Below are 144,179 nucleotides of genomic sequence, written 5' to 3'. Positions count from 1 at the left end.
TCCAGTCTCCCCCATCTCCAGTTTCTACAGTTTTCCCCACAGTTCTCCTTTCCTTCTCCTTCTTACCAAGTTATTCTCTTCATGAAAAAAATTCTCCCCCAATTCTCACTGGACTCCTATATCCTTCCTTCCAATTGGAATCTGGAATCCTCTCCCCTATTGTGAAGAGCCCTATAGCTCATGGAGCTGCTCTTAGTAGCAAAATTCAGCTGTGCAGCACTTAAACAGCAGAGAGATGCCTAACGTGTACTGAGAGAGAAGGGAAGCAGGTGCTGCTGCTGCAGGGAAGCTTGCATCACAGTAGCCCCAGTGGGACAGGTGACTAAAGGTGGGATTCACAAGAGAGACACAGTTATGCTCAGCATTGCAGCACCTAACCTTTAGGTACCCTTGTTGCCTAGCAGAGTTCACAGCCCTGTGTTAGGTAACCAGGTTCCCTATACAATGCAGGGAGAGTTAGGTGCCTGAGAAGGGGATTCACAAAAGCCAGCACGTTGAGCAGGGAGCTGCCTAAAATAGCCAATAGAAAATGCAGAGGAGAAGGGTGTGGCCTAAGCCCCACCCCTCAAAGGAACTTAGGTGCCTAGCTCCACTCCAGTTTCACAGTGATGAATCATCTCCTGGAGTTAGGTACCTAAGGCAGTTCAACACTTTTTCAAGAAATATCAAGGAAGCAGAGGTGCCCCCCCTTAACCTTTAGCCCAATAGTTAGAACACTTACCCAGGAGGTGGGAGACCCAGGTTCAACCCTCCTCCCTGCCTGATGGGAACCAAGGATTTGAACTTGGGTCTCCCACCTCCTGGGTGAGTACTCTACCCACTAGAGTATAAGGGGGTCACCACCATACCTCCTACTCCCTCTCACTTGTGCTAGCTTGGATGGAAGGGGAGGTTAGACATGTTCTCAGAAAATCTACTGGATCAGGCCTAGTGGTAAAGACAGGTCTTCTCCCAGCTAATCTGCCAATCCCATGATTAAGATGTCAAACTCCTGGATAGTAATAGGATTTAGGCAGATGCATAAATGTCCAGTTGCTAAAATACAGCCACCTTGGAGACTTTAACAGCAGAAACTTAGGTGCCTAGCAAGTTTAAGGACTTACAGGGTTAGGTGGCAACTGAGCAGGGGGTTTGTAAATGCCAGTGGTGCCTAAATACTGGATTTAGGTGCCTAAATCCCCTTTATAAATCCCACCTTAAATGTCTCACTTTGCAAGCCAGAACCTCTGGGTCTGTCCCTGTAAACTGGGATGTCCAGACAACGTTGGTGCATAAAGCAAGTAGGACTGGAACCCTAAAGTAGATGAAATTTCTGGCAAGCAAAAATAAAAATTGAAAATCCTTAAGTGGACTGTGCAGAATGCAGGAAGTTACTCAAGTGAGTGAACATCAAATGCAGGGATTATATTTACTTCTGAAGAATTTCATTGAGCAAGGAACTGAGCTACTGATTTCTGTGGCCTAAACCAGTAGGTCTGCTCTCTGAATTGAAGGAGAACTTGCTTCGTTTATAAGGTTTGATGCATAAAAGTCTCATGTATTTCCCCACACATTCTGTGGCAATCTCCAAAGGCAACTTCAGCATTTTGGGGGTGGCCTATAAAATAATTCCAATTCTCAAGGTAACAGACTTCTGTTTACCACATCACATCATTATCCATGGTGCTGGCCATAAGAAGATCCTTCCACTTGTGTCCGGCATTTCCTCTAAATGCACACTTGAGCTAAGAGATCATTCTTTTTTGCTGCAGCAGTATTAGAGCTCAATTCTATACCACAGACTTTAATGTAGCTTGGTATCCCTTACAGCTTAGTTCCAACACACACCTGAGCAACTTGGACAGTCTACCTAGTGCATCTTCCTTTGTATTTGGAAATGGCTAGCAAATTTTGAATACTACCAAACATAAATACACAAAATGGCAATGTAGCACACATCAGCAAGTAAATCACATGCACCTTCCATTCACCAACCTTGCTAATTCCTAATTAGAGTTTCCAGACACATCCCTGCCTAATAACAAGGTTTTGATAAGGGAAAATAATGGAGAAGATTACTGGGATATACAAAGAAGCCAATAATTATTTCTGTACAGAAAGATAGAATTTAAATGCAAGGATCTTACTAGGGCAACTCACCTTATGATAAAGACTCCCTTTACGATAAGACTTCCTCATAACCAGGATATACTCTATTTTAATGTTTGTGAAGCCATAAAATTAAAAATTCTGACCAGCGCATATATAATGAATCATAAAAATTGTACCACAGCTTTAAAATGTGAAAGGAAAATGAAAAGCCTATCCTGGCTTCTTGTAAACCTTATAATAAGTCAGAACTATTGCTTTTCAACTCACTGCTCTTTTGCTACACTTAACTCATAACTCTTGTTTCCAATTATAGTAACAATTCCAGGAATACCAAAGAACAGTAAGTGCTGTTTCATTTACAATAAACTTCTGGGGACAATCAATCTCTGCTCAATAACTTAGCTTTTATTATATAGTCTTCTTGATATTATTGGATTCGGTATCAAAATTCATTTTTTTAAAATACATTTTGAAAGAAAAATGATGTAAAATCATTTAAAATCCACACTATATTTCAAGCGTCTTTCGTACGCCTTCATTAAGAATATTTACTGTCATTGCTATAACAGTTGTGTTACGTACACCAATACAATGAAAGAATTAAAACACTTTTGGGGTACATTTTGGATTAACTAAATGCTTCCCCACCACATGAAAGGTAAAGATGCCAGCCCTAACAGACAGTGCTGGCTCACTGGGGGTAGGGCTGGAGGACCAATGCTTTCTCCAGCCAACAGCACACACTTTTTGCTGAAAGTAGCTGCTACTGGCAATCATAGTCCTAGGACTGGCTAGTAGCCAGCCCAGTAATGATGACTCTATATGCTGGTAGTGGCAGCCCTTTCCTACTCTACCTCCTGCTGCCTTACCGCTGCGTACATGCGACTGTTCCACTACACCGCAACTGGTAGAGTTCTGCTTAGGTAAAGACTAAGGTTTAGCTGCCACTACTCCATCTCACTTTCACTATAGTGATACTACAGTCTAGGCTGAGGAAGAACTTCCACTATAATCCTTTGACTGGAGGAGGACATTCTCTGCCAAAAATTAAAAGTGCTGCACCAAAAAAAAATTCTGTGCACAGTATTTTAAAATTCTGCAAAATTATACAAAATTTATTTGTCAAATAAATGTGGAGGCTCCAGCATGGTAGGCCACTGGCCGCACAGAAGTGGGAGATCACTGTGTAGCTCCTCCCAGGACACGGACTCAGTGGTGAGGCTGCACCCAAGTCTGACACAGACTGACGGGCCTGCCTCAGAAACACTCCAGGGCCCTGCCTCTCTGTGTCAAGTGCACCAGGCGTGGGCAGGCAGGCTGGCTCAGCCCAGCAGGATTCAAGTGCGAAGGGGCTGAGTGTGGGTGGATCCAGGTGTGGGCTGAGAGGGTTCGATGTGGGGCAATCTGAGTGCGGGTGGCTCAGTGGGGGATCCAGGTGCAGGGGGAATCTGGATGCACAGGGGCTTGTTGGAGGGGTTCTGGGTGCAACAGTAATGGGACTCTGCAGAGGGGTCCAGGCAAAGTCGATTGGGGCTCAGTCGGGGGAGGGTCTGGATGTGAGGGGGATAGAGCTCGGCAGGAGGGTGTATGGGAGGGTCCAGATGCAGCTGATTGGGGCTCGGTGGGGTTGGGATCCGGGTGTCTCGTTGGGATGGTCTAGGTGCTCGGGGAGTGGGGTTCATCGGGGGGGGGTAGTGAAGGAGGTTCTGAGTGCAGGGAGGTGAGGTGAGGCAGGAGGGTCTGGGTATGAGGGGGTCTGAATGCACGGCGGTTGGGCAGATGGGGGAGCAGCTCCCTATACAGGGATCCCTCCCCCTGCAGCTGAGCAGCAATGGGTGTAGGAAGTGGGGGTGAGGGAGGAGCTTGCAGAGCTTCCTTCAGCCAGAGGAGGAATCTGAGGATGGGTCTGCCAGGCCCCAGATGCCATGCAAGGGAAGAAGTAGTCCTGTCCTCCCCAGCCGAGCTGGGACTAGTAGCTGAGCCTGGCGCAAGGTAGGATCCACCAGCTAGGTCTTCCCCAGTCCCGCCTCCTGCCCCACGGGGATTTACTGCTCTGTCAGCCGCCCTGGGCTCCTGAAACATATTGCTGGGGAGAGTCACATGACTGCTCTTGTGGCTTCTCTTTGCTTCCCTGTCAGAATGTCATTCTTCTGTGGGGAAGCAAAGAAATCTGCAGGGGACATAAATTCTGTGCATGCCCAGTGGCACAGAATTCCCCAAGAAGTAGAAACACTATCATAGACCAGGACCTCACTGTGCTAGGGGTTGTGCACAAAAAAAAAAAAAAAAAAAAAAGATAGCTCCTGCCCCAAAGAGCTTACAGTCTAAGTGTGGGTTACAATAATAATTGTGTACACATGTGCCTGCAACTTTCAGATTCTAGATCTAATTCTTTTTGACCAAGGAAATTAAAAACAGATCTGGAACCCATAGCAAGTTTATGATGATGCACTTGTCATCTCCAGACTGGCCTACGGCTGAGGTGGACCCTGAAAGGTTCTTCAGAAGCTGCAACTAGTGCAGCATGCAGAGGCCTGCCATCTAAATAGTGCAGACTAAGAAGAAATCACACACACAGTGTCAGTCAAACTCTATGTCTACTCTAAAGTCCTCCTCTCAACCTTTAAAACTACGACCCAGCTATCCTAATGATTGCCTCACTCTGCTCCCCACAACATCTGCTATGCCTAGTGACTATAATGCTACCAGACATTTGCGATGTTTAGTCCTAGGGTATTTCCAATAACACATCAGCAGTTAACAGAACAATCATGCTTATGGAGACAGGCTGACAAACTGGCAGCTGTTAAAGATAGTCTCAAAGATGAAATGGGGCATGCCCACCACAAACAGTGGTTTTGCCTGGAGATCCAGGTGTGCTTGTAATGAACCGAGGACCCCCTACTGGTGTGTTGTTTTTTTAATTAGACCCATTGTTTGGAGCCATTCCTCAATCCATGAGCTCCACTTGCTTCACTTTTTGTAGCCGGTCTGAATCAGAATTGGACTTAGGCCAGCCAAAGTTCACTCAAGGTCCAACTTTTTAGGCTGTTTTGATCCAGAGGGTAAATTAATCTCATTGTAAATAACAGATGCCAGCCACATCGTGAAGATGTAAATTTCCCGGACAGTTTTTTGTTCGGGAAATTTTCTGTTTTTTAAATATTACCCTCTTGAAGGTTTCACAATTTATATTAAGATTTCTTCTATGGTATTCCTACAATCTGTTAAAAATATTTATCAAAGTCTGAAATAAAACCTGCCATATTAATAACCTAGTGCCAAGAAAACACCCAAAAGTAATATTTGAGCAGCAACAACAAAAGGCATAACCCTTGTGTCATAAACAGATAGCTAAGGGTTAATGTTTCTTTCACCTGAAGCACCTGACCAGAAGACCAATCAGGAAACTGGATTTTTTCAACTTTGGGTGGAGGGAATTTTGTGTCTGGGGTCTTTGTTTTCTGTCTGCCTGCTTTTTCTGAGCTTTGGAGAAGTAGTTTCAGCTTTCTAATCTTCTGTTTTTAAGTGTAAGGACAAAGAGATCAGATAGTAAGTCATATGGTTTCTTTTTTTTGGTATTTGCATGAATATAAGTGCTGGAGTGCTTTAATTTGTATTCTTTTTGAATAAGGCTGTTTATTCATATTTTTTTAAGCAATTAACCCTGTATTTTGTCACCTTAATACAGAGAGACCATTTGTATGTATTTTTCTTTCTTTTTTATATAAAGCTTTCTTTTTGAAACCTGTTAAAGTTTTCTTTACTGGGAAATTTCAGGGAAATTAAGTCTGTACTTACCAGGGAATTGGTGGGAGGAAGAAATCAGGGGGAGATCTGTGTGTGTTGGATTTGCTAGCCTGATTTTGCATTCCCTCTGGGTAAACAGGAAAGTCCTTTTTTTTCCAGGACTGGGAACGGAGAGGGGGAGTCACTCTGTTTGGATTCACAGAGCTTGTGTCTGTGTATCTCTCCAGGAGCACCTGGAGGGGGGAAGGGAAAAAGAATTATTTCCCTTTGTAGTGAGACTCAAGGGATTTGGGTCTTGGGGTCCCCAGGGAAGGTTTTTCAGGGGGACCAGAGTGCCCCAAAACACTCTAATTTTTTGGGTGGTGGCAGCAAGTACCAGGTCCAAGCTGGTAACCAAGCTTGGAGGTTTTCATGCTAACCCCCATATTTTGGACGCTAAGGTCCAAATCTGGGACTAAAGGTATGATATGAGTGGCAGCGGTTACGGGATAGACAAAATCCAAAAGCCAGTAGGAATATTATATTTTTCTTTTCTCTGCTAGGCTGTTTTGATCCAGAGGGTAAATTAATCTCATTGTAAATAACAGATGCCAGCCACATCGTGAAGATGTAAATTTCCCGGACAGTTTTTTGTTCGGGAAATTTTCTGTTTTTTAAATATTACCCTCTTGAAGGCTTCACAATTTATATTAAGATTTCTTCTATGGTATTCCTACAATCTGTTAAAAATATTTATCAAAGTCTGAAATAAAACCTGCCATATTAATAACCTAGTGCCAAGAAAACACCCAAAAGTAATATTTGAGCAGCAACAACAAAAGGCATAACCCTTGTGTCATAAACAGATAGCTAAGGGTTAATGTTTCTTTCACCTGAAGCACCTGACCAGAGGACCAATCAGGAAACCGGATTTTTTCAACTTTGGGTGGAGGGAATTTTGTGTCTGGGGTCTTTGTTTTCTGTCTGCCTGCTTTTTCTGAGCTTTGAAGAAGTAGTTTCTGCTTTCTAATCTTCTGTTTTTAAGTGTAAGGACAAAGAGATCAGATAGTAAGTCATATGGTTTCTTTTTTTTGGTATTTGCATGAATATAAGTGCTGGAGTGCTTTAATTTGTATTCTTTTTGAATAAGGCTGTTTATTCATATTTTTTAAGCAATTAACCCTGTATTTTGTCACCTTAATACAGAGAGACCATTTTTATGTATTTTTTTTCTTTTTCATATAAAGCTTTCTTTTTGAAACCTGTTAAAGTTTTCTTTACTGGGAAATTTCAGGGAAATTAAGTCTGTACTTACCAGGGAATTGGTGGGAGGAAGAAATCAGGGGGAGATCTGTGTGTGTTGGATTTGCTAGCCTGATTTTGCATTCCCTCTGGGTAAAGAGGAAAGTCCTTTTGTTTCCAGGACTGGGAACAGAGAGGGGGAGTCACTCTGTTTGGATTCACAGAGCTTGTGTCTGTGTATCTCTCCAGGAGCCCCTGGAGGGGGGAAGGGAAAAAGAATTATTTCCCTTTGTTGTGAGACTCAAGGGATTTGGGTCTTGGGGTCCCCAGGGAAGGTTTTTCAGGGGGACCAGAGTGCCCCAAAACACTCTAATTTTTTGGGTGGTGGCAGCAATACCAGGTCCAAGCTGGTAACCAAGCTTGGAGGTTTTCATGCTAACCCCCATATTTTGGACGCTAAGGTCCAAATCTGGGACTAAAGGTATGATATGAGTGGCAGCGGTTACGGGATAGACAAAATCCAAAAGCCAGTAGGAATATTATATTTTTCTTTTCTCTGCTAGGCTGTTTTGATCCAGGGTGTAAATTAATCTCATTGTAAATAACGGATGCCAGCCACATCGTGAAGATGTAAATTTCCCGGACAGTTTTTTGTTCGGGAAATTTTCTGTTTTTTAAATATTACCCTCTTGAAGGCTTCACAATTTATATTAAGATTTCTTCTATGGTATTCCTACAATCTGTTAAAAATATTTATCAAAGTCTGAAATAAAACCTGCCATATTAATAACCTAGTGCCAAGAAAACACCCAAAAGTAATATTTGAGCAGCAACAACAAAAGGCATAACCCTTGTGTCATAAACAGATAGCTAAGGGTTAATGTTTCTTTCACCTGAAGCACCTGACCAGAGGACCAATCAGGAAACCGGATTTTTTCAACTTTGGGTGGAGGGAATTTTGTGTCTGGGGTCTTTGTTTTCTGTCTGCCTGCTTTTTCTGAGCTTTGGAGAAGTAGTTTCTGCTTTCTAATCTTCTGTTTTTAAGTGTAAGGACAAAGAGATCAGATAGTAAGTCATATGGTTTCTTTTTTTTGGTATTTGCATGAATATAAGTGCTGGAGTGCTTTAATTTGTATTCTTTTTGAATAAGGCTGTTTATTCATATTTTTTAAGCAATTAACCCTGTATTTTGTCACCTTAATACAGAGAGACCATTTTTATGTATTTTTTTTCTTTTTCATATAAAGCTTTCTTTTTGAAACCTGTTAAAGTTTTCTTTACTGGGAAATTTCAGGGAAATTAAGTCTGTACTTACCAGGGAATTGGTGGGAGGAAGAAATCAGGGGGAGATCTGTGTGTGTTGGATTTGCTAGCCTGATTTTGCATTCCCTCTGGGTAAAGAGGAAAGTCCTTTTGTTTCCAGGACTGGGAACAGAGAGGGGGAGTCACTCTGTTTGGATTCACAGAGCTTGTGTCTGTGTATCTCTCCAGGAGCACCTGGAGGGGGGAAGGGAAAAAGAATTATTTCCCTTTGTTGTGAGACTCAAGGGATTTGGGTCTTGGGGTCCCCAGGGAAGGTTTTTCAGGGGGACCAGAGTGCCCCAAAACACTCTAATTTTTTGGGTGGTGGCAGCAAGTACCAGGTCCAAGCTGGTAACCAAGCTTGGAGGTTTTCATGCTAACCCCCATATTTTGGACGCTAAGGTCCAAATCTGGGACTAAAGGTATGATATGAGTGGCAGCGGTTACGGGATAGACAAAATCCAAAAGCCAGTAGGAATATTATATTTTTCTTTTCTCTGCTAGGCTGTTTTGATCCAGGGTGTAAATTAATCTCATTGTAAATAACAGATGCCAGCCACATCGTGAAGATGTAAATTTCCCGGACAGTTTTTTGTTCGGGAAATTTTCTGTTTTTTAAATATTACCCTCTTGAAGGCTTCACAATTTATATTAAGATTTCTTCTATGGTATTCCTACAATCTGTTAAAAATATTTATCAAAGTCTGAAATAAAACCTGCCATATTAATAACCTAGTGCCAAGAAAACACCCAAAAGTAATATTTGAGCAGCAACAACAAAAGGCATAACCCTTGCTACCAGCAGCACATGCAGAAGGAGTGTGTTTGGACATGGTGGCAAGTCTTGGGATTTTCGCAAAATGGAACCCTAGCAGTTAAAAATATACAGCCTTTGAACCAGACCCAATAATGCCTGCTAGAAAACTCCAAAAAACATTCCATTTAGAATCAAATTTTTCAGTATTTCTGATTCCTAACTTATTACTACAAATATTTCTATGAAAATTGGTTTCTCAAGAGTTCACTGGCTCGTGCTGGCTACTTCATCCCTATCTGAAAAATCATAGTTCCTTCTGTGGCTTCATAATCATTTTCACACACCAGCTCTTTGTCAAGTCACAATAGCAGATAATGGGCTATATTCTACACTGCTACAGTTACATATGTCTAAACCATATGTGAATGGATTCCACAGGAGTAAAAGAGGAGAATCTGACCACTTCACTACAGGTGTGGAATAAGAATGAGAAGCAGAAGTATTCTGAAAAACAGAAGTCGTGTCTCTGTGCAGCAATACAGTATGAGTAAAAGAAATACAGAAAATATAACTAGTTATGTAATATTTTTAGCAGAATGTTGTTTGAGAATTTTTTATGAAAGCTGACAAAGTAGAACTGGTCAGAAAATGGGTTTTCCTGTCAAAAGTTTAACCTTTTTGTTTAAAAAAAACAAATTCTCTCTTCTTTCTTTTTTTTTTTTTTTAAACAAGAAGTCAAATTTTTCCATGGAAAGACAATACTTATGAAAAACTATTTAATCAAAAACTGAAGTTTCCTTCAAAAAGCACTTTTGATGGAAAATTTTCAACAAGTCCTATAACCTAGTCACTCAGTTCCAGACTAATTTATAGCCACACATTACATTTTGGGTTATCTTGAAGAATTTTAACGACAATATTCTTATTACATTAATTCTATGAAATTTAAATATGTTCAAAATTCTTATGGAATTTACTATTTTCTGGAACTATGCTGCTTGCTCCTTAATTAGAAATAGCAAGAAGCATAGAATTCCTCCAAAAAAGGTTAATCTAAATATTTACCCATTACTCTGTTTAAAAAAACAAACAAACTTAAGTTGGTCTACACAAGCAGGTTGCACCAGTTTAACAACATCTGTTTAGTTCACTGATGCAACTTTTTTCTTGCAGACAAGGCCCTAGTGAAATTATGACATCCACGAGATGGGAAGTGGAGGAACAAAAGAAAGGGATTCTAAATGCTAAACTGTTTAAAACTTCTTTGTTTGTGGTTTCTGAACTTTACAGGAGTTTTGCTCTAGTAAGGTCCAGAGGGACTTTATTTAACTCTAATACTTAATGAACACAATCTATTGGTTAAGGATTTAACCCTTCCACATCTTCAATTGAGTTGTGAGATCTTCCACCAAGAAATCCATCAGCAAAACCAGGGAAGACCAAACTTGACATTCCTTACATTTCTAAGGAAAAAAACCACCCACTCCACTACCCGCTGTTTTTTGTTTTTTAGAAAGCCTTTCAAGACTTCTATATACAAAAAAGGCATAACGCGAATGTTTGTTTTTAAAAATTCTTTGCAGATCTCTCCTTGAACCAGAAACAAGCAGACAATGGATTTATTAGAAGGAATGGCATGGGAAATGAATGGAAAGGTTAGGCCTTGCCTACGTTCCAAACTTCTGTTGGCATAGCTATGATCAGGAGTGTGAGGTGATATGATCCCTGACCGATACAGCTGTCCCAGCAGAAGCCCCTAGTATAGGTTCAATTATACCAGTAAAATTGCACTTTACGGGTATGGCTTGTTTTGCTTGGGGGATAATGGACTATGCTATACTTACAAAAGCACAGTTCGGTTAGCATAAATTGCATCCACACTAGGAGTTCTGCCAGGATCACATACTCGTATTCCTAGTCCAGTAAAGAGCTCCTATTGTAGACGTGGTCTTAGACAGATATCTCCTGTGGGGGGAGGAGGGCAGGCAAACATTTGGGGGTTGACCCTACAGTCTTTACTAGGGCAAAACTCCCATGAAGTTCAAAAAGTCTTTCCCCTAATTAAGGAAATGCAGATCAGGTGCCTAACTGGGAAACTAGAAGAAGGATTTTGGGAGAGATTTTGATATGCTGAAAGTCAATGGGACCTGTTCCCTAACTTTCTTACGCACTACTGAAAATCCCAGTTTATGGCTCACATGTAAGTATGGAAGTTAGGCCATCTAGATCAGGGTTTCTTGCAACAATTTTTTGAGTGGCCTCAGATTGTGGCCACCAACTCTTGCTGGTGGCCGCACTTACACTTTTTCCTAAAATTATTAACTTTAGGAAAAATAAATAAAGTAATATGCAAATATATACATCCAAATTATTGTAATATATTTATGTAAGGTTTGGGGATTTTTTTGCAGATTTAATAATAAAAATCATGCACAGTTGTCTCTATTTTTTGACTAGACCTAACAGAATAGAAACACAAATAAGGTGCTTTCCACGTTCTTGTCTTTTTTATTATTGCTTCTTTTGCTTTTTTGGTAAAAGTGGTTGTTTGTATAACTATTCTGAAGTAAATTTAAAAAGGCTTTTACATAATAGAAATCCAAATAATAATGAAAAACATATCTGGGTGGCTTGGGTCTGGGAAGGGGAGGGGAGGCACGCTGCAGCTGCGGCTGGCCCAGGGCTCTTCCAGGCAGGTGGTGGGGCTAGGGGCTTCAGCCAGCCCAGGGTTCCTCCAGTCGCGGGGGGGCGCGCTCAGGGCTTCTCCAGGTGGGGGGCTTGTGGCTTCAGGTGCAGTGGGTCTCGGGGCTCCAGCTGCGGGGGGGGGAGTGCACGCAGAAGGGGTGCAGTCGGTGCAGACGGGGGCTAGCCTCCCCAAAGAGGAGCTCCACCCACTGGCCATGTGCCTACTGCTCACCTCCTCACTCCCCGCCCATCACTCGCCTCCCGTGTCCCTCCTCACTCCCCCCACTCGCCTCCTCACTCCCCCGCTTGCAGCCATACCCCCTGCCTGCCTTGTCACCCTGCTGCTGGCTCACCATTCGCCTCCTTACTTCTCTGCTAGCCCCCTCTCCACCTCGCCACTCACCTTCTCACTTCTCTGTTCGCAAACAGACCTCCACTCACCCTCCCCACCCTGCTGCTGGCTCACCACTCGCCTCCTCACACACACCCCTGCTCACCTCCTCACTCCTCTGCTCACAGCCAGTTTGCTCACCGTGCTGCTGCCTCACCACTCGCCTCCTCACACACACCCCTGCTCACCTCCTCACTCCCTTGCTTGCAGCCAGTTCGCTCACCCTGCTGCTGGCTCACCACTCGCCTCCTTACACACCCGCCTGCTCAACTCCTCACTCCCCCGCTCATAGCCAGTCATTCCCCCTCACCTTCACCCACTCACCCTGCGGCTGGCTCATCGCTCACCTCCTCACTCCCCCACCCGCCTCCTTACTCCTCCACTAGGGCCTCCTCCGCCCTTACCTCGCCACCCTCCCACCCCTCGTCCGCCTATCTCTTCACCCCAGCCCCACTCGCCTCCTCACAGCCAGACCCCCACCCACCCTCCTCACCCTGCTACTGGCTCGCCACTCACCTCCTTACTCCTCCACCAGGGCTTCTCTGCCACTCACCTCTTGCCTCCTCACCCCCTACCCACCGCTCGCTTCACCACTTACTTCCTCATCCCCCCGCCAGCTGCTTGCCTCACCGCTCGCCTCCTCACACACACCCCTGATCACCTCCTCACTCCCCTGCTCACAGCCAGTTCGCTCACCCTGCTGCTGGCTCACTGCTCACCTCCTCGCTCCCCTACCAGGCCCCCCTACTCGCCTCACCACTTGCCTCCTCACCCTCCCTTCTCGCCTTTTCGCCACCTCATCTTGCTCCTTAAGCATTGTGTGTCCCACCTGTGTGTCCAGAGAGGCGGCACATGCAGAAGCAACAGGGAGGAAGGGGAGGGGCTGATGCTCCCCCCCACACAGTGCATGGGAAACTGCAGTGGCCGCAGGGAAACCCCCTGGTGGCCGCATGAGGCCACAGTGGCCGCATTTGAGAAATATTAGTCTAGATGAAGTTCTGGATCGGCCACAGACTTCCTGTGGGATGCAGGACAAGCTGCTTAACGTCTCTTTACCTCAGTTTTCCAATCTTTAGAAGTGTGATTCAGTAGAACCTCTGATTTATCAATACCAGAGTTAAGAACTGACCAGTCAACCACGCACCTCTTTTGGAACTGGAAGTACGTAATCAGATAGGAGAGAGCAAAAAAAAGCAAACACTGTACAGTATAGTATTAAATGTAAACTACTAAAAAAATAAAGGGGAAGCTTAAAAAAAGATTTGACAAGATAAACTTTCTATGCTTGTTTAATTTAAATTAAGGTGGTTACAAGCAGCATTTTTCTTCTGCAAAGTAAAGTTTCAAAGCTGTATTAAGTCAGTGTTCAGTTGTAAACTTTTGAAAGAACAACCATAACATTTTGTTCAGAGTTACAAACATTTCAGAGTTATGAACAACCTCCATTCCTGAGGTGCTTATAAACTGAGGTTCTACAGTATGCTTATTTTGCTGTTTTGAGAGTGGTAATACAGTAACATTTGCATAGTATTTTGACTCTTATGCAAAGCACTATAAAAATTCTAATTGGGTGGGATTATTAGAAAATGAAAACCAAGACGGTTTGAGGACACAGTTTACAGGATGTGGATCGGTCCACTCTAATCCCACTTGAAATTACTACCCTGCATTAAATTGTGTGTAATTTTTGTTATAAATTTTGCATCCCTTGTTTTACTACTAGCAGCACTGGTACAAAAATAAGTATTAGTATTTTTAAACAATCACATGTATACTACTACTAACTCCTTATGTAATATTCTGATCAGTTGACTGCTGAGGACGTTACTATCCTATCTGGTCAAAGAGGTCTGAGTACAAATGAGAGTAAGAATCAAGATAAACTCTTTAGAAAAAAAGAGCCCATTTTCATGGAAAAAGTCACTAAAATGAAGGGAGAGGAAAATCCCAGATAGTATTTGGCAGAGATAGCATTGTTTCTAAGGAAGTTTTTCAAAATTTTCTTTTTAACATAAAGTTAGAGCATGTTAGAGCATGTCTGTGTTTGGTTACTAGCCAGGTAATGGTGGAGGAAGTAATAACAAGGTAATTTACCTGTGTAAATGTCATTTGCCATTGTTGTAACATATTGTTAATTTAGCTGTAAGGAAAATGATTTTCCAACATACTAAAAGGGATATTTGTTTGCGGTGTTGTAGCTGTGATGGTCCCAGGATCTTAGAGAAACAAGGTGGATGAGATAATAATATCTTTTACTTATTGCTGTCAATTAATCGCAGTTAACTCACGTGAATAACTCCAAAAAATGAATTGCACTTAAAAACATTAATTGTGATTAATCGCACTGTTAAACAATAGAATATCAACTGAAATTTATTAAGTATTTTGGATGTTTTCTAGATTAATGGTATTCTATTATTGTTTAACAGCACGCTTAATTTTTTTAATCGCTTGACAGCCCCTACTTTTATTGGTCCAACTTTTGTTGGTATAAGAGACAAGCTTTTAAGCTACACAGAGCTGTTCTTCAGGTTGGGGATATTTAATTGTCATAGAAAATATACATTGGATTCAGAGTTTGTGAACTATGCCATGAATTTGTGGACTAACAGTAGCACAACTTCCCCATAATAATTACAGTGTTAGGTATTGTACATTCAAAGCAGGTCAAGGAGTTCTACTTATTACACTCTACCTTTTTCTCAGTTTTTTAAAAACAATCTAATATAGAACTCATTATAATCAACTGCTATAGGGAAGCTCACTGTAGTCCCAAACTAATGCAATGCAACTCAACGGACTTTCACATCACTAAGTGGATTCTACTGTAATAATCCTCTGGGCTATATATGAATATATCCAAAACAGTCTAAGACCACAAAGACCTTAACTAAACAAGGGACATTCTTTTTAAAACAAAAACCGATGGTATTCAGAGCATATCCACATCTAAGAGTCCATAGATTTGTCCAACTAGGCCCCAAGCCCTTGAGGTTAGAGAAAAGCATTAGTTCAAGGTCTCTCCCCTCTAGACTGTCCAACTCCTTTTCTGACTCTTAGCAGGGCACTGTGTCACAGTTCAAGTCTCCATGTCTCAAGTTCATTATTAGCTTTGTTGGCCTGCCAGGTACAGTAACTGAATAATTTGAAACCTCCTGCTGTTTGACTCAGCCATAGGACAATTCATATTTGTATGTAGGGGAGTGGGAGGGATGTTTCTTTCCAATAACATTCCCAAAACAGCATTAGAAGTATATTAATGTTGTAAAGTCACACAGCGAAAGGTTAGGAAATGGGAACAGTAAGGCTGCCTGTGCAACCTTAATTCAGCCCTCTTCCGTGTATGCCTTATGATACAGTCTTTAATTACATAATCACATTGTATTTTCCCCCAGGACCCCTGCTTTATTTAGTGCCCAGGATGGACTGTGCTTTTTGAATGAGCAGCTATTCAATAGTCTGTTTTATATTCATTGTTCAATATGCCCTCATGCCTTATTTCCTGCATACTATTCAAACCCTGCTCTGAATACATAATCAAAATTTCCTCTGGGCCTTTCTATGGCACTCACTCGGAGAGATGGCTGATCCATGTTTGCTGAAATTTTCTAAAACAAATCAGTCTGAGGCAGACATCCTGGAAAATTTCAGCCCAAATTGTTCAAGTGTGGCAAAGTTCTAAGCAACTGAAAACCAGGCAATACTATCTGCACTACTTATGAGCAAACAGACATATTTCCAGTTCTAACAACCTAATCCTGCAGAAAGGATTTGCTCATATGGAGTCTGAGTTCAGTGGGACCCCATGCAGGCATGATGACCTGCACCGGCTGACTGGGGACATATTCAATAAAATATGGGCTGTTTCCTTAAGTGAATTAAGTGATGTCCATTTCCAGCTTGATTTTAATAGCTTCTTTGAACCTAGTTAGATGTCATCTTTTTATGAAGATCTTTTCTTAGCCTACTTGGACATCCAAGTAAACTTCACTTTTATTTTTTTAAACTGTCTTATCTGTAACTAGCGTTCTCCTCACAGACATACTCCTCTACCTCACACTAGGTATATTTTCTGTCTTTCCTAGCTGAAATTCTTTAGATGCTAATTAGGCTTCCATTGCTTTGGCTGGTGAGGTCAGGGTAGTTACCAGCAATTTTTCATAACCTGTTTCTAGGACAAAAATTTAAAGAGACCATATCGGAATCCTCCTTCCTTGCCCACACTTTCCAATCTATCAGTCATTTCAAATGACATAATACAATTCCTGGGCAGATACTGTCCAATTCATCATATTCTCATAAAGTATTCCGTCAATACTGAGCACTTTCCCATGTTTAGGCAGTTTAAGAGAACCATTATGACATAACTGAAACCTGCACTTTAGTATTAGTCTCCTTAGATGCAAACAACCATAAATACACCTCTACCACGATATAACGCTGTCCTTGGGAGCCAAAAAATCTTACCGCGTTATAGGGGAAACCGCGTTATATCGAACTTGCTTTGATCTGCTGGAGCGTGCAGCCTCGCTCCCCCGGAGCGCTGTTCTACCGTGTTTTATCTGAATTCGTGTTATATCGGGTCGCATCATATCGGGGTAGATGTGTATATAAATACCATAGATATTTGTACACTTGTATACTCATCCTGAAGCCAATGCACCAAACACTAGCCTATAGCCTTAAGGGCAAGGGGACTGGGGGCCAGCCTTTTTAAATTATCAGAACCAGTTGGAGAGAGCTGTTAAGGGCTGAGCCAGCTTAGTGGGAGATATGCAGGAGGGAAGCTTCCTCTTGTGACTAATCCTGGAGCAGAGAAAGGTACAGAGTGAGGATTCAGGGGGCCTGGGGTCTTTGGTGGCGGGTGGTCCCCGCTTTGGCAGTAATTCGGCGGCGGTGGTCCTTCTGCTCTGGGACCCGCAGCCGAAGTGCCCTGAAGTCCCCCGCCGCCGAACTACCGCTGAAGACCCAGCACTTCGGCGGCAGGTCCCACTTCAGCGGTAATTCGGCAGCGGGGGGTCCTTCTCGGGGGGCCTGGGGTAAACTGCCCCACTTGCCCCCTCTCCCCCCTCCCCCAGCATCCCTGATAATAAGAAAAAAACCCAAAAATCTGGACTGTCCCTATAAAATCAGGACGAGTGGTCACCCTATCAGGGCCCTTGCCTTTGTGCAGATCAGGGGGATAGCTTTGTTCTGTGTTACTTTGTGTGGGGTTTTTGTATGAACTGTGCCCGAGAGAAGGGCTTGAGAGAGACCTGGGCATAGCATCATGTCAGTGAAAAGAATTAAACCCAGCTTTTCACAAGTCAAACATTTTAAACAGAGTTTACTGCACATGCTGGATAATAATAAGACTGAAGGGGGATTCCAGGCTGAAAAGTGTTCAGCTTGCATGGGATGGAGTGTGTGGTTGATTTGCCCTTAACTCTTCCTTCCTTTATTTTCTCTGCCCTTCCCCTCAGCCCAGGTCACCTTTCTCTTCCTACTCTTCTTCTTCCTCACTGTGTTTTTTCACCTCTCACATGAGTTATGGAACGACAGCGGCAACAAGCCATATCACTTTCCCAGCAATGAAGCAGCTCTTTAGGAAACCCAGCCTCTTCCTGGTGGCAGTGCTGATTTAAGGGGCTTCCCATTTTGGTTCAGAAGCAGGGAAGATGATATCAGTGTAAGTGCTCATCTCAACAATAGAGTTCATCAAGAAGTAGGGAAATTATTCATTATGGCACTGTAGCGGGGCAGTCACCCTGCTTCTGAGAGAAAAGGGCTAGGCTGATTGGGGGAGCAGCAACAGCTGAGGCCACGCCCCAATCAGGCAACACTTGGCCTTGTTATAAGGGCTCAGGGAGGCACTGGGTCAGTCTCTCTCTTGCTGTGGAGAGAGAAGGACCTAGCTTCCAGGGAGAAAAGGGTACCTGGAGCAGAGCAGGGGAGCTCCAGCATGGCAACTCTCCAGGCTGAGGCCTTGGTAAAGGCCTAAGGAGGTACTGGAGCTGGGAGGTGGAGCACAGAGATAGGCAGAGGCAGCTGGTCCAACCTCCTTGCCAATGATGAGTGGCCATGACAGACTGCAGTTTGCCCCAGTGAGTGGGGCTAGATGACGACTGGCTGTTGCCACTGAGGCAAGATGGGTCAGAAGGTTGGGGGTATCCCTGGAAGGGGAATCCCAGAGCGTGGGGGTACTGCTGGGGCAGAACTCTGAGGTAAAGGGGTCCAGGAGGAACATGGGGGCCAGCGACAGGTGAGTCACCAGCCACCAGGAGGCGCTCTGAGTGATGGAGAGCTAATTTCCAAGACAACCAGCAGGAGGTGCCACACCGGCAAGCCTTTGCTTCGCTACACACACGCACATCAAAATCCATGCTTTATTGGACAGTTATCCAAGAAAGGCCCCTGCAGGAACATTGGCTAAAATATGGTATAGTATCTGTAAAAGAAGCAGAGAACTAGAGGGGGATAGGTGAGAATTAGAGATTGCTGTGGAAACAGATCTATAAAAATCTATTCCCAAACCCCAGAAAAGAAACGTTACAGGACGACTGGTTTTCCTTTTTGTGTGATTAGGATATTAAAAGGTTGACTTTGGGACTAATCCAATTACCATTATACTTAACAAAAAAGACTGCCACTGGCTTCTATAAGAGTTGTAGTAGCCTCTTAATATTTGAAGTCTGAAGTGTCTAGACTCTCAAACTACAGGTTGAAATACCAGCAGCACTGGCTCGCACTTTTTCCCTTCTGAAGTAGATAAAATTGCATGAAATTCATTGTATGGTGCACGCACCTGCCAACTGTCCCAATTTGGTGCCCCAGCAATTTGCCAGAGCTATGGTAGTTTCAGAGTCTCCTTCTCCCTCTCCTCCAGGGAACAACTAGTATTCAAGCTACTTAGTTTCCTACAAAGTAGGAAGAGCTCTGGGGATTGTGTTACAGCAGTGAGACTCGGTGGGCTGGAGGACTCAAGAAGCAAGAACAACCAGTGCTTATATCCCTATCCCTCCTGGGAACCTGAATGCCTAACGTGAACAGCCTCTTCTCCTCCAAGCTCTTCCTCAAAACACACCTGTTCAGGGATGCCAATTAGCCATTACCTGTTCAAGGATGCCTTAGCTCACCCACCTCTACCCTACATTGGATTAGGGACCCAATCTTATGGGTTTCCAGGGGCTTCTGTGCAGATTATTTAGATTAAACTTTCTATCTACCCAATAGGACTCAGTGCTCAGTCTAGAAGATACCATCAGAGATGCTCAGTTTTGCAGTTCTCAAACTGGATTTGTGTCTCCAGAGGTAACATGCCTGTTAACAGCAAAAATGGTTTTAAATAATATATAGAGGTGAGAAATAACAGACTTCAACCTTATTGTCCCTCTGCAAATTTGTGTACACAGAGTCAATCCCTTACCTCACTCTAAAAGTGCAAAGTTTCAAAAAGTTCCATGAACAGAAGATTGTTAGGGGCAGAATAGATCTGGACAAAGAGAAGTCTGGAGATAAATGAGAGAAGAGAGGGACAGGCAGCGCTCTTAAAAATACCCACCTCCATGAGGGGCATGGCTCCCAGCGCTGGCGCACTGTCTACACTGGCACTTTACAGCGCTGAAACTTGCTGTGCTTAGGGGAGTGGTTTTTTGCACCCCTGAGCAAGAAAATTGCAGCGCTGCAAAATGCCAGTGTAGACAAGTCACTAGACAGGCACCTGTTCCTTCTGTCAACATACAAAAACTATCAGTGCTGGGAGCTAGTGGGGGATTCTGCTGGTGCCTTTCTCTGTGTGATTCATTAGTGGCTCTGGCAGCATTCATGCAATACAGCTGGGTGTGGGTCTCCACATGTGGTTGTACTGAGTGACAGCAGCACCTGGAGGGGTTTGTTGCTGGTCACTAGCAAGGCATTGTGAGATATAGTCCAGGCTGGAGAGAGTTCAGGGGGCACAGTGGTTCCACAGTCCCAGGCTGCACCCCGGGGATCCTGTCACATTCTCAAGCAGCTGGAGGAAGGAATCACTAGCAGAGCCCGTTAGTGCAGCCAATCCTCCAGCCCACAGCATGTATGTCTTTTGTAGGATAAATATAAAATAGGAAGATTAAAGTTAATTTAAGTTTGGTTAAAGAAATGTGTGCTGTAAAGAGAGGCCCTAAAAGTAATGAGTTATAAGGTCAAAAGGAACAAAGTAGGCAGGATGTCTGGTAACATAACTAATGAAATAATGTGAAATTTCTAAAAAAAAAAAAAAAAAAAAAAAAAAAAAAAAAAAACCCACACAATTTAAAAAGCTTCTGACTGATAGGGTTGACTGCAAATGTTTTTGGGTAAGATGCTCTGTTTTAGAAAGAGCCAACATGGACCTTCCCACTCCACATACAAGCAAGAAGGAGAGAAAGAGAAAAAAAGGGCCTTGGGGAGAAAGGAGGTTGTAAATCTTATCAAGATTGAGACTGGAAAAAGTAGTGAACAGTCCCAAATTATTGTTTAGATGAAGTCAGTAAGTGGCAATGATATCACTTGTTATTAAACGGCATAAAAAGGTTAAAGGGTTCATTGCTAATATGTGTCTAAGTTGGAGGTGAGCAATGTGGACCTAAGCACTCCTGGGTTTTGCCCATTTGTAAGTATCTTGATCAAATGCTTATAAATGTTTTGTCACTGTTTGAAGGTAGGCTTTTTAGGCACGTTTAGAGCAACTGTATAAATACCAGATGGCCTTTGGATTTAATAAAGGAATTTATGCTTAGATTGGTATCAAGGTAATACCTTGCATAAATAATAATAATTCCAACATTCCGGGGACCAGGGCAGAACAAATGACACTAAAGTTGAGTAGTTCTAAACCCCAAGATGAAGGGGCAGCGACCTATCCTCTGGGCCTATGTAGAATTCTCTCCTAAAGAGAAATTGAGTAACATAAGGGGAAATGGAGGTAGGTACTTTGGATACCACTATAAAAGAATTCTTGGCAGAGAATGGCATTGGTCCGCTGAATGTCATGAATAAATTCCTGGTAGAGTACAACAAACATCTGTTGAATGCCTTAAATGGATAAATTATTGGCAGAGCACGGTAGAGATCAGTTGAATGACACTGAAATTTTAAAGAATAAGACCCTTGTGCGACCATGGAGAGAACAGTAATTGTAGCAAAAGAATGAGTGTAAAAAAAAAAAAAAAAAAAAACAACAAAAAGCTCAGAGCCACAAAGACACCGGTTGATAAATGTGTCACTTTGAGAGATAAATATATGATTTAAGGAAAGAAAGTTAGAAGTTAAAAGGAGGTTTTGCACAAATTAACACAGCAGAGTTTGAAGAGAATTAAACTGTAAGAGGTTGTAGAAACTTTAAAGAGTGCAAGTATTAAAGAAGATAATGTTTGGTTTGATGATAAAACCCAGTTATGGCAATACAACTTGGTACATCACATCCAATGAAACCCCAAGTATTAAAACAAATCATGAAAAAAGGAGGAAACTGGTCTGGGCTCTGACAATCTTCAAACCTCATTTACACTTTCTGTATTCTACACAAAATAACAGGAACATACAGTACCACTCCTAAAATTTCGCAGGCCATCAAGCAGCTCTCTTCAGAAAGCATCTTCTTGTCCCCTTTCCCCAGCTGCTAATTAGGGATGCAAATATTGGTTTAAAAAGTTAAATGCTTAAACAACTAAAATTATTGTTTAACCGGTTAACTGAGGTAGCAGGGGGAGGGGGAAGGAGCCTGGCACAGCGGGACATGGGTTGTGCAGACAGGGCTGGGCTCCCGCTGGCACAGCTGGGGCCTCTCCAGCCTGGTCGGGGCTGGGGTCCCTCCCGCCAGTCCGACGTGGAGCCACCGGGGTTAACGGTTAACTTTGTTTACCTAGTAAGCCTAACGCTTACCAGTTAACCGGTTAAACACTTACATCCCTACTGGTAACATGGTGCAGTTGGGCCTCCCTTTAGGAATATCGTCTTCCTAGAATTCTTGCATATGTTGTGTGATATTTAGGCTTTCTAAATGTGGAAACTCTATAGTTGTTCTCTTAAATCATGCTGCTAAACATGTGATTCAGTAAAATAAGGGAAATCCCTTCCTGTGTAATAACTTTGGTTCACTTCAGTTTACAGGAAGTAGCAGTTACATTCAGGGAATTTCTATACAGTCAAGTTTATAAAATATATCTGAACTTAAAGTTATTAAATTTATTAAATTCCTGATCAAACCCACATAAGGTATGTAATATAATCAAGACATTATCTTGTCTTTTTCATGACCAATTCTAAATAATCTAAAATAAGACACACTGTTAGTTCATATAAAAGCTCTTATGTAAGTGGAAATAAAACTACTGTTCAAATTACAGGCAGTGACAAATGAAGCAGGGGGAGGGGTAGCTCCCTTTTATGGACACCCAGCCAGCCAGCTAGCTAGCTATAAAATTTCTCTTAGTAGCTATTCTCTACTTGCTTTACCTGTAAAGGGTTAACAAGCCCACAGATAAAAGAAAGGGAGTGGGCACCTGACCAAAAGTGCCAATGGGAAGGCTAGAACTTTATAAAATTGGGGGGAAAAACTTCCTTTTGTCTGTTTTTTGTTCTCCGGAAAGTGAAGATACAGAGCAGGAATGCTGTAAGCCGCTTTAAACCAGGTATGATCATAAATCATCAGCTCATACCTAGAACTACTTCTCTAGAGCCCCCAAATGTGTAAGTAGATCAGGAATGTTTAAAAAGACACAATTAGGGTTATTTCTGTTTATTTCTTACGGCTAATGGACTCCTCTGTACTAACCCCAGATGCTTTTGTTTGCTTGTAACCTTTAAGATGAACCCCCAAGAAAGCTATTTTGGGTGCTTAATTTTTGGAATTGTTCTTTTAAAATCTAGCAAAAAACTAAGTTCCAGATGTATTTTCTGTCTTTTTTGTTTTTAATAAAATTTACCTTTTAAAAGAACAGGATTGGATTTCTGGTGTCCTAAGAGGTTTGTGCATGTTGTTTGATTAGCTGGTAGCAACAGCTTGTCATAAACAGATAGCTAAGGGTTAATGTCTCTTTCACCTGAAGCACCTGACCAGAGATGTCATTTCCCAAACACGCCTACTACATTGCAAAAAACTATGAGGCCTGGATAACAGGAAACAACATTCAAACCTTGGAAGAACTGAACCTCCTCATACAAATGGAGCAGTTCTTGGACGGTGTTCCTGAAGACATCACACGGTACATACAAGATGGAAAACCCAAAGATGTCGCTGAGGCGGGGGAGATTGGAGCCAAATGGATGGAACTGGCAGAAAGCAAGAAAGCTACTGTCAAGGGGAACGATTACCCCAGGGGGCCCACAGACCATAAACCCTACCACCGAGGACAGCCAAAGACCCCACATACCACCCAAGTAAAGCCACAGATACCCTACCCTTCAACCTCACCAGTCTCCAGTAACTCACCTCGGCCCAATGACCCATCAGATGGAAGATGCTTTAAGTGTAATGAACTGGGACATATCAAGGCCAAGTGTCCCAAGAACACCATGCGAGTGCAATTCATTACACCACCATCACACCAAAGATCCCCAGGCCCGGATGCCTCTCAAATACCCTTGGAGCGAAGGGAAAATTTGAGAGTGGGCGGAAAAAAGGTTACTGCGTGGAGAGACACGGGGGCACAAGTGTCAGCTATCCACCAATCCTTCGTTGACCCCAAATTCATCAACCCAAAGGCCAAAGTTACAATTTACCCCTTCATGTCACAAGCTGTAGACTTGCCTACAGCTCAACTGCCAGTCCAGTACAAAGGCTGGTCAGGAATGTGGACTTTTGCAGTCTATGAAAATTATCCTATCCCCATGCTACTGGGGGAAGACTTGGCCAACCAGGTGAGGCGGGCCAAGAGAGTGGGAATGGTTACACGTAGCCAAACTAGGCAAGCTTCCAGACCCATTCCTGTTCCTGAGCCATCCACAGAGGCCCCATCTGTGTTACCAGAGACCCAGACAGAGGTAGTGGACCCGGATTCCATGCCTACCACTGAAACAGCCACAGCATCTCCAGTCCCAGGCCCGGAACTGGAACAGCAACCAGCACCAGCAAGTGCAACCCCATCTTCAAACTCAACGCCAGAGGGCGCCAGCGAGCCAGAACTGGCAGAAGCAAAAGACAGCCATACCCAAAAGGCTCAGCCAGAGCCTGAAATACACTCAGGTGCACCAGCGGAGAGCGGTTCACCAACAACGGAAACAACCCCATCACCTACATTGCTTCCAGAGGGACCAAGCCCAAGTCCACAGTCTGAGGAAGAACTGGTGACCCCAGCCTCAAGGGAACAGTTCCAGACTGAGCAGGAAGCAGATGACAGTCTTCAGAAAGCTTGGGCGGCGGCACGGAGCACCCCACCGCCTCTCAGCTCTTCTAATCGATCCCGGTTTGTTATAGACCAAGGACTTTTATACAAGGAAATTCTTTCTGGTGGACACCGGGAAGAATGGCAGCCGCAAAAAACAGTTGGTGGTTCCAACTAAGTACCGGGGGAAGCTCTTAAGCTTAGCCCATGATCATCCCAGTGGCCATGCTGGGGTGAACAGAACCAAGGACCGGTTGGGGAAGTCCTTCCACTGGGAGGGGATGGGCAAGGATGTTGCCAAGTATGTCCGGTCTTGTGAGGTATGCCAAAGAGTGGGAAAGCCTCAAGACCAGGTCAAGGCCCCTCTCCAGCCACTCCCCATAATTGAGGTCCCATTTCAGCGAGTAGCTGTGGATATTCTGGGTCCTTTCCCAAAAAAGACACCCAGAGGAAAGCAGTACGTACTGACTTTAGTGGACTTTGCTACTCGATGGCCAGAAGCAGTAGCTCTAGGCAACACCAGGGCTAACACTGTGTGCCTGGCCCTAACAGACATCTTTGCCAGGGTAGGTTGGCCCTGCGACATCCTTACAGATTCAGGGTCTAATTTCCTGGCAGGGACCATGGAAAAACTGTGGGAAACTCATGGGGTGAATCACTTGGTTGCCACCCCGTACCACCATCAAACCAATGGCCTGGTGGAAAGGTTCAATGGAACTTTGGGGGCCATGATACGAAAATTCATCAACGAATTCTCCAATAATTGGGACCTAGTGTTGCAGCAGTTCCTGTTTGCCTACAGGGCTGTACCACATCCCAGTTTAGGGTTGTAATAACCTTAGTCCCAGATTTGGACCTTAGCGTCCAAAATATGGGGGTTAGCATGAAAACCTCCAAGCTTAGTTACCTGCTTGGACCTGGTACCTGCTGCCACCACCCAAAAAATTAGAGTGTTTTGGGGCACTCTGGTCCCTCTGAAAAACCTTCCCTGGGGACCCCAAGACCCAAATCCCTTGAGTCTCACAACCAAGGGAAATAATCCTTTTTCCCTTCCCCCCTCCAGGTGCTCCTGGAGAGATTCACAGACACAAGCTCTGTGAAACTACACAGAGGGACTCCCCCTCTCCGTTCCCAATCCTGGAAACAAAAAGTACTTTCCTATTCCCCCAGAGGGAATGCAAAATCAGGCTAGCGATCCAACACACAAATCTCCCCTTGATTTCTTCCTCCCACCAATTCCCTGGTGAGTACAGACTCAACTTCCCTGAAGCAAAGAAAAACTCCAACAGGTCCCAAAAGAAAGCTCCACATAAAAAGAAAGAAAAATAAGTACAAATGTTCTCTCTGTATTAAGATGACACAACACAGGGTCAATTGCTTAAAAAAATATTAAATAAACAGCCTTATTCAAAAAGAATACAAATCAAAGCACTCCAGCACTTATATTCATGCAAATACCAAAGAAAAGAAACCATAGAACTTACTATCTGATCTCTTTGTCCTTACACTTAGAAACAGAAGACTAGAAAGTAGAACTACTTCTCCAAAGCTCAGAGAAAGCAGGCAGCCAGAAAACAAAGACTTAGACACTCAATTCCCTCCACCCAAAGTTGAAAAATCCGGTTTCCTGATTGGTCCTCTGGTCAGGTGCTTCAGGTGAAAGAGACATTAACCCTTAGCTATCTGTTTATGACACGCCCCCCAAATTGCAGACAGTGGGGAAGCTCACTGGCGGCGATTTTCTTCTAGAACTTGAAAATAAACAGATTAATACAACACATACACCTTTACATATACTCCTAAGTATATAACTAACAGACTTTTACATTTTAAGAACACTTTTTAACTACTGAATTTTGGGAAACTCTCACGGGAGAGTGCATCAGCAACTTTATTAGAAGCTCCTGTGATGTGTTGAATTTTAAAATTAAAATTTTGGAGAGCTAAACTCCAACGAAGAAGTTTTTTGTTGTTCCCCTTGGCAGTATGAAGCCACTTTAGTGCAGCATGGTTAGTTTGTAGTTGGAACCGCCGTCCCCAAACATATAGGCGTAGCTTTTCCAGGGCGTACACAATGGCATAGCATTCCTTTTCACTGACTGACCAGTGACTTTCCCTCTCAGACAGTTTCTTGCTGAGAAACACGACAGGATGGAAGTTGTGATCTGTTGCTTCCTGCATGAGCACTGCTCCTATACCACGCTTAGATGCATCTGTGGTTACTAGGAATGGCTTGTCAAAATCCGGGGCCCTGAGCACAGGGTCAGACATGAGCGTTGCCTTAAGTTGGGTAAAGGCCTTTTGACACTCATTAGTCCACTTAACTGCATTTGGCTGGGTCTTTTTTGGTCAGGTCGGTCAGTGGGGCAGCGATTTGGCTGTAGTGTGGTACAAATCGCCTGTAGTATCCGGCCAAGCCTGAGAAGGATTGGACCTGTTTCTTTGACCTTGGGACAGGCCACTTTTGGATAGCATTCACCTTGGCCTGTAGGGGGTTTATGGTTTCTCGACCCACCTGGTGCCCCAGGTAAGTTACTCTGTTTTGGCCTATTTGACACTTTTTGGCCTTAACAGTTAGTCCTGCCTGCCTGATGCGCTCAAAGACCTTTTCCAGGTGTAGTAGGTGTTCGGGCCAGGAGTCTGAAAAAATGGCCACATTATCGAGGTAGGCAACTGCAAATTTTCCCAGTTCAGCTAGTAGACCATCTACCAGCCTTTGGAAGGTGGCGGGTGCATTACGAAGGCCGAAAGGAAGGACATTGAATTTATACACCCCCGCATGGGTGACGAATGCTGACCTCTCCTTGGCAGGTTTATCTAGCGGTACTTGCCAGTACCCCTTGGTTAAGTCTATTGTAGAGATGAACTGGGCACGTTCCAACTTTTCCAATAGCTCATCGGTACGTGGCATTGGATAGTTGTCCGGACGAGTTACAGCATTTAGCTTACGGTAGTCCACGCAAAAGCGTATTTTTCCATCTGGTTTGGGTACCAGAACCACTGGAGATGCCCATGCACTGGTAGATGGGCGGATTATACCCATCTGTAGCATGTTTTGGATCTCCCGTTTTATAGCAGCTTGGGCATGAGGAGACACTCGGTAAGGTGGGGTTCTGATTGGGTGAGCATTACCTGTATCAATGGAGTGGTATGCCCGTTCAGTCCGTCCTGGGGTGGCTGAGAACAATGGGGCGAAGCTAGTGCACAGCTCCTTGATTTGTTGCCGCTGCAGACGTTCCAGGGTGGTTGAGAGGTTCACCTCTTCCACGCCACCGTCTTTTTTCCCGTCGTAGTAGACACCGTCAGGCCACTCAGCATCATCTCCCTGGACTGTAAACTGACAAACCTGTAAATCTCTGGAATAGAAAGGCTTGAGAGAATTAACATGGTACACTGTAGGCTTTAGTGAGGAATTGGGAAATGCTATGAGGTAGTTTACAGCTCCCAGGCGCTCTTGGACCGTGAATGGCCCTTCCCATGATGCTTCCATCTTATGGGCCTGTTGCGCCTTCAAGACCATAACCTGGTCTCCTACCTTGAAGGACCGATCTCTGGCATGTCTGTCATACCAGGCCTTTTGCTCTTCTTGAGCATCCTTTAGGTTCTCTCTAGCAAGGGCTAAAGAGTGTCGGAGGGTGCTTTGTAGGTTGCTTACAAAGTCCAGAATGTTAGTTCCTGGAGAAGGCGTAAACGCCTCCCATTGCTGCTTCACCAACTGTAATGGCCCCTTAACCTCGTGACCATACACCAGTTCAAATGGTGAAAACCCTAAACTGGGATGTGGTACAGCCCTGTAGGCAAACAGCAACTGCTGCAACACTAGGTCCCAATTATTGGAGAATTCGTTGATGAATTTTTGTATCATGGCCCCCAAAGTTCCATTGAACCTTTCCACCAGGCCATTGGTTTGATGGTGGTATGGGGTGGCAACCAAGTGATTTACCCCATGAGTTTCCCACAGTTTTTCCATGGTCCCTGCCAGGAAATTAGACCCTGAATCTGTAAGGATGTCGCAGGGCCAACCTACCCTGGCAAAGATGTCTGTTAAGGCCAGGCACACAGTGTTAGCCCTGGTGTTGCCTAGAGCTACTGCTTCTGGCCATCGGGTAGCAAAGTCCACGAAAGTCAGTACGTACTGCTTTCCTCTGGGCGTCTTTTTTGGGAAAGGGCCCAGAATATCCACAGCTACTCGCTGAAATGGGACCTCAATTATGGGGAGTGGCTGGAGAGGGGCCTTGACCTGGTCTTGAGGCTTACCCACTCTTTGGCATACCTCACAAGACCGGACATACTTGGCAACGTCCTTGCCCATCCCCTCCCAGTGGAAGGACTTCCCCAACCGGTCCTTGGTTCTGTTCACCCCAGCATGGCCACTGGGATGATCATGGGCTAAGCTTAAGAGCTTCCCCCGGTACTTGGTTGGAACCACCAACTGTTTTTGCGGCTGCCATTCTTCCCGGTGTCCACCAGAAAGAATTTCCTTGTACAAAAGTCCTTGGTCTATAACAAACCGGGATCGATTAGAAGAGCTGAGAGGCGGTGGGGTGCTCCGTGCCGCCGCCCAAGCTTTCTGAAGGCTGTCATCCGCTTTCTGCTCAGTCTGGAACTGTTCCCTTGAGGCTGGGGTCACCAGTTCTTCCTCAGACTGTGGACTTGGGCTTGGTCCCTCTGGAAGCGATGTAGGTGATGGGGTTGTTTCCGTTGCTGGTGAACCGCTCTCCGCTGGTGCACCTGAGGGTATTTCAGGCTCTGGCTGAGCCTTTTGGGTATGGCTGTCTGTTGCTTCTGCCAGTTTTGGCTCGCTGGCGCCCTCTGGCGTTGAGTTTGAAGATGTAGTTGCACTTGCTGGTGCTGGTTGCTGTTCCAGTTCCGGGCCTGGGACTGGAGATGCTTTGGCTGTTTCAGTGGTAGGCATGGAATCCGGGTCCTTTACCTCTGTCTGGGTCTTTGGTAACACAGACGGGGCCTCTGTGGACAGTTCAGGAACAGGAATGGGTCTGGAAGCTTGCCTGGTTTGGCTACGTGTAACCATTCCCACTCTCTTGGCCCGCCTCACCTGGTTGGCCAAGTCTTCCCCCAGTAGCATGGGGATAGGATAATTGTCATAGACTGCAAAAGTCCACATTCCTGACCAGCCTTTGTACTGGACAGGCAGTTGAGCTGTAGGCAAGTCTACAGCTTGTGACATGAAGGGGTAAATTGTAACTTTGGCCTTTGGGTTGATGAATTTGGGGTCAACGAAGGATTGGTGGATAGCTGACACTTGTGCCCCCGTGTCTCTCCACGCAGTAACCTTCTTTTCGCCCACTCTCAAATTTTCCCTTCGCTCCAAGGGTATTTGAGAGGCATCCGGGCCTGGGGATCTTTGGTGTGATGGTGGTGTAATGAATTGCACTCGCATGGTGTTCTTGGGACACTTGGCCTTGATATGTCCCAGTTCATTACACTTAAAGCATCTTCCATCTGATGGGTCACTGGGCCGAGGTGAGTTACTGGAGACTGGTGAGGTTGAAGGGTAGGGTATCTGTGGCTTTACTTGGGTGGTATGTGGGGTCTTTGGCTGTCCTCGGTTGTAGGGTTTATGGTCTGTGTGCCCCCTGGGGTAATTGTTCCCCTTGACAGTAGCTTTCTTGCTTTCTGCCAGTTCCATCCATTTGGCTCCAATCTCCCCCGCCTCAGCGATATTCTTGGGGTTTCCATCTTGTATGTACCGCGTGATGTCTTCAGGAACACCATCCAAGAACTGCTCCATTTGTATGAGGAGGTTCAGTTCTTCCAAGGTTTGAATGTTGTTTCCTGTTAGCCAGGCCTCATAGTTTTTTGCAATGTAGTAGGCGTGTTTGGGAAATGACACCTCTGGTTTCCACTTTTGGGTTCTGAAGCGCCGACGGGCATGATCTGGGGTTATCCCCATCCTGTATCTGGCCTTGGTTAGAAAAAGTTTATAGTCATTCATTTGGTGCTTAGGCATTTCAGCTGCCACCTCTGCTAAAGGTCCACTGAGCTGTGACCTCAATTCTACCATGTACTGGTCTTCGGGAATGCTGTACCCAAGACAGGCTCTTTCAAAATTTTCCAAGAAGGCCTCGGTGTCATCACCTGCCTTGTAGGTGGGAAATTTCCTGTGCTGTGGAGCAATAATTGGCGCCGGGTTGTTAGGGTTGGCTGGCACATGCAGCCCAGCTTTTGCCAACTCCAGTTCATGTTTTCTCTGTTTTTCCTTTTCTTCATTCTCTTTTTGTTGTTTTTTCCATTTCTTTTTGGTGCTTTTCCATTTCTCGGCGGTGGGCCAACTCTTCTTCTGCTTGTTTCCTTCGGTAGGCCACCTCTTCTTCTTCTAGTTTTCTTTTGTGTGCTGCCTCCTTGGCTGCCTCTTTGGCTGCCTGTTCTCTTTGGTAGGCTGCCTCTTTGATCTGTTCTTCTCTTTCTTTCATCTCCATCTCTTTTTGTTTTATTTCCAGTTGTCGCCTGTGTTCAGCTTCTTTGATTTGTCCTTCGGCGTCAATTTTTGCCTTAGAAGTCATGGTTCCTGTTTTCTTGTGTTGGGGTGCCCTCCGGTGTTTATCTTCTGAACTGCAGGTTCTCTGTTGCCTCCTGAAGTCTGCCTAGCAACAGTGCCTTTAGCTAATTTTCCTTTTCTCTCTCTAGCTAATGTTCAATGAAGGGAAACCAGAAAAACCACTTTATTTGCATGCCTATAAGTGCTGGTACTTGCCTCCTAATGGGAGGGCTATTGCATGACAAAAGACCCTTAACATGCAAGCCACAAACTGCGAGAGAGAGCAGAAAAAAAAATTCTCTCTGGTTCCCTTTTAAAACCAACTGCTTCTCTCTGCTAAAAAGCCCTTAGCAGAGAAAAGAAAAATATAATATTCCTACTGGCTTCTGGCTTCTGGATTCTATCTCCCACCCACTGCCACCATGTAATAACCTTAGTCCCAGATTTGGACCTTAGCGTCCAAAATATGGGGGTTAGCATGAAAACCTCCAAGCTTAGTTACCTGCTTGGACCTGGTACCTGCTGCCACCACCCAAAAAATTAGAGTGTTTTGGGGCACTCTGGTCCCTCTGAAAAACCTTCCCTGGGGACCCCAAGACCCAAATCCCTTGAGTCTCACAACCAAGGGAAATAATCCTTTTTCCCTTCCCCCCTCCAGGTGCTCCTGGAGAGATTCACAGACACAAGCTCTGTGAAACTACACAGAGGGACTCCCCCTCTCCGTTCCCAATCCTGGAAACAAAAAGTACTTTCCTATTCCCCCAGAGGGAATGCAAAATCAGGCTAGCGATCCAACACACAAATCTCCCCTTGATTTCTTCCTCCCACCAATTCCCTGGTGAGTACAGACTCAACTTCCCTGAAGCAAAGAAAAACTCCAACAGGTCCCAAAAGAAAGCTCCACATAAAAAGAAAGAAAAATAAGTACAAATGTTCTCTCTGTATTAAGATGACACAACACAGGGTCAATTGCTTAAAAAAATATTAAATAAACAGCCTTATTCAAAAAGAATACAAATCAAAGCACTCCAGCACTTATATTCATGCAAATACCAAAGAAAAGAAACCATAGAACTTACTATCTGATCTCTTTGTCCTTACACTTAGAAACAGAAGACTAGAAAGTAGAACTACTTCTCCAAAGCTCAGAGAAAGCAGGCAGCCAGAAAACAAAGACTTAGACACTCAATTCCCTCCACCCAAAGTTGAAAAATCCGGTTTCCTGATTGGTCCTCTGGTCAGGTGCTTCAGGTGAAAGAGACATTAACCCTTAGCTATCTGTTTATGACAAGGGTTTTCACCGTTTGAACTTGTGTATGGTCACGAGGTTAAGGGGCCATTACAGTTGGTGAAGCAGCAATGGGAGGAGTTTACGCCTTCTCCAGGAACTAACATTCTGGACTTTGTAAGCAACCTACAAAGCACCCTCCGACACTCTTTAGCCCTTGCTAAAGAGAACCTAAAGGATGCTCAAGAAGAGCAAAAGGCCTGGTATGACAGACATGCCAGAGATCGGTCCTTCAAGGTAGGAGACCAGGTTATGGTCTTGAAGGCGCAACAGGCCCATAAGATGGAAGCATCATGGGAAGGGCCATTCACGGTCCAAGAGCGCCTGGGAGCTGTAAACTACCTCATAGCATTTCCCAATTCCTCACTAAAGCCTAAAGTGTACCATGTTAATTCTCTCAAGCCTTTCTATTCCAGAGATTTACAGGTTTGTCAGTTTACAGTCCAGGGAGATGATGCTGAGTGGCCTGACGGTGTCTACTACGACGGGAAAAAAGACGGTGGCGTGGAAGAGGTCAACCTCTCAACCACCCTGGAACGTCTGCAGCGGCAACAAATCAAGGAGCTGTGCACTAGCTTCGCCCCATTGTTCTCAGCCACCCCAGGACGGACTGAACGGGCATACCACTCCATTGATACAGGTAATGCTCACCCAATCAGAACCCCACCGTACCGAGTGTCTCCTCATGCCCAAGCTGCTATAAAACGGGAGATCCAGAACATGCTACAGATGGGTATAATCCGTTCATCTACCAGTGCATGGGCATCTCCAGTGGTTCTGGTACCCAAACCAGATGGGGAAATACGCTTTTGCGTGGACTACCGTAAGCTAAATGCTGTAACTCGTCCGGACAACTATCCAATGCCACGTACCGATGAGCTATTGGAAAAGTTGGGACGTGCCCAGTTCATCTCTACAATAGACTTAACCAAGGGGTACTGGCAAGTACCGCTAGATGAACCTGCCAAGGAGAGGTCAGCATTCGTCACCCATGCGGGGGTGTATGAATTCAATGTCCTTCCTTTCGGCCTTCGAAATGCACCCGCCACCTTCCAGAGGCTGGTAGATGGTCTACTAGCTGGACTGGGAGAATTTGCAGTTGCCTACCTCGATGATGTGGCCATTTTTTCAGACTCCTGGCCCGAACACCTACTACACCTGGAAAAGGTCTTGGAGCGCATCAGGCAGGCCGGACTAACTGTTAAGGCCAAAAAGTGTCAAATAGGCCAAAACAGAGTGACTTACCTGGGGCACCAGGTGGGTCGAGGAACCATAAACCCCCTACAGGCCAAGGTGGATGCTATCCAAAAGTGGCCTGTCCCACGGTCCAAGAAGCAGGTCCAATCCTTCTTAGGCTTGGCCGGATACTACAGGCGATTTGTACCCCACTACAGCCAAATCGCTGCCCCATTGACCGACCTGACCAAAAAGACCCAGCCAAATGCCGTTAAGTGGACTGATGAGTGTCAAAAGGCCTTTACCCAACTTAAGGCAACGCTCATGTCTCACCCTGTGCTCAGGGCTCCGGACTTTGACAAGCCATTCCTAGTAACCACAGATGCATCTGAGCGTGGTATAGGAGCGGTGCTCATGCAGGAAGCAACAGATCACAACTTCCATCCTGTCGTGTTTCTCACCAAGAAACTGTCTGACAGGGAAAGTCACTGGTCAGTCAGTGAAAAGGAATGCTATGCCATTGTGTACGCCCTGGAAAAGCTACGCCCATATGTTTGGGGACGGCGGTTCCAACTACAAACTGACCATGCTGCACTAAAGTGGCTTCATACTGCCAAGGGGAACAACAAGAAACTTCTTCGTTGGAGTTTAGCTCTCCAAGATTTTGATTTTGAAATTCAACACATCACAGGAGCTTCTAATAAAGTTGCTGATGCACTCTCCCGTGAGAGTTTCCCAGAATTCAGTAGTTAAAAAGTGTTCTTAAAATGTAGAAGTCTGTTAGTTATATACTTAGGAGTATATGTAAAGGTGTATGTGTTGTATTAATCTGTTTATTTTCAAGTTCTAGAAGGAAATCGCCGCCAGTGAGCTTCCCCACTGTCTGCAATTTGGGGGGCGTGTCATAAACAGATAGCTAAGGGTTAATGTCTCTTTCACCTGAAGCACCTGACCAGAGGACCAATCAAAAAACCGGATTTTTTCAACTTTGGGTGGAGGGAATTTTGTGTCTGAGGTCTTTGTCTTTTGTCTGCCTGTCTGCCTGCTTTCTCTGAGCTTTGGAGAAGTAGTTTCTATTTTCTAGTCTTCTGTTTCCAAGTGTAAGGACAAAGAGATCAGATAGTAAGTTCTATGGTTTCTTTTCTTTGGTATTTGCATGAATAGAAGTGCTGGAGTGCTTTGATTTGTATTCTTTTAGAATAAGGCTGTTTATTCAATATTCTTTTAAGCAATTGACCCTGTGTTGTATCATCTCAATACAGAGAGAACATTTGTACTTATTTTTCTTTCTTTTTATATAAAGCTTTCTTTTAAGACCTGTTGGAGTTTTTCTTTACTTCAGGGAAATTGAGTCTGTACTCACCAGGGAATTGGTGGGAGGAAGAAATCAAGGGGAGATTTGTGTGTTGGATTGCTAGCCTGACTTTGCATTCCCTCTGGGGGAATAGGAAAGTACTTTTTGCTTCCAGGACTGGAAACAGAGAGGGGGAGTCACTCTGTGTAGTTTCACAGAGCTTAGGTCTGTGTATCTCTCCAGGAGCACCTGGAGGGGGGAAGGGAAAAAGGATTATTTCCCTTTGTTGTGAGACTCAAGGGATTTGGGTCTTGGGGTCCCCAGGGAAGGTTTTTCAGAGGGACCAGAGTGCCCCAAAACACTCTAAATTTTTGGGTGGTGGCAGCAGGTACCAGGTCCAGGCTGGTGGCTAAGCTTGGAGGTTTTCATGCTAACCCCCATATTTTGGACGCTAAGGTCCAAAACTGGGACTAAGGTTATTACACAGCTAATTTCCTTTGTTTTCTTTCTCAGCTCTTCCCAGGGTGGTGGGGGGAGAGGGAGGCTTGAGGGTACCCCACAGGGAAGAATTCCTAAGTGCTCCTTCCTGGGTCCAAGGGGTTTTTTTGCATTTGGGTGGTGGAAGCGTTTACCAAGCCAAGGTCAGAGAAAAGCATAACCTTGGGAGTTTAATACAGGCCTGGAGTGGCCAGTATTAATTTTTAAAATCCTTGCGGGCCCCCACCTTCTGCACTCGAAGTGCCAGAGTGCAGATTCAGCCTTGACACAGGCAATGAAGAAACTCCATCTGAGAGAGCCTTCTTGAATGATGTTTGTTAGAAGCACTAAGTTACGTATAAGTTTGCTATTAAATCTCACTGCAGAAGAAAGGTGTGTATTCAACAAAATGAACATGAGTGGTTGCTTGAAATACACAAGTTAAAGGCCATATTATTAGCAGTACTATTTGTTATCTGAGAGAACCCAAAAGCATATTAGGTATTTCAAAGAAACAGCCTTGATCATGCAGAGGTGTAAGTAAACTTTACAAACATGGGTAGTCCCACTGAATACAATGGAACTATTCACATGCATAAAGTTACGCATACTTAGGACTGAGGTAAAGCCCCTGTCCCAAACAGATTATTGGCCACATTCAGGCATAACAAGTGAGTCATAAACCTAAAAAGGGAAGGAGACAATAAGTAGGACAATAATAACAAAAGTAAGACCATGCAGTTACTCAGCATGTACATTCTTAACAGTTACATCAAGTTTCTTTTGGTTTGATTACAGCCTTACTTCTTGTACATGAAAACAACTGAAGTAAATTTTAGGGAACACCCAGGTAAAATAAAACATATTAAAAAAGCCACTGAAGTGGAACTTCATTGCACTCACTACTTCACAGGGCTGTTGAAAATACTGATTAGTTGATATATGCAGTGAAGTCTTATGGTGCAGAGTACAATGCAAGACCCTGACCCTGCAAGCCAGTCCATGCAGGATCTACTGCTTAATAATTTTCTTGCAAGTTATGTGGTACCCACATCAGAAATATTACTTGCTGCATTCTCCCTTCCTCAGGCAAGTAAAATATCACTAGTTTTTTCAATTGCAATCATCACAATAAACAGTAAGTTTTCTGCTTAGAATAATACATTTCCATGACTGTGAAAAAGCATTTGCTTGCTTCTCATGACAAACTTAGAAGTGAACAGAAATTTTAAAAATAAATATATACAGACAACTATTTAAGATCCATCATAGACTCATAGACTCATAGACTCATAGGTCAGAAGGGACCAATCTGATCATCTAGTCTGACCTCCTGCACAAGGCAGGCCACAGAACCCCACCCATCCAATTTTATACAACCCCTATCCCAGGACCGAGTTATTGAAATCCTCAAAAATGGTTTGAAGACCTCAAGGTGCAGAGACATCACCAGCAAGCGACCCGTGCCCCACGCTGCAGGGGAAGGCGAAAAACCTCCAGGGCACCTGCCAATCCGCCCTGGAGGAAAATTCCTTCCCGACCCCAAATATGGCGATCAGCTAAACCCTGAGCATGTGGGCAAGAGTCACCAGCCAGCACCCAAGAAGGAGTTCTCCGCAGCAACTCAGTACCCATCGCATGCAACATCTCCCCGCAGACCATTGAGCAGACCTGTCTGGTGGTAATTCAAGATCAATTGCCCAAATTGACGATCCTATCATAACATCCCCTCCATATACTTATCAAGCTTTGTCTTAAAGCCAGGAAAGTCTTTTGCCCCTACTACTTCCCTCGGAAGGCTATTCCAGAACTTCACTCCCCTAATGGTCAGAAACCTTCGTCTAATTTCAAGTCTAAACTTCCTAATATCCAGTTTATACCCATTCGTCCTCGTGGCTACATTAGTACTAAACTTAAATAATTCCTCTCCCTCCCTAACGTTAACCCCCTTGATATATTTATATAGGGCGAGCATATCCCCCCTCAGCCTTCTTTTGGCCAGGCTAAACAAGCCAAGCTCTTTGAGTCTCCTTTCATAAGGCAGTTTTTCCATTCCTCGGATCATCCTCGTAGCCCGTCTCTGAACCTGTTCCAGTTTGAATTCATCCTTCAAGAGACATTTGTTTTAAAATGTAATTATTTTTCATTCTAAATAGTGTAAAATCAGTTCCTGTGTCATTGACCTGACAATCTGAGTGTAGGATTTAGAGTTTCTATATTTCCCCTTTAAGATGTAATGACATCCTCACTAACATCAAAGCTAAATGAGCAATACTGGAACATGAGATCCAAAGTCCCCTGAACTTTAAGGTGTTTGAATTCTGGATAAAACTTAGCAGTGATGACCCATTTCTACTTAAAATCAGTATCAGGAATGCATCTTCACATACTGATTAAGTGTCAGCAGTGCCATTAGTCTGCAGGAGAAACAACACTGAACTCAGGTCTTGACACATTTTAAAACAAAAAACCCACAGAATTTTCAGTTCACCTTTTAAAATATACTTGTTTGTAATGACTCTTGCTTTCTTCTTCCTCTTCTCCCACCCTTCCCCCTGCCTTGGATTGGTAATGGCAGGGTTTTGGATCCACAGTACTGTTCCAGAATTCCAACAGGAGTAAATAGTTTAGTAGTGAGGTCTCTGTTGCTGCCCCACTATACACAGTTATTCCCTGGCAGAGCAGTGTCAAAGGACAAAAAAAAGACAAGCTCAGGTCCAACAAGGACAAGGGAACCACAGCTGAGGACGGTCTGTGAAACACTATCACCAATTAGCTAAGAGAGAAAGCAGTGGAAGAAAGCTTGAAGGAATTTAACACACACTCCACAATCAGTGGTGCAAGTAGAAATCATTTCTTGCTGGTACAGTAACTCCTCACTTAGAGTTGTACCAGTTACCGTTGTTTTGTTGCTGATCAATTAGGGAACATGCTCATTTAAAGTTGTGCAATGCTCCCTTAGAACATTGTTTGGCAGCTGCCTGCTTTGTCCACTGCCTGCAGTAAGAGCAGCCCGTTGCAGCTAGTTGGTGGGGGCTTGGAACCAGGGTGGGCCGGCAGCCCCCCTAAGTTCCCTGTGCAGCAGCCGCCCAGCAGGCCAACAAGGTTAAGCAAGGAGTTACTGTACTTCACTCATGGGATAGACACAAGGGGAGGGGGCACATGACCTCCCCACGTGACCCTCCATCTGATTCCTCCCCACTCCCATCCCAGAGCCCCCACGCGCTCCCTGTCCCCTCCTACAACCCCCTTTGTATATACAAACATCAACATGCGTAACTACTCACTTTCCCCCCAAATATGTAGTATTCAGTCTGTTTATATGGAATATGGGAGTCAGGTGAGGAGACATTTCAGTATATGTATAACTTATTAAAAGACAAATTTTAAGTAGAACTACATCCTAAACTGCTTTACGGTATTGTACTCAAACATTGTATTTCAATGGTGGATTCAACTTCCTTTATAGGAACAGACTCCTGAAACTATTACCAGTCCAAGGTGGTCCAGACTAGATGATCATAATGGTCCCTTCTGACCTTAAAGTCTATGATTCTATGATAATCATGCAAATCATGATCAAATGATTAAGGGTTTACAGGATTAGGTTCCAAGTTTATAAATTGTTCTGGATGAAACTCACAACGCCTGAGCTGTCGGATCAGAAGAAGCTTCATTCGAATAAAGGTGGGCAGATGTCTGATAAGTCTTAGCTCCATTACTAAGACGAGGAACATATTTTTTCAGCAAAGTTCTTGGCTGATTCCTGAGGCAGCTGATTTAAGGCCATCAGTGTCCAGCATTATAAACTTCATTTATAGTTCTATCACCCACAAAGCTGGAAAATGAGGCATTTGTTTTCTCTGTTTTGCTGCTCCAGTTAACAAAACGCATGTTAGTCTAGTTTGGCTGCAAAGAAGAATTCTCTGTACACTGGGAACAACACCTGATTCCTATAAGGCTGCAGAACTGGGCTGACATCAGAATCCAAGTATCCTCTGGTCAGTGCAAGCAGAGGTATTCCTCTAATGATTTGGACTTGACGTGATGCAGTATAGATGTCATGGATAATTCAGACCAATGGGGAGAAACAGAATGAAACACTATTTAAACATCTTCTGCCCTTCCCCTCCCCTCTTGAGGACTCCTGACCAAACAGCACAATACATACCCTAACAAACTTAAACAAAGTTTGTTTAAGTTTGTTAGCATATGTATTGTGCTGCTAAAGCCATTTAAAGAATGAATGCCCTCCCTAGCTGCGTTCTGCTGACCCTGCATGAGGGGGGCTAGCCCCAAGTCTTCCTGGTACCTTGTACCCGGTAAAAAATCTTCTGCTGGTACTGCATACAGGAGGGTACCACCCTACTTGCACACCTGACCACAATACAACTAAATACCCTGTAGCTGTGAGTTCAAAATGGTACAAAGGAAGCAAATATTTTAAGCAAAATGAATGAATAGTACTTGTGGCACCCATTTAAAAAAAAAAAAAAAAAAGCCTTTTGAGAGTAAATAAAACATTTACCACACAGTCAACAAAATGTCAGGACAATTAAAACCAAGCACTTCCCAAAGTACCCAGCTAGGTCCAGGACAATGATTAGCAAAGCAGTATGACTTTCATGTGTGAAAGTCTGAGCAATTTAAAATGACATTCTACTTTTTGTGTATATAATTTAAATGAAAATCCAGTATTACAACTGGACTGCAGGGTATTAGTTATCAAGTATTTGTAACTTAACTTTCATGTATTTAGCAAATGCTGAATAGTTATTGTGACATTTTTCTGTATTGTAGTTTAAATAACTTACCAAAACAATTGAAACTGGTGTGATTATATTGCATTATTTTGATAAATAAAATTTGCAGAATTTTGCAGAATTTTTTATTTTTTGGCGCAGGATTTTTATTTTTTTGGCACAGAATCCTCCCAGAAGTAACAACACAGTTATCAAACTAGCCAGTACCAACAATCTAGGGAGTGAACACACACTTTTTTTTTTGTTATTTGTTTAAGTTTGTGGGCCTTTATATTCCTTCCCTCCTCCCAGAAGCTGCACTCAATTGGAAAAAAAGGCAAAAAAGACATTCTCAGGCATGACTGAATGTGTGGTCATTTCCCCCCCTGTTGAATGTGACCCTAAAAAAAAACAGGAAGAAAGTAGAAGAGGAAACAGATGTATATGGTAAGAAACAAAAGGGATGAGGAGGGGAAACGGAGAGGAAGATTGAGAAGAAAAATTCGGATGAAAAGATGGAGATGCAGAAATTAAGTGGGAAAATGCTGAACGGTAAAGAGCAGAGAAGAGAAAATAGGATGGGGTAAGGTATTTTCTTACTGTAATTCCATTAACCTGGAAATTCTTCATAGATACCAGAAAGGAACCCTTCATATTTCAGTAATGGTGTCTCTTTGATAATCCTGGCACAGTACTAGTTTTGGGTGCTCCCTAGCAAACCTTAGGTTTTAGGGTAATAGCTGTAAACAGTGCTGTTTTAGGATAAACAGGAATGTTTATTTTATGCAAATATGGTAATTTATCTGATTAAATTCCTAAAAGGCTGTTAATCACATGAGCAATCAAGTCAACTTGAAAATGCATGAACATTCAAAAGAACTGTAATTTCCTTCTCTTGGTCTTGAAGTAAAGAGATGGTTAATCTAACATGCCCCCAATTAATTAGATTTTGGATTTTTAATCCAGTTGACTGTAATTGTTTAACTGTAAAAACAAATCCATGTTAAAGAAAAACTTGCCATAAAACACATTAAAGGCCAACTGCAAGGCAAAAATCAGCAACACTAAACAGATTTGTCTGTGGAATATTATATTAACCAGATGGGTGTGGGCACAGAGTATTCAACATGGGAACAAGTTTTACTCACTTTTGCAATTTATTTTTTTTTAATTCTTTGTAAACTCAATTTAATGGTTTCACTGAGGGAGGGGCAGGGTGTTTCCTTCTTTCAGAAATAGCTTCAATAAGCAAGATATTATCACAAGATTTCATTGAGGGGGGAGGGCAGACATAACTTTCTGAGCCATTCAAAAGTATTTCCGTGTTAAGTATGCTCCACAATCTAAAAATCTGTGCTTATCTCTTATTTTTCTGCTTTGGAGTTCACCTTTAAGTTGAAGAGAGAGTTTAATTTTAAAAAATGACTGGCTGCACATGCACTGAAGTTTCAGAACAGTAAGATAATTTTTTTTCAGCATGTGGTCTGCGTGCATATGCAATGGTTAAATCTAATCTGCAAGTTCACACGCTCAAACGGAAAAAAATCTAACTATATTTCTCTATATAATACTCTTTTGACTACATGTAAAACAGATTTCTTCCCTTTTTTTAAAAGGGAAATTAACAAAGTTTACACCCAATGCTCTAGTGTGCTATGGACATGTAATGCAGTAGTCAGCAGTCCTCTAACTGTCAGCCCTGTCTCCTCATACTGCAATGATGTTCACAAATTTGCGTGTCTTCCTTGCACAGGAGCCATGCTAATCTTCTCTGTATCATTCCAATTTTAGTATATGTGCTGCAATGATGTTCACATCACCTTGTCTTAGTGGGCAACAAAGCTGCGATTAAATTCGGTGCAGCATCTCTAAAGAAAGGCAGAACTCACAACCTAGTGGCAGGCTTGGCAGCCCGTTGTCATTTTTTAAGCTATTTTGCATCCTGATCTGGGCTGGGACTGGAGAGATCCCACATGTAACTTAACCAGCACTAAGACAGCTTTCCAGGCTATCCTATGGGCTGCAGCAATGTCCAAAATCCAGGCACTGCTGAGGCCCACCCCAGCAAACCGCTCCTCTCCTAGTCCCATCCCATCCCCGAACATTCCTTATATGTGAGGTTAGGAGGGGTCCTCTGAGGACAACATCACTGTTATCTTTCACAGCTTCTGTGGCAATGGAATCTTCACCTACCTGGAATCAGAATATTTTGGGCCTTTTATACAGCTCCAACCCTTCTCAGCATAAAGTATCCAAAGCAGGAGTGAAGATCTCATTCCAGACTTTATTTCAAAAGAGCTTTGGACTAGATTTTCAAGTGCCCGACACCTGAGATTGTTGTCAGATTTTCAAGAGTCCAGAATACGATGTAACAATCTATTCTGAAGATAAATATCAGAGGGGTAGCTGTGTTAGTCTGTATCCACAAAAACAATGAGGATTCCATTCCGGTGGCACCTTAAAGACTAACAGATTTATTTGGGCATGAAACTTACTGTAATTTTCACTCCATGCATCTGAAGAAGTGGGGTTTTTACCCACAAAATCTTATGCCCAAATAAATCTGTTAGTCTTTAAGGTGCCACCAGACTCCATGGTATTTTGAAGATTTAGCCCAGGGGTCAGCAACATATGGCACACGTGCCAAAGATGGCACGTGAGCCAATTTTTAATGGCATGCTCTGCCTCCCAGAGTCCCGGTAGGCAGCAGCGTGCCATTAAAAATCCTACCTGGCCTGGCCCGCTCTTCTCTGCCTCTGCTCCCCCCATGGGGGCAGAGCAAAGGTGTGTGCACGGGGTGTGCCCAGGCACACCCTAATGCAGGGGTGGGCAAATGACCCCACTCGCCTGGCGCGGCAAGCCACGGGGTCCGCGCCCCCAGGCCAGAGAGCCCGGCCAAGCGCAGCAAACCGCCGGCCCCTCCCCCGCCTTCCCTCCTCCCCTGGAGCCATGCTGCCACGCGTGCAGCATTCTGGGGGCCGAGGCTGCGCGCTCCTGCAGGGCAGTGTGTCTGCCTCTGCGCAGCGCAGAGCATGCTGCTAACAGCCTCATGGTAAGGGGTCTGGGTCCGGGGGGGGGGGCTGGATGAGGGGTGGGGGCAGCCAGGGGACAGGAAGCAGGGTGGGTTGGATAGGGGTTGGGATCCCAGGCGGAGTGGTTAGGGTGGGGGTCTCTAGGTTGGATGGGGCATGGGAGTCCTGGAGTCTGTCAGAGGGCAGGGGGTGGACAGGGGTCAGGGCAGTCAGGGAACAGGGAGCAAGGAGGGTCTGGGGGGGCAGTTAAGGTGGGGGGTCTCTGGAGGGAGTGGTCAGCAGACAAGGAGCTGGGGGGGGTTAGATAAGTCAGGAGTTCGGGGGGGCTGTCAGGAGGCAGGGGTGTGGAGAGGGGTTGCGGCAGGCAGGGAGCGGGTTGTATGGGTCAGGAGTTCTGGGGGTCCTGTCAGGGGGCGGGGAGCAGTTGGATAGGCATGAGAGTCCCAGGGGTCTGTCTGGGGGCAGGGATGTGGATAAGGGTCAGGTCAGTCAGGGGACAGGTAGGGGATAAGGTCCTAAGGGGGCAGTCAGGGAACAAGGAGCAGGGAGGCTTAGATGGAGGTGAGGTTCTGGGGGACAATTAGGGGCAGGGATCCCAGGAGGGGGTAGTCAGGGGACAAGGAGCAGAGTGCTGGGAGTTCTGAGGGGGGCAATCAGGGGGTGGGAAGTAGAAGGGAATGGATGGGGGCAGGGCAGGGGCAGGGCTAGGGCATGGTGGGGGCAGGGCTAGGGCACGGTGAGGGCAGGGCTAGGGCAGGGCTCCCTGGGTGCTGCGCACGTCTATGGGCAGAAGCTTGGTCCTGCCAGCTCCCCTGCCTCTTCCAGTAGTATGCTGGGTTCCTGCCCCTCCTCCGCCTCTCGGTCGCTCCCTCCCTGACCGCCGATCAGCTGATGGCCCTTGCGAGGGAGGGAGTCGGGAAGAAGCAGAGTCAGCGTGCTCGCTGCTCCCAGTGGAGGCAGAGAAGAAGCGGGGGCAGGGCCTTGGAATAGCATATCCCCCCCAGCTCTCTGCCCTGACCCCCACCACACCCAGCCCTCTGCCCTGAGCCCTGACCCCCCACTCACATACACCCAGACCTCTGCCCTGAGCCCCGCACACCCCCCGAGGCCCCTGCCTTGAACCCTGTACCCTCCTCATACACACTCAGCCCTCTGCTTGACTCCTTCGCCCTCCCCCCTGACCCCAGCCCTGACTCTGGCACCCCCACACATACCCAGCCCCCCCCCCGCCCTGACACCTGCACACCCCTCACATGCCCCCAGCCTTCTGCCCTGACTCTTGCACCCCCCATATCCCCACCTCCACCCTGAGCACCAAACGGAAGCTCCTGCACACCCACATTCCCACCTGCACCCCTCACACCAAAGGGAGCTGCCCACGTAAGTGCCCCACACCCAAACATCCTGCCCCAACCGTGAGCCCCCTCCCTCATTCTAGCTCCTGGCCAGACCCTTCACTCCCAGCCCTGTGCTCAGTGCACTCCCACCCTCAGCTCAGTGCAGAGAGAGGAAGAGAATGGGCCAGAACCAGGGAGAAGGTAGGTACCCACTGTATGAAAGGCTGGCGCTACCATTTAGGTGACCTAGGCAATAGCTTAGGGTGCCAGAATTTTGGGGGGGTGCTATTTTGCCGGGGGGCGGCACACGGGTCCGGTGGACCTACCGCAGTCATGCCGGTGGATGGTCCGCTGCTGGAAAGGCTCCGGTGGAGCTGCCGCAGTCATTTCGGCGGACGGTGCGCTGGTCTAAAGACTCCAGCGGACATACCTCAGTCATGCCTGCGGCAGGTCCACCGGAGCCTTTTTATTCCAGCGGACCGCCCGCCGGCATCACTGCAGCAACTCCACTGGAGCCTTTCCAGCAGCGGACCGTCCGCCAGCATGACTGCGGTAGGTCCACCGGATCTGAGGGGGGGCGGCGAAATGGCCATCCGCCTAGGGCGTCAGAAACCCTGGCGCCGCTTCTGACTGTATGTGGTCAGGGCCAGGACCCCAGACTGGCAGCGGGCTGAGCGGGTCCAGCAGCCAGGATCCTGGCTGGCAGGAACCGGCAGATGGGACCCCTCAGCGGCAGGGGGCTGAGCCACTCATCACACTGCCGGTCTGGGGTCCCAGCCGCCAACTCCGCACAGCCAGCTGCCAGTCTGGGGTTCTGGCTGCAAGACCCTTGCCAGCCGGGGTCCCAGCCACAGGCCCCGCTCAGCCCGCTGCCGGCCTAGGTGAACAGAACCCCAGACCAGCAGCGGGCTGAGCGGGCCAGCAGTGTAAGATCAACATTTTAATTTATTTTTAAATGACGCTTCTTAAACATTTTGAAAACCTTGTTTATTTTACAATACAACACTAGTTTGGTTATATAATATATAGACTTATAGAGAGAGACCTTCTACAAAACATTAAAATGTATTACCAGCACGCAAAACCTTAAATTAAAATGAATAAATGAAGACTCGGCACACCGCTTCTGAAAGGTTGCCGACCCCTGATCTAGCCCTAAGAGCCTAGAGGAGAAAGCTAGGTATCAGATCTGACAAAATAAAAGGCATTCAAAAAGCCATTTGAATGGATAACAAAAATACCCAGATTTGAGAAAAATGCAAAACTTTTCCCACAATACCACACACACACACACACACACACACAATGCAGTCCCTGAAGGCCGAAGGGACAAGAGAAAAATATATCTTTATGCATACACTTCATTTTGTGACATGCTTAAATACCACGGTGATTAGTGCTGTACAAAAACCTAGATAGATACCTTCAAAGATTTAACATGACCTTCAAATGAAAAAAGTCTCTGCACTCTTTTGCTTCTCTATAATGTATGTAAAGGCCTGCCTTATTTTGTTTTAAATACATGAAAAAATGCAGGCTTTTTTTTTTTTTTGGGGGGGGGGGGGGACTGAAGATCTCAAACTAATGGATTGTGACATCAAGACACTGAAACCTTGGCATATGAGACAGGAACAAAGTTTAGTCAGACTCTTTAAAACTCTGTTTTTTTATTAGCTTTTGTTAACATCTAAATAACTAACTCACACACACAGGAGAAAATTTATCTTTGTGAAAGACTCAATCCCGTACCTGTCCACCTAAGGACTAAGAAATTCCCACTGAATTTCTCTAGTTCTTCCAGGAGCACTTCAACAACTACAAAAAAAGAAGGAAAAAGCAAAACAACACAACTCCTTCCAAGCCTTCTTTATCCAGACTGAAGGAGAAACAGTAACAAATATCTTCTCTCTTCTTTATGGGTACCCAGAAAACATGATATTCCTTAGCTACTAGTTTCCCCTTTGACCTAGATGTTGAAGGACTCAAACATAAAAATCTTTGCTTTTCTTAAAACGGCCTGTCTGCGTATCCAGTTACAAGATTAAGGGCTCAATTATCTTGCACTAAATACAATTCTATCTTGAAAAGTGAAAACAAATAGCATCTCGAGGTCCTACTTTAGTTGTGCTTTAATTACTTCTACATCAAATTTGCTTAGTGTACAAAGTTAAAATTTTATTCTTAGTTATCCTCTATACAAATGCTACCCTATGATCTGAGAGTCAAGCTAGATTCTCTCCTCCTTTCACATCATCACCACTAAAAAAAAGTTCTGGGGGCCAAATTATGCTTCATTTACACCTGTGTAGTGCTATTGGCTTTTACAGGGATTGTGTTTCTATAACAGAACATAATTTGAAGAAACTAGGGCAGCCCAAGTGTAACTGAGAACTTAATCTGGCTTTGCCACTTTTTTCCTTTATTATTAACAACTATGCATGAAGAAAACAGGATCATTTATTTTTCAGACCACAGGTTGTGGGGTTGAATGAAGTTATTTGCAGATCTAGCAGCTAGCAAGAGACCTCCATTTACCTGTAAACTAAGAAAACTTGATATGAAAATCAATGAACCACAATCAATGCAGAGTTTCATGATACCATTTTTAGAGTATCACCTTTTAGATTTTAAAGAATGCCAATGTTCCTATAAGTACTTCCAATCAGGCCAAATTCTTAATAAAAATGTATCACCATGTAAAAGGCCTTAAAAGTCTTCTTACAACTCCTCCCTCACTATGGGGTGGGGTGAGGGGTGATTAAGGGAGCTTTAAGAGGGGAAACAATCATATAGGCTGCCTGATCCCTAAATAGCTTTTACAAAAGGGTATTTGTCCTCTCCAACAGACATACAAATTAACAGTTACAAACTCTTATAATGAGAAGGTTTCCCTATACAGTACTTTGTTCCACAGATGTGCACTACAACATCTTTGTAAGGTAAGTCTATGCAATTAAGTTCTACCAGTGCTTAGCTTTTTCTTAAACTTATCTTGCTGAGCCTACGTTTGGCTCATTTAGTCCTGCAATCTTATGTGACTACAAAATGAGTAGTTCCACTGAAATCAACAGGAGCAAAATTATTAGTACTGTTTACAGAACTGGGGCCATAGTCTGAACTTTCTCACATATTTTCATTAAACAAACCCTTGCTTTTTCAGTATGAGTAAGGATTTGCATAACTTTGGCAAGCCCTAAATCAGCCAGTTAGGATAAAATTAAGGAAATGAAAATGCAAACCCCTCAGCCTTTCAAACTCACAAGAGTATCAATGTGTTTATTTTCAGAATGCTCAAAGGCCAGTTAGGGATCATTCACAGGCAGCGTAGAGCTTATGCCTTAAAACTTGCAAAGTTACACCAAAATCCTATCTGAACCCTGCAGACAAATTGGAGAGTATTTGCTGGTCCTGAACAGCTCAGTTATATGTACTGAAAAGCAACTAATGCATATAGTTCTCAAGTATCAGAGGGGTAGCCGTGTTAGTCTGGATCTGTAAAAGCAGCAAAGAATCCTGTGGCACCTTATAGACTAACAGACATGCATCCAACGAAGTGGGTATTCACCCATGAAAGCTCGTGCTCCAAAACGTCTGTTAGTCTATAAGGTGCCACAGGATTCTTTGCTGCATATAGTTGTGGCTTCTTGTTAATTTTTTAAGTCTTATCAAAAAGAGGGCCAAATCCTGAAAGTTTCTTTAAACTACATCTAGTTTACCAACCAATTCAGTAAAATCAGTAATGATCTTCTGCCCATGCTTCAAACTGTATGGGTAACTAATAGTTTTAAATGGAGGGAGGAGCTTGCTAGTTAGTTCTGGTAACAACCAATAAGATCATATTGGTCCAAACTGCTAATGTTGCTAACAAATTACACATGGACTGTGAAGCAAATATAAGGTAACTCCCATTTTAAAAAGTAAATTAGGCAGTTCAGCTCCTATGTCTTATTGAAAGCCAATAGCATATAAGCCCCTAAATGCCTATATCATTTGAAAATGGGACTTAGCCTGCTAAATCATTTATGCCTTACAATGCTGAGCTGAGCAACACATAAATACCTGTAAAAATCTGGTTCCAAGTGCCTAGCAAACCTATTTCTTCTTAATTCTTTTCCCAGAAGAGAGCATAAAAAATTTTTTTTTTAATTCCTTTTTCAAACATACTAATCTACTTCAATTAAATTTAAAAAAAAAGACTCAACCCTTCGACAGATATTTCTACCTCAGACACATTTTACAAAAGCCTAAGCTGCTTGACAAGGATTTAATGGAAAGGCCAATGAAACATAACCTAAAATCTAATGTTATTAAGAAATATTAGTCATATTTTATAACTGATTTCAGTATTCATATTTGTCTGATGCACCGTTAACTAAACTTAGCTGGTGACTTAATATCAAAACATCAGTTAAACTCTATCCACGTGCATACAGGAGCAAGTGTCACAACATAGGTTAACGGCTGAACAGTATATGTATATCTTATGATTCAGTTACATGTTATAGTTAAGGTGACCAGACAGCAAATGTGAAAAACCAAGGTGAGGGGTAATAGGAGCTTATATTAGAAAAAGACCCAAAAATTGGGACTGTCCTGGTTAAATCAGGACATCTGGTCACTGTAGTTGTAGCAGAGGTTGACAATGTTATGTCTAAGTCAAGCCTCACCAATTTCATGGCTGTGAAAAATGTGTCAGACCATGAAATAAGCCCTTCCCCATGACATCTGATCTCCCCCTTGCTGCTGGGAGCACCCCAGTGATGGGGCTCCTAGCTGCAAGTCCCATCTGGGCTGGGGAGGGAGAGGACTTGTCCTTCCTCTCCAAAGCTGCTCTTGGGGAGATCAAACCACCTCGGAGTGCCTTCCCCTGTTGCAGTAAGCTCCCTGCCTGGCCTAAGAGGTTCCTGCAGCTGGAGGTGACTTGTGGAGTAGGTCAGATATCCTTCTGGTCCTGGGAGGGCCCCAGCTAGGGAAGCTCCTAGGTGCAAGTCCCTGCTGGGCTGGGAAGGGAGAGCACTTGTCCTTCCCTTGCATATGGGGGGGTGAGGGGGAAGAGATCAGACCCACTTCCAGGTACTTTTTGGGTTGGGACCCCCCATGGATACAACACCCTTAAATTTCAGATGTAAACTGCTGAAAATGTGAAATTAACCAATTTTAAAATCCTCTGGCCGTGAAATTGATCAAAATGGACCATGAATTTGGTAGGGCCCTATGCATAAAGGATGAAGTCCTAACAACAGCCTGTCTGCACATAAATGTAAAATATTTACCAGAGAAAATTTAAGAATTCTATTTCATGCTATCGCTATGAAGGGAGATCCTGTCAACAGGTTGGCAGGGAAGGGATTAACACACCATTTTGTGAGAGGAAAGACCACAAGTACTGGACCTTTCTGAATAGCTTTACCAGTTAGTTGGGCAGAATTAGTTTTGTGGAACTAGTTCTGCCTCAGCACACAAAGAGTTAGAGGGTTGCAGTCTTGTCTATATACAGAAATTATGCCACATTAATTTAGGTCGTGGTCTTGCAGCTATTTAGCTAAACGCAATGCAACTTTGTATGGACATGTACATCAGTTCATCTTGACCTTGTTATGAAAACTAGACTTGCATGATGTAAATGTCCACACATAAAGTTTGCATAGAGTTAGCTCAGGGGTAGGCAACCTATGGCATGCGTGCCAAAGGCAGCACACGAGCTGATTTTTTGTGGCACTCACGCTGCCTGGGTCTTGGCCACCGGTCTGCGGGGCTCTGCATTTTAAGTTAATTTTAAATGAAGCTTCTTAAACATCTAAAAAACCTTATTTACTTTACATACAACAAGAGTTTAGTTATATACGATAGACTTAAAGAAAGACACCTTCTAAAAACATTAACATATATTACTGGCACGTGAAGCCTTAAATTAGAGTGAATAAATGAAGACTTGACACACCACCTCTGAAAGGTTGCCGACCCGACTTAGCTAAATCAGTGCAAAACAACACCTTTCACTAAACCACTGCAACTTCTGTATTTAGCCCAGGACCAAGGGTAGTAATGAGGAAGGATCTTTAGGAAGAGGACTGGAGCTGAAGAAAACTATAGGGATTCCTCCACTTTAGAACTTGGCTAATGCAAGCCACGCTTTACCAGTACTTTAGCTGAGGGAAGCTCTGTTCTAGCTGTATTTGATTACTGAAGAGACAGGACAGACTCAATATTTACCTGTTTCACAGTAAAGTTCACTGCAAAAGTGTATAAACTTCCCCTCCCTTCTTGTTCTAACCACCCTGTCATACATTGTGTATTTATTGTCAAATAGCTATGGAACCATTTTAATGGCATATATAGTGCCAGAAGTCTTACAGACACGCATGAAGGCAAAACAAAGATAACTGAATGAGAGAGTTTACCGTGTAAATCATGGTGTTGTATATTACTCCTGGGAGCATTTTGCACCAAAATATTAAAAATTCTGCACAGAATATTTTAAAACTCTGCAAATTTTGTTAAAATAACATTACATAATCACATCAGCTTCAATTATTTCAAAATACCTGTCAGCAAGTATGTCTGTAACAATACCGACACACGCACGCACATTTCCCCAGGAGTAGCGAGGAACTGGGTTGTCATAGGGGTTTCTCTAACTGTTTCTCTGTCCTCTTCCCTCATCAGAGCCCAGCGAGGTGGGCCATACACCCACAACCCCTCCCCCATGAGCCCACCAGTGGTGCCCCCCAGCCAATACACCCCAAAAAAACCCTCTCCATAGTCCAACAGCAGCGCGCCCCCCCCCCCAGTCCAGATACCTGCACCCTCCCCACCAGAGCCCAGCTGTGGAGGCCTCCCTTGCTCAGATACCATCTTCCCTCCCAGAGCCCAGGGATCCAGAGGGAGAAACAGCCAGATACTCAGTCCCAGGCTTGCAAGGAGTTTCCTGAGTGCTGCCCTCTCCTTCCCTCAGGGCATGCTGGGAACTGCAGATGCCAGGAATGCTCTAGCTCCCTCTCACTCCCTCAACAGTGTCTTCTATGTGCAAGCTGGGCTCTGCTGAGTCCAGAGGCCCCTAGCAGCACTGCAGCCCATTTCTGTGGGGGAAAAGAAATTCTGCGCACACGTTAATTTCTGCAAAATTCTGCATTGCTCAGTGGCACAGAATTCCCCCAAGAGTAGTATATATATCTTCTCAAAGGACATCCAGTTCAAATTTGCTTGTCAAGAGACTTTTTTCAAATTGCCAAAACAAAAGAAGTCAAGCTGTGTTCTGCTGTCTCTTGGTATATAACCACAAGCAGATTCACTAACTGGGATATAGAGGTGCATTTTATTGATCTATGAACCAAAGCAGAATTTTCCTCCTTCTAAGTGTATTGGCTCAGCTGTACTAATCGGAGTAAAAATTCCTTTTTGTCAATAAACAGATATGACCCTAAGGCAAACAGGAATCAGAGAGATGCTGAATAGGAATATTCAGTTGGTTGGTTTTTAGAGTCATTTTTCTGACCATAGCTGCACTTTCTGGAAGATGTGAACTTCTGAGTATCCTCTGTCAAGATTTTTTTAGATATTGAGACTCTTGGGGAAAAAAATCAATACTTAATTTTTAAAAGTCAAATAAAAGGCATTTAAGCCATCCTTTGTCTGGGGGAGTCAGGGATTTTTGTCTTAGAGAGAGAGAGAGATAGTTATGAAGGCCATGAAGTCATAAGATCACATCAGAAGAATCTGAGTCCATTAGGAATGTAAACCACTCTAATGGAACTCCTCATTACAGGGAGGGAGGGGAAGAAGTGTCATGCTATAGTTCTAGAACCATAGGTGTGAGGGGGTGTATAATATATGTTATTCCATCTACAATCCTCAGGCCACCAAACCAGGACAAAAAATGCCACAGAGAAAGTGGAGAAGTTGGGAAGGCTTATATGTTGAGAGTTGGAGAACAAATTGAAGTCAACAGGAATGATTATGGAACGAGTGTGTTTCTAGTGGGGTTCTGCAGAGATCAGTACTAGGTCTGATGCTATTCAACACTTTCATAGATGAGTGGGAAATAAATATACAAACTGCTGATAAAACGTTGCAGATGACAAAGACTGATGGAATGGTAAATGAGGACAGGGTAATCATACTTTGGTAAGTAAGGCTCATGCAAAAAATGCATTTTAATACAACCAAATGCAAAGTTATACGCCTAGGTAAGAACAAGGAATGCAGGCCATACCTACAGAATGCTGAAATAGCCTCTCATTCCCAACATAGTTCAGTATTTCTACCTCTTCCTGAGTAAACAAGACAGACAAGGAGTATGTACAAAATGTATAACTTGGATTGAACAAATGTCTGCCTATAATCACAGCTGTTTCAAATATATTTGAGGGTTGAGTTTTCCTTTTTCTCATCGTGTAAGAGGCAATCCGCTTGAGTAAAGGCATATACCAGAGAAATGATTACAGTGTAAGTGGCTCCATGACACTTATGTGGCTTGGCAACACTGCGCAAACAGCAAACAATGCAAACGAACAGACCTCAATATGAAGCAATCCAGCGTCACGTAAAAGGGGACACATCTAGCTTAAGCACCTGACTAATGCCTGGTAAACAAATATGACTTAGTCCAAACAAAGTGTTCAGTATGATCTTAAACTCTGCTGAAAAGGGGAAACTGGACATAAGTGACTTATGGATGCCAAGCAACAGCAAATTGTTGGAATCATACAGGTGCCCAAGTTCTTGAGTTGCCATTTTAGTTTTATTTTGTGTTTCTATGCACAGCAATATGTCTCTAAAAATGTGAGACTAAACCAGTTAGTCCTGTGAGTTTCACCTCCTGACAAACTGTGCACAGAGTCTAGGTTTGAATAATCAGGACAAGCTAACTCAAAGGAAACAAAAGTTAAATTTTAACGTGTCAAATTTGTCTCAAATGACTTTTTCAATCACAAATCCATTTGTTCCACATTGGCAAAACTGGATATAGATTTTCAAAAGTTCCATCTGGGAGGATGTACCAACACAACATCACCATTTCCCTGAAGGATACATGAAATTAGAATTACTAGCAGTGAAGAAACTGAAGCAGCAAATGAAATGTCAATAATGAAACAATTTTGTGTACACGATATCAATTCTCACCTATGGCCCCATATATGCCTTTATGGAAAGTGAGTAACAGTACGTAACCATGGCATGTTATGCAACAAGCTGTAGAACTAACGATTTTTCAATCACTTATTAAGATGAGTTAAGGGAAAGATTTGGATCTTAACTCCTCTGGTTAGCAAACTCTGAAAAGATAATTTCCTGGCCTGCACTTGAGCACACAACCAAATTTTATAAACAGATGATTACTATAACATTCATAATTGGCTGAAAAGCTATGAATAACCATTTAAAAGGTAATAAGCAAAGGGGGGAAATTAAGTTTTTGTTAAAGCAAGCCCTGCCACACGCTTTCTCTAGCAACACTCTTGACACACTATCTTCCTACAGTTTCACCAAAATTGCTAGGATGTTATCATTCAGGGCAACAGTCACACTACGGCATCCGCCTTGACTATGCTAGCATCACTGTGGTTGTTACCATGCATGGGAGGTAGCAACAATGGGAAAAATCTTAGTAGGGGAAGGAAAAAGGCCTTTGGTGACTAGAGAACTAGTGAAACTGACCAAGAGGCAGGAAAGTACAAACTAAGCAAGTCGAAAGGTCTTTTTTAAACAAACAGTCTTGACTAACTTTGATATCTACTGAGTATTGAACAGCCAATATATCAACGTGGTCCATGCTAGAAAATTAGGTTGGCATAATTACAACACTCAGTAGTGTGAAAAATCCATACCCGGAGCGAGGTAATTAAATTGACCCAAGTCCCCATGCAGACAGCACTAGGTCAACGGAAGAATTCGTCCATCAACTTACTTACTGCCTCCCAGGGAGGTGGATTACCTATGCTGACGTAGTGTCTATACTGAAACGCTGTAGCATTTCAAGCATAGACAAGTTCCAAGTCTCAGAGGGTTTGTCTACACCCCAAGCAGTATCCTGCAGCGGCGAGACTCAGGCTCACGCTATAGCACTAAAAATAGGTGGGCAGATGTTTGGTTTGGGCTTGGCTGCTGAAGCCCATCCCGCTCCTTAGGCTTCAGAGCCTGAACTCTAGTCCAAACCCAAATGTCTACATAGCTATTTTTAATGCCATATTGCGAGCCTGGGTCTGCAGACCCAGGTTCTGAGGCTCACTGCTGCAGGGTTCTGCTTGCTACCTAGACATATCCCAAGCCCAGCTGTCAGATCTGAAATGTCAAAGGTTATGTAGAGGTACTTAGTTTCAGTCCTTCTATCCTACTCTGCTGTCTCCAACTCAAGACAGGTTAAATAAAATAAGCTTAGCCAGAGAACTTTAGTGTGAGAGAAAATCAGCACAATCAACCCAATGGCTCATGCCAATTCTTAGTTTTAGGTAGTGGGAGAAGAGAGCTGGGAAGTATACTGCTGTTATAGACATCCTTATATCACCTGTTCAGGTTAGGTTTCAGGATGACAAAGCATAGACGCTGACTGAGTGCACCGAGGCTGGAGCACCTATGGGGGAAAAAAAACTAGTGGGTGCTCAAAACCCACCAGATCAGTTGTTCAGCAGGCCCTCACCAATCAGCTCCTCCCTCCTCCCCCCACCCCCGCACCTCTTGGAGGGGCAGGAAGAGGCAGAGAAAAGGAAGAGCGTGCTCAGAGGAGGGAGTGGAACTGGGGTGGGAAAAGGTGGGGCGGAGCCTTAGGGAAGGGGCAGAGTGGGGGTGGGAAAAGGCTGGGTGGGGGCAGAGCAGGAGCAGGAAAAGGCAGGGCTTAGGTGGTGTCCTCCTTGGGGGGTGGGTGGGGGAGCAGGGTGGAGCACCTTGGGGGGGAAAGCTGAAAGTCAGCACCCATGTCACAAGGAATCTAAAACAAACAAACATTCACTTTTGAAGAATTAGCACTTTTTTTTTATTTCAAATTAAAATATAAATTAACCTTCTATTCCTTTTTGGCAACAGGATGAGTCTGATTCATCCTATGTGGATTAGTCAACAAAAAATACAATTACAGTGGGACAGATTGTTTTCCTGTTTGCTACAGTGGAACTGGGTATGGGTTCATTCTAAGTATTTCCAACTAATAAAAATGAAGCAATTTGAAAAATATAGTTTCACTTGGAACATTAGCAAGCTAGTTTTCACCAACTGAAGTTTAATGTAGGAGTTAGATGATGATGGTTAATGACTACCACTAATAACTCATTTTAACAAAAGATCTCAATTCCCTGTAAATTCCTACTATGCCAGTTGTCACAATGGATGACAATCCCAAATGCCATTCATTCTCAGAATATTTCTCAGAATGGTGCTGCTGAAGTGATCAACAATGAAAAGGTAGTGATACTTCAGTAGTCATTAGGGTTCAGAGTCACTAATCATTTGTATAACTAGCTGTTAGAGGCTACAACCGTTCAGGATTCTACTGTAGTAGACACTGTACAAACATATATAGAGCCCTACCAAATTAACGGCCATGAAAAACGCACCACGGACCATGAAATCTGGTCCCTTCCTCGTGAAATTTGGTCTTTTACCCTATACTACAAAAATTTCATGGGGACACCAGCATTTCTCAAGTTGGGGGTCCTGCCCCAAAAGGGTGTTGCAGGGGGGTCACAAGGTTTTTAGGGGGGGTTGCAGTATTGCCACCCTTACTTTGCTGCTTCAGAGCTGGCTGCTTCAGAGCTGGAAAGCGGCAGCTGTTGGCCAGGTGCTCAACTCTGGAGGCAGCAGCGCAGAGTAAGGGTAGCAGTACCGCAACTCTCCCTACAATAACCTTGCAAACCCCCACCCATTCCTTTTTGGGTCAGGACCCCTACAATAACAACACTGAAATAAAGAAATTTACTATTTTTAAAATCCTATGACCGTGAAATTGGTAGGGCCCAAAACATATAGAATGAGACAGTCCCTGCCCCTAAGTGCTTCCCAGTGTTAAAGCTCCTGGTGGGAATTTTTCAACATCGATTACAGGCAAGCACCTAGCTCCCACGGGAAACAAATACAGGAGAAAGGTGCTAAGGCCTGTCAGATACTCCGAATGCAAGGAGAAACAGGCACAGAGAAGTGACTTGCTCAAGGTCAGACAGCAGGAAAGTTGCAGAGCCAAGATCAGAACACAGGTCTTTTGACTCCCCCTCCAAGAATTAACACCCCATTGGTAAGTGGTAAGAGGATGGAGTATACACCTGTTTCAGGTGTTTCACTCAGTATGCAGACTCAGGGAGACCATAACTACATCTGTTCATATTCTTAAGCTTAGTTAGAAATTTAACTTTTTAAAACTTAAATAGGTCAGAAGCCAGACATATGTCAGTATGACATACTATTGAGTACTGGACAAGCCAAGTCCAACAGCTGACACCTCCCTCCCCTTTAAGTAAATCACCACATTAAAATGAGTAAGATTCCAAATACTTAAAAAGCACAAAGCTATCAGCTGTCAATACCTGTTGTGGTTTTGTTAGCCTGCTATGGTGTATTACTTGTTTAACACCTAGTTAACATTAGGCTGTTCTTGCTATTTTTGGAGCTCAGCAGCAGCAGAGCTAGATTAGAACTGTGACCTGTTATTCTGGATCACCGGGGCTTCTCAGTTATAAGGATTGTTAGCAAAAGTGAGTCTCTCTTGTATCAACATGGCAAAACTAATATCCATTTAGGTGACAGAAAATATAATGTTCTTATCCTTCAATGGGCATTGGAGTTACCAGATCCTGTGTAAACATTCCCTTTGAATCTAAGGGCCAGTTTCAAATATGTTCTTATCAAATAAACTGTAGTCAGTATCCCCTCATTTGTTTTCACTGACTTCTCAGCCACTTTCTCCCTTAGTTCAGCATAACTTGAACTTTGTCTGCTAACTCAATCCTATAACTTCCCACCCTTTCCCTTCCCCCATTTTATCTGCAGAAAAATGAACAGTCCGGCAAAAGATACCTATTAAAAAGATTAACAAGTGTTAACTTATGATACAACTCCTATGAATAGAGAGAAGTATATTCATGTCAACGTTGGCATCAGAAATATCCAGACAAGTGCCAACTGTGACAAAAACAAGCTACAGGCGAGTCTCATCTTACGCGGGGGTTCCTTTCCATGGTTAGCGCGTAAAGCGAAAACCGTGTATAGTCAAAATTACATTGAGTTGAACGGCAGGCGGAATCGCCCACACTACAGTTACAGTATTAAAATTATTTTTCATTTTTTTGTTTTTGCCAACCGCATAAAGCTGAAATCACGCATGTTAAATACGCATAAGATGCGACAGACCTGTATTATAATGAGGATGACAAAAGCAAGACATGAAAAGTGTCTCATTTTGTATTGATCTAAATGGAATTTGTTGTTCCAATTATTTCCTCGAGCTTACTATTTTTTTTCTATTAGTTATTTATTAGATAGCTTACTACCCTACTTAACCAATCAGAGAAAGCATGTTATGTGAAATACCACTTACTTAGTTGGTGAACTTCTGTAAAGCACTCAGATATTGTGATGAGGAGCAGGGAATAAACATCTTGATAGATTCCTTAGAGGGACACAGCCCACTCGAAAACCAGTAATTCTCTCCTGCAAACCTGCCTATGAGACACCCTGTCAATCTGTGGATTTTTTTTGTCACTTTCCTAGTTATTCTAAAAAATTCTCTTAGTCTGTGAAAGATTCATATAAACGGACAAACAGAAGGAAATGTTGACAGTGACCATACAAAAACTGTCAAAACGACAAAGTAATTTAATAGAATAATTTTTCTTCTAATCTTTCATGTCTAACTGTAGCTATTGTAACGGCAAGTTTAAAAATAAGGGGAGGGTGTTTTAAATCTTTTGTCCCTTTATGACTATTTTACTCCTGAGTTCTCAAAATCCTACCTCTTGAGGTTCAGGTACCTCTTCTTCTGTTTGTTCTATTCTCCTACTAAGATGGATTTTGGTATCCTTCAGCCCTCTAAAAAGCTTTATTGCTGAACAGAGCAAGCAGAAAGCACAATAACTGTCTGAATCATATGTTCAAAACACTGAAAGCAATTTGCTATAAATGCAGCGTTTGTTTGCTATTACCCAGACCTGAAAAATCTTAACTGCATCCTGAGTACTCCAGAGATTTTATGGTTGTGTTCACATCCTGAATACACCAAGGATTTTATTATTGCGTTAAAGCTTATATTGTTCCTGTAAGGAACTGCAACTTTTGGAGAGGAAAGGGAAGAAAGGCTCAAATGCTGCCAATTTATCATTCAAAGGATTATCTTCCCCTCCACATGCATACAGCTCCTTAATACTGAAGGGCAAATATACTTCCAACTGTTCATTAACTTCCAATAGATGAGATAAGGGGCCAAGACCAAGACCATGGATCCAAACTTCTTTGAGATCAGCATCTAAATTTTGCAGCTCAGGCTCGTCTCTATAAACTAACTCTTCTTGTTTATAAACCTGCTTTTTTAGCTCACTGGTATTCTTCATGAAGCCTAAGACCTATTTTGTCATGTTTTCAGTGTAAAATATGTCCATCTCCTCCAGCTCAGGCTGGATGTATGATCAAACTCTGATCCTTACCTACAGATATAAATTTCTTGCCCCTCTGTATATTGTTTTTTAACCAGTACTTACCAAAATAATCCAAACACCTTGCTGTTTAGAAAAATTCAGAATAAGCTCTGAGGTAGAATGTCTGAGGACTCTCTTTTGGAGTTTCTCCAAGATTCGGTGGAAGGGGTGGAGAAGTAGTACTATCACCAATAAGATGGAGGGTCCACCCTCAAACTTGGCAGATCCCCAAAGACCTGCATGGATTCTAGGGGATTTGGTTCAACATTGAATCTGACCCATGGCACTCTTCATGCATCACCACCAAACTGTGGCAGCATGGTGACCCAGGAATCCCTTTGGAGTGCTCTGTGGAAAAAAATAATACAGCTTAGAGGGGTAGGTGGGGGGATATGTGCATCCCTCCTACTCTTCCCTCTGTGTAGACCTCCAATTCCAGAATCTCCCTGTATGGTCTTGGAGAGTATTGTGGTGGTGGCGGCTTATACTTCCACACAGGAAGGGGGAAGCCTGCACGTGGGTTTGAGAGAGATCCAGGCACTGGTTTGCAACACTATAAAATGCATGAACATTTCTATAGCTTTTACAAATTACTGTTGATCACAGCACAAACACAGTCTTTGTGAGAGCACCATTCCCAGTAAGTGTCTTTATTCAACCAATAAAGAATCCCGTGTAACTGTAACTTTCAGTCATCCTAGATGTGCGGAAAATACTTCCAATGGTAAAGGTACAAGAGTACTAGAAATCTTATTGTGGATTTCACCTTTCTGAAGTAAACATAAAGAGACTAATAAAACAAGGATTGGTTCGACTGCAAAAGTTCTGTCACATCTTTTTATAACATGTCAAGAAAAATTCCCAATAAATGCTTTGTTTTTCGTTTTGCAATTTAGACACCAGTTTGTTTTCCTATTATATACTTGATGTGGTTTTTACTTCCTGGTATTTAGCACTATTTTAATAAAGACCATAAACAAGTTAATTTGGAAATACTCAACCGTTCCAAAACTCTGTTAATATTCCTAATTACAGAATAAGATTCTCTTTTAGAACCATATTTTAATATGAATCTTCTTTAAAAAGTAACTAATCTTATTCTTTGAATACTGAGATTTCTTGAATTTAATGAAATTAGAGATTCTTTCCAGTTTTAAACACGCTTATATTCTTCAGTAATTTATTTAAACTGTTTGAGACTTTGATTGTTTAAGCACAGTATAGCAAGTTTTTTCTAATCCCTCCTAACAAAAACTCTGTTTGTGGACTTGCTCTGTACAAGATTAGCAAATTCTTCTTACTGGAATTAGATGAAATGCCTTGCAAACAGGGTGGATAAAAATCAATGATTTTTTTTAATCAAAAATCGGATTTTTTATTTAAATCGGATTTTTTTAATAAAATGCTTTTTGAGGAAAAAACCTATCTAAAGATAGATTAGCTCAAAAATATCTCATCATGGAATAGGGATTATAAATTCTAATTCTATAGTATGAGACAATATATTCATGTAATGTTTAAGAAAAATTTTGTAAATGAGTTCCAATAGTTCATGGATTAAGGACCCAATCTTACGCGGTTCCACAGGCTTCTGTACAGATTTAGATTAATCTTTCTACTACCCAATGGGACTCAGTGCTCAGTCTAGAAGATACCATCAGAGATGCTTAGTTTTGCAGTTCTCAAACTGTGGATTTGTGTCCCCAGAGGTAACATGCTTGTTAACAGCAAAAATGTTTTTAATATATAGAGCTGAGAAATAACAGACCTCAACTATATTGTCCTTCTGCAAATTTGCGTACACGGAGTCAATCCCTTACCTCTACCTAAAAGTGCAAAGTTTCAAAAAGTTCAATGAACAGAAGACTGTTGGGGGCGGAATAGATCTGGAGAAGGAGAAGTCTGGAGGTAAATGTGAGAAGCGAGGGACATATAATATTTTAACAAAACAAGCATGTTTACTGTTGAAGAAAACAATCCAGAATACATAATGTTGTTGTTTTAGTTAAATAAAACAATTTAAATGTCTGTTTGGTGGTGGTCTCCTCCTAATACAGCCTGGCACAAAAATCTTCCAAAATTAATGATTAACCTGTTGAATTGGAGATATTTCACCTCCTAATGACTTCATAAATATCTGCTTCATTTACCAAAGGTAAATGAAATAATCATTCATTCATTTTCTGAAAAAGCAGTAAAACTAATCTGAAAAGTTTTCAAAATAAAACACTGTTAAAAAATGTATAGTGTGTACCTTCTAAAAATGAAACCTACATCTGAGTTGTGAAGATACGTATTAAGGTTATAACAACCAAAAAGAATGCACTTTAATGTATAAATTCATGATTAAACTGAGTTTTCCTGAGTAGTGATATAAATCAATTAAATCAAATCCACCCTGCTTGCAAGTATTGTGAACCCCAAGTGGAAAGTAGACAGCATTTGCAAAATAGAAAGAGAACTGTGGGATTATGTGTGCAAATTATATTTTAATATTCCACATCTGATACCAGTCTAATCTCATTTATGACACAAGAACCATAAATTCTTTTTCTAATCTTCCAAAGTTATCTGAATGCATGTACTGCTCCAGTCTAGGTAACCTGCTTTGTATTTACAGAGGAACCTGCCATGTAATGCCATCTAGTACAAATTGAGTTCAAGGTGCAATTTCCTGCACACTTAAAAGTGCACAGAGGAAGTGCCTACCACTCCCCATATATGGTCACAATAGAACTTAGTGCACATTGTACTAGTGATTAAGCAGCATCTAAGATATGTCATGCTACTCAGCCAGAGTCAGGGAACTTGTACTTTTGATTTTGCCCCAAAACAGAAGAGCCTATATGAAATCTCTTGTACAGAGAATGTAACTTGTCCAAGTAATCTCTGGAGTTAAAATTACGAAAAAGTTGAAAAACTCAGTCAAAATACCTTGTCAAATGTAATACATAGCTCAGTGTAAACCCAACTCTTAGTTGTAGATTGGTTGTATCCTCCACATTTTCAGTGCCTGAAGTACTATTCCATGGCATCATAAGCTATGTAGGACCAAATCTCCTTATTACCCAAACACCCGATTTTTCAAATAAAGGATTCTAATGTACACTTACACTTCATAAGATTGGTGCTATTTGTAACAAGACTGAGTTTAAGCATTTTTCATATTGAAAGACAGCTACGTAGTCTCTGTTCTAATCCCCATATACTTAAGCATGGGTATAGACATATTTTACAATTAATAATTTTCTATGTCTATAGTCTACTACTAGACTCTTAGTACATGTATTTTTAAAATAGTCCCCTCCTAACTTGACTATAGTGTTTATACTGCTAACACTAATGTTAATTCTGTTAGATGTTTGGGGTGCAGGTACTTGGATGGGCCTGAAGATCAGATGCGATATGCCAGTTAGGCAACTCAGCCATTCTCTCTCAATGTTTACCTAACAAGAGCTAATTTAGACACTTTATAGTTAATGTCTAAAATGCACAATAAACTAGAGATTATGAAGGGTGCCAGGAGAAAGCATCTTCTCTTCAATCAAAAAAAGAGGTACACTGGCAGTGACAATGCTAACTAGGTCCCAATCCTGCAAACATTTTGTAACAGGATTTGCCAGATCTGGCCCTTAGTCTGCATAAGTAAAACCAAAACTAAGAGTAATTATATTTCAAAGTATTTAGCTTCATTTACCTAAAGTAAACTATATGCACCAAAAAAAAAAAAACTGATGATGATGTGGAAAATTTGTGATCTTGAAATTAGTTAATGTGGGTCCTTTCTGGTTTGTGCATCTCCACCAAGAAAATCTTGCATTTGTAAAATTCTACTCCAGCTCGTGTCAACACGCATTTTTTTTTCATAGCTTTGTTTCAGCTAACAGATTTTTAAAAAATTCTTAAAAAAAAAATATTCAGCTACTACACTTTTAATTCAGATTAAGATAGGGTGAATTTACTTTCAAGTGTAGACAAGCCCTCTGAGTATCACAAGGAACAGATTTTGTGAGCAAAAAGTTGCCATTTTTACACATCGTTCCTAGTACTAATGAGCACTTATCAGGATCACACTATTTTGTATCTTCCAATGCCAATACGCCATGCTGATACTTTTTCAGGATATAACTTTATTCTCTAGTGTAATGATTTGATTATCCTCAGTCCATAGGAACAAACTGTTTTCTTAAATGGAATTTCAACACTTTAAACTATCACAACCTGTAGCATGAAGTAGCAAATTTAACAGTTTTTTCCATCAATACACATGGCATCAAACAGAAAATTTACTAAGAGTGTAAACATCTCAGACAGGAAGATTTAGGTATTGTCAACACTACCACAATTCCTGCCCACAGGAGTTTAGCAATACAGACCTTAATAGGGTGCATTTTCTTATCTAAACTAAATGTAAAAATGTCACTTTTTAGGGTGACCTTAAGTTAGTCAAGCATTAAGCCCCTTGTGAGCTTTCACCTGGACCACACCTATTCCTGTCTGAAAAGAACAGTTCCTTTTTCCTACTTCATACCTAACATTACAACGCGTCAGAATAAGGAAGTCTACACATCCAGCCCTTATTATGATGGCTTGTCTTCCAAGTCAACATTCCCCAAGAGTTACAGCTTGCTTGCCCCTCCATCCACCCAAAATGTTCCCTAAAGTACACATCTGCGGTATGACATCTAGTCCAGATCAACTGCATTAATAGGAATAACTGCAATAAGTAGCGAACACCCAGCACTAATTATTCCCGTATGTTTATGCATATCACACAGAACTGGAGCAGGGACGAAGTTTGATCCTGCTCACTGCACTGTGGTTACTGGGATGTGTGAAAACTAACCCGACTAAAGGGGGGGGCAGGGGGAGGCTTGCCTCAAATACAACAGCCTGGAGAAGACAGGATGTTCTTGCATGATATAAACAGGATGTCAGCCATATCGCTTCTGGCTGGGCGGTGAAAATCCAATTTGCAAAGGCAGCTTTTTTTTTTTTTTAGGGAGGGGGGATGTTTAACTCTTGATCTCCCGTCTTAAAGTCAAGGCCACCCCAAAGCCCCCTGCCGCCCAGTGCAGCCCCCGCTCTGCGGCCCCCTAGCCGGAGGCTCGCGCTGTCCCGCGATTCCCCTCTACGCGCCCTGCCTGGCTGCCAGGGGCAGCCCGCGCCATGGGGCAGCAAGCGCGGCCGAGAGGGCGCCCAGCTCACCGCGCTCGGCCTCAGCTGCGCTCCGAGTCTCGGGCTCACTCACCGCTTCCGCGTGCGACTTCTAGGCGACGACGACGGGAGAGTGAGGGGGGAGCCCGGCCGCCCCGCTTCGCTCACGCGCTGCCCCGCATGGCCACGGGCCCAACGGCTCCCTGTGCGCGCGCGGGGCGCCCCGGGTCCGTCGGCGCTCGAGGCGAGTCCGGCGGACGAGCGGAAGAGCAAGCAGCCCTGGCTCCGCGGCACCCTCGTCTCCTCCTGGCTCAGCGCAGACAGCTGCCCTCAGACCCAGGCAGTCCCGCGGGGTCTGCGCATGCGCACGGCGTGTCCCCGCGGCCTTAAGGTAGACTGGTCCTTTCCTCCTGCCCCCGCCCCTTGTCACCTTCAGGCGGGGCAAAGACCCTCAGCCCCCACGCTCAGCCTGTGGGAAGGGAGGGACACCGCCCCCTCCGTCAGGATCGCCCGCTGCGGGGAGGGGCAGAGCCCGAAGCCCTAGCCGGGATGCTCCCGCAGATGGCGATCCCCTGGCTGTCCGGCTTTCGGGGCAAGAGGCCGCCGAAGCAGCTATAAGGAGCCCACGGGCGTTACGTGGCGTTTGCCGAGGGCTGACAGGGTGCTCAGCGCTGAGCACAGCCTGAGGGCTGACTGGTGCGCTCTGCAAGGGAAGGCTGGTCCCCACTGCTTCCCCAGAGACCAAAGAGCCTTGTAGAGCTGCACATAAGAGGAGCAGAGAGATTTCTGAGCACAGGTGGTTGGTTCATCAGGTGCACCAATGAGTCACTAATGCACAATAAGTCACTCCATATAATTCATCCTGAAATGCTCGGCCAGGGAGCCTTCCAGCGACATCCTACTTCAAGACTGAAAGGCAGAGGTGCAAAATGAGGCTTGGTAAAGGTCTGAAGGTAACAGGACAGGAAGATCTGACAAAAGACAGGTTGCTAAAAATAGCTTATTACAAAATAGCCTTAACTAATAACAATTATGGCAGCAGGGCTGGAAGGGACCTGGAGAGGTCATCTAGTCCAGCCACCTGAAGTGAGGCACGACCATATAAACCCAGATCACCCTGACAGGTGTTTGTCCAACCTGTTCTTCAAAACCTTCAGCGATGGGGATTCCACATCCTCTCTTAGAAGCCTATTCCAGTGCTTAACTATCCTTTTAGTTAGTTTTCTCCTAATATTTAACCTAAATCTCCCTTGCTGGTGCTGCAGATTCAACCCCATTGCTTTACCTTCAGTGGACATGGAGATCCACCAGTGACCACCATCCTCTTTATAACAGCCCTAAACTTATTTTTATAATTTTTGTTGCTTTCCTCTGAACTCTTTCCAATTTATCCACATCTTTCCTAAAGTGTGCCCAGAACTGGACACAGTAATCCATCTGAGGCCCCACTAGTGCCAAGTAGAACACATAGGAATAGTACCTTCCAAATACAATACTCCTGTTAATACACCCCAAAATACAATGAAAAGGTGCTCAATTGAATTGGTCTGTAAAGTGCTCAGATTCCAGAGAGGTGGGTGTGATGTAAAGACCTAGACTGATAAGCTAAGATCCTACAAGTCATTCCATGCAGACAGATCCCTACCAAAGTAATCAGAGCTCTGTGCAGATAAATGGGTTCACCTACCTGGAGCACCTTGCATGATGTGGGCCATGGCAAGAATTTGTTCAAGACAAAGTGTCATTTTTAAAATGGAAATATGTCCCAAGTGGTGTCACTAGGATAAAACACAAACTCTGGCAAGTAAGATGGAGGATAAAGTGACATTTAAAAAATCAATGTGCAAAGATACAAAGCAAAAAAAAAAAAAAGTCAATAAAAAAACAAGAAGCTGTCTGTGCATTTGCTAGACCACCAGGTGACATAGAGGACAACTGTGAGTATAAAGAGATTTTTCAGACAGTTGCATAAGTCTTTACTATAGCCAATGATAAGGAAATGTTGCTGTTTTCACAATTACAGAAGTGTAGACACTAGTAGAGAGAGATTTATTGAGATCAAAGAGCGTAATGAGAAATTAAATGGCCTAAAGCACCCAGGCTAGATGGATTGATCCAAAAGTTCTTGAAGGAACTGAAGAATGTAACATCTGAGCTTCTGAAAAAAGCTCTTGAAGGAACTGAATAATATAACATCTGAGCTTTTGAAGAAAAAAAACCAACATCAGTGACCAGGACTGGGAAGGACCAACATTGTACTCCTAACAATCCCAAAATCCTGAAAACTAAGCTGTTAAAGAAAATCAGAACAAATTCAACAAGCACAGAGTTGAGTGTGACAGTAGGGATTTGAACCAGCATCAGAGAATGCTGTAGACCTGGCTAAATGTGGGAGCCCCATTTAAGTTAGTCCCCACAAGACTTTGCTATAATGTTGGGGCTTGTGGGAGAGACAGAGGCTAATCTTAAAAGGCTACCCTCTTGCTTTTCATCTTAAAGAGAGAGGAGCAGTCTAGATGAGGTTCGCACACCCCTTTTACTCGCACTTCACAGAAACTGGGGGAATTACTATATCCTCCATCTTCACTGGGTAAGGGACCGGGATCCCAAAGATCAGCCAGTGAGAAGTCCCTAGTTAGATTAGGGAGACAGGATGAGGCTATAAGAAGACACCCATGTTTCACTCCCTCCATTGGAGATGGGGCAAAAGATGCCTTTCAGAACCCTGGAGGTAGCAGGGCAGATGGCAACTCTTAGGAAGAATGCATAGGATCGGGAACTATACTAAGAGGCAAAGTGAACATCTCAGAAATGGGCACAGGAAACAATGCATGGAGAGGGTGGTTTTGGATGGGGAGAAAGTGTCTATATTTGGGGGGAAAGCTCATGGAGGTGGAATACTAGGATTTCTAAATGGAAGACGGGGCCACCATTATCTTCTGTTCTCCAGAGAGGAATGTAGGAAATGACCATTGGTAGTCCCCTCTTATAAATCCCCCCAAAGTAGAGTTTGATGGTGCATGCTTCTTTTGGTGTACCTTATTAATAAGTAGTCGTAGCAGTTCTTCAGTTCTCACCTTACTGAGAGTGAGATAATCACTCAATTATATAATCTTTGCAACTCCAAATTAAACATATTTTTAGCACACACTGGATGGCAGTTTTGCATCCTTTTTTAGGAGTATAATTTTGTCTCATTACACAAGAGTTAGGCACGTAGGTTTCATTAACATTAGTGGGAGTTGTGTGTTCATTTGTGTCCCAAAGAGAGAATTTAATATACTCTTAATTTAATTAATCTTTTAATTGGAGGTTCAAACTATCTCATACTCACGTGAAACAGCATCCATGGACGTAATATATTTGAATAAGGAAAAGCTCGAAGCCCCAGTTTAATCAAATGGGAGTTTTGTTGTTTTTTTGTTTTTGTTTTTGTTTTTGTTAGTCTTACATAAAGCCACAAACTGCTGTTTATTTTTGTGTTGGTTTCCTTGTTTCATACACGTGACATTTTGAAAAATCTGCCCAAAGCAGATGCCATGATAAGACTGATTTCTTTCAAAGGTGATGGATCTCCACAGCAGGGGACTAAAACTCTCAGTACTCCACTGTACATCCCCCTTTCCTTTGGCTAAACAGGAACTACATTTCCCATTAGCCATGTCCCTGGCCAGGTAAGGGGAAAGGTTCTTATTCTGAACCAAGAAGTAGCAGGGCTCTATTTGGGAGTGGGAGCAGTATGGCAGCAGGGAGCCCCAGGAACTGTGTACAGACCTGCATGTGGAATGGGCTGTTTCTGCTGAACATCACAGCTAGGTGCAGATCTGTGTGAGATTTATGGGGGAACAACAGTTTATAGACAGGGAACCAGTGCTCTGGAGTCCCAATAAGAACCACTAATTGAGCCTGGATTGGAAACCTGCACATGTTTATTTGCTGGAATAGAGACTGTACAAGAGAGGAAATCCCAGGCACTAGGACTGAAGAGCTTTGGCTCTCAATTGGATTAGGGTGACCAGACAGCAAATGTGAAAAATTGGGAGGGGGGTGGGGGGTAATAGGATCCTATATAAGAAAAAGACCCAAAAATCAGGACTGTCCCTATAAAATCAGGACATCTGGTCACCCTACAACTGGACTGCCCCAGAGACCCAAACAGAACCACTATTGCTCACCTGAACTATAACTGTTTAAGCCTCTCTACCTAGAGCATTTGCAACTTTTCCTCTTTCCTGTCCACTGTAGTAAAAACCTTCTCCTTAGCCATGTATCTGAGTGGATATTGGGACCCACCAATATCCTGCTGAAACATCTACTGGGTACGCTACTGGCACCCTAGGGGTTTGGGCTACAGTAACGCCAAACATTAAACAAGTTTGGTGGTAATTTCATGTAATTTATTTTAGTTTACCCAGACTGTAGTGCTATAATATCTTTGTCAAGGTCCTCTCATGTTAAAGAGAGCACTTTTATGTACCAGTATTTCAACAGAACATGCTTTAGTGACAAGATTCACTACTCTAAAGTGGATGCCAAATATATCTGACTGATAATAAATGTAACTTATCTTTCTCATGCCTCAAATTTCTCTCTTTGATTCTGATCTGTTACTTTTGTAAATGACCCAAAGTCCTTAATCTACCAAAGGGTAGATACTCTGTAGAATAGGCTTCCTTTATATAACTGTATTGCAGAAGAATTACTGGAAGATTACTCAGTTATAAGGGAAACATCACTGCACATTGGAGCAATCATATTTTATATTACAGTAATCATTTTTTTTAAATTGGAACCATACTGTTCATGAACCAAGAAGCACTTAATTCTGACATCATTCCTATGTGTCTTTTATTGCAATCTTAAAAAAACCCCAAACAAACTAATTTTGACTGTTGTTTTAAATCCCCAAATTAGGGGAATTTGTATTTGTATTGTAATATATTCTGTTTTTCCTCCTCTCTATTTAATCAGTTATGCTAAATAAATTTAATTAGCAGTCTTCTCATAACATCCTTGTTTATTTCGCAACAAAAGGAGGAAAAGGTTTTTAACATCTGACTGACATCAGCTTAAGGTGGATTCAAAATCTACCCTGCATATAGTTTTTTTCTGATCTCAGATGTTACTGATTGACCTGCATGTATTTTTTTTTTCTCCACAAAGATTCTGATTCCTGGGTGCACTGAAGTATGGCAGATAACTTTGAAAATGTAGGTCTACATTCCCACATATTGTAGATCACACCTTAACTTCTGTAAAGAAAATTTTGATGTGTAATAAGTTTGTCCTTTGCTGTACAAGACAAACACTTCTATCTTTCAGTAAACCAAGTCACCCTGCCTTACCTTTCAGCTATCCCTAAGTCTGATGGATGTTGCTACATACATTTGGTGAAATGAACAATCATGAACGTGACTTTTCAGAACAGTTGTTTACACTACAATATATTGTTCAGTTTGAAGTTCCCTGCAGGAATATTTTATTTTTATGCCTCCCACATTTGGGCCTTAGCATGGTGAGAGGAATGAACCTGCAGTGCCCACCGCCCGAATTCTTTTGTATGGGATCCAGAATTGTAGAAGTGCCCCCTCTCTTGGCTAACCAGCGAATACAGTTCTGGTGGTATAAAAATCCCAGCTCCAGGCGTGAACCCTTTGAACAATAGGACCCAGCGGCTGCAGCAGTCCAATCACCAGGCGGTTCCCGGCTGTCGTGAGCAGTAGTCTGTGTTAAAAGGCTACGTAACTGCCAGAAAGTGTGTGTGGGGGCAGCTGCAGGGAAGGACGGGCTTTACCGAAAGCGGAATCCTGCTGGCTGTGCTCTGACCTGAGAGCTCGGAATTCCCATCAAGTATCGATTCGGTACAGATGAATAGATCAGGTTTCAGACGTGCCACGGACTTCGTTCTTTGCTCGACGTTTTGCGGGGTGATAGACGTTCAAGCGAGAACTAAATGTCAAACGGAGGATTGAACGTCATCCCCCTCCCCCCCAGAAGTCCCAGCAACGTTTAGCCGCGTCTGCCATCGCTGGGGTGCTTAAAGATAGCCTCAGAGCTAAGCATATGAAGAATTCTGTAGGTGAAGCTGTTCTCCATTCTGTTTACATCCCCTAAAGTGCTAGTTCATCGCCTCTAAAATCGGTCCTCCCCGGCCTTACCAGTTGTTAATCAGCTGCCAGGGTCCATTTCAGAGCTGAGTGACCGGTGGTGCGTTGCATGCCCACTGTTTGCAGAGACCGACCCTGTACATACAACAGTAGTAGTGTCTGTGCCTGGTAGTGTTTGCAGAAATGGATCTTAAATTAGTAATCACGGTGTGATTCTTCATGGTAAATAGCACCGGGGGATGTAAGAATAATTTAAATTAACTCTTTCTTTATATTGTGGAGTCTGGTGGCACCTTAAAGACAAACAGATTTATTTGGGCATAAGCTTTTGTGAGTTAAAAAAAACAAACCACTTCTTCAGATGCAACTGAAGAAGTGGTGTCTTTTTTCTTTCTTTCTTTTTTAAATCCACAAAGTTTATGCTTAAATAAATCTGTTAGTCTGTATCCACAAAAACAAGGAGTTTGGTGGCACCTTAAAGACTAGGAGGGCTATCCCCCTTTGATTCTTTATCTTGTATCTACTTTGGCCTCAGAAGGCTTATCTCATTTTTACTGTTGCTAATTTTCTACATGATTAATTTGATCTGGATGGGGTGGGGGGGGGGGAATAGTTGGTTTGGGGGTGAGAATCTGGAAACTTCAACAAATCTGAAAGTGCTTTTCATCCCGTTTGTGTTTTGCAATGGCCTGATTTTAATTTTCTGTGTTTCTGAACATTGAATATTTCAACTAAAAATACTTATTTTAAATGAATGAACCATTTAAAAAATAAAAATAAACCTACTGTGTGGCTAAGCTGACCAGTCAGATGTTATGGGGGGGCAATATAGTGAAACGGAAATGGAAGACAACATTTCTTAGAAATACCAACAGGTTACATGTTGTTTTCTCATTAAACAAATTTCCAAAGGAAAAATTTAGTAACTGAAATTTTTTAAAAAAATTTCCAAAAAATCTGCTTTTGAAAAATGGCCAAATTTTGATGGAGGAAAAAAAAATTATTTAAAAAAATTTTTGGCCAGGTCTGGGAATAATAACAAATCCAATTATAGAAAATGTATATTTTAAAATAAATTATTCCCACTCTGACTTCCTGGATCTTTGTTCCATATTTGATCCACTAAGCACTTCATGTCTTTGCCATTGTAAAATACCAAATAGAAACTGAATCTTATACTCCAATTACGCATATCACTTCTCTATTGGATTTACTACTTGTATGTTTTGTGCTGCAAACAATGGCAGTCACTTCTCCATATCTATCACAAAATAAAGTTCCAATTTAGTGTTCCTTTTGCAGTCAAAATGCCCATTGGCTTCAATATAAGCTTGCATGTGTGAGAATGCATGCAAGAGTACGCCCAAAAACTCACTCCTAGAGTAAAAAAACAGAAATATGTCTGCTATTATCCAATAGGCCCTCCATCTGTATGAGCTGACACTGCTTAAGTCAATTAGTGAGATTAGCACATCCACATCTTCTGGTGTGACTTTTGTGGTTGTGTTTTGTCAATGATCAGCCCTCTGCCAAATATTCACAGAATCCACTTCTCCGTTCCATCCTTGTTCCGTGAACTTCTTCCCTTACCTTCTTACCAAACTTCATCTTTATCCCAGGCAACTAAATCCTCACTTTCCCCCGGGCCCTAAAGTAGAAGATGGAAGAAGATGACTGATTTCTGGCAGAGTTAAGACTATGTAAATTGCAATTTACAAGACTGATGTAAGTGTTGACTGTCTGCAGTGCTCATTTATTCTTATGAAAACAATGAAGAGTAGTGATTAAAAACTGCCCTTCCTCCCACCTGTGAGAATGAGCTAGAAAATGTCACTTTTGTGCCTTTTAAAAGTATTATTGATATTTTTCTTAGTTATATAGCATTATTGTAGTTTGATCACTTTTCTTTATTGCTGTGTGGGAACTGTACAATTGATACATTTAAAGGGCCAGAGTCTCCACCCATTTAAATCGGCATGACAGTATTGACTTCAATCACTGATGTGTTAGAGGGGATTCCTGACCCTCCACTTCAAGAGAAGATTGGATAATGTCACTGTCCTGATGGAGTTTATCCCTTCTTGGATACTGATTGCTTGTTACTGTCAGAAATGATTTATAACAACATTTTTGATAACTTGTTTTTAACCTTCAGAATAATCTAGATTGCACAAAGTAGGCATTTTCAAAAAGTTTCCTGGGAGAAGATACCCCCTCTCTCCTGGGATCTTCTCCCAACCTCCATCTTCAGGTTATACAAGCTGAACAACTTGCTGTGCTATGCTATTAATATGTTGTTGATGGAATAGTTTTCAGATACAAAGTGTAAATACTGCTAGCAAAGTGCAGCTTCATCTGAGCACGTTTCCTCATTTCCTGATTATGGCCATTAGAAATCCATTTTGTTTTCAACAAGAGATGCCCCACATTAATCCCTGTGTGTGGAGTTTAATCACTGGCAATGAGGGAAATCTTTTGCTTGGTGCACATGTTAAATATCAGCCTGACATCACTGGGACTGAAACTTTTAAATCAGTGATACTCAGCCTGTGCTCTTAAAAACATGTGTGATTCCTCAAGGTCTTGCTTGTAGCTCTTATGGAGACCTTTGGTCCAACAAGGATTTCTATATCTTTGGTTGCATGTGAGAGGAAAATTGTTGAGCTTCTGGGATTAATCCCCATTTCTCCCAGAAGCTAGGAAGGGATAGGGAAAAAGGGTAAGTGAAACATTTTCAACACAGGCACGTCTTACTAAACACAGTCCTACAGGGTTTGCAGCCTAAAGACTGCTGCCTTATGCTACCTAATGAAAAAGGCCCATATAGTAAAACTGACTAGTCTGCCTCCGTTTTCAAATTGTATAAATAATTAGTATTTGTACAGTACTTTTCATGTTGAAAGCACTTTCCAAATATTATGTAATTAATGCTCACAGCGCTGCTGAAGAGCAGGTCAGAAATATTATTCCAGTTTTATTAGTGGGGAAACTGAGGTAGAGATGTTATGACACACACATCCACAGATGTTCTGTAAGGTTTACAGTTAGAATTCAGTTCCTGTTTCCAGTTAAGGCCATGGCACCACATCTCATTAGCTCTCTTCTTATAGTCAGACTCATGCCTGTATCATCTGGCTGCACTGCTGACACTTTCACTGATCATCCTTTTGTTCCTGCCAATCTTTGCCACTACTTTTCATGTTGGTGATGAGAGCAGTCTTCCTAGGTTGCCTTCTGTGCTTATTAACGTTTGGACTTATTATTCACGCTTTGCAGTCAGTGGTTGTTTCCAGTGCATAGCAAATGAAGCTGGAAATATTTCTATCTGCCTCTGAACTCTGAAGGTACAAAAAAAGAGCTTTGAATGCCAAATGGAAGGTGAACAGCTGACAAAAACAGAATATTATTCCAATGGAAAGAAAACATAATAGGCTTCAACTAGAATTTATCTATATAGCTAGTCAAGAGAGACCGGGTGTAACAATGCCTAGAGTTCTAGGATAAAATTATCAAAAGTATCTAAGTGATGTAGGATCCTAAATCTATTTTAAAAAGTGACTTAGGAGCCCAAGTTTTTCAATTAAACTTAGTCCCAGACCCTCAAAGCCCTTTAAGAATGATTTCAGTGGGAGTTAGGCCCTTGTATACTGTGAGAATATGGGCCTAAGTGCTTAAATCATTTTTTAAAAGAAGACTTGTGCTTCGAAATTACTTAGGTGCTTTTGAAAATTTTGTCCGTAGGCTCTCTCTTTGGCCTTGTACAAGGTGAGAAATTTTGTTCAGATCTTTGGTGCCTTCTGGATTTGTATCTTACTCTATGGAATATAATTGGAATGAAACCAATAGGGTTTTATAGAAATTATTCTAAAAACCTACAGAATTTAATAGAAAATGCTATTCTTTCTATATGTTTATAATCATATATAGAATTCAAGGATATACAATATTATAGGATTTTCTGTAAGAGTATCACAACATATATTTGCAGCTAAGCATACTTTCATGTTTATAGTATAGAATGGCCTATAAACAGCTGGAAGAATAGCTCATTTGTTTAAAACACATTCTTCTTGCCCAATCCTCCAGGAAGACTTCTGACAAAATAGGGAAAACCAGATCTGACATTCCTGACATTTCTAAGTTAAAAATCAAGCAGAAATTTTAAAGGAGACAAATTATTTCTTACAGGCTTCCTTAAAAGAGGAAAAACAGTACAAAATCCAACCTCCCCTCCTCCCCCAGCCTCTTTTGCAAGTCATCTTTAAGGCTGTCAGAAGCCAAACTGCACCACCTTCATCACTGTTAATCTGAAAATAAGGCTGTCTTCAGGCTGTTCAGACAATATAAATGTTTATAATGCTTCCTTTTATAGCACTGCACATTAGAGTAGGGTGAGTGGTCTTGTATGCTATAAGTGCTTTAAATCACCGATACCACCAGGTTAGAATTGATTGGGCTTTTACATAAATTTAATTTAAGACTAGTTAAATAGTTTACATTTGTAATTGATTTGTAACCAGCTAGATTTCTGGACCCTGATTCTGATCTCTGGTGTAAATCAGGGGTATCTCTGAAAGTCAATAGAGTTGCATCCAAATGAAAATTAGAATAAACCTCTGTGCTCTTACTACCTTTTCATCTCATGAAGAAGCAGATAAGTGGACAGTTATTAGACGGCTGTCAGCATGTGTTCAGTGCTGTTCAAATCAGAGATGGTAGAAAAATGTCATACAATTTTTTGAATGAAAAATGTGGTTTTGAGCAGAATAAAAGTGTTCACAAAACATTTTTGGTCAACATGTTTAGCTTTAACAAGAAAAACCCTTTTCTCCCTAACTTTCCCCAGCTTTGTTCCACTGCAATAAAAGGGTGGGAGTTAAAAAGTGAGAGAAAATGTGTGTGTGAGGGATGGTGGCTCTCACTTCTCGAAAAATTCATTTTGAATGCTTTTGCCAGAAAGTGAAATATTTAACACCTGCCCCCCATTGTAGTTAGTTTAATTAATTAATTTTTTAGTTTGCAAAATACACTATTTTTGACCATGCCTGTTTGCCTATGAGCTGAGCTTTCCAGATCATAGGCAAACAGGAATATAATGGGCCAAACCCATCTGTGATGTACCACCTTTCATTGCAGTGGTGTTACACCATAGATGAATTTGGCCCAGTGAGTTTTTACCCAAGTCCCTGTTCATCCAGCTCTGTCTCACCTCAAGAAAACAGGAGGCAAAAAGCAAGAAGTGGGTATGCTGGGGTAGTCTGCCCCTTGAGGGTGGTGGTGCCTGCAGTCAGCCCACCTCCATCACGTGGCATAGCCCTTTAGGATTTTGGGAGATTTAATGTATGCAAAACCCTAGAAAATAAGAGATTCTGGTGGGTAGAAGCAGTCCCGGCAATATGCACTGTTTGGGAGAAAGTCAGTTACTATTTCTTTAAGAGTCTGGGACCAGGAGTGTTGCAGAGGGGGTGGGAGAAGGATCCCCACTCACCCAGCCAATTGGGGATAAGAAGGGGAACTAGCATATATGCTGCCTCCTCCCTCATACCAGGGAAGCCTCCAGCAGGAAAAGTTTTACTTGCTGAGTCCTCTGAGTGACTGTGAAAAAGGCAGCAGCTGAGGAAGAATCTGGTTAAACCCCTACTTCTGGTTTAAATTACATCCGAGTTCAGGGAGGAGAGCTGGGGACTGCTGACTTAAGGGATACAAAGGGACTGCATAAGTTATGCCTTGTAGCATTGAGGAGAACTGGGAACTTCAGGGCTAAGAAAGAGCAACTGTATAAAATATAACCCTGGATCCAAGAATGGGGCTCTGGGTGCTTCCTGAACAGGGTTAAGGAACCTGTCCAGGACTCTCATATGGACCTAGAGTGGAGTGCACTGGGGCAACTAACAAAGTGAGTTACATTCCATAGAAAATATTTAAATTAGACTCCAGCAAAGGTTTATGCATGTTTTAAACCAGTCTAGTTTGGATACTTGATTGAAACAACCCAAGGGGGATGCTGAGGGCAGGGCGCCCTTGCTGGGCCATCAAGAAGGGCCCCAAGGGGGTATGCTGGAGGGCAGTACCCAATTAAGGGGTGGAGGATAGGGTCACCAGTAAACTTACTGGGCCAAATTAATTTCTGGTGTAACTCCAGTGAAGAAGAAAGATCATACAATTGTTAGGGTTCTAGCATAGGATTTAGGAGACATAGTTTCAAGTCCTTGCTCTGCCATGGGCTTCCTGGGTGATTTTGGACAATTCACCTAGCTTCTCTGTGCTTCAGTTCCCCATCTATGAAATTGGGATGTGGGGATAAAAACACTAAAGATTGCCAGGTGCTCAGGTATTATGGGGCCATGTGAATAGCATAGGTAGGAAAGTCAGTGTGTCACTGCTTCAATGTGATGGGTTGATGCATTTATCTTAAGACTCCTGTGTATGTTTATGTTGGAATATGAGATATGATAATATATTTATGACTATCTTAGCAGCATTTGGCTCTTACTGAGGATAAGGAAACTCAGGTTGTGTGTCTGGAAGATCCATTGAGAACTTATTCTATACCTTTTATTTTATTTATAATCTTTGAAACTTCTGCAATTTACAAATCTCTTAGAAGTCATAGATTATTAGGGTTGAAAGGGACCTCAGGAGATCATCTAGTCCAACCCCCTGCTCAAAGCAGGACTAATCCCCAAATGGCCCCCTCAAGGATTGAACTCACAACCCTGGGTTTAGCAAGCTAATGCTCAAACCCCTGACCTATCCCTCTTCTTCAGAGCTGGAAGCTTCTAAGTATTTCTTTTTGGAATCTGTTTCTAGATAACAAAGTTTCTCCAAATCTAAGTTCAACAGGAAGAAAGAAAACTGACTCTGCACTTTGGTCTAGTTTAAATAATATTTTTTCATTTGTTTATTTAAAGGCTGTTTCACAGTGCCATATGTGGCCACTGCTTTAAGACAACTGCTGAAGATAAAGGCCAAGCTGGTGGATTAGATCCTGATCCAGACAGGTGTGCTGACAGAACTGTATGTGAGGGAAGTAAGTCATGTAGTTGCATTTCTTTCCCCTAAATTCCCTTGTGTCATGAGCATGAAAGTTCACTTATTTCACTCAGGTTTAGGAACCCAGAGATGCTGTTGCATTGTCTCAGTTCTGATCTGAAAGCATTACTCTGTGTTGCACAAGTCAAGGATCTGGCCCCACCAGAGGAGAAAGCAATGTCTATTTTTTCGGTGGAGAAAGTCGGAAATTGCTCCTTCTCCTTTCCAGGTGTGTAAAGAGGACAGTAAAAAGGCAGACAGCAATGAAGCAATTTGGTACCACTGAAATGACCAGTTTTCTTGGGCTGAAGATCTGACTCTCATATCTCTGTGTTTATGATAAGGCTATATATATCCTATTTCTCTTCAGCTTCTGCTATTCTGAGCATTCCTGTAGGGTTTAGCTAAGTAGTATGGTATTTTCAGTAGCTATCTTTATGTCCCACCCAAAGGATATCCACAGACTACTTCTGTCATTGCTGTTTTCTTGGGCATCTGCATCAAGTGGCCTAACAAAATATGCTGCAGTCTATCATATTCTCCAGTACTTCTCCAGTACTGTTCTTCCAACAGACCTGCCTTTGAGCTGCTAGCATCCCCCAGGTGATGAGTTGGAAATTAGGGGGATTATTTCTGCCTTCTAGCTATTCTGCAGACCATCTGTATCTGTAGAATTCAACAATATGTTGAATATCAACTTTCTCTACTGAGTGGGGGGAAACATATTGGTATCTGTGCCAACCGGTGTATACTGTGAGCTCAGCCAGCTAGTAAGTACAGAGCACACCGGTGAAGTTGATATTTCCTATTCAGTACAGTTTCACTTACCACTGGGTACTTTCCAGTCTTAGCAGCTCCATTGTGATGCGGTTGAAAATTTGTCTTACCTCTGCACAGATCTGCATACAGAGTGAGCACACGGCTCTCTTTCTGAATGTGTCCTAGAGGGGTATGTACTGATACTCCCTGGTGCATTGTCTAGTATGGTACAAGGGTGATGAGGAGTTTAATGATTGTGTGGTTTTTTTTTTGGGGGGGGAGGGGTTACTTCCCAGATCCATCACCCCACAAACACTGAAATGAACAGCTCAACCTCTAATAAGTAGAGATGATCAGTGAACAATTGTTCAGTGCTTACTAAAAAATAAAACCAAGAACGATCACATGGGAGTAAATCCTGCTTGTCTCCAGTTAGGCAATGGAATCAAAAAATCTGCATTCTGAGCCACAGACCACTGTGGGGATGAATTGATAAATGAGGATGCCCTTGACTTAAAATCTGGCCAGTCAAATCATCTCGTTGCTTTTTTTTCCCCCTCAATTCATCTGCAGTCTGACTGTTTTTTTATTTGCTAGTATTGTCACGAACCCCCAGCATTATAGTACTGCTTTAGATTAATATTTGAAAACTAAGATAAGTGCTCTAAGATAGAGCTAGAACCAACATTCTACATCAACAGTTCTCGCAATTAAGTGGGGACTGAAGGGTGCATTGTGTGGAAAGGCAGAACAATGATCCAAATAATGTGAATTTAAAGTCCAGTGTCTCATAAGCCACCAGGACTAGGAATATCTAAGATATGTCACTGGAAGGCTAAGATTGCCAGTGGTGTCCAGAATGAATTCACATTACTGGTGGCTCACAAGGACACTGTTCCTTGAAATGGTCAATGGTCCTTCAGAGCAGGTAAAAATCTTCAGGTTATTAGCAATTGCTAATATTAACCCTTGTTTTGGACAAATTCCAAAGCAGGCAAGTTCTGCTTACTGATGTTATGCCTGCAGTTTAAACTGCAAGATGTTTTCTATCCTTAGTCCCAAATTATAGTGTAACATTTAGCTGTTTAGTCACACAGCACCAAAGCTGGATTTACACCTTGTGTGCCCCTAGGCACCCCCGGTGGCTGGGCAGCTGTAGGGGTCCTGGGTCCAAGCTCCCTCCCCACCCATGCCCGCATGGGCTCCGAGCTCCAGGGTCCCCTGCCACCTGTAGCAGCTTGGAGCCCTGGGGCCCCTGCTGCCTGGAAGTCGCAGGGTCTAACCAGGGTGGCTCAGAACCCCCGAGGTGGCCGGAAGCTGCGGGGTGCCCCCAATACCTGTGGCAGTCAGAGCGCCGAACCACAGTGGACAGCAGGTTATCACAGGTTGCCACAGTTACCATTTACCACATAGCATTTTCTATGCAAGCCTATTTATTCTTAGGGTATGAGCATTACACAGAAGACATTTTAAAAACAACAAAAGAACCTACACGCATGCTAACGATCTTACCAGAGATTGCCCCCTTCCCCCAGCTGCCTCCAACATGGGTTCTGACAGGGAGTCCTTCAGACCCCCCAAAGGCATCTCTCTTGTGGTCACAAGTTCATAAAAGCCTCAGCTCAGAACTGGCATCCTCATGAACCATTTAGCCCAGCCTTTATATGGTGGGGGACTTTGATCAGAAGTTTTCAGGAGCTGGTAATTAGGACACAGTGGGCCTCTTCCCAGGGCGTAGCTTCAAAAGGTTGGCTTTGCAGGAGAGAATTACTAGGAAATCCATTTCAGACGTGTTGTCGCCAAAAGTTCTTTGATGTTCCTAATGTTTTCTTGGAGACTGAGTAATGCAGTCTCTGGAGGAAGTTACATACAATTCCACAAAAAAACACATACACAACTGCATTTTTATACAATCGACCCCAAAGATATTAATCTTAATTCAGTAACTTCTCTCTAATTCTGCAAGGTTTGTACAGGATATTGTCAATCTGGCACAAACTCTGTTCTGATAACATAGGCAAAAGTCCAGGATCATCCCAAAGAATGATGCCGTAATTTCTAAAGTTTAATGGTCTAGATGAGGAAAAGTGAATGGATTCCAGTTTATATAATATGTATTGACCCACTTTTATGTGTGTCTTGAATTGGGTTAATGATACTCAGCTAACAGTCCAAATTCCTATGGAAATAGGCAACTTTGCTGTTTCACGGAATTTATAAAAAGCAAAGCAAATTATTGGATCTTCAGTTAACGAACAATACCCCCCCCCAAATAAAGAAACAAACTCGGGGGGTGGAGGGGTGGAATGAGGAGCATATTGTATTCTACATGCTTATTTTAAAAGATGGTGGCACATCACACTTGCTTTTCCCCAGCTCAGGGAGTCTGTTCTCTTGTGACAGAGATCCTGAAAGCTCCCTTATACTAAAGAAGAAACTATGTAGAAAATGTGCTCGTGTAATCTTTATCTTGAGTGGAATGTTAGTTGTGAACTGTAATTAAGCTTGGATTTCATTATCTTAATGAAGGATGCAAATGGCACAGCAGCAGTATGTCAATTTTGCATCAAAAAATTAATTTGGTAAGATGAGATTTCCTTACCAATTGGCTTGTGTATAGTTTGTGTCTAAATCAAGTTCCCCAGAGCATTGTACTTCCTAACAGAACTCAGCAAGTCTGCAAGCACTGGGCGTGCAGGAGGAGTATGGTATCTCCAGAGTAAATTCGGCGAACAAATGTGTTCCGCATTACTTTTGGGTAAGTGAAGCCATTAAGGCTAAGGGAAGTGACTACATAAAGAAATAATGATACTTAATATCTGAAGGCAATGGGGTGTGGCTAGGGACCTAAGTGGATAACAAATAGTAATGTGAAGCCTTTCACATATTGCTTACTAGTTCATACCCAGTCTAGATCAGTAGAGCCCCTACTCTGCAATACATGTGCAGTACCCTCCCAGAGCTAGTCTGCAAGGCCACTAACCTCTTTGTTCAAATACCTCCTTAAAGACCACTTCTGTTGTCGTTTTTTGTAAGCATCACTCCAAAAGGTACTTGCATTTACCTTACTGATATTTATTTATTTATAAAATGTTCACCATTATCCCTTGCTAAGTAGCTGCATAGGGCCAGATCTTCAAATGATGGTACGACTTCAACTGAGCTTTGCTGACTTATGCTCCCTGATTTTTCTAGCCCATTACTTGATTGATCTTGCTCCATTATTCCTCTACCAACCCTCCCTCCCATCTGTTGTGTCAAGATTGAAATTGAATTGTAAATTCCTCAGGACAAGGGGCACTATTGTATTCTCTGTGATAAGGTGCATAACGTGGTTTGGCTGCAGTAAGCTAAATAATGATGATAAAATAGAGAGGAATGTTGTTAGCATCTGACAGCTGTTTGGCTTAAATGGAAACAAGTTGGTGGCTTCAGTCCAGTTTCTACCGACACATGTTGTCATTGTCCTATTAAACACCACCACAGTTGTTAATTGGCCAAGAACTAAATCTGTAGTACACGTGGGCCTTGGCCTAGTTCTCTAAAACTTCCCCATGGTTGCCACCAGCTCTGCCCTGCTGGTAGTAATAGTGATGGGAATGCTAGTGTAGACAAGATCTGCGCCTGATTATCTCTACATCATTATGCAGGCATACAGGGTTAGACATGGTGCTTGTAATGATAAGGAAGGGGGGCAGCAGGCACTTGTCCACAGTAGCACACCCCCACCAATGGTAGTGACAGCAGGGAAACCTTTGGGATAAAAAGCCTAACATAGACACCAAGGCTGAACTCCTCCCAGAGGTGGTGCCTTCTGGATCAGGGCTGAATCCAGTGGCAAATTTAGTGTTAGTGGGGCCCTGTGTGCAGATTCATTTTTGCCCTCCCCCCCACACCCTCAGGACCCAGCCAAGAAAAAGAACATTCTCTTCTCTCCCCCCTCCCTTTTTCATTCTTTTTTTCTTCCTCCTCCTATATTATAAGTAATAGGAAGTAAATGAAAATAAAGTGAGGTACCTTGATTGGAGGCCGGTCCAGGGAGTTGGGCTCTAAGAAGGAGTTTGAGTGTGGGCTCTGGGCTGGGACAGGGGGTTGGGGTGTGGGAGGGAGTGAGGGGTGCAGGCTCTGGGAGGAAGTTTGGGTGCAGGCTCTGGGCTGGGGCAGGGGTGTGGGAGGGGTCGGGGGGCAGTGCTTACCTTGGGAGGCGCGGCTCCAAAAGTGACCGGCACACCCCTCGGGCACCAGCTCCTAGGTGGGGGGGGTTTCAGGGGGTCTCTGCATGCAACTGCCTGCAGACGCTGCCCTGCAGCTCCCACTGGCCACAGTTCCCAGCCAGTGGTAGCTGTGGAGTCAGCAGTTGTGGAGGGGGGGGGACAACATGTGGAGACACTTCCCCTCAGGGGCTGAAGGGACATTTCGGCATGGAGGGAGGGAGGCAGCGCGGGCAGGGAGCCACCTTAGCCCTGCTGTGCTACTGCTGGCATGTCTCTGCGTGCCTCTTAGGGGTGAGGGGCAGCAGGTCTCCGTGTGCTGCCAGGGGCAGAGGGAGGCAGTGTGTGGATCTGCATCCCCCCCTCCCCCTGCCAGGGGCATGCAGAGATGTGCCAGCAGCCAGCTGCTTCCGGGAGCGGCATGGGTCCACTGGCCATGGCAAGCAGACAGCCTGCCTGCCTGAGCCCTGCTGCGCTGCTTGGGTGGGACTCAGGGGCAGGTTGTCAGATGTGATTTGTCCTGCATTTTGGGGGGTGGGGGGCTGTCATTGGGCCCTGTGCCACTGCACAGTTTGTTTCATGGTAAATCTGCCTCTGGCTGAAGCACATGCAAGGGATGAGCAGGTGGTCCCTGCCAATGCTGTACCTCTTGTGGATAAATTGGGGACTTGAGTTTCTCTTTCTGCTGTTGTGGCATTCTTCTTAAGCACTAGATTCACGTTAAGCAGATGGTCTGAATGAATACAAATTCTTCAAACTCCCCTGTTTCTGAAGGCCATGATATATGCAAGGCAAGCTGTCATGAATCATTTACTTTTGTGCTGAGTATTTTTTTTAAATAGGAGGAATCTGAAGCTTGTGTAAATGTTTAAACATACATCCTTTTTGAATTATTCAGTATATTCTGCCTGCTTCTATAGTTAATTAAAACAGAGGGCATGAGCTTTCATCCTAGGAAAGGGATGAGTGGTAGGAAGGGAGGTAACTGAAAACCACCTGACCTTTTTTGTCCTTCTAGAAATGCTATAAGCTTGATGGGTTGTAATTGATGGGCTCCCTTAGCGGTGCTGACGAGCAACTGCAAAACAGAGGGATCATAACAAGCTTGTCTTAATGCAAGGAGACTGCTGTGTGTACACAGTGAAGAACTGACACATCCAAAGCTAATTTTCCTCAGGAGGGTACATTTTGTAGACTAAAAGATGAAGCAAGTCATCACAAATACAAAATTTATTTCCCCTCTAAAAACATCAACAGGCGTGCTAGCTCCCTAATAAAGAAGTTCAGTCTTTGGCCACTGGGCGTTGGAGAAGTATGGGGACTATAGTGCTCAGTTTGATTATATTTGTAGAGTGTGGCCTAGTGGAATAAGCCTGGGCCTACAAGCACAGCACTCCTGAGTGCTAACCTTACCCTGACCCTTACTCTAGGTATCCTCTTCAGCCAGTCACTTAAGATTCTGTGCTTACATAGCTCTTATTTTTACAATCTATTGGGTAATTCACTTGGGGGCCAGGGTGAGCAGGAGATCTGGATTCTAGTCCCAGCGCTGTCTGTGACTAATTGTTGGACCTTGGTCAAGCTGCTTAACGTTTCTGCCTCCATTTTCCCATCTGTCAAATGGGGATAGTGATACCTTAATTAGCTGGTAAGTACTTCAGTATCTATGGACAAAATGTCCCATGTAAGTGCATACTGTTAACATTTCTAACAGAATTTAAAAATTGAGGGGACCCAATGAAAGGGTGAGATGTGGTACATGCAGAACATTGTCTTTGAAGATGTATTGTGGTGTGACTTCTAATAGCATTGGCAATGTTCCCTCTTGTGCCAAGGATACCACATAAATTTCATTCTTCTATCAGTAGAGCTTTCTGTCTTTCTTAGTCATGGGGAGGGAGTGGCTTTTATTTTTACAAACACAATCTTGGCAGTGTTTATAATATGCTGGTTTAGAGTTTTGAGTCTAAACACAATTCCAAGATTTAAAAATAGATCTTTGAACAAAATCCTGAGTGGTGCTTGGTGCTTGTGTGCTGCAGGAGTTGGGGGGCAGGGTTGGGGGGGAAATCCTACTTCTTAGGCTGTGGAATGCTCCATGGATTCTCTGCTAGCTCAAAGGCTGAAACAGGGCTCTGCAGCCCTAATGTACCTTCCCCACATGTGGAGGAAGGCCAGAGCATTGAGCCAATAGCAAATCCTCTAGCCTAGTGGTCTCCAACCTTTTTACACACAAGATCACTTTTTGAAATTAAGATCAACCCAGGATCTAACCCGCCCCACTCACTCCATTCCCCCCCTCCCTCTGTTGCTCACTCTCCCATACCCTCACTCACTTTCACCGGGATGGGGCGCTGGAGGAGGTGCAGGCTCTGGGCTGCGGCCGAGGGAGTGTGGGAATGGGCTCTGGGCTGAGCCTGGGGCACGGGGTTGGGGTGTAAGAGTGAGGGGTGCAAGCTCTGGGAGGGAGTTTGGGTGCAGGGGTCGTATGTTCATAGTGCACCTAATTGCATAGAATCCACTGGACATTTTATTAGTTTTACTTTTTATTAGGGTCATTTGTGGTTTATAGATCCAAGATGAAACCTCATCTGGAATACTGTGTGCAGTTCTGGTCTGCCATGTTTAAGAAGGATGAATTCAAACTGGAACAGGTTCAGAGACGGGTTACTAGGATGATCCGAGGAATGGAAAACCTGTCTTATGAAGGGAGACTTAAAGAGCTTGGCTTGCTTAGCCTAACCAAAAGAAGGTTGAGGGGGGATATGATTGCTCTTTATAAATATATCAAAGGGATTAATATTAGGGAGGGAGAGGAATTATTTAAGCTTAGTACCAATGTGGACACAAGAACAAATGGATATAAACTGGACACTAGGAAGTTTAGACTTGATATTAGATGAAGGTTTCTAACCATTAGAGGAGTGAAGTTCTGGAACAGCCTTCCAAGGGGAGTAGTGGGGGCAAAAGACATATCTGGCTTCAAGATTAAGCTTGATAAGTTTATGGAGGGAATGGTATGATGTGATAGCCTAATTTTGGCAATTAATCTTTGATTATCAGCAGGTAAGTATGCCCAGTGGTCTGTGATGGGATGTTAGATGGGTTGGGATCTGAGTTACTGCAGAGAATTCTTTCCTGGGTGCTGGCTGGTGAGTCTTGCCCACATGCTCAGGGTTTAACTGATCGTCATATTTGGGGTCGGGAAGGAATTTTCCTCCAGGGCAGATTGGCAGAGGTCCTGGAGGTTTTTCGCCTTCCTCTGCAGCATGGGGCACGGGTCACTTGCTGGAGGATTCTCTGCAACTTGGGGTCTTCTATAACAAACCCCTAACCTATGTCTGAGTTATTGAAGTGGATGGGTGAGATTCTGTGGCCTGCATTGTGCAGGAGGTCAGACTAGATATCATAATGGTCCCTTCTGACCTTAAAGTCTAAGAGTCTAAAATCCTTCAGCGATTGTCACAAATCAGTGTAACATTCTCAACTGTGGGGTGTGCATTGGTTGAGCCTGGGGCAGGGGGTTGGGTTGCAAGCTCTGGAAGGGAGTTTGGGTGCAGGAGGAGGCTCCAGGCTGGGGCAAAGTGTTGGGGTGCAGGCTCTGAGAGGGAGTTTGGTGCAGGAGGGGGCTCCAGGCTGGGGCAGGGGGTTGGGAGCTGCGGGGATGGTGCTGGGTCCAGGGGCAGCACATGGGAGCTGTCTCCCCACTCCCCCAGGCGCCGTAGAGACGTGCTAGCAGCCAGCTGCTTCCAGGAGAAGCATGGGGCTATGGCAGGCAGGAAGCCTGCCCGAGTCCTGCTGTGCCACCAGACTTTTAGCAGCCTGGAGATTGCGGTCAGCTGGCAGAGGCTCCAGAATCAACCAGTCAATCGTGATCGATGGATTGGTGACCACTGTTCTAGCCCTTTCTACTCCCTATGCACTGTCATAGTGACAGACACATTCAGCAGTAATACCAGTAAACCCTCCCCCTTTTCCTTAATTCCTTGTATACTGGAACTGGACCTTTACCAATGCCAAAAGGACCCTGGACCAACTTTATGTATCTGAAAATATTAGGTGAAATCCTGGTCCCATTGAAGTCAATGGGAGTTTTGCCACTGAATTAAATGGACCAGAATTCTACTCCACCCATAGTATGAAAAAGAGAGTAAGAGTCTGATCCAAAGCCCATTCAAGTCAGTAAGAGTCTTTCTATTGGCTTCAATGGTCTTTGGAGCAGGCCTTGTATCAATAATTCCTCCTCTATAATGTATTGAGGGCATAATGTTATTGACTTGTACATTTAACAATCCATTGGTAACATTAAACCCCCACCAGAGACCAGGATTTCACCTAATAATGTAACATCTATTTCTGAGTTTTAAAGTTCAGTGCTAACAAACAGTAAGTGTTCTATCAACAATAACCAGAAATGGGCCAGGTGGCACATGACAGATATTGCTCTCTCTGAAAGGGTAATTATGTGAGTTAACCAATTGGAACAGGCGTTCTCAACTTGGGCCTCCTGGTTCTGAGCAGGTATAATGGGGATGCGTGTCCCAGCTGTGGAGTGAGGGTAGAGGGCAATGTTCCCTCTAATTTTTGACAGGCCATGTGTGCAAATTTTTGTTCACGCGGTGTTTCGGCTCTGTGTGCACACGCACAGCTTAGAGGGAACAGTGGTAGAGGGGTGTCTTGGTAAGGAAAAAGAAGGCCCTAGTGGGGAAAGGGCTGAGAATCACTGGAGTAGAGCAACATGGAAAATGAGTTTGGACCTACAGCCAAACTGTGATTTTAACTTTGGATCAAGATCACAATGAGGGAAATAACCAGAATGCTGGAGGGCTTGTTTCTACATGGAAAATAAAGCGACATAACAGTGTGCACGTGGTGGTTTTTTGCTAAATGTGGCACATAGGCGGAAGGAAGTGTTTCTCTCCCTCCCCCCCAAAAAAAAACTTTCTTCTTGTGGTGTTTGTGTTTGGCAATATATATACAGCAATATAGATTTATTAAAATACTAGCATCTGGTATGGGATCAATATTAAGATATGGGAGGAGGAGGGAATCTGAAGGCTAGTTCTTTTGAGCTAGAAGGAATACAATCCATCTGTTCGTTCTGACATTGCATAGTTTTCAGGCTCAGATAACACTCTCAGTTCCTGCCCTGCCTTGGTAGCCTCCGCTCTGTCTAAACAGGAAATGAGAACCAGTGTCTGTGGAGGTGCCCCCACACTCTGAGTTTAAACAGGCAGCTTTGCTGTGTCTTCATCCATACGTGAAATGTGCAACACAACATATCCTGAAGCTTTGACTACCTGTAGTTAGCTGGGTCTAATTACATAGTCTGGTAGGTTGTTAATAAAATGGATGCTTAAGCAGCACCTCATCTGAGGCCTGATTTGAAGCTCCTTGAAGTCAATGGGAGTCTTGTCCTGTGGCTCAAGCCTCCAATGAAAACTGTAACAGGCTGTGGACATTCAGCCTATCTACTCTGGCTGGGGAGGATAATCTTTTTAGAAATCCCCTTCAATGTCTAATGTGATTGTCTAAAATAACTCCCTGGACAGCGAAACTTCCTCATTGCAGAGACTTAGACTGCATAGCTGCATTTCCAATCTCAAGGGCCCTGCACGATCATGAGCTTTCCTTTGACCAAGAAAACTGGATGCATCTTCCACAAACTTCAGTCAGCTCCCAAAATGACCTCAGAAGTAGCTGAAGAGAAATATAAGGTGCTTCCATCTCACAGGGGCTAAAGGGGCTGTTTTCTCAGCACCCCATCTTGTGCTGGCCTAATTTGGTAACAAAGGACTAATACCATCTATGGTGACGCATTGATAGTTGGACTCAGAGGACTGTAATACAATATTTCTTTAAATAATGCTTTAATTGTCCTATGTAAAAATAATACACACACACACACACATATCAAATGACTTCTACGTCTACACTCACCGAGAAGAGGAGAGTTGACAGTTAACGTATTTAGTTATCTCTATTTAGAATGTAAACTCTTTGGGGGAAGAACTGTCTTTTTATTCTATGCATGTAAAGCACCTATCATGATGGGGTCCTGATGCCAGAATGGTGCTCCTAAAGTGTTACTTTAATAGTACTACACCACCACAACTTCCTTTTAAGCAATGAAAACCAGCTAGATGTTCAATAATAGCTATGTAGCACTAAGGTAAATACAGACCCAGATATGTCCAGCACCAGAGCTGTGGTAGTGCCTGTCTATATTAAAGGATTAGAGAAGTAAAACAAAGCAGGAATTACCATACTGGGTCATAGGAGGGGTCCATCAAACCCACTGTCCTGTCTCCTACAAAGGCCAGTATCCAGTGCTTTGGAGGAAGGTGCAGGACACTCTGTCTATGTGGAAATGTTTTCTTAACCCGTCTAAAGTAGCACGAGCAGTACAGAGAACAAAGGGAGATCACTGCTGATTGACCACCTGTTCAATGAAACCTTCACAGGTAACAAGAAGGGTACTGTGTCACACATGTATACTTCCTTAGGAAGTATACAGAGCTGAGAATGGACACCACGTTGACATGTGCAGATGTCTGTTTATGAAACAGTTTCTTTGAAACTTCACTTCCAAGAGAACTGATCCAATGGTCCCCTCTAGTGTTAATTTTCCAGCATTGCAGCTTCGTATCTATAACAACATTTGGACAGGACAGAGGCTCCACACAATAGTCTTTGCTGAGGAAAACACCAAAAGATGGAGTATCAAAAATCTCAGCTTTAAAAAAGCCCAAACATATATTTTAAAGTTAATGCTCATAAAAATAAGAGACTCTGGCTTCAATCAGGAGCAGATACTCTGCCACCTCCTCTCCGGTTCTTTTATAGTCCTCTTATCAAATCACCTAGCTGTGTGTGATCTTTCAGTCTTGATCTCATTACATTTTGGAGAGGCAAGTATAAAATAGTTGACTGAGCAGGAGACGGGGCCAGGAGCTCCTGAATCCTAATCCAACTTTGCCACCAGTTTGACGGGGGCCTAGTGCACACTCCTGTCGCTCTATGGTCTAGCTCCCAATTAGTAAAATGAGGATACTGGCCCACCACTTATTTACCTAAATGGCAAGATGTTGAGGCTGAATTAGTCTTCTGAAAGTACATAAATATTTATAAGGGCTAAGATACTGATTTTTATTTATTTTTAAAACAGGAGGGATTATAGATTCATGAAGAAAGGAAGGTATGCATGTTGTAACTACTACTTGCCTCATTTTCTGTTGATCCATCCGGGTACCTGTGTGGTCCTCATCACCACAGTACACAGGCATCTTTCTTTACTTAAAATGTCAGTGTTTTTTCTCTACCTTCCCTGCGGGGGTGGGGAGGGGGAGGTCTTTAATTTGAGAGAGCCAGGGTGAAGAGGTGGGCTTCTGGTGCTGAATCCATTCTTCTTTCTTGTGGCAATGAGTTCCATAATGGATAGGGACCTCCATCTAATGTTACTTCATGAATAATCATCTTTCAAACTCTATAGCATGTTTCTTCAAAGCCTAGAGTACTCATTCAAAGCCTGAAATTTTTTAAAGAACTTCCAAGTAGAAAAAGTCAGTCAATTATCAGGCAAACTCAACAGATATAAAGTGACTTTTTTTTTTTTTATATTCCAGTAGAACTAAAGGTCTTTTTTTTTTTTAAGCCATTTATTTTTTTTTCTTCAAGTGAGTTAAGATGTACCCTTACATCAAGCATCTTTCTTCTCTAGCACATGATCACTTCCATAAACAAAGCATGTCCGGTATCCAGAAAATAAGGAGATCTTCTTATTTCTGCTTGTTGGGTTCTTGTGAAGCTAAGATGGCTGCCATCCTTCAGTTATCACAGTACTGTACCTTTAGAATAGACAGCATCAGCACTGTGATAACTGAGCCAGGGCAGCCTGTCAGTCATTATGTCTGTTAGTATCATATAGAGAATAGTGCTTAATTTATTGTGTGCTTACATAGTGTTTCCTCTTGTGTGTTTCAAAAATAAAGATCACATCAAATACTGATGTTCAGCTCTTCGAGGACATGGATGACAGATTTAATGCCCGTTTGTTCATTTCCACATGTATTTATTAAAGTGTTCTGAAACTTCAGTTAATTTATCCACTCTTTTTGAAAATTACTTGGTTTACTGGTATCAGTGCAGTTAAATTCAATGCAGCTTTAAAGTATTTTTCAGAGCTGTACAATCTTTTACCAATAAGTCTTAAATACAGTATCTGTAGATTTGGATTTTTAACAGGGGGAAAAATAATTTACTCGTTCCATGGAGATAATCACTGATGGAATGAAGGTTTTTTCCCCTCATTTTTTTTTTCTGGTTTCAATCAGCATTTGAAGTAGAGTGCTGTTCTCATACATAAACTACATAGGCAAGATCTTCAACTGGTATAATTGGCATAGTTCCACTTAAGACAACGAAGCGGCACAAATTTACACTGGTGGAGGATCTGGACCCATTATCTAATAGTTGGGTTAATTATGTTGATATAATACCTTTTCAGTTTCAAAGTATTATGTTCCACACTGGAAGTGCTAGGACTTTGACACACACAGACAAGGCTTCTGTCTTGTGGGATTCACGGTACCATCTAAGGCCTCCATTCTGCAAACGCTTACAGATGTGCTAACATCCCAACAGGGGTATCTGCAGCACTGGGGTCCTTTGAGGCCCAATCCTACTCCCATTGAAGTTTTGCCATTGATTTCAGTGGGAGCAGGATCAAATCCAAAATAGTAACAAGCACTGGATGTGGAAAGGATCCTGGCATTTGAAGAAAGAGTTGCTGTCTGATGGGCTTGTTTGTTCAGGCTGTGTGATGGTTCATTTGGGCCATACACTGAGGTCTAAATGAAAACGGCTGATATCAAGAATTACATTGCAAACAATGAAAGAAATTTATCAAAATATTTTTCTCTGGTTTATGTTGGAAGTACTGCTGTAAAAGTCATGGTAGTTTTTCTCTTTGAATAAAGACAACTAATCTAGTGAATCAGTTCTGTAATCAGCATATTAAAATAAATGTTTCATCAGGTTTCACAATGGAAAGAAATTGATTAACAGATTTTAAATTTCACATCATGTTCCATTTAAGAATTTGACGGACTTAATTGGTGTAAGTGGTACTTAAATATTTCTAATGGAGCAGAGCAAGAACTTTATGGATAACATAAATAATCAACTAAGCTGACAATGTATTTCCTTAAGTTAAATAAAAAGCTTTTAAAATTCAGAAATGCTTAACATTCAGCTGGGTCCAAGTACTACCAAAATGGTCTCTTACATATTTTTAACACAAGAGGGCAATACAGAGACAAATGTGAAACACAGCTTCCTGAAAAAAAATATTTGTGCATTTTTAAAACAGATTACAAACATATGTTATATAAACAAGGGACCAGTCAATATGTTATACAATATTGTTCCAGGAGGCAAATATGAATGGGCAAATATGTACAAAAATATTAAAATATATATTTGCCATCAACTGCAAATTTATCAGCATCCTTAGACTAATCTGCCATTTTCTGAAAATAGTAACCGTAAGGTAACCTGGAAGCACACGTTTATTAAGGATTTATATAAAAAATAAGTGTTTCCTGGCTTTCAAAAATGTGAACAATATAAAGGTACAAAAATGTCATTAGAGCATTCTATTAGCATCACAAAGGCTGGATACTTTAGATCAGGGGTAGGCAACCTATGCCACGCGTGCCAAAGGCAGCATGGAAGCTGATTTTTCAGTGGCACTCATGCTGCCCAGGTCTGGGGGGCTCTGCATTTTAATTTAATTTTAAATGAAGCTTCTTAAACCTTATTTACTTTACATACAACAATAATTTAGTTATATATTATAGACTTACAGAAAGAGACCTTCTAAGAACGTTAAAACGTATTACTGACACGCGAAACCTTAAATTAAAATGAATACATGAAGACTAAGCACACCACTTTTGAAAGGCTACCGACCCTCTGCTTTAGGTGTATTTACATTTTGCTGATGAAAAGGTGATCTATTTACTCTGCCTTCTCACTTTTTAACACCTTCTTTTCTAGATTAAAAAGAAAGCTTTCCTCAATGGTCAGGTAACATAGGTCCGAATCCTGAAAACGTACAGGGGTAGTCCCTCTGATCTCAATGTAGTACATAAATTTACTCAAGTGCATTTTTCGGTGTGTATTTTTGTTCAGCTTATTATTCAGATTTAAAAGTTTTCAATTCTATGTTCTATTTTTTTGCTGTCAGATTTTGCTTTTGAAAAAAATAATCTTCATTGTTTTTATTTTTGCTTGTTTTCCATTCCGCCCCCTCTTTCCACTACTCTCTTCTTTCGGGTTGGTAACTTACCACGTTTCTTGAGCATTTTGACTTAAACAACACTTCTTTTGATTGGAGTCTAAAAACTAAATTGGCTATTTACCCTCTCCCCACAAATGCAACTTTACTTTCTTTTCTCCTAGCATGTAGCTTGGAATTAGATCTCTGATTTTTATAGGTCGACTCTGACACTGAATAGGAAGAGGTCTGTCTTATCCAAAGCTAGGAAAAATGGGGAAAAAATACACCTTTATTACAAATATTTTACTTTGAGTGTGATCTTAAGAGCAGAAAACTGCAGTTACAAGGACATAATTGATCTTTTGGCTACTGGGTAAGTGACCGACTTTACTCCTTAAGGAAGTTGCTGGAATTTTAATATGGCAGGAGTGCCTTCCTACAGTGCAGTTTACAGCACCTAGAGGTGAAAGACTCTAGTGTGCCAGGACAGTTATTAAAGCAATATTTTCTATGGCTTTAAATTCTTCATTAGTTTTTCAAGATTTGCTTCTTCATTTGTAAGTGAGGTAGGAGACAAGTACATTCAACAATATGAGACTCTCCCATCGAGGAAAATTCTGTAATGGAAATTGTTTATAAAATCTGCTCCATTCTTTATCTATGTTCTGCTTAATTCCTTCCACCAATACTTACCTTTTTAGTCTATTTGACTTCCTTCCCCTCTTAAACATTGATTAGTGGTTGAGTTAACAGTCTGACAGATGAAGTCTAAGTGCTGCTGTTGGTGTACCAAATGTATGAATAATTAAATAAATAAGTTTCTAAAACATTATTAATCATTCATCAGCTATAGTCTGTGGACAAGTATTCAGTCACTTTTCTGGAAACAAGAGCTCCTAGAGGCCCCTTCCTGAAAATACACGAAAATATTCAAACAAATTTAACATTAGCAACCTGCCTGGATCCCCCAGCATCTTTCTCAGAACCCCCCCCCCCCCATTATTAGAACACAGCTGAATATGGACCAACATCTCCCATGTAAGGGGAGCTCAATGTAGTGATTGGGGGCAGGGCTGGCTTTAGGCCTATTCCACCAATTCTCCCGAATTGGGCCCCATGCCTAAGAGGGCCCCGTGCCCAGTGAGAATCCCTTCCCTGGCTAGAGGTGCCTTTTTAATTTTTACTCACCTGACGGCGCTCCAGGTCTTCAGTGGCACTTCGGCGGTGGGTCCTTCAGTGCCACCGAAGACCTGGAGCGAATGAAGGATCTGCCACCAAAGTGCCACCAAAGACTCGGAGCACCGCCCAGTGAGAACAAGCCCCCTGTTCTTTGGGTTTTTTTACATGTGGGGTGTGTGTGTGTGTTTGTTTTTTTAAAGTCATCCCTGCCGGGGATCCATGGAAACTGTTCGAATTGGGCCCCGCACTTCCTAAAGCCGGCCCTGATTTGTGGGCGGAGGGGATGCTTTTTGCATTCAGTGCAGCATGAGCCGAAAATATCTGCTAACTATCACAGAGGCTGGCATGGCAGGAACCAGGGCCATGGACTTGGCCTTTGTCACTTATTAGCCAACGGAAAGAAAATGTCTCTCTACTTTGTTAAAGAATAACTTACTAGGTCAGGAAACAAGTTGGTGATCTAGGATCTGGCCCTGCACCTGCCCCATTTGTCCAGCTGAACTTGCACTGAGGCCCTCTCTTTGGAATAAATAAGTAAATACGCTTCTATGTAAGTGAAAGCTAGAGGGAACTGGAGGTGTGGCTCCAAAGGGGGTGAGGGGTGTGGACAGGAGCACAGAGACTAGGAAAAGCACCTCTGGCATTCTCCCTTGCTGATCTCAGCCAGGAAGTAAGTGCCAGTGCCTGCCACTGTGGGAACAAAAGCACCATCAAACAAGTTTGTGTCGCTTGTCTGGGAGGGGTGAGAGCACAGCTGTCCTGCAGCCATAGCTTGGTACCCAGCTCCCCAGGGCTGCTGATGTGAAGCTCTGCCTGGCAGTGGTCGAGGGCAGGGGAAGCGAATCTGAAACTGACAAGCGCACGTACCAGGCAGCTTCCAGGCTGCTTGAGGGAGACTCCAGCCCCGTCTTGGCTCCTCCTTCCTGTTTGGGAAGCTCACTCCAGCAAGCCGTGCCCGTGGAGACTCCTCCATCTTCCTCCTCCCAGGCTCCTCCCGCTGGATGCTTCATGTAAACAAGATCCAGGCTATATTTACAATCGCTTGACGGAAAGGAACCAATGCCAGGATCCTAAAGGAAAATAACAGTGCGCAACATTAAAAACCGCACACACACATCCCGAAAGGCCAGGGGCTGGGAGACCCACAGGGCGTCAGCCCTGCTCCCCATCAGCATGAAAAACAACCCCGCAACGGCAAACGGACAACGGTACCTCACCCTCCCTCCATAACCGTCCCCACTGAAATCAGGCCCCCGGTCCGCGGAGCGCCCGTCAGCGTGCGATGCAGAGCGGGTTACAATGCATCTAGCTGTTGGGAGCAGCACAACGCGTGCGAGGAAAAACAAGCCTGGCTCGAGGCAGCTGCCTGCGATCCAGGGAGAGCGCTGTAAAGAAAACAACATTCCCAACCAAAACTCCTCTCCCTTGCTCACCCCCCGCAGCAAGATAACTCCTGCCTATCCTCCATCCCGCTCACACCCGCAAAGAATAGGTCCCCTCCCCCAAAACATAAACAAACCTCTGGCTTTCGTTTCCAGCGCTGCCTAACGGTGAATTATGAGAGGACAGCACAGGACTTGTGATGCCAAGATTGCAACGCCCTGCAATACCCCCACCCCCACTCCCCGAGCTGCAAAAGGGTGCGCTGCTCCGGATCGCCGCCCGTGCACCCTCTCTTCCCTGCCCTCTGCTCACCCACCTTTGCGGCTGGGGCTCCTTTCCCCTCTCCTCTTTGTTCTTAGAGATCTTTGCATGAAGATTATCTAATGACGCAGCATAGACTCGCCACAACGTGACTGTCGCCATTTTTCTGTTTTTATTATATCTCTCTGCCATGTGATTAAAAAAAAAAAAACTTCCGGGTCTCATGACCAGAAAAGAGCAAAACAAAAACGGAGACAAGACACAACTTCACACACACACACACACGCATCTCCTTGTATCCAGTGATGCGTCTCAACTGTCAGAAAATAACAAGCAAGCAGAGGGCACCGCTTCTTGCATTGTGGGATTTAACCGTCTGGTAGAGAAAGTCACCCCTCACTCACATTCTGTCCCAGATTTACAACCAGGAGAACAGAAACAGTTAAGATGAGACCAGACCCTGTTCTGCTTGATCAAATGCCTCCAATTTCCACGCCGCTTTCTGCTGAGCAATACTAACTTTGAGCTCTGTTCACTCGTCATAATAATAAAAAAAGTTAAAAGATATTAAAGCATTTTTAATCATTCTTAAAATGACTTGCCTGCTCCATGTTGATATCAAAGATTTGGACGTGTGACACTGAAATCTGTTTTCTCGTTGAATTGGTCCTCTTCACACAAATACGTAGGCTGGTTTGTTTTGTTGGGTTATTCATAAGCTACTGGCAGAAGTTGCTATGACAGGAAAAAAGGTTAAAACATTTTTTAAAATAGTTTCCCATGTGAAGCATTGTACAGACTGCAAGTGGCTGTAAGAGCAAAGGAAGATAAAACTGGGAGTCTACCAACCAGCCATGACAGGATCCCACACAGACCTTACAAATAAAAACAATGGGCAACACCATGTTGTCTTTTGTCTGGCAAATCTCCCATTGAAGTCAAGGAATCCCATTACTAAAAAAACTGTTATGTCTTTTGCTAACACCACCTTAGATTAGTAAAACCAGGATTTATAAGAGTGGGGAGGAGCAGGGCCAGCCTTAGACCAAATGCCCCCCCCCACTTGTTAAAATTTGAAAACTTTATTTTTATTGCATTTGTAGCTTATTTCACAACTTTGATGCATGATCTGCATGCATGATTTATCCCTGTCATACAAGACGATAAATTTGCATGCTAGGATCTGTAAATCTGTATTTATTCATGCTATATATAAACAAATGAAAATAATTTTCTCTAAGTATATAGAAACTTTTTAATTTTAAGGATAACTGAAATGCACTAACATCAAGAAATTGAACTGTGCACCAGCATTGGGTGGACCAGTATTAAATTGTGTTATAGTAAGTGACAACCTTAGAGTGTTAACCTTAAGTCCTTTAGTTCAAAAGGTCACTTTTCTTGCTTTTGCCCTCCCAAACTGAAGCACAGCATCAGAGAGATCCAAAGACTGGCCAATAGCATTTTCAAGCAATAAATAGCAAGCAGTGTCAGTCTCTCATCAGCCATCATCAATCAAAGATATGCTTTAATGAGCCTGAGAGCTTTGAAAAACTGTGCTCACCACCCGCAACTGTTACTGGCAGCGTGAGCGGACTCTTCAAAGCTTTCCAGACATTAGAAAAGAGTGTCCTTCAGCTCTGCATCATGAATTAATTGGAGAATTTTGAGTGGAAAGTGCTTCCCGTGTTGCAAAATGTGATGGATGTTGTCCATTTTGACATAGAGGTCTTTATCATTGACCTCTGAACATTCCCCTTGTGTCAGCGACAGATGAAGGTCTGTACAATTGTTCAAGAGTGTTTTCCTGTCAATTGGGAGCTTACTAAGTTCATACAATGCCCCCCAGGTCTTTGTGTGGTGATTCATTTGTCCAAACATTTCTTTGATGGACACTCAAGCAGTGTCCACCAGCGAGCAAAAAAGCTCCCCCTTGAATTTTGATTCCAAGCTTCCCATCACCTCATCTCCGCCCTCATAACCAAACTGTCACTTCTTCCAATTAATAGGAATTGCCTTGGAGACAGTCTCAACTCCTAAGTTTTCTGCCATTTCTTTGGTAGCAGTGATGGCATCTTCAAATCCGTTGTTTCTGTAGGCCGCAACGAAATCAAGCAGCTTCTTATCAAAGTAGTAGCAGCCGCAATGTCCATCGACTGAGTTTGTAATGCCTTGCTTACAATATTTACTTGAAACAGGATATCACACCAAATCACAATTGAGACCAGAAATTTGAAGTCTGGTTTGCCAGGCTTTGCAGTTGGATTCTGGCCTCGGCTTTACTTGACTGCTCCAGTTCCATCAGAGTGTCATAAATCTCAATCACTTGGTACCTCACTGGCCTTATGCTGTCAATGCAGCTCTCCCAGCAAGTGTCCCTTAATGGCTTCAGGGTCAGATATGTAACATTGTCTGTGAGGATCTTCCATGTTCCACCCGATAGTTGATGCTGAAAACAGGACATACGTACATCCTTTGTAGTACTCCAAAGAGAGATACTGAATCTAAAGAAGATGATGCGGCATCTTACACAACCATCTTGAGGGAATGGCAGCCACAAGGCACAAAGAAAGCTCTTGGATTCAGCGCGGGATCCTTGCCTGAATGCCACTGTTTCTTCTTTCCATATTCACACTGTTGTCATAGCCTTGGCCATGGCAGTCCTGAAGCTTTATTTTATTCTCATTCAAAACATTCATAAAAAAGTTCTGTTAGGCCTTTTACAGTAGAGTCGCTCACAGATTGGAATCAGATAAAGTGTTCCTTTACTTGGATACAGCCATCCTCGTTGTCAACAAATCCTACTGTAAATGACATCTTTTCACTGACTTACACTGGGAGTGCAGTCCATTATTATGGTGTAGTTCTTGGCTTTGCCAAGCCGCATCAATATGTTATCAAGTACCTTCCTTGACATAAGGCCAATCAATTTGTTTTGAATTGTTCTGCTGGAGTAATGGTCCATATAGCTTCTTTACAAACTACTCCATGTAGGTGCTCATGCAAGATATTGTGGTATTTCCCAAGGAACTCTACCAAACCAAGGAAATGACTGTTATATTCAGTGAACAATTTATCCATCAAACTCTGGAAAGCCAAATTATTCTTTTCAAGGAAGAGGGTAATTGAGATCAGATGCTCAAGCAAAATCTTCCAATGCTAGGTTTCTACATTAATAATGCGCTGGTTTTCTATATCTGTGCATTTATTCAGCTTGAGCCTGGACTTGACCTCCATCCATTTAGAGTAGGACATAAAATGGCCAGGTGACTTTTCATGTTGCTTCAGAGCATCAGCTAAGTTATGCCAGTAATTGTACTCGGAAAGTGCAAGCAACAATTTTGCATTCTTGTGAAATATTTTGCAACAAAAAACAAACACTTTGTCAGTTGATTTTGAGTAAACTAGCCAATGCTGATTTAGTTTCTCACCATTCTTGTATACTCTTTTGCAGTGTGACCTTGAGAAGTATCACTTCTGCTCATTTACAGGAAACATCATATCCTTGATTTTGTCTGGCCCATTCCAAATTGTACGATCAATATCAGCAGAGTTTAGGATTGATGGACATAAAGTGGGATCTGATGTATAGATCTGTGGTGTGCAGTTTTTGTAACTGCTGTTTCTGTCATCATGTGAGACTGATTCTTCTTTATCGTTTCTCTCCTTTTCATGTAAACCAGATTTTTTTTGTCATCATTCTCCTTTTCATGTGAACCACATTTTTCTCTATTATTACTCTCTTTTACACTGCCAGGAAAACTGGATGATTCTCCATCGCTTTCCTTGTGATTTCATTCCTTATCTTTAGGTAAATCTGCTAATTCCTTAGTAATAGGACTTCCACCATTTATGCTTTGCTCCTCTATTTCTTCTGCACTGAGATGGTGCCTAAAGCCCAGCCTGTGTTGTTCTGTTTCAGATATTTCCCCATCAGATGTGCCCTTTGCTGCAAACCAGCTTGCAACTGAGCTTTTTGGTTCCTATACTGGGCTCCTGAAGGTTTCTTCAGGGGCATCTTTTATTTTCTATGGGGGAAAACAGACAGTATTATGGAAAGCAAAAGTTTATGTTCCACAGTCTTAGAAAGTCATCAAACATTACGTGTTAAGCATGGCAAAATAAATAACAGTATTTCTTTTATATTGCTGCATAGACAGGGATTTGAAAGATATCTCTGGCATCTCATTAAGTATGTCCTTTATGAGTTGCTACTTACACTCTTCAAGTCTTAAAACACAAATACACTTTCACAGTTACACACTAAAACAAGGTTCACAATACCGCAGCTGTGCTCTCACTTCTTCTGATATCTCTCTGGCGATGCCCCGCCCCTTATGTACCTACGATGGCATGGCTGACAATATTCTAAGAGTTTCAAGGAAAATGTCGTTCTCAGAAAGTCTGGAAGATTCTGTGAGATTCTGCAATGGTCCAGAACATTGTAGCAAGTTAGTGAAAAATGGATCCACACATGGAATACCTGAAACATTTTTACTGCAAACATTCTATTAACAACAAAAATACCACTCCAAAGCCAGCACCCCAGGTGGTCGCCTGCTCCTAGATCCAGCCCTGGGGAGGAGGCAGGGAGAACAAAGCCAAGAGCTCCCCCTCTTTTCTTTTTGGTCAGTGAGAGATCACTCCTCCCCTTTCAATGTACTTTAACCACTGATTTAAAACTGAAAACGTTAAATATCTGATGACTCACCATTTATGCTATTTATTAGCTTGAATAGACATCTTTTTGGCTCTGATGTACAAGCACAATGCTCTTTGAGTTTCCATCCATTGAATGAAAGGTTAAACTTTAAAAAACCTGTTTTGCAGTTATTAATTTGCTAAAAATCCTGAAATATTAAACTTATTGGAGGATTTCCAAAACTTTAGACAAAATCTTAAAATTGTGACCAAAATTACTTGATTGAGTCAGTTAACATTTGAGACTTACCCTCCTACACCAAATGTTAATTCATGACAGCAGTCAACGGAGGAAAGCATATACCAGCACTCAGAGTGGCAAAGGAATTGAACTAGCTATGTAAAACCTTCATGGCAAAGTCATGTTTCTGATTCCATGGAAACCTGTTCATCCCAACATAATCGGGAGCTAAGTGATGGGGGAATATAAAGCTGTTGACCATGGGCATGTCTGCATTCCTTTCTCACTCCATTAGGGGACCTACTATCACCAAAATTTTCATGACACCATTTGAAAAACTGGTAGTTTCCCCAGTACATGCTGTATTAGTTGTTCTTGGGGACAGCCAGTTTTATAAGGCAAATAAACAAACAAAACACCCTACTAGGATCCCTACCGGATTCCACCTATGCTGTTCAACCAAAACTATTATTAGACATTGTGAATCAGCAAAAATAGGATCTGCAGGAAATGCTTTATCATAATATACATACATAATCATTTCACAGCACCATGCCACCTGGAATCTACCATTCCCACTCTGAAAGGCATGAATTCAGGGCTCATGTGTGGTCAAACAGAATTCTAGGTGAGGCAGAATTCGATGCTCACATCAGGAATACTAAGGAGATAGGAATGAACATTTTCCTATGTATAACCATGATGACACCCCTTACTTAAACTTCCTAGAAGCCTGCTTGAGTTATCCCCTAAAGCCAGCCTTGCTTTGGTTGGCTGCCCTGGGGTGTAAAGGAAGACATGCTTCTTGTTTTCTTTAGTAAAGGAGGAAAGTAATGCAGTGCACTCTCTTGATAAAAGCCAAGCATTTTTATTCCTATGCATGCTGGGAATTGACACCAGAATTAAATAGAGCTGAAGCTAGAATGCAGGAACTCTGTATTATTGATGTTCCTTGTGTGATGAACTTTGAATATACTTTCTTGCTTTGGACTCTAGTCACAAGTGGCTGAAAGAAGCAAATGAGATTCCTTTCCGAGGAGTAGGCACCAGCTAAGGACAATTAATGCTTTACTGCTTCTGCTTCATTTAGTCTGGACTCTTGATTTGTCCCACAGACGAGAACATCTCCCATTCCTAATTTTTGCCATGAAATCTCACACTGGACCTTGTCAGCTATGGGTGAATAGCTTTTATTATTCCTCATCTTGTTAGCATTCAGTGCTGTTGTAGTGCTTTCTGCATCTCTTGTCTCCTCTCTATTGCTAGGTGACCTTTTAAATAAAGAGACCACACAGGCCAAGGATTCAGCAGTTTGTAGATTTCAATACTTTCTGCCACCTCTGCCCCTGCAGACAGGGTTCTTGGTGGGTAGATAGGAGCTTTGGGTTGGGCATCTCACCTGCTCCAGCTATGTGCTCTGGGAGATGGTCTCATTGCAAGCGTGGGGATTTCAGGCCCATATCACTTTTCCATTTGTAGGCCTCCAAGCATTTTACAAAGGTGGGTAAGTAGTGTTCCCCTTTGTAAATGGGAAATTAATAAGGCCCCAGGTCACAGAGCAACTCCATGACAAAGCCAGAGATAGAAGCCAGATCCCATGATTCCCAGAGAGAAGGGGATACTGGGAAAGCTAGGGAAATATGAACATTTTCACCCTGTGTTAGGATTTAGCCACACTTTTAACAATAGTAGTGGTGGCATTAATTAGAATTATTTCCCAGATTCCTCGAGCCTGCAAAATAAATCCCCATCAATACATATTGAAATCAAAAGTTGCATGTGCAGCATTATTTGTACAGGCAAGTGGCTTGACTCCATGCAGAAAGTAGACCAGACATGCCACCTAAGCATTGACCAGTGCACTATGGGACAGTAGTAGGAAGACTATTTGTACTCTTGGGGTTATTACACTAATGAGTCCTGTCTTCAGTGGCACTGTGCTGGTGGAGATTGCCAGAGTGGAGAACCACATGATGGTTGGCCTGGCTTGAAGGAATTCTACTATAGCTATTTATAACACTTGCACAATGTTGGGAACATTTCTGTGTGTGATAATGTGGTATGTTACCAGATACTGCAGCATTATGCTAGTGCATCAAACCAGAAAGTCACCTGACTAGTCAATTTTCATTGTCCAAACAGAAGGAGGAATTAACAAGCAGCACAAGGTGGGAAAAGTTATATTTAAAAATATCCTTCAGTTTTAATCATACAGTGATTAGTAACACTAGTAAGATATTTGCTTTTAAAAAGTGTAATTTTGGAACTTGTCAGTTTCCCTTTATAAACCATTCAAAACAAGGGAGTATCTCTCCAAACTGAATGAGACTTGGCAAGTCTGCTACATTATAAATATTTTGTGTGTGCACACACTTTCTACACACACACAATAACCATAGTCTGCAAAATCACGTTTGTAACAGCTATTTTGATAATGGTTCCTGTGATAACATGCTGTTCCAGTGTAACATATGTACTAGCTTTCAGTGATGAAATGTGTAAATGAATCATCTCTTTTGAGTTCTATACTTTAAGAGACATCCCCTAATTTGGTGCCTAATATCTCATGGCCTGGAGTTGCTAAAAAGTATTTGATTAAGAAAAAAATTATGTTTTGAAAAAGTAACCATGAGCAAGTTTACACATTGTAAGGCAAATGCATGATTTTGGGCCACTTACACTACATTGTGGGAGCGGTACCCTTTAAAAATTGCCTTTAAATGTAGGTTCCCCTTGCCCCAGACTCCTCTTTTGAGTTTCTATAGGTTAATGACTACCCCACAGGCACCCAATTAAGAGTTATTAAATAGGCAGCAGGTAAGTATTAAATAGGCAACATAAGAAAGTATTTCTTCACATAACACACAATCAGCCTGTGTAACTCATTGCCAGGAGATGGTGTGAAGGACAAAAGTGAGTTCAAAAAAGAAATAGGTACGTTCATGGAGGTCAGGTCCATCAACGGCTATTAGCCAAGACAGTCAAGGATGCCAGCCCAGCTCCAGTATCCCAAAGCCTCTGACAGTCAGAAGCTGGGATTGGACATCAGCAGATGGTTCAGTCAATGAATTGCCCTGTTCTCTTCATTTGCTCTGAAGCATCTGGCACTGGCCACTGTCAGAAGACAGGCTGCTGGGCTAGATGGACCATTGGTCTGATCCAGCATGGCCATTCGTATGGTCTTAAGTGTTGCCCCTTGATCAGCGGTTCTCAAACTTAGTACTGGTGACCCCTTTCACAGAGCAAGCCTCTGAGTGTGACCCCCCTATAAATTAAAATGTGTTAATATATTTAACACCATTATAAATGCTGGCGGCACAGCAGGGTTTATGGGGAAGGCTGACACTCACAACCCCCCCATGTAGTAACCTCACGACCCCCTCAGGGGTCCCGAACCCCAGTTTGAAACCCCCTGCCCTAAACCCAAGACATTCATACAAGGAGCTGGGCGGGAAGCCGGCTGGCTGGTGTGGTGGGCTGGGATTTGTAGTCCTTGTGGGCGGCTGGTGGGCGTGGGAGAGACGCACCAATAGGACTACAAATCCCATTGCGCCAGGCCCTCTGGAGGCGGGGCTGGGTTTGTAACAGTTTGCCACTGGCTGCCCTCTTCCCTGCTGTTGCGAGTGCTGGGGTTGGCGAACGGAGCGAGCTAGCGCGCGGGGCTGCTCCCGCTCCCGGGGCCGGGGCTCGTATTTGCAAAGGGACCCTGCCGCCGCGCTTTCTCTTAAAGGCACAGGCGGAGCGGCAGCCTGCTGCGTGCTATGTTGGGTCAGTAGCGTGTTATGGGACAACTCGCACATTTTTTAAACGCCATATTGCAGGAGTTTCCCCCCTCCCCAATCCCCCTAAGAATTAGTGAGTTGAGTTTCCCTCCCCGAGGAGGTGGCTCTTTGGAAGCGCCGTGGGTGCACTCAGGGTGGGTGGGAAGGAGGATTCCCCGTCCCCCTTGCAAGCAGCACCGACATCGGCGGGGGTCCCTAAGGCGCCCCAGTTACTCGGCGCGTTGGAGGCTAAGCCCGCAGGCAGCTGGGGAGAATTGCCCAGGTGCAAAGAGCCCCCCCCCCTTGCTCCCCCGCACGATTTGCGAGCGTCTCTGCTGTAACTTGGGGGTTGCTGGGTGGAGATGTCGGGCCTGGCCCTGGCGGGGTTCGGTGCTCTCTTCCTGGGGCCGCTCTGGTCGGGAAGGAGTGCGGGGGGACCTGCTCCTTCCCAGGCCACTGCTGCTCTGTAACTTTGCCGGGGTCGCTGTTGCTCCGCAGGGATCAGCGGGGAGCTCTGAGTGCGCGAGCGGCTGCGATGGCTTCCAAACTCCTGCGAGCCGTCGTGTTGGGTCCCCCCGGCTCTGGCAAAGGGACCGTGTGCCAGAGAATTGCCGAGAGCTTCGGGCTCCAGCACCTTTCCAGCGGGCACTTCTTGCGGCAGAACATCAGGGCAAAGAGCGGTAAGTGAATGCCCAGCTGTTGAGGATCTGCTCACCCAGGGGCGCCTACGTGTTTCCTTGCATGCAGGAGGCACCCTGTGTTGCAGACCATCTGGGCTAGCGAACCGCAAGGCGAAATGGCTCAGGGATCAGTCGGGGCAGATGATCCTAAACGCTGTTTGTCCCGAGAGGGGAATTGTGCCATGAAATCGGGCCTTTTCCAAAATGATCTAGCTGCTGGCTAGCAACCGTCGCTCAGGAAGCCAGTTGACAGGCTTGTGTGTGTGTGTTGCTCAGTGCATTGCATAACCCACTTTCACCATGTAATCAGGAGTGAAGAGAAACAGCATCTAACAACAAATTCTTTACATTTTTGTTATGCTGTAATGCAGTCTTTGTCCGCTAATATGGTGCGTGATGAGGCCGACCAATCTTTAATCTAGTTAGGACGCCAACCTCCATAATATTATGGATCTCCTTTAAAAAAAAAAAACTACAAAAACAATAGAGTTCTTGGTTAATGAAAACTGCAACAAATTATCCATAACAGGAGGCAATTGTGCCTCTTTGCACAATTTGCAATATATAGGCATTAAGTTCACTCACTGTTTTTTCCTGCCATAGTAAGTACAGCTATGCAGTTTAAAGAGATGCTTTTTTTAAATCAGTTACTAATATCAGTGAATACAATTAAAACTTTTAAAATGTACTGTTAGCCATGTATGCTGCCTGGTTTTTTTTCATTGTGTGAAAAATTGTAACTTCCTGGTTTTCATGTTTAAATTCACACAATTAACTTTTTTTAAATAGTTTTCTCTGAAAAGTTAACAGTGATTCTTGTATGCTTAGTAATTGAGGTTCAGAAGAAGCCAGTATAAATAGTGTGTGCCCGTTCATCCTCTGTTTGCTGTGGTTTTGGGGAAATACTGCACACTAGCTTTATCTGAGTACAAATATTATGTATCCTCAATTCCTAATTAATTGTGAAAAATAGCTCCCCAGTCATGCAGTGTTACAAATATCTCAGCTGGGTTGTCTGCTTAGTTTTAATGCTAAAGCTTAAATCTCATCATCCCGTCTACAGGCACATATAGCTTTGAAAGGCAGTGAAACCAGTGCAGTCCTGCTGCATGGGGCAGGTTATGGCACATCTGTGCAGTGAAGTGTACTGTACTGTGGAGCTGTGCTGTAGAGGGGGCTCGCAGAGACTTCTCTCTGGTTCTTTTTTCAGGGTGGAGGATAGTGCTGAGGTATGGCCAGTAGCTGTGACCACATGAACCTGTCAGCTTATCTCCTATGTAATGGAGTGAGTTAGTTCATACTAACAGAAAAGTCTGCAGTGACACATGGGCTGCAGACTAGAGGCATGGGAAAAGATCTTGATGGTCCCGTGCTCCTCATAGTTCTCCCAGCTCTGGGCAGGGGAAATAATTTGGGTTTCGTGGAGCTAGGCATTATGAACGGGCGCAAACTTGGTTGCTTCTGGAAGTATTTTTATTTTTTCTAAAATAAAAACTTGTGCCATTTCTTCCTCTAACATATAAATGGTAAATTGGCATTGTAACTTATAAAAGAAAATATTGGCTTTAGGAATGCAGCCTTTCATATGCCATTTGATCTCAGAGCCAGTATTTATGGCCAAGTTGTAAACCCTTCAGAAACAGGCTTCATAATGAAAACACTAACAGAGCCAGGGGTTGAATTTCAGTGGTGTCTGTTTGGGGGAGTTCAGTCCCCCTCACTAACAGAGAAGTGGAGTATGCTTAGTGCATGCAAGCTAGGGGATACTTATCACCCCTGTATAGAATTTTCAGTGAAGATCCCAGAATCTATTTCCTTTATGTATCAATATTAGCTATTCACTTTCACGTGTGATGGTGGGTAATTATGTAAATACCACTTGAATTAGCAATAACACTCTCTTATTCCTCTATCTCATCCTTCTTTCTCTTGCCTCACTTCTCTGGGGCTAGATCTACACTAGAAGAGGTTTTCTGGTACCTGTGCAGGCAAACCCTCCTAGCATTAACACTGCTTATAGTGGCAAAAATGCTTTTGCTGGTATAGCTTAATTGTACCGGTTTCCTGAGCATAATTAGCTATACTCGCACAAGCATCTTTATGCAGCTATAATTGCATAAGGTGGTATAGAAATATTGCAGAAAACACTGCAGACCTAACCAACGTTGATATACTAGCAAACGTTTCTACTGTGGGCCTTGCCTAGATCTCAGTATTTTTCCTCTTATGGTAGACTGTTCACATCCCTTTTCCATGACCCCTTATTTTTGCCTATCTTTCCCTGTACCCCCTTACTCTCCCCCCTTCCCATTTTGAGTTTTTTCTTTCTTCAGTCTAGTCTAATTTCCTCCTTGTTTGTCACACTCCTTCCCTTTCAATGTGAGTTTCTTCTCCCCCCCGCTCCCAGGAGGTTCACGCTGGGGCTCCTGCACAACAGCACAGACTTTGTGGTGCCCGGGAACAGTTTGGAGTGGATAAGTGTGCAGCAGTTCTTGTTGAGTTTCCACTTGGAATTGCTGGCCTCGAAAGGAGATGTAATTCTGTGCAGGAACAGAGGTGTGAGTTTCCCCTGAAATGAAGTATTCTTACTGAGGTAACTAAAAATTAGAGGGACAGGAAGATGTGAGATGCCTGCAGTTTCCATGTCCAGTTTACGTTCCTGAGAGCTTTGATTTCATTGGCATTAAGAGGTCTTGTGCTAGTTGTAATTTAAATGGATACAGCCAACTTCAGCATCTTGTATGCTGAGACTACTGCCTGTTACGCTAAGGGCATGGTTACACTTCCAGTTATAGAGCGTTGTGAGTTAAACCAGCCCCCGGAGAGCGCAGTAGGGAAAGCACTGCAATCTGTCCACACTGTCCACTGCAAGTGCACTGGCATGGCCACATTTGCAGCACTTGCAGCGGCACTGGGAGCAGTGCATTTGGGCAGTTATCCCACAGAGCACCTCTTCCCATTCTGGCGCTGTGGCTTGTGGGAAGAGGGTGAGGTGTGGGAAGAGGGCGGGGCATTCTGGCACCCGTCCCAATGCCCAATGATGCATCGCTTTGCATTCCAGCAATCCCTGTGTTTCCATCCACATTTGGTGCCATCTTTCAACATTTTTTGTATTGCACACTCTGTCTTCCCTTTCAGTCTGCGGGAATGGAGCCCGAAGTGCTGAGGAATATGCTGATGGGTCTCACCAGCACATCACGTTTGGCAGTTGAGTTACTCCTTAAGATACAAACTAACAGTGAGGAGTCCAAAGATATCATCTCGCGTAACACATATGACATGAGATTGCTTGTGGCATTCACGGACATGCTCACCACCGTGGAATGCCGCTTTTGGTGGAAACAAGCACAGAGTGGTGGGATCACATCGTCATGCAAGTCTGGGTTGCCGAGCAGTGGCTGCAAAACTTTCGGGATGAGAAAAGCCACTTCCATGGTACTGTGTGATGAGCTCGCCCTCACCCTGTGGTGCAAGGACATGACATTGAGTTGCCCTGCCAGAGGAGAAGCAGATGGCTATTGCAGTCTGGAACCTGGCAACTCCAGACAGCTACTGATTGGTCGCTAACCAGTTTGGAGTGGGAAAGTTGACCGTTTGAATCGTGTTGATGCAAGTTTGCAGGGCCATTAATCGCATCCTGCTCAGAAGAACAGGTAGTGTGCATGACATTGTGGCTGGCTTTGCACAAATGGGTTTCCCTAACTGTGGAGAGGCGATAGATGGCACGAATATTCTAATTCTGGCACCAGCCCACCTAGCTTCCGAGTATGTTAATCAGAGAGGATATTTCTCTGTGGTTCTCCAGGCGCTTGTGGATCACCGTGGGCATTTCATTGACATTAACGCAGACTGGCCAGGAAAGGTGCATGATGCATGCATCTTTCAGAACACTGGCCTGTTCAGGAAACTGCAAGCTGGGACTTTTTTTCCAGACCAGAAGATCATGCGGGAAGTCGAAATGCCCACTGTGATCCTTGGAGACCCTGCTTACCCTTTAATGCTGTGGCTCATGAAACCCTACACAGGGAGCCTTGACCTCAGCAAGGAGCAGTTCAACAACAGGCTGAGCCAGTGCAGAATGACTGTGGAGTGTGCTTTTGACCATTTAAAGGATTGCTAGCACGCACTGTATGGGAAGCTGGACCTGGCCGATGACAGCATCCCTGTGGTTATATCCACGTGCTGTACTCTCCATAACATTTGTGAAGGGAAGGGTGATTCACTCAGGCATGGAACTCGGAGGTTCAACACGAACAGCCAGAGAACAGGGCTATTAGAGGGGCCCAGCGCGGGCTTGCAAGGATTAGAGATGCCTTGAGGGAGCAATTTGAGGCTGAAAGCCACCAGTGGTGTTTGGTGCCCTGCACGGGAGTGAAGTGTAGTGGTTCCAATGTTAGTCAGAATCTGTTTTTGCTACACTGACTTCCAGTGTCTGTTGGTTTCCTGGGTTAAGGTATCTTTTACTTAATGCAATAATAAAGAATGTTTTCAAAGCCAAAAAAAGCCATTTATTGAAAAGAAACGCAAGAGGATGGGGTGCGGAATGGTTCATCACAGATTTGCGTATGTCCTGTTATCATACTCAGCCTTCCTGTTGGAGTTCTGTGCAATGAGTGCTGCACTTCAGGCTGGCTGTAATGCATGGTGTTGGGGGCTGAGTGCAGTGGATAAGGGTCATAGTTTGCAGGGTTGGGTGGTGAAGCTACAGGTGTTGGAGGCAGCTGGTGGTGATAAGAACCCAGATATTGGGGGAAGTGGGTTGGAGGTGAGATGGGGGCACAAGGGAAAGAGTTTTGGGACAAGGCCTGCAGGGTGGGGTGGGTGTGGTTGTGCTCCGCCTGCATGGCTACGAGCGCCTGAATTGAGTCCGCTTGGCGCTCCACGATGCTTATCAGCCGCTCCGTGCTTTGGTGCCAGTGCGCAGTGCTTTGGTTCCGGCGCTTTGCATTCTGCTGGTGGAACCTCCTTTCACTCTCCCTCTGCTCCTGCGCTTTTTGCTTTTCATGAAGAGACTTCTGCATTACTTCACGTAGCATGTCTTCTTTGCTTCTGCGTGGCCTCTTCCTAATTCTTTGGAGTCTCTCTGCTGGTGATAAAATGGACGGTTGAGATCTCAAGGTTGCATCTAAAAAAGCAAAATGCAACACTTAACAGAGGCAGCATTGTTCACACCAGACAGAGCAATGATTCGCCCGTACTTAAAGACAAGCACAGTGTACACAGTAGCAGAATTTGCCTGTCTCAAAGCGAGCGCACATAACCCACAGGAGCCCCAGAATGGTGAGTAAACACAGATTGAGGGAGGCTGATTGTTTCACTGCCGTCCTGTCCTCTGGGGTTCTGTGCTTTGGAGAGAGCCAACAGCTGCAGGGGGCCCCTACTACAATGCGGCTTCTGCCCTGACCCATATGCAGCTTGTCTGTGTGCAGCAATAGTCCCCCCCCACTCCTCATGGCACAGTGGCATGGACATATTAGCCTGACTGGGACAAGGAGCACAGTAGCGCTCCCAAGGATCCTGCGCAAGCACATTGCACAGCTTCTGCATGAGACCTTTGAAGAGCTCACTGAGGCTGATTACCGCAATGTGAGAGAGCACATCAACACCCTATTCCACATCTAGGCATGCACGCAGTCCTAATCCTCCTTGCCCCAAGAGCCCGCACCGAATAATTTCCTTCCCAAAATAAAAGCTGCTTACAGAGAACCACCTCTAGTGTTTGTCCTTCCCCAAGCACTGGCCACTGCGACTGGCTACCTTCTTGCTGGCTTGAAAACAGCTCCTGGCTGCATGCATCTAGGGATTTCGGGGTGTCTTCCTCCTCCTCAGCACCCTTGCTCCGGCTTTCCTCCTCGTCCTCCTGTCTTGTTGCACTGTGCTCTAAAGTGTCCATGGTGGTCCTCGGAGTGGAGGTGGGGTCGCCCCCCAGTATTGTGTCCAGCTCTCTGTAGAACGGCAGGTCGTGGGGGTAGCACTGGAGCGGCGGTTTGCCTCGCGGGCTTTGCAGTAGGCATTCCGCAGCTCCTTCACTTTAAGCCTGCACTGCAGTGCATCGCATCCTGGTCATGGCCCCTTTCCATCATGTCCATTGATATCTGCCCGAAGGTATTGTAATTCCTACAGCTGGAGCGCAGCTAGGACTAGACAGCTTCCTCCCCCCAAACACTGATGAGGTCCAGCGCCTTGCCATTGATCCATATTGGGGATCACCTGGCACGTGGAGGCATGGTCACCTGGAAAGATGTGCTGAAAGCACTTCGTGCCTGGCTGAGCAAACAGGAAGGGGGTTTTCAAAATTAGCAGAGAATTTAAAGGGCTGGTCTGACGGTTGGTCACCTGAGGACAGGGCAGTAGAGTTCAAAGTGATGACCAGAGTGACTAGAACAGGCGGTGTGAGATACTTCTGGAGGCTGATCAGAGTGCATTAACAGACCAGGGTGTCCGCACTGGTGCTGCGGTGCTCCAGCCAGGGCACACTCAAGCGTTATGCCTCTTGTGGAGGTGGATTACCAAGAGCACTCCAGCTGCGGAGTCTGGGTGCTCTACGTGCTCTGCCAGTGTGGCTGCATTGTGAGTTAGGGCGTCCGTGGCCGCTTTAATGTGCTCTAACTTGCAAGTGTAGCCATGCCCTAATTAGTACTGTCTCACTGTTTCCTTGTGCTTCCCTGGCCTGTTGCGTCCATCTGTTTGTGTTATAAGTAGACTGAGTCTAAGCTCTTTGGAGCATGGCCAGCGTTTTGGTTCTGTGTTTTGTACAGCGTTTTGGTTCTGTGTTTTGTACAGCTCCTAGCGCTGGTGCTATGACAATACAACTAACTTTAAGAAGTGAATTTGGCCCCCAAATTACTCTGTTGACTTTTATGGTTAGGCAATCAGTTCTCTTTTTTCCCCAAAAGTCCTATCCAGAGAGGAAACTGACTAATTGTACAGGGGGAACAGTGAAACTGAATATACACAACCGTTAACTGAAACAGAGAAATGTTTTGCCCCTCAACTTTCAGTTGTTTTGTCACAAAAATAGGTATAACATACAGACACCAGTGTGAACTTTTTTCAGTTGTGTATTTTTTTTTTAATATGTGACCTGCAGGCTCTGCTGTAGTTGTTAGATAATAAGTGCTGCCCCTTACATTGATAGGAGGGATTAATTCCTCAAATTGGATTGTCATCAAAGTACTATTTTAAAGATGACTAGATTTCAAAACCAGGGAAATCCAAGTCAGATAAACATCCTGTTGCAACACTAAGGGTGTGTGTGTGTGTGTGTGCGCGCGCGTGTGCGGGAGGGGGGGGAGAGACAGGACTCAAGTGTGTGAGGGTAGGGAGGGAATAGTAAAGGAGGAGATTTAAAAATTATGAATCACTAGAGGCTTGCCCACTTGATGGGGTGAGTGTGCAGCAAGCCAGGGAGTGACTCAGTGTGCCATCTTGCTGTATGCTAACTGGCCATGTGGACTCTGCTGCCCCATAGTAAAAGTTCCATAACTCAAACGTTCTGTGGAACTCTTAGTGTGCATAGCAGAGTCCATGTGGTCTGTTAGTGTGTGGAATTCTGGCGTGCTGTAGATTCACACTGTAGCTTGCTGTGCAGACAAACCCTAATGCACAAGAATTTGTGGCCTGTCGTGATCTAATTGTTCCTTCTAGCCTTCAACTCTATGAAGAAATACATTTTTCCGATGGTTTGGTCGTTTAAGGCCAAGTTCTTAATGACTTTAGTCCAGCAAATCCAAATTGTCTATTTTAAAAGTTTAACTGCAATTTTCTTTTTTAAAGGAAAAATACCTGCGTGCAAACAAACTGTTTCTGTGGAGGCTTACAAAAGGGAATGGGACAATATGACAGCAAATGAAAAGCACTGCGGCTCTCTATGCATTACTAGTTCAATGGGACTACTCATTTTTATAAATCTTGATAAGATTGGGGCCTAAATCATTAGCCTTTCCAGAACTGTTTAGTTCTTACCTTTTCTTTGCACGAATATCATGTGCTAGCTAAAGCCATCCCTAGAGTAAGCTAGTCTGGTCTTGGCCCTGTGTATTCCCATTCTGAATTTTTATTAGGCACTACTTGGTTCATGTTTTCACAGAATATCAGGGTTGGAAGGGACCTCAGGAGGTCATCTAGTCCAACCCCCTGCTCAAAGCAGGAGCAATCCTCTGACAGATTTTTGCCCCAGTTTGCTAAATGGCCCTCTCAAGGATTGAACTCACAACCCTGGATTTAGCAGCCAATGCTCAAGCCACTGAGCTGTCCCTCCCCTCCATTAAAGCACTGGGGCTGCAGAAGTACCAACCTGATGAGATAACAGGACAGGGAGTTCTCACCTCAGAACCTTGCATCCTCTCCATTTAAAGAGCTACTCCATTCTCCCTTATATCTGGGTGGGGAAAGGATCTCGTACAACTACTATGCAATGCAGTAGTAGGTGTTTGTTCCACCTACCATTGAAGTACAGTTGCTTCTGGGTGTCGAGCAGGAGCTATTGAAAAGTGCATGACATTATACAGTTCAGGAAACGAAGACTAATACAACAGCTGGGGGAACTTGACCAGCACACTGGAGATGGCACTCCTACTTTTACCCAAAGTACTGTGATTATATTTTACTTCTCCACAAGAGGAGCTGGGTCTTAAGTCTCAATCAAAAGACTGAGTGCACTGTTGTGTCAGAACTGCACCTCTACCCCGATATAACGCTGTCCTTGGGAGCCAACAAATCTTACTGTGTTATATCGAACTTGCTTTGATCCGCTGGAGCACGCAGCCCCCGCCCCGCCTGAGCGCTGCTTTACCATGTTATAACTGAATTCATGTTGTATTGGGTCGCATTATATTGGGGTAGAGGTGTACGTGGTGTTGAAGTTGAACTATAACATCTCTGATGGCACACTTGCCAGCACTGGTTTAGGTATACATGTTAATCAACATCCTGCTTACTAAATGGTTGTGCTATTGAAAGAAAACTCAGCTTTAAGAGTAAAGAGACTCTTAAATCTGTTCTGTCCTATATGTTGAGAAGACTGACAGACAAGACAGCACCCTGTCTCGTTGTGTATTACCTTAATCTTGCTTGATCTCGATGGAAACTCTTTCCAAACAACACATCTCTTTTCCTGCTTTTAAAACTGGAGGGGATGGCTATACCCATGCTAATAATCTGATGCCATCTGGATTTCTAAGTGTTCAATTATCTGCCCAATAAAGAGCCTGCAGTGCAAGGAGACGGAGCTCAGCTGGAACTATCCTGCGATCTGAAGTAGCTATAGAAAAAAGCCAGAATATTTTTTTATATCTGTAATGTTTACTGGCCACTCTGTTAGAACTATTGTTCTCAGTCATCTTTGAGGCCTTCATATCCTCAGTTAGTCAATAAAGATCAGATCCTGCAAAGTGCTGAACATAATGAACGTTGAGAGTTAAAATGCATCTGTATTGAAGAAGACATCCTTACAACAGCAGGGATCTGGGTGAGTAGAGACATGGCTACAAGTGGTTCCATCTGTGTTGCTGATCACCCTCCATTCCTCTTGACTTCAGATGGTACTTAATAATGCAGGATTGAGCCCTTTCCATCCAGTGAAAGGCTTGAACATGGTAATAGACACCGATCTGTGGAAGAATGCGGAATCATGAGTCCTTAACAGGATTCACAGGTTATTTGTATAATGGGATTATTAAAACTCAAGTTTAATTTTCTGCCAAAAGCCTGCATGTTTCTGAATTTTTCTGGTTTGTGTGAGTCAAATATCCTCAAAGTGAGTGGCTTGTCTATGTCTCTTACTTTAATTGCATCATTCAACTCACTGTTTTTGCTTTCTATGTCTAGCTATGCGTGATCCCTTTAAAACGTTACTTGTCTTAAAAGGTAACAAGCTTACTGACAATAGACAGTATTAATGAACATGCTTCTGTCAGCTATCTCTGTTCAGGTGCTTGGTTAAATAGGGTAGAACCCACGTTCTGTGTCAAAGATACATTACAAAGCTGCTGGGATTGTTTTTGTTTTTTTTTTTTTAACAGTACTGAATTAACAGTCAAGTTAGCTCTAGTACAATGTGAGAAGTTGGAGTATGTTGTCTGAGTATGTTGGAGAACAATAAATCTTGACGTAAAAGAGTGGCCTGAGTCATTGTTTGGGTTTGAGGCAGTTTAGTCAGATTCTGTTCCAGAGTTCACAGGTGAGGTTTATACCTGCTCTTCAGGTTTGGGGCCCGCCTCTAATTAGGGTGGGAAAAATATACTCCAAGAGTTACTGGTGATCTGAGCCATCCACTCTCGAGTACAGGCTGGTGAGTCTTTCATCAGTTAGTCACTGGTTCGAATGTGGCACAGATTACTTAGCTCTTCTCATTCTCAAAGTTCTCCACAATCCTTAATCCTTTCTACACTCTTGTGAGGTAGGTAGTGACATGTCATGGAACAGTTGTGATTAGACTAGGAGTCCTTTACTCCCAGTTGTGTCCACCAGCTGCATGGCCACACTTCCCCCTCTGAGGGGGAAGAAAGGCAGAGAAGATCGGGCCTCAGCCAGAATTCCTGGTCCAGATCTCTTTCATCTCTGTATGACTGGGTAAACCAATGTCGGGATTCACAATCCAAACTTCAGGCAGTCAAGAATCTAATGTCTGACTTCGACCCATTTTGGATTTGAGCTGCAAGTTCTCTGAGGCTGGAGCTGTGGCTTGTCTTAGACTTTCCTCTAGAAGGGACTGAAATTAGTGAGCTGTCAGTGGTGTTTTGGCCTGTGTGACATATATTGGTTTCAGCCCAATGCCTAATATGTGGGTGTCTACTTTTATAAGCCCCTCATATGTGGTCTCCTCAGAGGAATTAAGGTTTGAATGAGCATGGATCCCAAATGACTGTCTTGCATTTAGGGGCAATCATAACCCCAGTACTGAGCCACACTGGCATGGCCGTCCAGGAGAGACCTTTCACTATTACTGCCCATGCTTTGCTTGTTCAATGCATTGAAAAGATAATTAATCCTCCAGGGCAGTCAAGCTGGTACCTCTCATCACTGTAAATTCAACTGGTTTGCCCTTTAAAACGACCCCTGTGTAGCTGTAAATAACCAGCTTCTAATAAAAAGCAACAAAGAGTCCTGTGGCACCTTAAAGACTAACTGACGTATTGGAGCATAAACTTTCGTGGGTGAATGCCCACTTTGTCAGACGCATGTAATGACTTCTAATACTTCTCTGGCTCTTTTGAACTCTTTCAATCTCCTTATAATTAACTTTACCGGTTGGTACTTGAATCCTGATGAGCTCTTGAAATTTCAGACAAGTTCACTAGTTAAGTGAAATCATGTGACTTGCCATATCCATTCTATTATGTAGGTAGCTAAGAGCTTGGTAATAAGGGCTGCCACACAAAGGAGAGACTAGCACACATCCCTTTGTTAGAGAAATGATCTATTGTAATGACTATTTTGTCATAGAGTGAGCAGAAATGTAAATCTGTTTATACTAATGTAAATCAGGAGTGGGGAGAGTGGCCTCAGAGACCACTTGTTAAAATCTACCACCCTACTGAGGGGAAATTTGAGATAATCTTTCCTGTCTCTGATGGAGCTTGTGTTCTGTTCTGGATGTTTATAGATGATCTCTGCAAGTCATGAGTTATCCTTCTTATTTAAAAAATCATGCCAAGTGTAGGTGAAACAGGGTGGCTTCCTTATACAGCCAGAGTGCCACAAGTTTTGAGGTCAGAGAATGTAATCTGGTAACTTGGTTCTCTTAAAGGTAGCAAGTATTATAGACTTTAAGGCAAGAAGGGACCATCATGATGATCTAATCTGACCTTCTTCACATTGCAGGCCACAGAACCTTGCCCACCCACTCCTAAAAATAGACATTACTATCTCTGGCTGAGTTACTGAAGTCTTTAAATTATGATCTGAGAGTAAACAGTTTTATATAAACCTTATTGGTCTGACTGTTGTACTAGATAACACTTATTAACACAGAAAATGTGTAACTAATTGTGCACTGACTTGTAAACTTGTTTATAAAGTCCACTTATGAGTTTAGAAAATATCCTCTGTATGAAAGGATATGCTTCCTGCATCATGAATCTGCTTAACTGTTTTTGTGCTGTGACTCTGCAACAGTTCATAAACCTCAGTTAAGTTAGTAATACTTTACTTGTGGCATTTGCTGGAGAAATTAATGACCACGGAGCTAAGATTTTAAAAAATGCAAACAGACAGTTTAACTCCTAAAATAAATGGTGCTTTTTTTGTTGTTGTTTTTTTTTTTAAGTGCTATGCATTCATCCACTTGAGAGGAACTATTCATGTACTTAAAGTTAAGCACGTGTTTTGCTAGACTAGAGCTATCATCTGTCTCCTCAAACCTAGGGTGCTACTGAATGTCTTTCCCACTGTCTTGATGAGAGCAAGGAGGCTGAGGATTAATTTAGATAAAGATGAACTGCCTATGGTGAATGAGGGTGGCAGCTTGGGTATTTAGTTGAGATATTTGCCCACTACCAGGGCTTTCAATTTGGGCAGTAGAAGAAGGGGTGGCTTGGTTAGGTTCCGAGTTCATGGCAACTATGTCAGTAAACCCTCATTTGGCAAGAAGGCTGGCCGGCACCTTTCCTGTTGGACGTAGACCTTACTAACAGTATCCAGGCCTCTCCCACCTTTCCAGTTGGACTGTGTAGTGTGTGCCATAAAGGGCTATACTTTAAATCCCTCTTTGAAATTGAAGCTTGTGCAGAATTCATCGGCTCACTTTTAAAAGCAGAGCATCTTGCCTTGAGTCTCTGATGCTAAAATTCTGGGATCCCACTGGCAGCCCACTTGCTTCTGGGAATGATATAAGCTGTTGTGTTTGACTTACAAAGAACTAAATGGTCTGGGAGCATCCTAGCAGAGGGACTGTCCCACTTCCCCATGTGATATTGCTGCAGGAGAGCTCAGCAGGGGCACCTGAGCTGAGTCCCCCTCTCTGCAGAAGAGAGGGACCTGGTAACAGGATGTGCTCTGTGAAGCGCCCCTCAAATATAGAATTCACTTCCCCTGGTCTGAAATAGCGGGAACTTGTTGACCTTGAGGATGTTGTACAAAATCCCATCTAGTTGACCAGGCTTTGGGTGGAGGGCTGAGAGGGTTGGGGGTGGGACTTGCTTTAGGATTCTCAGATGGGAGATCTTGAGTTGATCATGTAAGTCCAGGCAGCAAAACCTGTCCTAGAGTTGGGAATGTGCTACTAATGTAACTTTAACTTGTGGCAAGGGCACCTGGACCTGAGGCACAGGCTTTCCTTTATCTGTGTCATTTTAAATCTGAACAGATACAATGTTGTACAACCTGAGTCCTCATCACCTCCTGGGAGGATGATAAATAAATACCTTCATTCTACTAATTTCTGACTCAGGGATGAAGATGATGCGGATTTCATAAGTTGACATTGGTTTGGTCAATTCCCACTGCAGGGGTTTTTTGTTCTACTGGTACTAAAAAACAAACATGCAGTATCCAAACTGTGTAAAGTGCCTGACTCTTTATCTTGGTATCAAAGACATTCAGGTCAAAGGCAGAAACTCTGGGCTAGAGTTTTGGCTCAGGCTGAGCTGTATTTGACACAGGACCTGGAGTGGGTGGGTGGGTGTATACCAGCTTTGTGTTTTCTTGATCCCTGGTTCACTCTTACTGAGGGAGCTGGAGACTCCAGCAGGTGGGAGCAGAAGCAGCCAAAACAGGGACGTTTGGACATTTGGAGAACTTTCTACAGCATTGACTGGACTTCTCTACCCTGTGCTGATTGGCTGTTTGCCTAACCCTCTCCCATCTTCTCTTATAGTTTCCTCACTCTGACTTCACTCCACACCTGCCCCTCTTCGATCCTGTCCCCATACACCCTTCCCTTTAATGTCCCCACTCCCCTCACTTTTCTTTCCATTTAGCTTATCCACTCTCCTAGGGTGACCAGATAGCAAGTGTGAAAAATCGGGACAGGGGGTGGGAGGTAATAGAAGCCTATATAAGAAAGACCCAAAAATCGGGACTGTTCCTATAAAATCGGGACATCTGGTCACCCTCCACACTAAACCCACCAAAAAAGAAATAACTGTGGAACTAACATGACATTTGCTGCCATCACATGGTTAACTGTGCTTGTGCATGCTATCCCTTGTCCCAAACCTGCATCTGTCTGTTTTTAGACTGTAAGCTTTTTGGGGTAGGGGCTGGTTGTTCCTATGTTGGTACAGTACCTACCACAATAGGCCTCATTCTTGATTGTTCCATTGGTACTGCTGTAATAAACATGACTGAGACTACTTAGTGGATCACCTGTGTGGCGCTTTCTAGGGGTTTAGAAGAAGCTGGTAGCCTGCCATGGCAGTGGTTCCAGAACACACACGTCTCTGCCCTCCTCTGTGTACGTAAAAGGAGGGGAGCATAGACCCTTGTGGTAGATGACTTCAGGTGTCTTTAAAATCCTAAGTCCAACTCCTGGCCTCAGAAAGTTGGCCATCATTGTTGTAATTTAACCATCTTAGTACACAGTTAACTGTTGCTAGTGTTGAATTAACTGTCTCTCTTCTTCATTAACATTAGATAATTTAGATGAATATAAACAAGAAATCGTGTAAAAGGTTACTTTGTACAGGGGAAAGTAAGAGCTTATCTTGAGAAATCTGGCCATGGGAAAGGTAACTGGAGGGCGGTTGAAAAATTAAAACACTTCCAATTTGGCTTTTCCTTGAGAACTTTTGTGATGTATATTTTTTTCATCCATGCCAGTTTCCTAGCAGCTGGGCACTCCAGAACTTTGCAGCAACTGTGCCATGAAGATCACACTTTCTTAGAGTCTGTGTGTTTGGAAACACATTCTCCATGAGCCAATACAGCAGTAACTTTCTCACTCTCTTGTCTTGTTTTCATTTAAATACCATCAGCCCTGGCTGGAAACCCAAGATCTAATGGCAAGAAATGTAGCAAACCTGTAACCGCAGCCCTGGCTTTGACAAATGTGTGATCTGGTTGGGGGAGGGGGAGGAGGCTGGCTTGCGAATGAAGGCGGGAGATGGGGCAGTGATACTGAGGAAATCATGAGGGAAGAATCTTAATTTTTATGCACTGCTTAGGTTTTGTCAATGCTCTTAAGGATTGATCATTCCACAGGAACACTAGTGTGGCCAGGGACACCAGCCTCATGCTACTGCTCCCTGCCCCTTCCCTTTTAAGGCAATCTGACCAATGACTAAAAAGTGGCTCATGCAACTCGCTTTTGAACACATGAATGTGAAAGTTGCACATTGTTACAGGCCACAGCTTCTCTAACGAGGGTAAATCCCAAACTGTCACATGGGAGGCTCGGTTATGGAGCCTGGACTCATTGGTCAGTTGGCATGCACTGAAAGTGCTGGAAGGGAGTCCCTTCCATTGTTTAAAACGTCCCTGAAGGTAGCTAAGGAGCTATGCTGAGGGGTACCGTTTTCAAGGGCAAAGATGACTTTAACATACTGCCATTACTTGAAAGCATCATTGGAGTCTCTGGCTACATCTACAGTGCAAGTTAAGTTGTAATTGCAGTGTAGGAAGGTATACCCATGGAGGCTTTAATATGGTTAGTGCAGGTAATGATGGTAGTGAAGATGTGGCAGCATGGGCTACCAGCCTGAGTATGTACCCAGGATCCCCAGCTGGCTTCTACTGGGGCAGCAAAGCCAACACAGTCCTTGCTGCTATTGTTACCTGTGCTAGCTAGAGTAAAGCTAGCACAGGTGTGCTTACCTGCATTACAATTCCATCTTAATTTGTGATATAGATGTACCCTAGAGCAACCAAATGATTGGAGAGAAAAACATAGTGGAATGGTATTTTCTATTTCTTCCTTTTGGAAAATGAAATCTGCATTTCTGTATACTTGCTAAGGATGAGTTGTTTATGTGAGCAGTGTGAAACTTGCAATGTCCTTCACTATTCATTTCAAGAGCTTGGGTTTTGTAAATTAGATCTTGGGTAATTACATTGTTCTCATGCCACCTTAACAAGCTTTTGAAACACTTTTTTGGCTTTGGGCTAGTACTGAACCATTAGATCAGTATTCGCAGCCTCTGCATAGTCCAGAGTCAAATGATAAGAACGGCCATATTGGGTCAGACCAAAGGTCCACCTAGCCCAGTATCCTGTCTTCTGACAGTGGCCAGTGCCAGGTGCCCCAGAGGGAGTGAACAGAACAGGTGATCATCAAGTGATTCTTTCCCTGTCGCTCATTCCCAGCTTCTGGAAATGGAGGCTAGGGATACCATCCCTGCCCAGCCTGGCTAATAGCCATTGAAGGACCTATCTTCCATGAATTTATCTAGTTCTCTTTTGAACCTGTTATAGTCTTGGCCTTCACAACATCCTTTGGCAAAGAGTTCCACAGGTTGACTGTGCATTGTGTGAAGAAATACTTCCTTTTTTTGTTTTAAACCTGCTGCTTATTAATTTCATTCAGTGCCCCCTAGTTCTTGTGTTATGAGATGGAATAAATAACACTTCCTTATTTACTTTCTTAACACTCGTCATGATTTCATAGACTTCTATCATATTCCCCCCTTAGTTGTCTCTCTTCCAAGCTGAAAAGTCCCAGTCTTATTAATCTCTCCTCAGACGACAGCTGTTCCATACCCCTAATAATTCTTGTTGCCCTTTTCTGAACCTTTTCCAATTCCAATATATCCTTTTTGAGATGGGGCAACCACATCTGCACGCAGTATTCAAGATATGGGCATACCAGGGATTTATATAAAGGCAATATGATATGTTCTGTCTTATTATCTATCCCTTTCTTAATGATGCCCAACATTCTGTTTGCTTTTTGACTCCCGCTGCACATTGAATGGATGTTTTCAGAGAACTATCCACAATGACTCCAAAATCTTTCTTGAGTGGTAACAGCTAATTTAGACCCCATCATTTTATATGTATAGTTGGGATTATGCTTTCCAATGTGCGTTACTTTGCATTTATCAACATTGAATTTTGTCTGCCATTTTGTTACCCAGTCACCCAGTTTTAGAGAGATCCTTTTGTAGCTCTTCGCAGTCTGCCTGGAACTTAACTATCTTGAGTAACTTTAACTTGTGGCAAGGGCACCTGGACCTGAGGCACAGGCTTTCCTTTATCTGTGTCATTTTAAATCTGAACAGATACAATGTTGTACAACCTGAGTCCTCATCACCTCACTGTATCATTGTATCATCTGCAATTTTTGCCACCTCACTGTTTACCCCCTTTTCCAGATTATTTATTAATATGTTGAATGGGACTGGTCCCAGTACAGACCCCTAGGAGACACCATTATTTAGCTTTCTCCATTCTGAAAACAGACCATTTATTCCTACCCTTTGTTTCCTATCATTTAATCAGTTACCAATCCATGAGAGGACCTTCCCTCTTATCCCATGACAGCTTACTTTGCTAAAGTGCCTTCGGTGAGAGACCTTGTCAAAGGCTTTCTGAATATCTAAGTACACTATATCCACTAGATTCCCCCTTGTCCACATGCTTGTTGACCCCCTCAAAGAATTCTAGTAGATTGATGAGGCATGATTTCCCTTTACAAAAACCATGTTGACTCTTCCCCAACAAATTATGTTCATCTGTGTGCCTGACAATTTCGTTCTTAACTATAGTTTCAGCCCAGTTTGCCCGGTACTGAAGTCAGGCTTATCAGCCTGTAATTGTTGGGATCACCTCTGGAGCTCTTTTTAAAAATTGACATCACATTAGCTAGCCTCCAGTCACTTGGTACAGAAGCTGATTTAAATGATAGGTTACAGACTACAGTTAATAGTTCTGCAATTTCCTTCAGAACTCTTGGGCTAATACCATTTGGTCCTGGTGACTTATTGCTGTTTAGTTTATCAATTTGTTCCAAAACCTCTTGTAATGACACGTCAATCTAGGACAGTTCTTCAGATTTGTCACCTAAACAGAATGGCTCAAGTTTGGAAAGAATTCATTTAGTTTCTCCACAGTGCCCTTATTGTCCTTGAGTGCTCCTTTAACATTTTGATTGTCCAGTGGCCCCACTGATTGTTTAGCAGGCTTCCTGCTTCTGATGTACTTAAAGTTTTTTTGCTATTACTTTTTGAGTCTTTGGCTAGCTGTTCTTCAAATTCTTTTTTGGCCGTCCTAGTTATATTTTTATACTTCATTTGCCAGAAGTTATGCGCGTTTCTATTTTCCTCACTAGGATTTAACTTCCACTTTTTAAAGGATGCCTTTTGGCCTCCTCACTGCTTCTTTTACTTTGTTGCTTATCCACGGTGGCACTCTTTTAGTTCTCTTACTATGTTTTTTATTTAGGGAATACACTTAAGTTGAGTATTTTATTTTAATAGTCTCTCTGATCTCCCTGAGCATTTCACAGTCACTTATCACTGTCCTAGTCAGGTGGTTGGTAATATATCCCTACTGCTATATTCTTATTATTAGAGCATGATTATCTTTTAGTATACGTGCAGGGATCATCTTTTTGTTCTGTGTTCTTATATCACCTATTACAATGGGGTCCTGATCTGTTGATGCTCTAGTATTACAAGCTGCATTTTAGATATTTAGAGCATGGGGATGGTGATTTGAAATGAGAAACTTAACTTTGAAACTTTGTCAGTGGGAGTATAAAGCTGACGTTTCAGGCAATACATTGTATCGGAGGGCTGTATTTACACATGTGGCTTCAATCAGCAGAGCTCTGTATGCTGTTATAAACCTAGAAAAGCTCTATTTAAACTGAAAAAGGAGAGGAAGTTACTGGCTCCTTCCAGGGATCTGTCCTTGGAGGTGGAGTTTGGGGACTTTCGGAAATCAGACCTGCCAGTTCCTTACAGGTGTATTAATCAGTTATGTGAGATGTGGTTTTGTAGGTCATTGGGGCTTGGGGGCTGGGAGGAGGAGGGAGGAGAAGAGGAAGGTTCAGGCACTGGACTGGGACTCTGGAGACCTGAATTCAGTTCCTAGCTCTATTACAGACTCCTTGTGTGATCTTGGCTAAGTCACTTAATTACTATGCTTCCATTTTTCCCCATCTGTAAAATGGAGTAATACAGTTCCATTTCTCCAGTCATTGTCTGCTTAGCTTATGAACTCTTACTCTTACTATATATCTGTACAACCCCTAGCACAGTGGGGCCTCAGTCTCAGGTATTACTGTAATGCAAATAATAACAATATTACAGAGATGGGGGAATCCCATAAATGCCTCATAGGAGATCTTAGCACTTCAGGATTAGGTTTGTTCTGCGACAAGTAGTAATTCATCCCAACCTTGGTCAGGGGAAGGTTCAGTTACTGCAACAGTTTTCCCTGGGTTAACTTTGAAGATCACTATGGGAATATATTGATTTTTTCTTCTTTAAAGAAAAGTGCTTTCTCATGACCTAGGAGGGAGAGAATACTACTTGGTAACCTCATTTTAAGTATCAGAGGGGTAGCCGTGTTAGTCTGGATCTGTAAAAGCAGCAAAGAATCCTGTGGCTTGCCAACTACAGAACCAGTTTCTCCTCTCGTTTTTTACACCTCAACTGCTAGAACAGGGCCTCATCCTCCCTGATTGAACTGACCTCGTTATCTCTAGCTTGCTTGCTAGCATATATATACCTGCCCCTGGAAATTTCCACTACATGCATCTGAGGAAGTGGATATTCACCCACGAAAGCTCATGCTCCAAAACGTCTGTTAGTCTATAAGGTGCCACAGGATTCTTTGCTGCTCATTTTAAGTGAACTTCCCTGAAAATGTATAAACTTCATTCCTGAAAAATGTGCTGCTTTTTAGAGCGAGACTAATCAATTGACGTAATTCAGAGGAGGCTGGGATGAAGACTTGGTAGAGAAGTTTATATAAAATATTTGGCACCCAGCACAATGTAGATTCATTCCAAAGGTGGTAACCTTTGCTTTTCAGAAGGAATTTTATGAATGCCAGGGGTATGCTCTATCTGGTCGAGATGACTTAGCAATGTCCAGAGAGGCAGAGCAGTCCATTAGTGGCAAGGAAATCATCCCTTCACAGAGGTAATGGTGGCGACGGAATTTTAACAAGGGGCCTCCAGAACTTCACTAGATTATGAATCAGTGGCAGCGTCTTCTAGGTCCTTGTATGTGCTCCAGGTACAAGAATGTGACCACGGCTTCAGTGTTGAGTAAAGAATGTACAGGTTTTGCATGTCTAATCTGGCTTATTTTTGAGAAACTGACCTAGACCCCAGTCCAGCAGCTGCTTCTGTGGGGGCAGATTGCCACTGAAGTCAATGGGGATCTGTATAGAAAACTTCCCCTTGTGGTTAAGTTAAGTAAATAAACATTGTTATGAACACCGGTTCGTATTAGGAATTGCAGTGCTTTGAATCCGGGAGAGTCTTTCCCTAGCAACAAGTGCATTCTTGCCAAGCCCTTGGCTTAGTGCAGACCATGTGAACAAGTAACAAAAAATGTGCATTCAGAAGGGTGTGATAAAAGTTCATGCCCACAAGTTGCCTATGCACAGGTTGCATAAGACATGTTTTTCCCTCTGATGTGTTTAGAGACCTTGGAAGCAGGAGAAAAGTGAACGACAGTACAGTAATGGTGGCAGTGTGCATTCATTACAGCTGGTGACCATTCCAGTACAGAAATGGATTGCCTTCAATTGTAAAAGTCACTCCTGGTCATCTCTCTGTATTTACACAGGCTCACTCTGTTACTACAACAACGGGCAAATAGCTGACTTCTCCAGGCTATTTTAAATTTCTGTGTAGAAGGAGAAGTACTCCATTAATCTCAGTCCAGTGGCTCATCTTTGCAGTCCACTGAGTGAACTTTTTGCCTTACAGAAAAAGAACAGGAGTACTTGTGGGCCCCTTAGAGACAAACAGATTTATTTGAGGATAAGCTTTTGTGGGTTACAGCCCACTTCATCAGATGCATAGAATGGAACATATAATAAAAAGATCTATATACATACAGAGAACATGAAAAGGTGGAAGTTGCCATACCAGCTCTAAGAGGCTAATTAATTATGATGAGCTACCGCAGTGTTTCTTTAAAGGCTACATTCACACATGCCGGAATTGGACATCCATGTAGTCTTTTTAATGTTCCTTGGCAGCAATAATCTCAGTTCTAGGATATTTCTAGGGCCCAATCTTATTTTATTTATAGAACAATTAGCAATCCTTGATCAACCTGTGATTTTAGCATTCCTGAATGAAAGTTTCAGACCACTTTCTTCATTGAAGGTGTTGAACTAGTGGGTTTGTCTGGAGGGATAGATCAGTAGTTTGGAGCATTGGCCTGCTAAACCCAGGGTTGTGAGTTCAGTCCTTGATCAGGGCCATTTAGGGATCTGGGGCAAAAATCTGTCTGGGGGTTGGCCTTGCTTTGAGCAGGGGATTAGACTAGATGACCTCTTGAGGTCCCTTTCAACCCTGATATTCTATGATTGCTTTAGGATTTCTTTAAAGGTTCCTCCTGAGGGGCCGAATTATGAACCCTGCTGTGGACCTGTGAAGAGTCTGCTTGCTTTGCTGTGCTAGCACAGGTGGGTAGGATAGCTGCTGCCAGAGTGGTACTGCCTCTTCTATGGAAGTGAGTGAGGAGTTCACTGGAACCAGCTTGTATCAAGGTGGAAGTAGGAATCCCAGAGTTGCCATCTTTCCTACTCCCTGGGGTTGTGAAGCTGTGCACTGATTCTTCTTGGTCTGGGTTTTAACCTTACAATTGGTCCTAATTAACTAGTTGTTCTTTGGAGGGCTTTTGAGGCTTGCTTGCTTTGTTAGTTTAAAAAATAATAAAAATTAGGGCTGTCAATCCTAGTTAACTCAAGCAATTAACTCAAAACAAATCAACTAGATTTTTAAAAAGTAGTGATTAATCACACTGTTAAATTAGTATTCTATCATTGTTTAAATGTATAACATATACTTTTTGAATTTTTTTTCATTTTGAAGTATATTGATTTCTATTACAACACAGAATATAAAGTGTTCAGTGCTCACTTGGTATTTATTTTTTATTACAAACATTTGCACTGTAAAAATAAACTAAAGAAATAGTATTTTCCGGTTCACCGTATTCAAGTACTGAGATGCAATCTCTTTATCATGAAAGTGCAGTTTACAAAGGTGGAATTACTATGCTTTATTTCTGAGTGCAGTTATGTGGGGAAAAAAAGGTAAAACTTTAGAGCCTAAAAGTCCACTCAGGCCTACTCATTGTTCAGCCAATTGCTGAGACAAACAAGTTTGCTTAGATTTATGGGAGATAATGCTGCCCACTTATTTACAATGTCACCAGAAAGTCAGAACAGATGTTCGCATGTCACTGTTGTTGCAAGGTATTTACATGCGAGAGCTAAACATTCACATGCTTCTTCGTGCTTCGATTGGTAGATTTTAATCCTTTTTACAGTATTGTAATAAATTTAAATGGGTATTCTTTTATTCCTTAACGGTGCGATTTAAAATTGTGATTAATTGCAACATTTTTTAATCTTACAATTAAATGTGATTTTTAAAAAAAATATTTTGACAGATTTTATAAAAATACACCATTTGTGCATAAATGAAATCCAAAAAAACCCCTCTGTTTTTTAAACTGGCGTTCATTTGTTTCATAAAGCTGATTTTTAAACAGTGGTATTTGATAAATTATTAGTCACAAGCCAATTGATAAAAAACTTCTCTCTGACTAATAAACAGAGGGAATGCCCATTTTTAATGTGTAACCTCGAAAACACTGCTATCCTTTGGGGGTAAGAATATTGAGGCAAAATGAGTGAATTGCTTTACTCTGTGTACCAGACTTAGTGTTTAGGTTTTCAATAATGCTTCAGCTAGTTAAGGGGAACACACATTCTGTTCATGTGAATAAACTCTTTTTTGTAAAAGCTACAGAAGACTAAAAGATGAAGAGACTTGGTAAAAAGACGGAAGGAAACCGTGGTGAAGTATTTCATTCATACCGTGGTGCTGTGGGGGGGCGAGTGTGAATGTGAGACATTGCCCTCTAGAGGTTGCCTGAAAGATAGGATACAGGACTTGCTGCTGCTAGAATCATCAGCTAAATAAGTGTCATTCTCTGTCTTCTTCTTCTCTGTCCCCTTATTAGTTCTGAGTCCTGTGTAAATGGAACTGAAGGAGTAGAATTCTAGTCCTAGCTCTGTTGTGAGATTTATAGATGGACTGACTGCAGCGCATCGGTTTGTTCCAGCAGTCGATGAGAGCAACCTTCTCCATAGAGCCCATTCTCCTGCAAGTGCAGGACATAGTTCCCAGTGGAGGTCTTATTGGACAGCATTAAATATATTTGCATTAGTCAAATGTGTCTTCATCCACCCAAGCTTGTGTATGCTACCCAAAGAAAATGATAAAAATAGATTGAGTATTGTATTAACTGGTTAAAAATCTTTAACCTGTGCCCTATTTCAGATCATAAGATGAAATGTGTTGCTTGTTGAGAGATTACTCTGTCTATTTTAAATGTCAGGTTTTAAACTCTCTAAGTGCATAGGATTGAAAAAATATGGAGCTCTTGAGATGATTGCACTTAATTCTCAGTAAGATTCAATCTGTGTTTGAGCTCGTGTGTGGTTGGTTTTGGGGCATAGTGTTTTGCCACAATTAGGAAAATGAAGTTTCTGAAGAACCTCTGTTCGTGGGTTGGTGGAATCTAGTGGAGATGATTTGTGTTTCCAGAGGCAGCTGTTTGCAGATGAATTAATTTTGCAGCCTGTCCGTGACAGAGAACTGTGTGGTATACACATTCTCCTACCCAGTAAAAGGTAAAAACATCAAAGGCCCAAACTCCTGCAGGGACACACTGTTGCAGCTCAAGGCTGGTAAGGGCACCTCCTTTAAAAGGGATACTTGAATTGTGATAGTTACACTAGCACTGAAGTCAAGGGACAGCTTTCCGCCTCGCATGTACTTCACACCATTTAAAAAAAACTAGTTAAGGACCTTTGAGCATGGTTATTGTACACACTTGCCTCACTGGAAAATTAACAGGTGAGTTGATCAAAAGTTGGTAGATGTTCCAGAAAATATTAGTTAAAGTTGGCAGCTGTTGTTTAGGCAGTTCAAGCCCATGAAATATGGATTAGGAGGAGATGCACTTTTATTCTAATTATGAAATTCCTGTTATAAGAAGTGATACTTTTTACAGTTCTTAATATTGTATAACTGCCAGCACCCTGTGTCTTAAGGGATATTATTCACATGGGGAACTAAATCAGATAAATTAAGTGACTAGGGCAAGGCTGCATAGGAAGTCTGTAGCAGAGCTAGAGTTAAACTTAGACATTTTGGGGTCCCACTTTGGTGCCTTAACCACCCTCTATTCCATCTGATTCTGACATTTCCTATGAGTCTGTGATACTTAGTTGAAAAAACAGCATTCCCTACTGAAGCAGAAAATGTTGTACTCAAATTTGCAATAACAGTAATAAAAAGTTCTTGTTATAGATCTAATTGTATGTAGGTGATGGCTGTTTGAGTGACTTTGGCTATTGCAAGACTGTTTTAAGATTTAATTATCCTAACTGCACTGAGTTTTGCACTGGTACAACTACGGACTTTGAAAATGAGCACTGGATTTAAAATAAATTAAGCTAATTCTTGAGATTTCTGAAGCGTATAACAGTAAGTTTGCAAAAGTAGTTAAAATTATTCATTCCTGGGTGTGTATATATTCAAACAGAGAAGAAATACACATTCCAAGTTCAAGCTCTTGGTCTAGAAAAACTTGGCTAGAAAGCAATGTTCTGTATTCAGTAACAATAGCAAAATGCTTTGTGCAAATGCTCGAGTGTGGGTTCAGGGTTTTGATGAACCGTGTTTAACTTTGTTAGTGTTTTGTGCGCAGACTTTGTGAGAATTCCTGTCTCTGAAGTCCTATGTAAAGGATGGTGCACATTTTTTACACCACTTTAACCCTTAAATTTTTTTGTGGGGGGGAGAATAGGATTAGAGAAACTCTCAGACAGGTTTAACCCTACTAAAATTACCAGCACTGTTCAGAATGTCTGTCTGTGCAGTGTTCCAGTGCTCTAATTATTTTTCACACTCATGGGAGCCTCTGCTATCATCCCTGTACTACTCTGCTGAAAATCCATTCTCTGAGGGATTGCAATGGTCATGTGTAAACTTGTGCCTATAGAAAAAGGTTTAAATTCATAGTCTACTTGCACAGCGCCTAGCATAATAGGGCCCTGATCTGGTTAGCCTAAGCACCACCATAATATAAATGTTTAATAGTAACTTTTAAATATCACTACCTGTGTTTAATAATAATGTAACATTATTAAAACAGAGTTTTAAAAATTAATCTTATTTTTGGCTTATTATTAGTCTGATTTCACTGAGCCTTGATGACTCAACAGAATCATTTCACTTATGGCCATTTTTGTTTTTTGGTTCTTACATTAACTTGTACGCTGCAGACGCAGTGGGAAGGATACTTTTCCTTCAGAAAAAAACTCTTTCAGGGAGGGAGTCATTTGTAAAATAAAATAAATATGTAATATTTAAGTTTTTGGGGTCAACATTGGCAGAGTGTCCCTCTTAAAATTCTGCATATACATCCAGCATTGCAAAAATTAGCACAAATGCACTTCTGTGTTCTGCTGTCCACTAATCAAGTATCTATACAGCATCCTTTCACCCAATCAATTGAAGAAAAGGCTGCCAACAATCACTTGGCACTTTCATGGCTCCTTTTGCGCCTCAAGGCAGCCTCACTCTTTTATCCCCTAGCCTACAACTTCGCAGCTGGCAAATTAGGTTTTCCCACAGCACTGTTAAATGTCCCTGGACACCAGTAACAAAGAAGTGTTCCCAACAAAGCTAATGAACGAAAAGGAGGCTGGGGAGGGGTTTCTGTATTAGTGTTATCAAAGAGAAATTTTAAGGTGTGGTGGTGTTTTTCAATTAAAAACAAAACAAAAAAAAATGTTTTGTTTCCCTAATAGAAGTTGGTGTCTTGGCAAAGCAGTATTTAGAGCGAGGCCTTTTGGTACCGGATCATGTCATTACCAGTGTCATGATGATGGAACTGGAGAAAAAGCAGTCTCAGCATTGGCTACTTGACGGTAAGTAAACTGCAATAATCTTGTTTCCATCTGCTCTGGTAGCTCGTTGTGGATTGAAAATCCCAGTCTGCTTCAACCTCTTGAAGCCTATTTCTTTGAGTAAGACCTTACTTTCCCAGGAACGATTTCACAGGAAAAACAAATAAAACCAAGTACAGCTTTTCAATATTTTTAGCAGCTGGGGGAGGGTGAAGGAGAAAGCAAAACCACTTTTGAGTGCTTTTAAGGACAGAGCTGTTCAGAGCTGGTCTCTTAAAGACTCATGCTTCTGAAAATGAAACCCCGATCTTACTTGCAAGAGATCACAGGTACTGAGGAAAGATTTTGTTAATTTAAGCAAGAGGTCAGAAGCTCCACTCAACATACTGTCACTCTGATGGAAGGGGTTTTACATCACCATCGTGGTAGTCGGCCAGTGTGGAACAGGGCCTAGTATAATGCGTCATAGAGCAAACTGCTACCGAGCATGTCTGCAGTCACCATTTGCCCTGCCCCTGCCTCCTCCCCTGTGGGTTCTTTGTGTCCTTAACAGTCAGGTCTCTGTTGCCCAGTATCAGCAGTTTTCACACTATGGGCTGTGGCCACGAGAAATCCTGTGAACCTTGAGGGGCTCAGTGTCAGTTCTCTTAGCTCCTGGGGAGAGAGAAGTCACTGCTGGTGACCCTCTGTGCAGAGGAAGAGGGGAAGGGTGAAGGGAAGATGTACAAGCCCCTACCTTGTTCCCTCTTCTTTCCACTCCTGTGAGGAGCAGTGCGGATATGTCTGGCCAGTCTCCCCTGGGAAGGTATGTCAGAATCCTTGACTTATACCAGCTTTATGCAGCAAACAATCTCTCACGCTGCCGTTCCAAATCAAGACATGAAACAACTGGTGCATGGGAGTGACTGGACACAAGCCAAGATAAATCACTTGTTGTTTCTTGTTTGGAGACGTGTGATGTATCAACCATTGTGACAGACCCAGGCCAGTGTGGTACAGGAGTCTGGTAGAGGGCAAATAATACTAGTCACTGGCTGAGTAGTTTTCTGTTCCCTGAGTGACTAGAGCAGGGGCTGCACTGGAGTAATCAGGAACCTGCTAGAACTAATTAAGGCAGACAGGCTGATTAGAACACCTGCAGCCAATCAAGGCAGGCTAATCAGGGCACCTGGGTTTAAAAAGGAGCTCACTCCAGTCAGCGAGGGAGGAGCTAGAGGAGAGGAAGTGCGTGTGAGGAGCTGGGAGCAAGAGGCACAAGGAGCTGAGAGTGAGAGGCTGTGCTGCTGGAGGACTAAGGAGTACAAGTGTTATCAGACACCAGGAGGAAGGTCCTGTGGTGAGGATAAAGAAGGTGTTTGGAGGAGGCCATGGGGAAGTAGCCCAGGGAGTTGTAACTGTCATGCAGCTGTTACAGGAGACACTATAGACAGCTGCGATCCACAGGGCTCTGGGCTGGAACCCGGGGTAGAGGGCAAGCCCGGGTTCCCCCCAAATCTCCCAACTCCTGATCAGACACAGGAGGAGTTGATCCAGACTGTGGGGAAGATCACTGAGGTGAGCAAATCTGCCAATAAGCACAGGACCCACCAAGGTAGAAGAGGAACTTTGTCACACCATGCATCATGTATGCTAATCAGAAGCTTTAAAAACACTTTGAACACAATTAGCTTTGGTTTTTTTATCGCCATCTTGGTTGTGAAGATGAGTTTTTGTTCCTGCAAATAATTGAGCCCCCAGTTTTACATCCAGAATCAAGTAGCAGGATGTCTAAATGTGACAAAATTGGAGTCCAGATAGAGGCCTTTTGTAAATATCAGGCCTGAAATATGAATTGTTTTATCAGAGTGAGTGTAGTTTTAAAATCTGTGGTGCCCCTAGTCTCCACTGTTGCTTGCATTTAGTCTTTCATATGTTGAACTAAATATTTGATTTTACTTACTAATAGAGCAGTGGGCTTGAGTATAAGTGGATGTGAGTTCCATCCAACTTGCAAAAGTTCCATTTCTTTCGTTGAAACTTAGAAGAAACATTTCTGAGCATCTCTAATTAACTTAAAGGTAAAAATTGGCTAATGGAGAGGCATTCAGACTGCATGGTAATGAGCACAATATAAGCAACCACTTGTTCATTTACATTCTAATTAGCTGTTTGTTTATAAATGCATATCCTGGAGATTGGGGCCCACGCTAGAACTGAACTCTGTTCAGAGCATTCCCTAGAGATACGACCTTTTCTGGTGGGCATAACCATTTGCGCCTTCTGGTAGTTCCTTAATCTGGGAATCCCAGAATTTGGCCATCATTAAACTAGAACTCGGACCTACACCTCATTAATACATGGGCATTGCACGTTTATCATTTCTGTACTGAAATGTTGTTGTTCATGGAAAAACACATAAAGCATTGCCAGAATTCTTTGGGTTTTGATGCGTTCCTATGTCTCCAAATAAAGCAACCAGTGGTGGCCCGTATTGCCATGAAGTGACTGGAATGGTTTGTGGTACTTGTGTAAATGATCATCTTGCTTCCGTATGAAGAACACCAATGGTCTGAACTGCAGACTCTTGTTTCTCTTGCAGTGGCTTTGACTGACACTTAGAGAATTTATGGACCCAGACAAGGCTGCCATACAAACATAAATTAAACTTTTTAAAATGTGTATTTCTGAGTCTCTTCTAGCTGCCTTTAGTGTCTTTCCTCTGCTACTACCTTGTCTTTGCTGCTTCCCTTTCTTGTGCTCCTTCTCTGCTTGCCTTAGCTGCACCACAGAGATTGACTTCAGTCTCAAATTCTGGTGCTGATGCTCCAGGCACTGAAATCCTGCTATGTTGCTGGTGCAAACAAGTGACTGGAGGACAGAGATGAGCGTGATCAAATCAATAAGAATACCTGGATGGCTAGATCAAGCAATGCTGCTGCAAACGGAGGTACAAAACTGTCCTGTTGCCAGGTCCAGGCAGGAAAGAATGGGGGATGTATGTCTCTAGCATCCCTCAGGCCAGAGGCAACATGGGATACTGGAAAGTCTTGAGGCCCCTTAACAAAATCCCTGTGTTCCCATTCTCTCCTTCTTACTTTTCTCTGCTTTCTGCCTTTGTTGCTTTTTCACTTCCTCCATTAAAACGCGCGCACACACACACACACACGCACACGTGTGTGTGTCACCCACTTGCACAAGTCAGAAAAGAGAGCATTTAAAGAGTTCTCTGTTCCCCTGGAGGGAGTAAATACATTGACAAGTGCACCGGTCTCCCTTGGGTTTTAACTACCAATATAGCTTTCCAGGGAAGTGGGGACCAAGAGCAGTCATGCCATTGGTATGAGTATTGTGCTCCCAAGGGGACTCCTCCTGAATGATGAAATTCAGGTGGTAAGCTTTACGAAGATTGCAGTACACTGCGTAGCATATACCTAGCCTGTGGAACCCCTCGCCACAGGAACTAGTGGAGACAAAATAATGAGAAGAATTAAAGGGCTTAAACATACACATGAATTAATATAACTGAGGCAGCTCAGCCTATGGCATCACAAAGGTGTTCAAGCAGCTGGGCTGAGATCCTTTCTTCCCTCCCTTTCATGCCTGTCCTTGGCACAAGTGCATTTTAGGGAGTGGACTCTTCTTGCCCTGTACTATAAGGTCACTGTACTCTAGGTAATCTGTTGTACTGGTGTTCTAGAATTGTTGCAGCTCCTGGCTTTAAATACAGGTGTGAAGAGTAAGGGTGTGCACACAATATTTATTTTGGTGTAGCCTAGGGTACTTCTGGGCTTCTGACTTTCACCACTTTGCCACAATGCAACATTTTGGCTTTCCTAGTCTGTGCTGTTGTGACAGACCAAACAGCTGACTTTACTCTTAGGCTTAAGATGACCAGACAGCAAATCGGGACAGGGGTTGGGGGCAATAGGAGCCTATATAAGAAAAATACCCAAAAATCAGAACTGTCCCTATAAAATCGGGACATCTGGTCACCCTAGTTAGGCTCAAAATGCCATCCTGGAGCAAATCACAAAACCAGACTTTCTTTTGGATTGTTTTCATTGGTTCTGATGCTGCAAAACAGCCCTTAAGGTCTGAATGACCTTGGCCCTGGATTTAACATGCCCAGTTCCTGTCTCTCTGGATACCACAAAAAGAAAGGCGCTAGTGATGAAAACGTGCTCTACAAAGCAGAAAAAATAGCTGGCTTTGGAGCAGGTGCCGGGAGCCGTTCTCCAAACAAAGTGAATTGTAGTAAAGGTTCACTATTTTGTGTGTTTATTCAATAAAAACTGAATGGAGTAAATGTCACTCTGTACCTGGAGAATACAAACTCCAGCATGACATGTAGCTGTACAAATTTGTTGCAGATCTGAGGTGTCCAGGGAGATAGATATTTATAATTGGTTTTTACTGGAGCATATCATTACTCTTGGGTGGTGAGAGTAGCAGGCTTTAGCATTCCCTCTGGCTGGGAGGGATAGCGCTAGAGAATTCCCTCTGATCTTGAGCAGGGAGGGATAGAGAGTATTCCTTTGGGTTACTGGCAGAGATGCAAGGTGAGGAGCAGCTGACTTCTTGTACATGCGGGAAGGCTTCTAGATGTGATGCATCCAGGTTCGGGTGTCCCTGGCTGACCTTTCTGTAAATGTCGGGAATAGTGGAGGTTATAATCTCAAATCATCCAGTGCTTGGTAACTGCTGGAGCACGGTACATAACTGTTTTGGGGTTTTTTTTGGAGGTACTTAGATTCTTGCTGTGCCATGGGGCACTGAGTGTCTGTGGTACTACTGAGCTTGGAGAAAACAATAAGAAATTGTCCCTCTGTGAGCAGGTGGGTGAAAGCCTGGCCTGGAATGACTGGGCTTATTGACACCAACATTGGAGGTAATTTTGCATTACACGCAGTTTGCCCTCGCCAGATACCATTATACTGGACACTTAATTATTCAAAGCAAAATATAGCACCCAATGATGCTCATCCTAAACTGCTTGAGAAGCCCCATCTGCCCTTCTGAAATGTTTTCTTGCTGTTGGTGTCTGATACCCTACCCCCTCCTTTGTGATATCTTTTGTAAGAATATGAGATGGGAGTAGGGATTTCAAGGAGTTGGTGATGGCTGTAGAAACCATCTCACTACAGTATCCTCTGCACCCCTTGTGCAAAACTAAGCAGCATGTATATTTTAAACACTTGATTAAACCCTGAAATATGGGATCTGATGGCTTCTCAACATGCTTCCTGGATTTGTTTTTCAGTTAAAGATTCGTTTCATAATTCCAGCCTTGTTTTTCCCACAGCCACACTATCATCCATTCCATCTTGCTCTGGGCAAATTCTCCAAGCACTCATACACCTGTTAGTGCTTGGAGAATCTCTTCCTTTTTTCCCCCTTCAGAATGATGGTGGCAAATTTACTCAGTAGTTTGGGTGAGAATCACTGTAGCAGTTGGTGAGTCATATAGAAAAAGCAGTTTACTGTGTATAATGCATGCTTTGCACAGCACCTCTGTACTAAATCCTATAGTATTACTTACTAACCCATAGGAAGTTACAAGGGTGTGTAACAAGGGGGCATGCTCCATCCCTGTCCTCTGATACCCCAGGGTATGTCAGTGCTACAGTTACACTCCTGTGGCTGGTCCATGTCAGCTGACTCTGGCTTGGGGTTGTTTAATTGCAGGGTAGATGTTCAGGGTTGGCTCAGGGGGTCCCAGAGCTCGAGCTGTAGCCCAACCATGAACATTTGCCCTGCCATTAAACAACCCCTTAGCCCATGTCAGCTGACATGGGCCAGCCACAGGTGTCTAATTGCAGCGTCGACGTATCCCCGGACACCTCTCAGGCTGTCTAGTAAGTGGCAAATGTTTGTGATTTATTTACACTGCTATCACCAACACCAATATAGTCTCACGCAGCAAAGTATTTACAGTGCTTCTCTACCTTCTAGCTCTTTCTCACTGGACCAGAGAGGAACAGAGGCCTCCCTTAGCTGAGATCTCTGGGCTCATCTAGCCCAGGTCCTCTTCCCCCAGTAACTCCTTCCTGTGTCTGCTTACATCCCTCAGCTGATGGACTAATTGTCTCATTCAGCCTGATCAGCCTGTTAGCTTGCACATCCCCAAACAGCCTCCTCTAGGGGACCTGACTGATGCCCAAGTGATCAGAGTGCTGGCTCCGGTCAGCTTCCAGTACTCATCACAGGATGGGATTTACAATCTACTTCGATCGAGAGTGAATTAGCAGTATATCCTTAACTGTTGTATTAAATCCCATATCTGTACTTGCCACCAATACATTACATATGCTATCAAGTGAACTGTTTTTTATAGAACTTGGCTACTACAGGCAGGACCGGCGCTAGGGTTTTGAGCGCCCTAGGCGGACGGCAATTTCGCTGCCCCGCGTGCTGGTTCCGCGGCTCCAGTGGAGCTGCCGCAGTGGTGCCTGCGGAGGGTCCGGTGGAGCTGCCGCAGTGGTGCCTGCGGAGGGTCCGGTGGAGCTGCCGCAGTGGTGCCTGCGGAGGGTCCGGTGGAGCTGCCGCAGTGGTGCCTGCGGAGGGTCCGGTGGAGCTGCCGCAGTGGTGCCTGCGGCAGCTTCACTGGAGCCACGCGAGCAGCCGACTGTCCGCAGGCACGACTGTGGCAGCTCCACTGGAGCCGCCTGGCGCCCCCTCCGGCAAAACGGCACCCACCATTTATTCTGGTGCCCTAGGCAATCGCCTATGCTGCCTAAATGGTAGCGCCGGCCCTGACTACAGGGACTCTCCCCTTTGTCCCCACACCTCTTCCCTCCCCCAAACCCCTGCACGTTTACATGTGCTTTTGGATTTTGTATCTTCCTGTGACGGTGTCACTTCTGTAGATGGAAGAATGCATCTACACTAACAAGCAATACACTAGAAGCTAGGAAGACTTTTTTATTCTCTGTGGCTTTTAGTTCTAGGAAATGTGAACTGCAACAAAATACATGACATGTGCCTCAGAAAGTGTTGCTATGCACATTTCATACACTCTTACAATCAAGGTGAAATTTATAAAACAACTAGCCCTAAACTGCATCTTGCTCTCCCCTTGATCCTGCATTCTTCCAGGAGTGGCAGGTCTTGGAAGTGCTTATACATGCATAATCTCAGCTAGAGTGATCTGACTCAAAACCGTAGATCTGACTGCCCCTAAAACTTGGAAAACATCGGCTCTAGGTCTTAACAATGCAATTTGGATCCATCTCTAATCACAGCATCACACAGCTAAGCAGATAATTGCTGCCTGTGGAACTTCTCTCTTAATACATGCAGTTTAGCACAATCTGTTGCTATCATACCTGTGACAGGTTGCCCCCTTCGGGATGCCACCTGATGTGCTGAGATACCACTGAGACTCCCTGTTCTGCCAGCCTGGGCCCCCTTTAACCACTCTTGCTGAGCCAGGCTCTTAAGCCTCCCCTAGCACACACGCAGGCAGGGCCACACCACACTGCAGAAAGACACAGACACTGAGATCAGCTCTGGAAAGACTCAGCTTAAGGGACTTGCCCCAGCACTCAGGTGCCCACCTCCCTTGGAGTGCAGACCCAAAGGTATATTGTCTTGCGCTGTAGAGAAATCTATATAACATAAGCTCATAAATTCGCCCCCTCCCTCAATGTGGAGGAAGATATGCACAACTCTTCCTCCCTGCCCCGTTAGAAATTACAGAAACTGGGTTTAATAATAAACAAAACACATTTTACTAACTATAAAAAGGCAGATTAAGTGGTTAAAGGGGTAGCAAACAGGATAAAGCAGATGACTGAGCAAATAAAACGGAACACCCAGACTAAGCTTGATTCACTAAAGAAACAGGTTACAAAAATGTAAATTTTCACCCTAAATGTTGAATTAGGCAGGATGTAGAGTTTCTGTAGCTCAGTGTTCTAGTTATTTCTTACAGACTGGACTCCTGTCCCAATCTGGACTCACCCCCTACCTTTCTAGTCTCTTTTGTCCTTTCAGGTTCTTTCAACAGTCCTTCTTGGGTAGGCCATAGAGGGGAGAGTCTGGAATGCGTTCCTTCCCAGCCTTAAAGGCAGGAAGCCTTCTGTTTCCGAAACTTGACCTACCCACTCCTGTCAGTGGAAAATTACTACAAGTCCAGGATTGTGTTTAGTACCAGGGAATCTGGTGGCGCAGAGACTTGGCCGAGATGTCACTGATACAGTGCTGAGAATTGATCCCCGATCTGAGTCCCAGCATTCTAATCATTGTACTTCAGAGCTATTCGCAGGTAGTCAGTCAAGTCAGCAGTTAAGAACTTGGGTACACTGGGTGGTTATATGAAGCTTTAAAGGTGAACATACCTTGTATCGACTTGTATTCAACAATTAACGGATACCGTGCATGCAACAAAGTGGGCTAAGGCATGGAGTGTAAATTCTTGTGTTTTGTGTTAGTTTGTTTTAAGTGTACATCTGTTCAAAGCCTCAGATACTTAATGCTTTTGCTGTAACAGACGACTGGCGGTTTTTCAACACCACTGCTGATATTGTGAAACTGTTCTTCACCATCCAATAAACATTAGTGTCCTTTGTTAATTCATGTGGTGTTTTTTTCCTCTCTCTCTCCCCCCCCCCCCACATTCAGGTTTTCCTAGGACACTGGTGCAAGCTGAAGCACTTGACAGACTCTGTGAACTGGATCTAGTGATCAATTTAAACATTCCATTCGAGACGCTAAAAGATCGTCTAAGCGCTCGTTGGATTCATCCAGCTAGTGGAAGAGTGTATAATATGGAGTTCAACCCACCTCATGTACATGTAAGAGAATTTATCCCATTAAAGACTAATTAATTTAGCTGGAGAAAATTTAAATCTACTTCTAGATCAGTGAAGATGTCTCCGCTCAAGAACGGCTTATTAGTCTTTTTAAAAATATTAGGGGGAGAAATCCTGTTCTACTCTAATAAGTAGTGAATGCATGGGAGTTAAATTCTTCTTGCTAGATGAGTTTTAGAAAACTAGTTAGGTTCTTCATGCTCAGGGGCCTTAAGAGGACAGCTGAAAGATTGTGTGCAAGGTTGTTTCCAATCAGACAAGATTTATTTAGGAAAATAAGATTTATGTTAATCACGGTGTAAGAAAATGTCCTACTGTAATTACTGTGGTCCAGAATACCACAGTGTTTTATTGTGCAGTCACGGCACAAGTGATTATCCTGGGAGTTATGCAAGCTAGCACACAGATGCCATTGTTATCAAGGGAAAATACAAGGTGTTTTACAGTAACTGGTACTAGTGTCGTAGATCAATGTTAATTATCCCTTTTCCTCAGATTTTTATCTACTATATATATTGTAGTAAGTAAAGTGTCTTTCAGTGATATCATCTTACATGAATGCAAGTTCTTTATAGCTGGCCAAATTCTATCCTCCGTTACACCCATGTAACCCCCATGGCTCACTGTGTGGCACTGGTTTAATCTGGCACAGTGTTCATGATGTATTGTTTGTCTTGTACACAGGGGATCGATGACATCACGGGTGAACCATTAATCCAACGGGAGGATGATAAACCTGATGCTGTTGCTGCTAGGCTAAGAAAATACAAAGATGCTGCAAAGCCAGTAATAGAATTATATAAGTGAGTTTGAACGCACACAAGTAATACAGACTGTGCCTGTAAAAATAAGTGTTAAGTTTTCATCTCCACAAGTCTGTTCTTGGCTTGCTCAGGGATATCTGGAGGTGGCCTCTCCCAAGTAAAATTGCGTATGTGTTTAGATTTTTGCCTGGCCATAATCATCAGCCATATGCTATACCTTTTGGGGCCGGATTCAGGGCCCCACTTGAGTGGCATATGGCAAGTGTAAAGAGCTGCAGTGGGCCAAAGAACTCTTCCAGGGCAGGAGCAGTGTAGGGGTAGTGGAAGGGGTGAGGATGGGAGCAGAAATGATGTACTTGTTGTGCTTGCTGCTATGGGGATTCTGGGCTGCAGAGCAGCCCTGGTGAAGCTGCCTTAAATTAGAACACACCCAAGGGCTGCTGTACCGTATGCCAAGGCCTGTTTCAAGCCCTATAGTAGCCCAGACCTCAGGCAGTGAGATGTGATTCCTTTGCCTTTCTTTCTCCTCTGCTGCCACTGGTTAGCTAGATTCTGTGCTCTGTCTCCTCTTTCTTTTCAGCCCAAAGCAGAGCCTTCCTTGGGTTCAGCTCAGGGGATGAGGCTAATTTTCCTGTTAAATTTAATTAGAAAGAGATTCACCATTTCTCTATTATGCTTAATCTGCTGCGTAAGAACAGTTGACTCTTTTCAGTGCACATAGTGTTGTGTTTAGAAAGTGGCTAACAGGTTTTGGGTGCAGCCTAAATGATAAAGAATACAATTATTACACGTGTCTCTAAGAGAATAGAATTGTATGCATGGTTTTTAATCTAGATTTTTTTTTAAAGGCGCTTTCTGTCTAGCTTCCCCCCCCCCTTTTTTTTTTGTGATCACCTCAGCTGTCAGCTTTAGATTGTGCTGGTGGAATCACATGATTGAAATAGCCATGTATCTGTAAGCAGATGTTTATGAGAGGAATTGTGATCTGTTGACTGGAGCACAGAAATGGAGCCATCTGTAAAATGGAAAGATCCCCACCTGTCTCTTAAGGATGCTGTGTGTTTGATTGAAGCTGGAAGATTTTAAAATTAACATTTCTGATTCTTTTAACTTCTTTAGGTAGAGCCTCTCAAAGCACTGGACAGTGAGAAAGAGAAAAGCTTAGGGACACAACAAAACCAAACCTGTGCATAAAAGTGTAGCAGAAAATCAGTTTTAAGACTCCAGATAAATGGAGGTTAGTTACTTACTGGCAGCATGTTCCAGGCACAAAGACCACAACAGCTTTCTTTAAGAGTTAAAACAGACTCATGAATTATTTGTGTTGTTGTAGTGCCTTGGAGCCCCAGTCATGGGCCAGGACGCCTTTGTGCTGGGGGCTGTACAAACACCACAAAGATACTCCCTTGTCCCAAAGAGCTTACAATCTAAATATAAGATGAGAGACAACAGATGGGTATGGTGTCAGCATGCTAGGCAGTGTTCTCAGCACACCAGCTGCCTTCACATACAGTTTTATCTCGTGAACAATTATCTCGTGAACAACGGGGAAAGTGGAAAGGACTATCTCAACCCTCCATATTTATATGTGCACTAGCAAACCAGACGTTGGTGTACGGTGTACAAAAAAAAGTCTCTCAAGAAGTTTGGAAGAACTTACTCCAGTAACATTTTGAATGTGACTCACCAGATACAGCTTCCTTCCCTGTAATTTTTTTCATTTTATTGTTCTGTACCAGTAAACATTTGGAGCCTGATGTAATAGGGCTAATCGCATGAGTAAGATTATTCATATGCTTAAATATTTGTAGGACTGGCTCTTAAGAGAATTTGGTCATGTTCTTGCCTATGCTGTGATTATTTTGGGGCATGTTTTGTAGTACTTTCTGTGCCTTGCTTTCAGCTCTGTGCTAACGATCTAGTGATTGAGACTGAACATTTGAAAGCAATGCAGCATTCGGTAACATTTTAAAAGTTGAAATTAGTCATATGGAATGAAAGGGACATGAAGTACAAGGGATTGAGGCCCTAAGTCATCCAGGAGCTTAAGCGTGTGCGTAGTCCCACTGAAGCTTGTAACACATGCGCTTCACTTTACATGTTTTAAGTCTGAGTTTAAGGCTTTTACCTTGCAGTTGTTCCTCTGATGACACATCCATTATAATGAGCTAGGAAATACACTGTAATGAGCAAAGCTGCACTGCAGAAGGACAGACTGGATAAGTCTCTTGTATATAAAATGTACATCTCGTCCAAGATCCTAGGTACATCCTTGGGCAGGTACCCCAAACTGCCGCCCTTCCTGCTGCAGCCACGCTGCTATTTGTAGCACATATACAGCTACCTGAGCTGGGAATTACACCTCGCAGCTGCAATGTAGACATACCCTAAGTAGTGAAGAATCAATGAGTAGATTAGATGAACATTAAGCATAATCGGCTTTTTTTTCTAATTTGACCCGAAACTTGACCTGCAATCTAGAATGTTTATTCGAGAGCTACATTCATTTTTGTTGGTTATGCTCCTTTGCATGTGAAGGCAAAGGATCATAGACACTGCATAGTCCTAATGTGTTCCAGAATTTTCAATCCGTTATACTGATTTCTAATCTTACTTATATTTTTCAGGAGCAGAGGTGTCCTACACTCATTTTCTGGGACAGAGACCAACAAAATCTGGCCTTATGTTTACACTGTGGTTTCCAGCAAAATCCGGCCTGTCAGTTCCAAAGAAGCTGATTAACCATCTTATGTAGAGGATCAAGAATTTAATATGGTTGTTCATTTTGTTTCTCTGTACCGTCTTGGTGCTGTGCCCAGTTAGAGGATAGTACAATGTCTAGAACAACTTCTTGGGTTTACTGGAGTTTACGGTTCTGGAAATGCAGTTACAGCCAGCGTCAGGGTGGAAAAGAACTTTCTGTAAAAGGTGAAGTCTGCTGGAATAAACTTTAGTTTTCATGCTATAAAGTATTGCTGATGTGATCTGGGAACCCTAATCAATGATGCAGATTTAGATATACTCTTTGTCAAAAGCAACAAAGAATCCCATGGCACCTTGTAGACTAACAGACCTATTGGAGCATAAGCTTTCGTGGGCGAATACCCACTTCGTCAGATTCTCAAACTTCATATGCGTGTGACAAAGTGGGTATTCACTCAAGAAGGCTTATGCTGCGATACGTCTGTTAGTCTATAAGGTGCCACGGGACTCTTTGTCGCTTTTTACAGATCCAGACTAACACGGCTACCCGTCTGATATTCTTTGTCAAGTCTCTCTAACCTGTCACGGTTCCCTCCCACCTACTCCCAAATCCATGTACATATGCAACATACTGCTCCATTGCTCCACAACACCCTTTTCCTTGCGAAAGCTCTGCATAGCAACTTTTTTTATTTTCTCTGAGAAATAAAAACCCTAAATGCAGGCTTTGACCCCATGGGGAATCAGTGAGTAACGTGGAAAATATTTACACTGAAAAGCTCAAATGTGAAGACAACATTTCCAGTATTAATAAACATAGAAAAAGAAAAAATCCTGAAGGTTAAATATATATTTGTGCTGTCCGCCAAAAAAAAAAATGCTGCTATATGATCTAGTTTTCACTAAGTGGTATGATATATGCCAACCAATAGACCAGGAAACTGAGTAGGCCTAAGTTTGTCCGTGAGAAATGAGTTGCACTAGTTTGTGCTTTATAGTTTATAAAAATGAGTTGCACTAGTTTATAACTTTAACACCCCAAGATATGGGCATAGCGTATCAGTTTGTCCCCAAGATTTATTCTAATGGCTCTCTTCTTCTTTTTTTTTTTTTTTTTTTTTTTTTTGTAATTTCTATGGAAAAAGTTCATTATATCTATTCTACCTTATAAATGAGGTTTTTTCTTTTCTAAGT

General features: G+C 43.2%; 2 protein-coding genes, 1 long non-coding RNA gene and 1 other non-coding gene across 14 annotated transcripts in view; 1 reads left to right on the top strand and 3 right to left on the bottom strand.

Moving 5' to 3' along the window:
• The window catches only part of JAK1 (Janus kinase 1), a 107,178-nt gene extending 42,713 nt beyond the window's left edge, over positions 1-64,465 (bottom strand). For 5 of the 6 annotated variants that reach the window (XM_050961971.1, XM_050961975.1, XM_050961976.1 and 2 more), the window contains exon 1: positions 64,226-64,465. The gene's annotated coding sequence lies outside the window, so the exon portion shown is untranslated. Of the gene's footprint in view, positions 1-42,186; positions 42,375-64,225 lie in introns of all 6 variants that reach the window. The other variant, XM_050961973.1, reaches the window with a different exon arrangement.
• Positions 41,702-41,808, bottom strand: LOC127056101 (U6 spliceosomal RNA). Its single transcript, XR_007775743.1, has one exon. It is a non-coding gene; the product is annotated as a U6 spliceosomal RNA (small nuclear RNA).
• A 5,394-nt stretch (positions 64,466-69,859) lies between the features above and the next one.
• On the top strand, positions 69,860-143,966 carry AK4 (adenylate kinase 4). 4 transcript variants are annotated; one of them, XM_050962076.1, is made up of 7 exons: positions 69,860-70,206; positions 77,150-77,268; positions 104,487-104,668; positions 130,628-130,747; positions 139,328-139,500; positions 140,203-140,321; positions 142,910-143,966. In XM_050962076.1, exons 3-7 carry the CDS (start codon positions 104,524-104,526, stop codon positions 143,022-143,024), a joined length of 672 nt encoding a protein of 223 aa, XP_050818033.1. In that variant the 5' UTR covers positions 69,860-70,206; positions 77,150-77,268; positions 104,487-104,523; the 3' UTR covers positions 143,025-143,966. The 4 variants fall into 4 exon arrangements, 3 of the variants coding, with proteins under 3 accessions (XP_050818033.1, XP_050818031.1, XP_050818032.1); XR_007775437.1 differs by lacking the exons at positions 69,860-70,206; positions 77,150-77,268 and adding exons at positions 103,814-103,995; positions 141,402-141,519 and having other exon boundaries at positions 142,910-142,932; XM_050962074.1 differs by lacking the exons at positions 69,860-70,206; positions 77,150-77,268 and adding an exon at positions 103,816-103,995.
• Positions 88,094-95,732, bottom strand: LOC127055276 (uncharacterized). Of its 3 annotated transcripts, none has more exons than XR_007775438.1 (2): positions 95,401-95,732; positions 88,094-94,771 (listed from the first exon to the last, which is right to left on the bottom strand). It is a non-coding gene; the product is annotated as an uncharacterized LOC127055276 (long non-coding RNA). The 3 variants fall into 3 exon arrangements; XR_007775440.1 differs by lacking the exon at positions 95,401-95,732 and adding an exon at positions 95,221-95,386; XR_007775439.1 differs by lacking the exon at positions 95,401-95,732 and adding an exon at positions 95,135-95,210.
• Positions 143,967-144,179: the final 213 nt, after the last annotated feature.

Source organism: Gopherus flavomarginatus, chromosome 7, assembly GCF_025201925.1.
Source record: "Gopherus flavomarginatus isolate rGopFla2 chromosome 7, rGopFla2.mat.asm, whole genome shotgun sequence".
In the NCBI taxonomy this organism is placed as follows: Eukaryota; Metazoa; Chordata; order Testudines; family Testudinidae; genus Gopherus; species Gopherus flavomarginatus.
Note: the sequence above shows the minus strand (reverse complement) of the source record. Positions and strands in the feature narration are given on the sequence as shown.

What these genes read in the sequence shown, in the direction of transcription:
- AK4 (XM_050962076.1), top strand. Translation starts at nt 104,524, where the DNA reads ATGGCTTCCAAACTCCTGCGAGCCGTCGTGTTGGGTCCCCCCGGCTCT. An exon ending in TCAGCATTGGCTACTTGACG is followed by an intron (nt 130,748 to 139,327) that starts GTAAGTAAACTG and finishes CCCCACATTCAG; the next exon opens with GTTTTCCTAGGACACTGGTG. An exon ending in CCAGTAATAGAATTATATAA is followed by an intron (nt 140,322 to 142,909) that starts GTGAGTTTGAAC and finishes TATATTTTTCAG; the next exon opens with GAGCAGAGGTGTCCTACACT.